Below are 134,505 nucleotides of genomic sequence, written 5' to 3' on the forward strand. Positions count from 1 at the left end.
TTTAATTGCAATAATGAAGACAATTATTGAATCTAATGGGCTTCAAATGAATAAGGGTTATAAGTGAAAGCTGCTCTATCCTCTGAGAGACAGGGCCCCCCACTGCTCAGGGCCCCCATATGTCCGGCCCTGCTTGTGAATAATGAAAGGATGGAGGTGCAGGTAAACAAACACTGCTCCCTCCCCGTCCTTCAATCTCACTGCGCACACCTCCTCCACCTGCTGCGCGGCAGGTATGTGGCTGTAGTCCACCATCTAGTGGCACAAACTGCACCTGAGCCCGTCCGCCTTGTGGCCGCAGCGTCTCTAAACGTGCTGCCAGACCTGTTGCATCCACTTAGAACCACCTGACCCTCGCTGAGGTGGAGTCGCACCATGCCAATGAACCCTCGTGTGCGAAGTGGCTCCCGTTATGACGGCAGCCCGCCCGCAGGAGGAGAGGATGACTGGGAGAGTCTCCATGGCGCCTGGCTCCTGTCCCCGTGCCTGTTTACGTTCCTCTGAGCCCCACTCCCCTGGCTCCGCGCCACCCGGCAGTATTTATAGCCATACAGCGGCGAGCATCACTCGAGGAATCCACGCGCAAGCCTCCTCACACCGCCGAACTTGGACCGGGTGAGAGGGGCTGGATTTGACACCTGGTCGCTGCCTCTGTGGAACGATGAAGGAGCGCGCGTCACGTCAAGGTAAATCCGTCTATTTCATTCATTAATCCTTTCAATCAGTTAATTGATATGCTGGCTTCCTGTCGCTGCATTCACCCTCCAGTTTGACATCTGAATCCTCATCTTTCTACTTCTTAGTGGGACTGCTGCTCCTCTTTCTTTCTCTTTTTTTTTCCACTTGTGAACTCTTTAAAGAGAATAACATCCCAATTAGCAGGACCTGTTAATGTGAATCTGCAGCTGATGTGCACACTTACATGATTACATTAGACGAGCCGCCGCTTGTTGTTCCTGTGCGTTCCTACAATTAATTGCTCTAGGATTCAGGAGGAGATCAAAGGCAACAATATGAGATTTGAAAATTTAAAAGCATCTTTAAGCAAGTGTTTCTTCAGGTTTACTTACCTATAGTTGATATAACATCAGAATCTTGTTCAATAGTCCTGGACTAAATCCTTCTTTGATGAGGATTATACTGGTTGGATTTGGCTGAAGATTATAGAAACACCTTTTCATATATACAAACATAAAAGCATTATATAGAAATAAATAAGCACCTTTAGGCAAGTGTTTTTATCCGTTAGGGAAATACCAGAACCTAGTTTAATACCCTCTTTTGATGAAGATCAGTCTTGGTCGAAACTAAATTACGTAAACACCTCTTCCTTTAACTTCAAATATAAAAGCGTCGTACAGAAATATAAAGCGCTTGAAGCTCATGTTTTAACTTTATTGATTAAACCGATAAGGTGTTTACTGCTGCAAGAGGCTCTTATGTGTAAAAAGCTAATTAATCACTGCTGACATCCATGATTCATTTTATTATTTTGCGTTTGAATTAGTGTCATCGATCCTCCACGCACATCATCCTACTTTGTTCATCCTGCTGTTTTCCTTTCTCCGCGCGCCTGTTGATTCAAGTGCCTTGACATTTAATATCCCATTCATCCCCGGCTGCAGAGAATGACTGATATGGTTTTAACCTGATGTGCTAAAAGAACGAGTGGCTGGTTGAAGCCGACCTCGCACACCCTCCTGCCCCCGGCTGTCTTGCGTCTTGAGGGGCAGAGCTCAGACTCAGACTGGGCTCGGTTCAGATGTGAGGAGCCCTGCTGCTGATGAGTGAGTCACTGTGCCTCTCTGCTCCAGCTCTCCCACACTCAGTCATCGTCCTCGCTGCTCCGGCTCAGTGGAACAAGAGCCTCGTCTCGTCTCCTCTCGCACCGGCTCATCTCAACCTCGCTGTTTCTTCCACCCTCACCGCCTCATCTCCCCAATAGGTCTCTGTCTTCACTTAATGCACATGCTATACTGGACAGTGGCAACAGCAGCAACAGCATATGTGTGTTGAGTTGTGTCCAGTATTCTGGAAACAAAGCATGTGACTGAGCAGAGATATTTTTAAGAAGCTGGACTCCTCTTCCTCCTCCTCATTACTTTCACTATAGACCTGCACCAAGTCTTATTCTGCCCACCAGTATGATTATGGTTACTATTCCTGTATGGCTGCTGGTGCAAAGATTTTGTTCCCCCAGTCTCGCACGGCTGCAAACGCAGATCCCACCGGCTCAGGTGATCATTTAGAAAAGTACAGACAAATGGTGGCACTCACTTTGAATTCAATTTGGTTAGTTTGGAAGGAAAACATTATTTTGTAGGAACTGTTCATTTTCTGTGTTTCTCAGCTGTTTTCCACATCCACCCTTCAATACAGACATTAGAGACATTAAGGCTTAATCCCATCCTAGCTGAGACTGCTGGGCTTGAATGGTTCAGTCGTTAAATACCAGTTCTATAGGGTCACTTGGATGACAATGTAATTTGCTTTATAGAGATAGAGGACCATGAGTCACAGCTATAGCCGCTCTGTGAAGCTCTAGACTGTATATGACGCGTCTCTTTGTCTTTGTGAAACCACAACATCCTGGTTGTGAGCGCTGCCATCTTACCATCAAGGACCAACTGAAACACAGGCTCCACCAAGTGTGAGTCCGTCTCTGCTGTCAATCATCACGTTTCACCAGTAGGATAACAACTACCTATAATAACACAAACCATCTCTGAGAAAAAGTTAATGAATGTGTACTTAGACTTTTTAGTTTGGTCCATGTCCCAATAGTGAGGAGGCAGAGTTCATGAGAGATGTCATGTTGTCCATCTTTACTGGCCTATACAATCTATGAGCTGTATTGTAGCGCAGCTGAATGAGCTAAATGCTAATATTAACATGCTAACATACACATTGTGCTTACATACCGATCTGATACAACATCACAACACTTAATCATGAAGCCAGATTTCAAATAAGTTTAGCATCCAGTGAGTGGTTCAGAGTGAACAGATATACAGTTCATGATGTGAGCTGATATTCATGAAGGTTGGAAAGGTTTCCTGTGTAGAGTTGATGCTGATGAGAGTTTTTGACCTGCTGGTGGTACCAACTGGAAAATCAGGGAATCACTTTTGACAGTGGAACTCATCGTCTGGGGAACCGTGAAGGTCAAATTTCATCCTTCAAACATTTCCCTAAAAATATCAACATTAAAAAGAGTGAATTGTTCAGGACAAGTAACTTCTATAGGCCTTTTGTTATCTGTGGAACAAGTTCATGGCGGTCTTATAGTTGCTGAGATAATTCAGTCTGGACCTAAATGGCAGACATCACCTTCCACCCCTGACCACTAGCAGCCAGTAGATTATAGACGATTACAGACATGATGTCAGTTGTTTTCAGAGCAGTGTCTCATCTATAACTATCTTGTATACCATTCACTAAACACATCATTTTTTCTATCTCATTTTTCTCTTTTGCAGCACTATGCTGAAGCCACCAACTACCAACCCCTGTAGAGATGTTCACCAGTTCAGACCAGACCCTCTCTCTAACACCCAGCACCCACTCTCCATCCAGCTGTGGTAAAACAAGAGGGACACATGCCCAGTCCTCCCTGTCCCTCCCCGAGCCTGAGGCCTGGAAGCCCAGCCCCACGGCGCGTCACGGCCTCGCTCAGGGAGCTCGCTCCAGTTCCCTGCAGGTCCCCCATGCCGTCCCCGAGTACCTGGGGCTGCCACCTCGAGCGGCCAGCTGCGATGTGCCTTACGGTCACGACGAGGGCTCGTCTGATCAGGGCTCAGGATCTCTGAGCCCCCACGGTATGCTGCGGCGGCGTGGGGGACTCGTGGAGCAGAAGGACATCATCATGGCTCACCAGGCTCACAAAATCCAGAGCACGCCGCAGGCCCTCAGGAAGGAGTGGGAGTGAGTACAAAAGAGATTCTGAGGCGAAGGAGTCCTTTTAAATTGTACGTGTAAAGATGCTAAATCTCCACGGAGGAGGATGAAAGTGCCAGGGTAGAAGAAAACACATGCTGTATTGTCAATGCAGTGATGGTTTTCAACCTCTTGGCCCTGTCTTGTGGGTCCATTACAAAGGCATGCTGGGAAGTCAGAGAGAGTCAATAGACCTTTTTCATTGCAGACATTCTGACTGGTCAAAGCAGAGAAAGCTCAGTATCAACATTAATGTCGCAGTAAACCATGTATGCTGAAAGATTGGAAATGGAATCCAGCCAACACATGTTTACATCTGTGCTTCTCCTTCTATGATGTGTCAAACAGTCGGTCATGAAAACCGATGATAGGAGTGCGACAGCCTGTAGCTTCAATAATATACTGAGCAGATTACTGTTTCTCTAAAGCTGCACTGATCAATATTTGGGATTAAGTGGATATGTGTGAATGTGTCCTTCATATTGACCAGTCCACAGTTAATTACTACAAACTCTGCAGTTCCCTTTAGATTTACTGAGCAATCTTACGTATGCTTTGCTTCGGCAGTGGGCGTGACCGGCGCTTGTGGCCCCGAGTGATAAAAACATGTGTGACACAGCTTTGAAGAAAAAAGGTTAAAGGTAACCTGTGGAGTTATTTGTAAACAAATCAGCAGATTCTGAGTTTCTCACCAACACATTGTGGCTCCTTTAGGTCTAATAAAAACTTTAAATTGATTTTTTCTTGATAAAAGCATTTGTAGAAGAACATTTTGGAAAAAGTTAAAGCCTACATTTTTAAATCCATTTTCATTTGTAAGCAATTTTCTTCTTCTTTGCCTTTGTTGGCTCGGTTCTACATGCTTTGTTGTGTTGCTACCAGCGACTGTTGATCAGCCGAATAAAGTGGAACCATCAAAACCAGGCCCCTCTCCTAAAATCGTATTAGTAATGGTCAGACACTCTGCAGGGGAGCATTGTTAACACAAGGGTTCAAATGATGAACCTTTACAGAATGAAACTCAACACTTTTAACTTGTTGCTTAGCTACAAAGTGCTTATTACAAAGGCTGCTCCATACAAGCAGCATGCAGATACAGGGCTTTTGTCACAAGCATTGTAATCGTTCCACCAATGAATCACCAGATCCTTTCCCACTGCTCTCGTCAGCTGATCAGATGTTGTTTTTTTGTTCCTGCCTGTGTAACATTGTTGGTTTACTGAAATCCGATGCCGGGTAGCGTTATTAATGACGGAGCTGAGGGTGTTTGATTGTGAACTTTTGAACTCCGGCGTCACATCGCTCTGAATATCTGCTTTCCACCACTTGAATGTGGAGTGGTACTCCATCAGCATGACCCCCCCAACCCACCAACCCTTCCTCCTCCTCCTCCTCCTCCTCCTCCTCCTCCTCCTCCTCCTCCTCATCTGTCCATCCATCGTCTGATTCCTCTTTACTCTACTGTACCTCCACCACCCACTACATGTCCACTTTACTGGCGTACTGTAATCCTCTCTTATGGGTTCCATCTTTTCCTCACATGTACAGTTACACATACAGCGTTAATCTAACATGTACATGATTTGCTTTTTTATTTGCAGCCAGTAAATGTCGTCACAATGAGCATCTGTAGCATTTAATAAGCTGAAATATGAAAAATTTGACCAAACATTGAGCAAAACATTGGTCTCAGAGTACTACTGTACATGCATTGTGGTTATTTGTCCATTAGGGGATGCTACGGACTCAAAGTAGAGGATCAGCAGGGCGGCAGCAGATGATGTCTGTAGAGTTGCAGCAGAGTTTGGATATTGTTGATTTTGTCCTTGAAATGTTAAATGGATTTTATGGTGACAAATTTGAAAAATTTCTAAATTACATTTCTGCGTGATTGAAAAAGCATTTTTTTGTATCACTCTCAAACTTTTCCTTGAGGTCCCTCTGTAGCTGCTCGGGATTTGGATCTTGTTTCGGTGCCGGTTCGGACGATTGCTCTGAAAACCACAACCAGGTGCTGATAGGTAAACTGGCACAGATCTTCTGGGCCATGAGCAGCGGTTATTGGTCGAAATCAAACTCACATAACTCAGAACTAGAGGATGTCTGTTGCTAGGGAACAGAGAGGAAAATAAAATGCTTAAACCACTCCAGTCAGTGCTGGGTGAAAGCCTGTCTGCAATTATATAAACGCTCTTCAGAGTCCTGGCACAAAGTACACCCATTAACGTTTAACTCACAGCGCGTGTCACCTGCAGCCTCGCTTCAGCTATCTGCTCCCGATGCTCGTGTTTCCAAAGACGTTGGTTCTCTTCTGCTGGACTGAGGACATTCAAATTCCAGCTGCTGTGCTCCACCACATCTGTTGCCCCTCTCGTACATTTAATCAGCTGATCATGACCCTTTCTGCTCGTGACCTGCTCCCTCAAAGTTTGCTCAGGCCGGGGGGGAAATTGATACGAGCCGTTCTTCCTGTTTCTGCTGACGGTTTATACACAGCTATTTACAGAAGGCCTTTGAATAGGCAGCCGAACAAAAGCCGAACCAATGCAACACACTTCTAAATCAGACTACATCTGGTCATCTGTGCGGTGCAGTGGGTCATCGGTGCGGTGCCGGTGACGTAAAGGAGATGTGTGATGACCTTGTGTGTGTGTGTGTGTGTGTGTGTGTGTGTGTGTGTGTGTGTGTGTGTGTGTGTGTGTGTGTGTGTGTGTGTGTGTGTGTGTGTGTGTGTGTGTGTGTGTGTGTGTGTGTGTGTGTGTGTGTGTGTGTGTGTGTGTGTGTGTGTGTGTGTTTGTTGGGAGAACCACATTTCTGTAGGAAGAGGTTGCTCCTTTGTTTGGCTTTTGTTGGCAGAAATGAAAAGAACGGAGCAGGAAAGTGAGAGAGAAAGAGAGAGAGCTATGTCGCTATGGAAACAACAGCAAAGAGAGAGATGGAAAATATGAAACCGAATGTTTGCGGAGATGGACCAATATTTATGTTGAGTTTTTTTATTTTTAATCGTTGTTATGTAAGACTGAACGAGAGCTACCACTGCAGGGACACTCGTGTTGACTCCCAGCAAACTGTCCACATGACGTGCTGATTAAAAACCTGCTGCTATTTTTACATCCTCCACATCAAGAGGTCATTGTTGCCTTTTTGTCGCTCTCCTGCTTTGCATGAAGTGACACTCCCGCCTGCTCCATGCACATCAGCAGAATCATGGCTGAGTTTCTGGAGCTCGGTTTGGGACTTATTCATAGATCCTGTTAAAATGTTTCCCCCCTCCAGTCTCCCCCAGACTTCGACTTGTTTGCCAAGCAAGAATTTGTCACTCTCTCTTGGATCGCAATCACAATTCCCACCCCCTGAGTCTGAGCCCTCGCTCACTGCCCGTCTGTGCGTCATATACCTGCACTATAGTGGAGTCTAGTGACATCTTATGATCTGGACTGAAGCTGCAATGGTGTTTTATTAAATGTGACAAACAGCAGCTTTATGCATTTAAAAGAAACAAGACCCTGCCCCCCGGCTGAAGTCTGTGGGGGCTGAAGTGGTCATCCTCGGGAAGGCAGTGGGGAAGGGAGAGAGCAGCAGATGGAGCGAGAGAGCCCAGTTGCCTAATGAGGTCTCACTTGTGGCACCGAGTGAGAGAAAGACCCGGCTTTCTTCTCCTCTCCCTCCCAAAAAGGGAGCAGCCCTCAGATCTATTTCATGCTCTATTTTTACTCCTGACTTTTACTCCAATATTAGAACAATGGCCTAGTTTTAAATGTTTTAATAGTGCAAGTCTGTCTGGATTGATATGAAATGTAAAAATATGACACTGACTGTGGAGGAAATCAGTCAAACTCATTGAGAAGGAGCTAAAGGTTATTTCTTCTATTTTCTTGCCTTGTCTCAAACTTGTTGCCCCGTTCTGTGCACTATCCCTGCTTCTTTGATTTAGTGTTAAATGAACTTCCACTGCCCTTTATCATTCCACAGCAGCCACAAACATCTTTATGTAATTGCTCTTTGAATCACATACCCACACAGCCGTCTGTATATAGGCTATATTGTCTTCTTTTTTCTTTTTTTTAAGGGAAAAGGTATTTGTTCATCACCAGCAAACTCTAATTGCTATGGTAACAAAACACATGTCCCTCCTCTCCACCAGCTTTCATTCAGATGCATTTTCGAATCGCCATCGTGAAATGTTGTACAGTGGGAGGAGGGAGTGGGGGTCTGCCGCCGCTTATGCGTGATCATTTCTCCTCTCCCCCAGCAGGTGATGATAAGATTGTAAGATTCCCGCAATTGTCTCGTGCAACATTCACGCACTGATCGGAGAAGAGGTTTGTGCGTTTACATTTTTTTAAGGATCAGGTTCTGACGCGTTAAACGGGGCTTGTTTTTTTTTAAGTTTACCGGATCGAGAAGATGCGTAAAGTTGGCGAACACTTCCCTCGGATCTCTGCGCCTGTTGAGCGCGCGGTAGATATTGATGACGCTGCTGCCGGTTTGTCAGATCAGATCCAAACGAGCTTGGATGTTGATAGACAATTGTGAGATAGGAACTCGGTGGATCTTCTTTTCTTTCTTTTTTTTGAGTATAGAACGCGTGCGTAAAAGTTATCCGGAGCTGACTGTAACGCACAGTTAGACCGATGGGATAACAGAGATGCTGCTGAGTGTTTGCAGTCGTTTTCTTCCTGAAATATAAGCCCGCAGCTGAATGATTTGATTCCCGTTGTGGATGTGGAGCTATACGTATTGGCAACTTTTTGGGGAGGAATCTTGGCGCTCGAAAAGCTGCGAGAGGATCGAAGGTGGACCATTTTTTACGAACCGATCCAAGAACAGTTATCATTAATTAGAAGTCTTCTTGTGGAGAAAACTGACTAAAACAGAGCGCCTCCTCGTCCTCGTCTCTTTGTAGAATGGCTCGGTTCGGAGACGAGTCCGCTGCCACCACGGTGGACTCCGGAGACGGGGACATGGAGCAAGGCGGGGACCCACAGGACCCGGAGGCGGTTCTGTCGGCTTCCGTGAAACAAGCCAAGGCGCAGCGGGCCCGGACCATGGCTATGTACAACCCCGTCCCCCACCGGCAGAACTGCCTCACCGTCAACAGGTCGCTCTTCATCTTCGCAGAGAACAACATCATCAGGAAATACGCGAGGAGGATCATTGAGTGGCCATATCCTTTCCATGAAAAACACGAGTTATGTGTGTGCGCTTCATGGTCGTAAGTTACTTGTGTTTGTGTGTGTGTGTGTGTGTGTGTGTGTGTGTGTGTGTGTGTGCTTGTGCGTGTTTGTGTGTGTTTGTTAGTTCAGCACCATGGACAGTGACAGGCTTCATGTGACCAGTTGTTACTCCTGAATCTCTAAAGAAGTTCAATCTAAAGTGCATTTTCAGTATTATGCATTATTTTTAATGTTTTTCAGGGTCTTTTCTGTTCACATCACCTATTGGCATAACCATGATTTCCAGTCATTGATTAAATCAACATCTTCCTCAATATCTTACTCCACATGGTTGATTTGAATCTCTTCTGTAACTTTCCCTGGTTTTATTCATCGGTGGGCTCCATGTGCTCCGGTGCTGGCAGCAGACAGAGAGTTAGCATGTGGTGATCATTAGAAGCAGAGCTGCTCGCTGTGGGGGTGGCATGTAGGCACATCTCCTCTGCCTTAGTGATCATTGGAATATGAACCCGGCCATGAGTAGGTGTCAGTTCAAATCCAGCAGGCAGCTCTCCTCTGCTTCCTGCTGCAGCATCGACCAACACTTTCTTTCTATAGTGAACTTGCACTGAGCTGACAAAGATGATCAGGGATGTTTTTCAAAGCAAATCAATATACAGTTCAATCACAATCTCTAATTTCATCCAAATCCAGCAGTGCTACTCATTTACCCCAAATTATCATTTGTGGACTTGCAGACAAACTGTGTGCATGTTTCAATGTTTTCATAGCAAATACCCGCTCAATAACATCCCTCAGTTGCCATATCTACCCACTGCTCCTCCTGTCTTACACCCCCTCCAGTGCAGCATGCCAGTCTCCCACTGTTACCTAACCACAGGCTCTGCGGCTGTGTGGGAGTGGGGGCTACAGTGGTCAAGACTAGCTGGCCACTGGCAGCGCGGAAATGTGACTGCCGGTATCATCGAGGCAGAGGCATGTGGGAGAGAGCTAAGCAGTAGTGCTGCGGAGGATCGTGGGCTGTAAAAGCAACACATGTCAGAGTATCGACCGGGTGAGACCCAGATATTTGCGGAGTGTCCAGGCTCCGAGGCTGCAAGTTAAAAAGCGATTCATATGAATTCTGAGCAATAGTCTTTGACTGTGTGTTGCCGCACAGATCCATTGAACAACTTTCACAACTTTAGCCGTTGTCTATTCTCTCCATCTCTGTACCAGATACGGGGTACCAGTTATACCAACACAATGTGTCTAATGAAGCAGAAATAATTGATTAATTAACAAAAACTTATAGTTATTACTTATATGTTTTTATTAAGCAGCTTACTTCCCATATAGACGGTAATAAAACTGATCAGCTGTAGACCAAAAATTCATATTTTGAGAACCATTTTAGCCACTTTTCAAACTAATAATTTATGCAATTATTTGCTGCTTTTCTTGATTCTTATAGATTATTGGTTATACAAAATTATATATTCAAAAAACGTCCCCTTTGGCAATAGGAACTTGTGCTTTTTCGCTCTTTTAAATCTATGGAGAAAGTGGCAGATCCGTCAATAATGAAAGTGACTGAAGTTGTAGCCACGTTGCCTCATGTATCTTATTAAATCACATTCAGTCAATATGTAAAAACCATAGAAACAATCATATTGTTCTGAAACAAATGTAAGTCAATAGCTGCGTGGTGGCAGATTTAGAAAACTGAATAAAACAGCAGTACTGTGTGAAAGATGGTTAACAGCAGTGTGTGTGTTTTGTCCTACAACAGTCGGAAAAACACACACAATGCATAATAATCCGTTTGCATGGTAATGGGTTGTAATAGAGGTAACAGTGTGGAACATTTCTCATTTCCCACTTTCCATCGTTCTCTTTTCAACTGCCTTCAATGGCAGGAGTGGACTTGTCAGTGTGAGGCAGTGTCGGTCCCAGAGGAACCATCAGAGCTCTCCTCTGTGAGTCAGTGACCCCGTTTCACTCGAGCCAGGAAAATTAATAACAGGGAGCAGCTGCCTCATGGGAACTCCGAGGGCCTGAAAGTCACAAGCACACACTAGTGTCAAGTGCCAATGCGCGTACACACACACGCACACACACACACACACACACACACACACACACACACACACACACACACACACACACACACACACACACACACACACACACACACAGATGTTTCTTTGAAGGTAAATGGTTAGAAGAAGGTGGAGAAACCAGGCAGAAATAATGTAAAGTGTTAAGTTAAGTTTAGCTTGAATAAGTTTCCAGAAATAACTTTAAACAGTTTTCACCCACAGAAAACATTCAGACACTTATGTTCTGAACATGAAGAAATAATGTCTCAATCCAATGATTAATACAAAATTATTATTCTATTCACCCCGGTCCGTTTGTTTGTTTGTTGGTTTGTTGGTTTGTTGGTTTGTTTGTATGTTAGTTTGTTTGTTATAGTTAATGGATCTTGATGAAAATAATCTGGCACAATTACAGAACTGATATCTATGAGTGTATGAAATTTGGCACAGTTTGATTTAAGGGGATACTACATGGATGTTTTGACATACAAGAGCGAGGACATGGTAGCAGACCACAAACTGTGTTGCCTGTGGACAGTGGAAGGAGCTCTGAGAACAGTTTAATGTAGTTTGTGTTGTAAGACCAGGCCGACCAAGGTGACTTCTCTTACTCACTTCACTCTCTCTCTCTCTCTCTTTCCCACTCTTACCTGCTCTCTCTCTCTCTCTCTCTCTCTCTCTCTCGCTCTCTCTCTCTCTCTCTCTCTCTCTCTCTCTCTTTTCATGAAAAGCACTTTTAAAAAGCTGGTTGCCATGGATACTGCAATCTCTCTTACAGATTGCTTCCAGTGCCAGAGAATATGAGCCGTGCTATAATTCATTTGTCATGTCATCATTCATGCATCTATGTTTTTTCCTAAATCCACTGAAGCATGCACACGCACACACACACACACACACACACACACACACACACACACACACACACACAAACACACACAAACACACGTACTTTGATATATTTACGCAATTTAAAAAAAGTAAATAACAGTTATCAGTGTATAGAACAGGTAAAGCTTGTATTATATTATGGGACTTAATACTGTAAAGATGAACTGTATGTACCTCATCCCTGTAACACTGGCCTCCAAAAATGACATTTGAGCTGTTTTATGTCTTTACATGTTTGCTTTGTTTGTTATTTGTGCCTCTTGTGCTTTGCAAAAAATCACTCTCCTTAACTCTGCCGCCTTTACACCATTCGAGTACATGATCCTGGCCACCATCACTGCCAACTGTGTCGTCCTGGCCTTGGAGCAGCACCTCCCAGGAGAGGATAAGACCCCCATGGCAAAAAGACTGGTGAGAACAAGATCAGTTTTTTAACACAACCTCAACACACAAACAGGTTTTTGTGCCATTAAATGCAGAAATAGAAAACGTACAGTAAAGGGCAGAAAATCTTTACATACCGATTTTGAATGGAGGACTTTTACTTGTATTTCAATTATGTTTCACTTGGTGTCTCTTTACTTAAGTGAAGGATTTATGCACTTCTCCCATCACTGTTTACCTCAGATATAAACTATCATGACATTGTGTGAATGTATTTTCAACTGCAGCACATACAAGTAAACATTGAGTCTATACTGGACCTAATGTTTGCAAAACACATCCTAGGTTATAGTTGTAAGATTATGGCCCTATGGTTCATGGCTATAAGTATATTAGTTTTTACATCAGTTAAGCTTCTCATCCCTACAGCTTATAACCTGTTGCTTTATTAGTCCTACTTTCCATGCTGCTCCATTATTCCCACAGGAGAAGACAGAGCCGTACTTTATTGGGATCTTCTGCTTCGAGGCGGGGATCAAGCTGGTGGCCCTCGGTTTTGTTTTCCATAAAGGTTCCTACCTGAGGAACGGCTGGAACGTCATGGACTTCATAGTCGTGCTCAGTGGGTGAGTGAAATCAGCAGATAGGTTTTCAACACCTGGCTTTTTGCAAGTCCTTTAATCTTTAAAAGTGGGTTAAATATATATATATATATATATTTTTTTTATTAAAAAAATGCTTATAAGTCTAAATGCTGAATTTTTAGAGGCCTAATTCAAAAACTGACACAACCAGACACCGGCAAGGAGCAAATTACACATGAGGACAGGATGTCACAATTGTAAAGCCTGTGATCCCAAATGCATAAGTGAGGCAGAAAGCAGGTCCAATTAAAAACAACAGAGTTTCTTAAAAAACATAAAATAATGGTCAGGAAACAAAACAGGCAAACTGAAACTGTCTAGGACAAAACAGGGCAGAGACCAAACTGACCACAACTACTCAGACGACTCGACAAAGACAGAAGTGAGGACCTGAGTTAAATACAAACTGAACTGATAACAAACTAGAGACAGGGGGCACAGGACAAACAGGTGAAACAAGTCAAGGCAACAATCAAAACTGGAGGGAAACACACAAAGACAGGCAGGAAGTAAACAGGAGATCCGAACTTCAAAATAAAACCCAAACTCTTTATCTCAGAGCCATGACAAGAAGTGAGAGCTCAGGCCAAAGTCCAACAAAAGATGAATCAAATGTCCACAACCAAAAAACCTCAACAGTCCAAAAAGTATCATGTCGTCCAGTGTAACAATGTGGCACATTGATTTGTTTAAGGATTTTATAGACAACAAATCATTGCTTCATTTGTTGACAAGAGAAATAACAGATATTGTGAGCCTGATCATAACGAACTCAGGTCAGAAATATGAGATTGTAGTTGAAGGATTGCAAAATAGTATTAAAATATGAAAATTCCAAATATAACAACGTGTGTGTGTGTGTGTGTGTGTGTGTGTGTGTGTGTCTGTGTGCCTCCTCTCTTTTAATTCTGAATTTGGTTGAACTCCATGATGAATTAAAAACTCCACTGCTTGTATGAGAAAAAGTTTTAAATTATTGCTCAGCAACTGGTTCTGCAATTAGTTTTGACAGCATTCATTTTCAGTTTACCACGCGGCGACTAGTGAACCAAATGATTAATTTCAGACGCTGATTGTCGAGTTATGTCGGCACACTCATGCATGCGACTCCAGTTGTGTCAACGCTTATCCATATTTTTCCATGTGCACAAACTGCGGTTTACAGGATTCCAATCCCGACATGTTGGACCTGACGACGTTGCGGCTCGATGGTTAGCAATGGCTGACCCTATCGGCCGGTCTTAACGTGGATGTGATTTGTCCTTTTCAAGCATTTACATTCACACGCTACATCTATCCACAGGAAGAAACAACATAAATGCAGGGGAAATGTGTGTGTTTCCATGGCGCAGTCAGGCTTTGCAGTCAGCAATAGGTGGGCGGATAAGTGGATTGGCACTTGTGTCTAAAACCTGCTTCAGTTTGCCCCCAGGACCTCTGTGAATTAAATGTGAATGCAGCGCTGGAGATGTTATGCAAAGAGAGAGAGCTAGAGAGAGCAAGAGAGCGAGAGAGCGAGAGAGAGAGAGCGAGAGAGCGAGAGAGAGAGAGAGAGAGAGAGAGAGAAAAAGAAGGGATGAAACGAGGGGAGGAAGGAGGAGGTAAAACAAAGAACAAACGTAATGAGCGACTTCATTTGTTCCCTGTAAGACTGGATTTATTGAAATAATTGTGCAGGAGTTAAGCCTTGTTACCAGTGGTGAGCTGTTTATGGCTAAGTGTACAGTATTCAGGATTGCGAGAGGATTGCTGTCGGCATGTTGACATCTCATTTCAACCTGACACCCACATCCTTCTCTCTATCTGTATCCTTTTCTCTGCATCTCTTATTTCTCTCCGTCTCGCTGTCTCTCGATCTGCCTGTTACATAAAAGGGACATAAGCATTTACAGACCAGTTAGTGCCAAGGTCTGCAAACAGAAGTTTGGGGCTCATAATCAGGAATGGGACAGTTTTTAGGTTTTTAGAGTTGTCAGTGAAATTTGATTTAAGCTCCTTCACCATGTGGAAGAAGGGTTTGAAGGGATAAACATTTATTCATATCAATATTATTCATATCTATTTTTCTATTTTCATGTCGTATTTCTATATTTCATCACCTCCTTTACACCAGAAAATTAGCAGGTATGAGCAATGTTTTGAAACAGAGCTAAACCCCCCAAAAAAGGAGAGTGACCCCTTCCCCATTGCCTTTGGGGGAGTTTGCCTTTCTGTTTGAAAGAATCTCCAAATCTGAGAAGCTCTCTCGCCTCGCTGTCTTGCCAGTGTTGCCTCTTGCACTCTACTTAAGAAAGATGTACAAAAATTAAAATAAAGTAGACAGAGGTTCAGGGCTATTTACGCGCCGACGCCCGGAAGTTCAACGCAAATCAGAAAAAGGTGCAGCGTGAATTTTTGGACCGCCAACGTAAGGAAGAATGAGAATAAATGAGGGTGTTTCCATCACTGACTATCATTGCCAGAGCAGTTAAAAACTCATGTCTACTGCAAACTAATTTCACTGGGGAGCGATACTGATTGTATCCAATCCCATTGCACACAAAAGCCAGATGTTAGTGTTGTTTTAACAGTGTAAAAGGGCCGTTATCGTGTTATATAGAGTTCAGAGAGGTAATGGCTAGTGAGCTATAGTATGGACCAATCTCAGACTTTAGTTTTTCCACATTTAGTATAAGAGCATGTTGAAAAGAAAGCAGTTAAACTCAAAATGTGGCTGTTTCTGCTGCTTCTGTGAACTCGGATATTCGAGTTCAGTCTTTCTGATACAACGGATCGTGTCACTCTACTGTGTGAACTGCACAAAGTGTGTGAACTGCACAAAGTCGTCACTGTGCAGGCCACAGATCGTCTTGTCCAATTCAAGTCACAGCTGGAATCTGTAACTGACGACCTGGTTTCCTGCCTCCTATCTGACACATTTTCTGGTCGCACATGTGCTGCTTTCCTGTCCTCTCTCACTCTGTCAAACACACACACATACATACAAACACACACACACACACACACACACACACTGACTCTCTCACTCTGGTGGCATAGTACAAGTAAGTCAGACTTAAAAGAAAACACACATGTGTCATATAGAGGCCGGTTGGGAATCAAATCGAGGCCACTGGGCCAGCGCTGGCGGCATTCATTCCATTTCATATTAATGAATTGCCACCAGTGAATCTGCTGGGACGCTGAGCTCAATTAAAATCCTTAATCTGAGTGAAAGAGTGTGTAGCAAAAAAGTCAAGAACAACTCACCCACACACCAATATCAATCACTGGGATTCCTAAAATGGTCAATTATATCCTGCGGCAAGCAGATTGGCTCAGGTGGATCTGATGCTTTGATTAGCAATACGATGTCTCCCAGAAGACTTTGTTTGTGTGTGTGTGTGTGTGGTTGTGTGTGTGTGTGTGTGTGTGTGTGTGTGTGTGTGCTCATTACTCCATTTATCAGACTGCAGGTTCAAATTGTTTCCACAGAACCCGATGCCCTCATGTTGTTACTTATGTTCTGATAACTCCCTCATCAGACCTAAGTGATTCTGATCCCAGCTGTAGCTGCACACATACCTCTAGGTGTGTGTGTGTGTGTGTGTGGATGTTTGCTGGTTTCCCATCACGTGGTTTGACGGATATCAGCTTTCCCTGTGTTGCCCCCCGGCTGCTGTCCCTCTTGCAAAGTGTGATATTTGGCTCAAATGGTTGCTCTTTAGACAGAATGAATAATACAACTGGGTGGGAGTTGGGAGTGAATCATTAGCCATCTGGCACAAAGACAGACACACAGGAGTGAGAACAGTCTCACTCTTTTGTGGCGGCCTTCACACCCCGAAGCAGTTTGCATCTGCAGCCTCAAATGTGCACCCATGGCCTGATAGAGGTCGGGTGGCCAAGGGGCTAAAAAACTAGATGGACCCTCGTTCCCCACTCCACTCCATCCCCCGTCTTCTGTCCACATACTGTATTTACCCTAATGCGCTCCTTCCTTTCAAGTACAGTGCACAGAGCAGAACACAGCAACTCTATTATTTACCAGAAAGACAACCAGTGCTCCTCAGCTTGATTACTATTGCACAGGACCTCCCAGGGTGTATAATGTGTTTGTTGTAATTCAATTAAGAAGATTTTAAGTTAATTTCAACATAGTAGTCAATTTGTTGAGTTCACACTGAACAAAAACAAACCACATCATCCAACTACACTTGGTTATATTGTAATATACCATGTGAGCAAAATTTTAACAAAAATAATTAGGGTGTAAACACAAGATTTTGACACACAGCTGAGATTGGAGATCTAAAATCAAGTTTCACTCACAAGATCAGACTCACTCACAACCAAGTGTATATTAACATATCAGTAGGTCAATGCCCAGGTGTACTACTGCCTTGCTAACAGACAGTGTGATTGGAGAGTAACTGTTTTTGAGATGCGGTCGACACATCTGAACTTACACTTATACAAAAATAACACAAATTGCGGGACGTTAAAAAATACGATCAGTTAATATACCCACTCGTTCAAATGTATATTTACAAATGTCTCCTAATGTGCCACAATAGAAAAAGCATTAGCATTTAAGTTAATATATTGTACCATATGATTATCATTTCCGGAAGCTATGGAGGCCGATTGCTTTTAAACGATGTTTCCTATCAAGTGATTTACACACAGCACAACATTTCTAAAGTTTAATGCATAAAACCTTCGAAACTTTACAAACTACAAGCTGCAGATATTTTATCCTGGAAGTTTGGGGCCTTACGCATTTGCAGGTTTAATCCAACTTTTTGTTCAAGAGTGTAAATTCTTGACTTCTGCTGATGTTTTGGTCTCATCCACCACAGCCCATCTGTAAAACCTTGTGTCAAATTACAAAAAAGGGTTTCACCTAGCAAAATCTAATGAAGAAATAACCCTAAAACTCTCTGTCTTGTCAACAGCATGTTTATTGTTCCTGGTGTTTTTAGGGACAGCAGCAGTTGTGTCAGCTTGTATAATTAAGCTGAATAAACAATAGCCCTCGGTCCCAAGTGGGTTTTCGTTGGGAAAACATCCACCCAGCCATTTATGCTATGACTAATAATGAGTAAACGCCTTTTCCATTTAGTCCCAGCTATTGATGTTAGCATTCGACACATCATTTATGTTTTTCCCTATTTAATTCAGCCGTTAATTTGTTGATGCATTATGTTGATTCAGCTGCTTATTACCATATGCAGAGCTGTGCTGAAATAGGAGCAATGTGATTACTGTAGTTTTGCGCCATGTTCTCAGTGTAGGTGGAGGTGTGTGGGAGAGGCTGCATTCTGTGCATGTAATGAATTCATGCTCTCCAGAGCCAGTTTGGTACAATGCTGAACAACAGTGCTTCGCTTAAAAAGCCAACGAGGAAGAGATTAGCCTCTCACTGTGAACACCAACTCGTGGCTGGATTGTTACAGAGTTGAGTCAGTGTGACGAAGAGTGACGCGTGTGCAGCTATTCCATAAGTTTAATTGTCTCTGATAACAGTATTTGTACGATAGGACATTTTTCTGTCTGTACTTATGAGTTCTTTATATAAAATTGACTTTCAGTCACAACTCTAGAGATAAATAATGATTTCCACTTTAAAAGCAACCGAAATAAAAGTCAAAAGACTGAATAAAACTAAATGAGAACTGTTATACACATTTTGAGGCAATCTCGTTTTAAAATGAAGACATCAAAACAAAATAACTTATTGGACTTTTAATCTGCTTTTGTTCTAAAGAGGGCCAGTTTAGGGGTCCCCTTGAAACTGTCTCATATGTATTTTGCATACAGTAATAACTAAAAGAGACTTGTTTCTGGTCACTACTGGAACAAAGAGATCTTCAGTTTATAGGTCAACAGGTTTTGGGCCTAATTGTTCATCTAGTGATAAATATTCTTCGTCATATTCTGTTAACACACTGAAATACAATGCAAGTAAGTAACTGAGTTAGGCTCCGTCCATCTTTGTCTTTGGCTGGTGGCTGCAGCTCGAGTTTTAGTGGGTAATCTGGACACAGTCCATTACATAACCTATTGGAGGACAGCTGTAGCTTATTTTGTACATGTCAGCAATAACCATCAGGACAATCAGACTTGTCATTGTGTGAGTTAGTTTCTAGAACACATGTCCTATCCAATCCAACTCAGGTCCGATCTGTTTACAATGTTCTGCACTGCAGCTTTAAATAAAACAGGACCAAGTATTGAGCCCTGTGGAACTCCATGGGTATTTTATGGCTCATTTTTCAACTTTCAACTTTTCTTGTAATGTTTGCTAATTCCTAACTTGACCGTACAGTTTTGGGATGTTGGATCATCAGGACCAGTGGTTATGCTTCACTAGGTTGCACAGATGCAAATATTAATAATAACTGATAATATGTCTTTGACAAAAAAACATTTCACTGCTGTCTTCAGACAAAGGCTTTATGCTGAAACAGCTTTGTCAGTCGTTTTTTTTATAAGAATTCATTAAATGAGGTGATTCATTGAGCTGTTATTTCATTATGTGGTTTTGCCTTTTTACTGCCCTGGTTCTGGGGAACATTAGTGATGATAGGTGCAAATTAGTGAACAGCATGTGAACTGTAAAATATAAATGAAAATCTGCAGAAAAACATTTTCTAAATTAAAAAAGGAAAATTACCTCATTGTGTGTCATTATGTGATGATTCATGGGCGACCACAGTCAGACACTATGTTTACTTTAATTTTGAGGGAGCCTCTGCTGAATTGTGCTCAAAGCGCAGCCCTGAAGGAGCTTTGCTGTTGTCCCCTTTGTTCCCTGTGTGGTTTGAAGGCTGTTTTCCACAGGAGCCCGATCTGTGGGTCTCACTCACTCACTCACTCACTCACTCGATATCCTCCTTAGGCCCACTAAATAAGAGAAAAGATACAAAAACAAACAGCTTATCAGTGTTTTCTTGTTTCTTGTGTTCATTAATTCACTTTACTCTAATTAAATATTCCTCAACCACTGGCTGTGCTGCTGTTTGTGTGTAGAAACAAACACTCTTGAGACATGCACAGCAGCAAATCCAGACAAAGGTGTAAATCCCACACTAATATGAATCTAGTGAAAAATCATGAAACACTTAATGTTACATGATCCAGTTTTTGGATCAGCTACATAGATGAAATATAGATAGATGAAATGACAGCTCCTGAAAAGTGAAGCCAAAACCTCTTGATAGGCATTAACCCCGCCCCCTCCGTGTTAGCAGCTAGGACATGGCACAAATTAAAAAACAACTCACTACAAATTACACATTTTACAGCAATGGTTTCTGTTATTTTTTATTATTTCAATTCTTATCTCAGTGATAAACGTTTAAATTCCATACTTTTCTGGCAAGTTTGATTTATATTGCTATTTACTGCTATGAAAAAGCCATGACTGACTCGCAATTGGTTGAGCGCGTCCAAGACCTTGACACTGCAGCTCCCCGGGCTGCAATCACTACTGTGCAGACTTTGGCTCCAGATGACGTCACCAGGGCAGGATGACATCATCTGTATCCAGGATATGTTGGTTTCATTTTTGTAGATTGGGAAGAAGTAACTGCGGTGGAAAGATGCTCACTCTGTCATCCTGAGCATTACATTTTGATGGTCAACTTTTGGAACAGCTTCTGAGCGGTGGACAATGAGCTCTCACCGCTTTGAACAGCGTTTTCAGGTTTTCTCCGCATCAGCGTGAACACGGGCTCGCTCATTCACTCACTCACTCACTCGGCCTCGCTCCCTCCCACTGCTTTCAGGAGAGATTCTGCGTGGGCTTACACTTGAGTTGCTGCCATGTGCTTTCTACCCCCTGCTCACACACACATGCACACACACACACACACACACACACACACACACACACACACACACACACACACACACACAGCACACTTATACCCTCCCCCACACTTCCCAACACCTTCCAAAGATTTTGTGGGTTTGTATATTTGTATCTGTGTGTGTGTTTGTGTGTGTGTGTGTGTGTCAGAGAGAGAGATGGACAAATGTTGAACAATAATCATGATTTCTAGGATCATTTCCACAGCTCAGTTAAAATATTGCACAGCAAATTAGCAGTGGATATTTACGCTCTTGTCAATGCAAGCGTTGGTGATCAGGGCCACCAAATTGTCTCGGCTTATAATGAATTGAGATGAGAATGTTGCCCGTCATGTCGAGACAAAGGCAGCACTTGAAAATTGTATCAACATCATCTTATCTCCGATGAAAACAACACAAACCCTGATTGAGCCACTGCGGCAAGAAAAACCTTCAAACATGGTGTTTCTGGTGAACGCTGGTTAGAGACGTGGCCTGTTGGTGAACCATGATGCTGCTTCTCAGTGTTTGTGTGTAGGTGGGGGGAACGTGAACGTGTGCGTGGGCAGATGTGAGTAGAGATGCCTGCCAGGTGAATGGTGTGGTGTGCATTCTTTGTCTTTCGCCGCACACGTCTGGTGCATTGAATAAATATGTTGCATTACTCACCAGCGGCACGATCAACCATTAACAATTTATTATTCTGCCTCTTTCCTTAAAAATTAATAACTTCTCCAAAAATGACCTCGAGTTACTTCCATCTGCTGCGCTTTAATTATTTTTTAAAATAAATTTGAAACACAATGTGGACAAAAGCATGAACCTGCAGAAAGGATCGAGAGGCTTCGCTCCAGATTAAGTTATTAACGGCTTTTTTTACGTCCCTGTTGTGTTTTCTCTATCTGAACCCTCTTACTTTATCTTCTTTTCAGGCCATAATAAGTAAAATAATCTGTCTCCCCTAACAAACCAATTATAAACTGATGACAACACTGGAGTATAAGGGCCACAATCAAATCAGAGAATTAAGTCGCCATTTTACGAGAATTCCGTTCACCCACACCTAAAGGGGGAATGAGGGGCATCTTGTTAAATTATAATTTTAATCAATTATTCTATATATATATATATATATGTATTCTGTTTGTGTTTGTTCTTCTCCAGGATCTTGGCCACTGCCGGTGCCCACATGAACATCCCAGTTGACCTCCGAACCCTGAGGGCCGTGCGAGTGCTGAGGCCTCTCAAGCTCGTCTCCGGGATCCCCAGTGAGTCGCTTACTGACACTGCCTCTCTTATATACTGCCCTGTCAAGGTCAAACAAACTGATATATTAATGCACATGGTTCTTCTGATGCTTGGAGGTTTTCCTCGTCACAAATGCTTTTAATTCAGATGAGTCAGTCATGTTTAAATAGAGCAACACTTGAGGATGAACAAGAGTGACTGTACATGATGATGGTCTCTACTTGTCCTTTTGTGCCACATCTTTTTAGGCCCTATTTGAGAGGAGTTAGACTTTGATGCTTTATACTTGTGTTAATCTGTAAAAACCCTCAGGCCTGCAGATCGTGCTGAAGTCCATCATGAAGGCCATGATCCCGCTGCTCCAGATCGGCCTCTTGTTGTTCTTCGCCATCCTCATGTTTGCCATCATCGGCCTGGAGTTCTACAGCGGGAAGCTCCACCAAACCTGCCTGCCATCGGTCTACATCCTCGGTACGATCCGCACACACACACCACCTGCAGACTCTTCCCGTTGAGATGCAAACAGCAGCTGTTGATCAACGATCGCTTTTTTATTCTGTATTACTTTACCGTTAAAAGATTGTTAAAGTAATTTGGTTGGCTCAAAAGAAAAATACACGTTTAAAACCGTATGAATATCACTGTGCATTTCTGAGTCTATGTCATTGTTCTGGTTAATAACTGGTTCAATAAAAGGGGGGTGGACATTAACGCCTACGCTGAAAGGGATGCTAATTAACTATCCATCCATCCTCATTTAATTAACCACCTCACCATTCGTGGGCCCGTCTTGTCCTCAGATGCACCTGCTTTTGTCACAATACTGATCCAAAAATGTAAAATATACTCATGCTTTGCTTTTTAGAAGATGTTCTATCTGCCACTCCAAATGTTAGGTTTATGCTTTTCTTTCGTGAAACAGAGGGAGTGAAAACTTTTGTTTGAGAAACTGAAGCTCTTGTAGATCACAGCAGCAGCAGCAGCAACAAGCTCAGGCGTGTTATTAGAGTAGTTGTCGGCTGATTTAGCTGCTGCTTAATTAGTCAACAACTAGTCTGTAATCACACGCCACACCATAGCAGTTACTGTCATCGCCAGGCACAACTGGGAGATGGATTGAAATATCAAACCTGAATGAATTCACAACAGAAAACAAAACAAAGCGTATCCCCTATAAATACCCTATAAATATACAATTAAAAGGTTGTTCTCATAGAAAAGCTAGACCTACCAATATGAATATAAATAACATAATATTTAGTTCTCATAAGCAGCACATTGGCCCACAATTGGTGTACGTCTTCAACTTAGATTTAAAAATGGCACGGATAAACTTCATTTCTCTATTTGTCACATTCATAGAACATACAATGGAGGAGGAGACTCATTTAGTTTAAAAAAAGAAATCACCTTGACGAAATAACTGATCAACACAGTGTAACAGTTACTCCGTACTTCTTTTTTGCAGAAAATGAAACCGTTGACTCGTCGGAGTTGGCGTTTGCGTGTGGAGTGAGGAGGTGTCCGGAGCTGTACGACTGCAACGACACCTGGATCGGGCCCAACGACGGCATCACGCAGTTCGACAACATCCTGTTCGCTGTGCTCACCGTCTTCCAGTGTATCACCATGGAGGGATGGACGGCCGTCCTCTACAATGTGAGCTCAGGTGTCCGGTCGACAAACGACACGCTGACCGCTGTCGTGAATTAATGAATGTTTTGGCTTTCAGACCAACGATGCCTTGGGTTTCACGTGGAACTGGATGTACTTCATCCCTCTCATCATCATCGGCTCCTTCTTTGTGCTGAACCTGGTGTTGGGAGTCTTGTCTGGGTGAGTGAGACTCTGTCTGTGTAGGACACTGAAGCTTCTGTGTGTATTATGGATTATGAGAGCTGTTTTCATGCTCCCGTCTTCAGAGAGTTTGCCAAGGAGAGGGAGAGGGTGGAGAACCGGCGGGCCTTCATGAAGCTGCGGCGCCAGCAGCAGGTGGAGAGAGAACTGAACGGCTACCGGGCCTGGATAGACAGGGCAGGTACTGGGCACCAGAATAACTTCACATCTGTAGATAAACACCTGATGTTTTCATGTGATGGAAGTAAATGAGTGAGTGACTGGGTTGTTGATAGTCTGATCAGAAAGGCCTCTGTCGCCTCATAGCAAGAAATTTCCCGGTTTGAATCTCAGCTTGATCTCTCTATGCTGAGTTTACATGTTCTCCTCTCTCTGGGTTTTCTCTTGATATTGTAAAGGTTGATTGGAGACTCTAAATTGACTCTAGGTGTGAATGGTTGTTTGTGGCCCTTGGATACGTTGGTGCTGGCGTTGGCCCGGCCTCTGGCGACCTGTCCACGTACCCTGCCGCTTGCCCAATGTCAGCTCCGGCTCCCCCCACAACCCTTACAGGATAAGCAGTGTATGTATCTGATGAATGGACGGATGGCTTGTCTGCTCTCGTCATGAAAGGCTTTGTTCCAAACAGACAAAACCTGATGTTGAACGCCATCAGACACATGGTGGAGAAATGATCTAAGTGTAAAGTGTAAGAGCTGCGGATGAGTTTGATGTTGTTTATTTGCCATGAATAGTAAATTAAATTATGATTTATTTGTTTACAAAATTGTGCCAAGCAGTCACAGGGTTTTCATCGAATAGCATATTAAGCACATAGTTCGACATTTCAGGAAATACGTTAATTCACTTTCTTTCCAAAAGAAAAGATCGATACCTCTCAGAGTGAGTCTGTATGTAAAATAGAGCAACCAGTACATGACGCTGTGTGAACTGCTGTTTTTATATGTTAGTTTTCCATTGGATTACTTAAACCAAATATAAATAATCATGAGCTTCAGAGGTTTCTCCCTGTTTTCTGTTGCCGGGGGTATTTCTCACCTTTTTCTACATTGAACCCTTTATAATCTGTGAAAACTGTATAAACAGTGATTTGCCTGCCGGTCTAGATATTTTTTTTCCCACTGCTGAGGAGTTTTTGGACCTACAGTAGAGTGAAGTTGCGTGCACACACACACACACACACACACATACACACACACACACGCACACACACACACACAGAAATCTACATTGCTAGTCTCCCACGCAAGCAGAGGGTGAGAAAAAGGTGATACTGACTCACTGACTTAAATTTGTGCGCATGTACATCCACACAAGCGCTTTTCTGTGTTTGTGTGTTTACATGCATATGTGTGTGTGTGTGTGTGTGTGTGTGTGTGTGTGTGTGTGTGTGTGTGTGTGTGTGTGAGAGAGAGAGCTGCTGTGCATATTTAGTGTGCATGAATGTGGGTGAGTGTGGGAAGGGAGAGAGAGAGAAAGCTCAGCGAGAGGGAGCGGTTGGGAGAATGTAAGAGAGCAGAAGAGCTCTCTCTCTCTGAAGGAGGTCACACTGGCCTCACGGAGCTTTCATCAGTTTGGCCTCAGCTCCTGTAAATGTTTGCAGACGTCCTAAATAATCCAACGCTGAAATCTATATCTCCCATTGTCTGAATGTTTGATTTGGTGAAAAACAAACAAGTCTGTGTATAACCTCGAGTTGTATTGCATTACAGAGGAGGTGATGCTCGCGGAGGAGAATAAAAGTTCAGGGAGATCGCCGCTAGACGGTGAGTTCACAGGCTTCAGATTTACACTCACCCCTACAGATAACACCTGTACCTAATACCGCTATTTATAACTGCGTATGAAATCTTTAGTACATGTTTTAGCACAGAAAATACTCATAATACACATGATTTGTGGCAATACTTCAACTTACCCAAATGAACAACCACATTACACACACTCACACACTCACATTCACACACACACACACATTCACATACATACACACACACACACAGACACACACACACACACACACACACACACACACACAGATATTATTTACACCCCTTTGCCTTATTCACATTTTGTAAAACTCAGTGGACAATCAATACCCCGTAATGATGATTATATAATTGGAGGAAGAACTTTATAGTTTCTCACAATAATCCTGCAAATAAATAAAAAATGGAAATCTGATAATCCACATTATTCGGACCAGCATAGTATTTAGTTCAACAATTATATCTCATCTCATCAAGACATATTTTATATTACCAGAACTATCATATTTGAATTATCTATTTATATCATTGATCCTAATTATATACTAACTTTGACTTATGGATGGACACATGTAGGAGGACGAATAACACTTTTAATTACAGTGCATCACAAACCACTCACCACCACCATATGTTGTCTTAATGCAAAATATGGAGTAAGACATTTGAAGTAATCGAGCAGTTATCACTCATTCAATGATTTCATTTTCATTTCCTCAGAGATTCACTTAACTTAAGTTTTTCTGGATCATTTTTTAGTTCTGAAGAGAGCGAGTAAGAAGACCGGTGCACGTAGAGGAGCGCCAGGGGACGAAAAGTTAGCGAGCATGTCCACAGCAAGTGAGTGGACAACTTTTCAGTCGTTAAAGTTTCCTGCAGGCCTCTGTCTCTACTTCCTGGCCTTTCTCTCTGAGCTCTGTAGTGTCTTTATATTCGGTGTATTTCACCTTTTCTTCTGCCACTTTCCCTAAAACCTCCTCGAACCCCTCGTCCTTCTCTGTCCTCTCTTCTCAGACATGTCCCGATCGAGGATGAACTTCCGCAGTGGCCGTCGTGGCCCAGCTGCCTACCTGCGACGTAAAGAGCGCATGTTACGCATCTCCATCCGCCGCATGGTGAAGACGGACACGTTCTACCTGATGGTGCTCAGCCTGGTGGCTCTGAACACCATCTGTGTGGCCATCGTCCACCACAACCAGCCCGACTGGCTGACCGTCTTCCTCTGTGGGTCTCATGTTTGTTTGTTTGTTTGTCAACTACAGTTTAATCCTTCAGGTCATGTCTGATGAATGCATTGCCGCCTCTTGCTCCTTGGACTTAATTTCTTTTTGTTGTTTAATTGTCACCAGACTATGCAGAGTTTGTTTTCCTGGGGCTGTTTTTGGCTGAGATGTTTCTGAAAATGTATGGTCTGGGTTTCCGGCTCTACTTCCACTCATCTTTCAACTGCTTCGACTGTGGGGTGAGATTCTTCATCCTTTATTCTGATACCATATGACTCTAGCCCTAACCCTAACCCTAACCCTTATTTAAAAATATCCACCCTACATTTAAAGACCCTAAAATACTTATATATGATAGGCCTCCAGACGCACAAATATGGAAGTGAGGATTGGACTCCAAGAGGCCCACAGCTACCATCATCTACTCAAGATAAATAAACCGTTTTCAGGTTATTTATGTGTTCTAACGTCTTCTGCAGGTGATAGTCGGCAGCATCTTCGAGGTGGTTTGGGGCTTCTTCCGGCCCGGCATGTCGTTTGGTATCAGCGTACTGAGGGCACTGAGACTCCTGAGAATCTTTAAGATCACCAAGTAAGTGGGACAACGAGACATTTCAGCTAAGCCACCTTGTAGAACTGTATATTTGAGAGAAGGATATGTGTGATTTCTCTCTGTCAGGTACTGGGCCTCGCTCAGGAACCTGGTTGTTTCCCTCATGAGCTCCATGAAGTCCATCATCAGTCTGCTGTTCCTCCTCTTCCTCTTCGTTGTGGTGTTTGCTCTGTTGGGGATGCAGCTTTTTGGAGGAAGGTAAGTAGAACCTGGATTTGTCTGTTTCCTCTACAGCACCTTGAACCTACCTCTGTGTATGAAAGGTGTTTTATAAACAAAATGGCCTTGCCTTGTATTAAAGGCTGAACTGGGCTCAAGGAGAGCAGTGGATTATATCTACAGGTTTTCAAATGGGATCTACACCCTGTAAAATGTGCAGCAGATTCTTCAATGGCCTCTTTGATAAGAATAAGAGGAAACTTCATGTCCGGATGAAAATAGCTTGTCAACCTCCTCCTCCTCTTCTTCCTCCTCCTTTTCTTCCTTGGTCATATCTGACCCTGCTTCTCTATCTGCCTTCCCTCTAGGTTCATCTTTGAAGATTACACTCCCACCAATTTTGACACGTTTCCAGCTGCCATCATGACAGTGTTTCAGGTTTGGCTCCCACAGATCCCCTCATTCTGCCTGCTCTCCATGACACATTGCACCCTGGGATATTTCTCACCCCAGGCGCAGATTAAACAACTCTGTTCACTCGCTCTCCACCCCCTGCCTCCGCTATCATCCCACACATCCGTGCGCACATATGCGCACATGAATATCAGACAAGTGAAACGTGAACAAATCCACATCAGATCTACAAAACCAACTGCACTGAGAACAAGTGTTTTGATCAGCACACGTAGTAATTACTTATCTCACTGCCATTTTAATACCACATCTTCAGCTGATTCGTGGAGAGGGACATGTCCCTTGATTGGTGTATTTTTAGACCAACGTTCTCTTGGATCTAACTCAAGCAATGTAATTACACATGTATAATGTTTTAATAGTATGTGCGTTTGCCGACAGATTCTGACTGGTGAGGACTGGAACGAGGTGATGTACAATGGGATTCGCTCACAGGGAGGAGTGCAGTACGGCATGTGGTCATCGATCTACTTCATTGTGCTCACACTATTTGGAAACTGTATCCTGGTGAAGTGATCAGAGAGCTCAGATGTGGCATCTCAACCTCCACACAGTATAAACACTGGGATAAATGGGCAAGACTGCACAGTAAAACAAGCATTTACTGGATTATTCATGCAATTAACATGTTACTTGAGTCAAATATTCAGGGATCTTCCACGAAAACTAGTTTCCTATCAACAGTGTTGCCATAGTTACTTTGAAAAAGTAACTTAGTTACTTTACAAGTTACTTGATTTTAAAAGTAACTAAGTTAGATTACAAGTTACTTGATTTTAAAAGTAACTAAGTTAGATTACAAGTTACTTTATTAGTTACATTCAGCAGCTGCCGACAACACCCCCGCCGCCTCAACATAAAAATGACAACCGGTTTTGCCAACACTAACTTTATTAGACACCGCCGGAGGTCCCCCCCCCCCCCCGCGCGAACGGAGGGTTCCCCCAACGGGCGCTGTAGCTGAGGTGATCTGACGGGACCGACACGCGTCCAGAGTCGCTGCCGCCGACCGCCGTACCCGGTCCCCTCCAACCGGTCCCCGCCTTCCGCAGCGCCGACGGACACCGCCCCGCGGCATACTAGAAGGAAAGCCCCCGCACCGCGGTTGAGCACCTCCCCCCCTAAAAAAACGTCGAGGCGTGCCGCACACCGAGCCTCCGGCGGCGTGGTGAGGAGGGCGACGGGGCGACTGCTCCCCCCGCCGCAGGACGTGCCTAGCGGGTTAACCACAAATACCGAAATAGTAACGCAAGGTGACTTGGACAAGTAATTTTAATCTGATTACTGGCTTGGAAATAGTAACGCGTTAGATTACTCGTTACTGAAAAAAGTGGTCAGATTAGAGTAACGCGTTACTAAGTAGCGCGTTACCGGCATCACTGCCTATCAAATCTGAAAATCAAGTTTATTTACCATAAATCTCTGTGCAAGTGTGTCTCTGTTTGTGTGTGTGTTCCTTAACTGCCTCCCTGTCAGACACACTGCTGAATGTCTTCTTGGCCATCGCTGTGGATAATCTGGCAAACGCACAGGAACTGACCAAGGTTTGAACTGTTTGATATTTTATGCAAACATAATTTTTTACCATTAAATAAATAATTTTGTATACACAGTTTTTTATGAGTTAAGTTACTGAAGCTTCTGTCTAGATGCCATATTACTCACTGTCTGTGTCCTTTACGTACTTCAGTTATTTAGATTTGCAAAAGTTTTAGAGCTGATAGAAAAAAAAGACAGATAATAATTGAAGGAGATACTGACATAACCTTACTTTCCCCCCCTATTATGAGTCACACTGTCATGGTCCTTGATCCTACATGTCCCATAATGCAACTTGACAGAATGTTCCAAGGCTCACATCCTTAAAACTCAACACCCACTGTTTTTCTTAAAGTCAAATCACAACCATCCATTTGTTCGACTTAAGAAAACCTGATGTGTAAAATGAATGGGGAGCCTTACACAACCATATACTCTTTGTCTTCCTCAGGACGAAGAGGAGGAAGAGGAGTTCTTCAACCAGAGATATGCCAGAGGCAGGGATGGCCTGATCTCTGAGTAAGTTATCCATGAACAGTTTACAGAGTCATCATTTGAACACGAGACACCCCGAGGGTCCACAGCCCTTAAGTAAATCTCAGTGTTCCAGTGTGGAAAACTCAGATCCGCTCTCCTCTTGAGCAAATGGAACATTTTGAATTGGACCATTCCTTTATGCAGCACATGCACATGCAGCGAAATCAAACTGGGATTTACTTAAGATACAGGTGCTGTGGGAAAACTGGTGGTGGTGGTGAATTTGATGATCATGCTGCCTCAGTTATTGGAGGGAGGACGTTTTATGAAATCAACAGAGCTTAGCCAATAGACTCAATCGATTGTGGACTCTCTGATGAACGTGCAACAGGCAAATGTTTAAAACAGTGAGTTCCTCGGTTCCTTGGGCTGCATGGTGAATGCAAAAAGAAAGAAAATACGCATGTGTAAGGCATTGATGACACTTTAATGAATGTGTATTGATTGTGCCTGATGGAAAAAGCATGACCCCTTACTGACTGCTTCTGCAGCTTCCCTGAGACGCCATCTGTTTCTGCCTTGGCCTGTGATTGGTTATGAGTAGCCTCTTTTGGTAATGAACTTCCTGCTCCTCCGAGTGACCCGGTGGCCTCCCCACAGGTCCGATGATCCAGTAGGTCAGGAGGAGGGCAGGAGGTGTTTTTCAGAGGACGTCGGGAACAGTGGGGAGTCCCAATGTGTCGCTCTGCAGGGAGGAGGCACACTTTGGAGGGTGTCAGATTTTGGTCAAGCTTTCATTCTCAGTGCGACTTGTGAGATCAGTTTCACCGCTGTGGCAACGGAGCTGTCGTAATGAGGGAAAAGAAACTATCGGGGGCATTAATGACCCGGAGTGACTGACCTGGCTTTTCAAAGGAGTGTACTCATTATTTTTGCATGTTAAAAGCAAGAGTGTATTTACTTTAATAGCAGTTATTCCCTCAAAAAAGATTTGCTTATATATCAGTGACTGTGTTGTTCCTGCTCTCTTGGAGGCCCTTTATTTGTATGAAGAACAACTTGCAGAAACTTGAAACTTGCTTGTAATTCATCACATGAATGTGTCTGATCAACTAAAATTAAGTGCGCTAAGTGTAGTAGTGGTTAAAACCATAGATTAATAATCAACATGTCCTCCCACTGCACAAAAATGAAGCCAAAATATCTTGGATATGGGATCTGCCATCTTGGCTGGTGACGTCATTTGGCACCAGAGTGGGTGCGTGGCGTGCAGCCGTGGTATGAAAGTCCCGCTGATTCATGCATTTCATAATGAGTCAGTTTCAGTCAATCTTGACATTTATAACTAGTTGTATAGCATCACATAACTAAATTAAAACCAAAGAAAACTGGGAATATGAACACTTGAACATACATTAGTGTGATTTTAGAGGGTTTTTAGTTTGGCTCATGTCCCATCCACCAGCATGGAGGAGGCAGGGGTTAAGACACTGCAGACGGCCACCAGGGGGTCATCAAGATGTTTTGTGGTGCAGTGATGTCATCCATCTTTATTAACCTTCTTAAAATGTATACCACACTGGGGACCTTAGTGTTGCTTCCTGGTCTTTCACCAGCTCCTGACTGTTTCTCTATTGTCACTGGAGAAGTATTGATGATATTATATAAATATATAATAATAAATGTCATGTTTTCAATGTTATCTAACCTGTCAAACTGTAAAAATTCTGAAAAATGATAGAAACTAGAAAAAATTGCAACAAAAGCTCAAACCATTCTAAATAATATTTCCAAAAGGAGGATTCATGTCTTGAATTATTAGTTTCAAGCTGTTTTGAGTCTCTGCAAGTTGATTTTCATGTGAAGCGGGAGCCGTCGCTGCCTGCAAAATAAAACCAAAACCAAATGATATGGTTATGATCGATGTTGGCTGGGCAATTAACTTTAAACTTTAAACTTAAAATGTATGGAAACCACATTAATAACCTGTAGACGACTCAAGTCTAACATTTTGTGTATTTTCCATACATTAATCGCTCATTGATCGTAATCAAAGCGAAATTTTGATTGAAGATATTGATTAGAAGTAATGTCGCCCAGCCCTAGACTGTTATAATGAGAGCAGGTCCACAGGAAATGATACAGGTAACAGCGTAGACTCTTTACACTGAACGTATCATTTGTCTGTTACATATTTGAATGTATGTCTTGTATGTGTTGCAGTTTACAAGATGCTGGTGTTAATGTGCATTACAGTGTTTTGATGGTCCCATCATGTTGTCTTGTTTTATGCCTGTTATGTGGCACTGACCAAAATGTTGTGTTCAAGGACACCGCGAAAAAATCAACACGAAATATCCCTCACAACTGATGGACATTAAATCAAGTTCCCCTTGATTAACATTTGAACATAAAAGACTGATTTCAGACCAGTTCAAACCATAATTTTGTTCTGTGTCACAACTGATGTTCTGTGTATGTTGTTAAACACTAATGTCTTGTTTTCAAATAATCACTCATTGATTACATGGACAACAAAAGAGTCTGAATACCAGTAAGTATAATTGAATGAATCCTTGTCACGTAGATTTCCTCTCTTGAGTTTTCCTACTCGATTAGTGAAATTATTTTCTAGATCTTCTCACACTATGTTTCTACTTTAACCCTGCACTTTTCCTTTTTTTGTATTTGTGGGTTTTGTTCGTTTCCTCTGTATCTGTCTTTACCCCTCAGGTATTTCTTTCAGTTTTTGAATGTATATGTACTTTTCAGCTTGAAGTATTTTCCTCATTTTTTCCATGGGAATTTTTTGTGTTTCTAATCACATAACAATATAGATTCACAGAAAAGGTTCCTCCTTTTCTTGCAGCTGTTTTTGTTTGATTTTTTTTTTTATATATATATAACTGGTTTGCTAGATTTCAATAGTCTTGATGTTTCTTGTCAACACATCAATAACTGTGAGTCTCTTGTTGCCTCATGGTGATGTGAAGTATATTGTGCTCCTTAGTGGTAGAAGAAGACCCTACCTATACAGGAAACGTGCAATCCACCGAGGTCGTCCAACCTTCCCAGACGAGCCGGAGTGTGTGCCGGGGGCCCCCGACGAGCAGCCTCTCACTAGCACCAAACCATTCTCCAATCGCCGAGAGAGGAGGAGAAAGGTTAACATGTCAGTGTGGGAGCAGAGAGCCAACCAGCTACGCAAACGCCGCCAGATGGCGAGCAGGGAGGAGCTGTGTGCCGCCCCTACAGAGGACACCAGTGAAACCCCCACCAACGGCAACAATGTCCCCGCCCTCTCCCCTGAAGCCAGTCCGGGTCAGCTGCCAGAGTCACCCAGGTCAGTTGGGATGCCCCTCCCCGAGCCTCCGATGTCCATCTCCATCCCCATCCCTGAGCCTCCGACGGCTGAGCCTCTGGTGAGCTTGAGTGAGGAGAAAACAGCGGGGGCCAACCACCGCACCGCAGGCGGAGGCAGGCACAGGATGGCCCGCAAGTTCAGGCCCAGTCAGGGGCTGGAGGAAGGGGCCCGGCACAGACGCCACCGGCACCGTGAGGCTCGCAGTGAGGCCAAGAGTCTGGACTGCACACAGACGCCCCATGAGGTGCCACAAGTGAGACGCTCGCTCAGCCAGGAGAGGAAGATTCTGGACGAGAGGGAGGAGAAGGAAGAAAGAGAGGAGAGGGAGAAAACAGAGGCGGAGGGAGGGTCGGTCCAAGAGGATGGTGGAACCTGCATCGTCAACCCATATGCAGATGTTGGAGACGACTGCAGAAGGTAAGAATTTATTTATCTGTGAACACTTAATCTCACAAACTCTTATTTTACCTTCCCTTATATACTACATAACTAAATCCGCTTGTCCCTTGCAGTCTCTGTTTTTGTTCAAACACTTTTTCTATCTCAAAGCGTCAGTCACAAGTCCTCCACACATGTTCTGCAAACTGGTTGTGAAGAGATTCCTTCTTAATGTGTGTCCAATGGAGAAGGCTGGAGAGAAAATCCACATTCCCACAATAATAACAACACACTGTTAGATTTCTCTATCCATTAATATTTCAGATTATAAGGATTTTTTCATTCCCATTTCAGATCTGACATCCCTGATCCTCCTCAATGCGAGCTGGACTGTTCCTGGTCCGAGCAGGGGGAAGGCCGCGTGGAGCCGGCGTTGGAGGCCACAGAGTACACTGTGAGCGCCATGGAGGCGGAGAACTGCCCGGTCCCCATCAAACGTGACAGGTCCCACCTGGAGGGGAGCGTGGCCATCGAGATGTCTGCTCAGCCGCTGCTGGAGCTCGCACCCATGACAGGTAGCGCTGTTTCCACTGCAGTCCCACTCATCACTGTGCAGGATGAAGGGGGATTAAGCATGTGTAGGTGTCTCTGACATCTGAGTGCCATATTTGCACTTATCTTTTTTTTTTTGATGAATCCATTGTACTGGTGACTCACATTATTCTCTGTCATAGTGGTTTATGTGGAGCTCCCACCGTGTTTTTATCTCTCCTTTTCCACTCCTGTCTGCGTTTCAGTGAACAATAAAGAGCTGGAGGCGTACCACTCCGAGGAGACGGAGGAGGAGGAACCTCCAACTCCTCCCAAACCCATCGCCCCAGACAGCATGTTCATCTTCAAGGCCTCCAACCCGTGAGCCACCAAATCACGGATTGTCACATCTTTTGTTTCTGCTCTGTCTTATTCTTGTTTCTGCTCACCCATCAAATAACCAAAAAAACACCCTCCCCTGCGCTGATCCACAGCATCAGGAGGATCTGCCATTATGTGGTCAATCTGCGTTACTTCGAGATGAGCATCCTCCTTGTGATCGTGGCCAGCAGCATCGCACTGGCCGCTGAGGACCCCGTGTGCGCCAGCTCGGACAGGAACATGGTGGGATCTTAAAACTTCTCTCCACAAGCAGCTGTGCGAAAGTGTCAGAGTTCAAATCCATATTTTCCCACCTCAGCTCACCTGGTCAGTGGCGAACATGGATTGTTGTGTGTACTTTACTTGAACAGACGTTTATCCTCAAGTAATCGACCGCTTCAATCAGACTCAAAAATAACTTAAAACATCCCCAAATTGTGTGAATAACAAAGTGTGGAGACGCATTTGGTTTTCACGCACATACAAGGTGAGAATCGTCAGTTTTGTCTGGGAAACATAACTGTGCAGTTTGTTTTTCACAACTCTGTCAGAAGGAAAGTGTCAAAGAGTAACCAATTAAACACGTATTGTAAGTAGGCAGGACACACTGGGAAAGTCTGCCTTGTATTGCCCTATAATTTTAATTAGTTAGTTATCATCCTAATAGACCTTTATATAAAACCATGTGTTACAAATTTGATAGTGGCGTTTAAAACCTAGTCTGAAAGACGACGCGATCAAGCTGCATTGTGGGAAAAATTAAGGTTCTAGTTTTTCAAAGTGTTCCAAAACTGGATCTTTTTCTTTTATTTCCATTTTTCTTTTCCCACTCTGTCACTTGTGATTCTGATGATGTAATTGAAGTGTTCTAAAATCTGAATCTCTGGAGCACCTCTTATCAGCACCGAACACATACCTGTGAGTGCTGAGTTAAGCACATTCAGAATATACTGCCGCCTCTTGTCACATTTCTATAAACGTATTCAGTCCAGTAATGATGGTTATAGTTTGACCTACAGTGAACCCACTCATTCAGCACCTGCAGGGCTATTGGCTCTGACTCGATGGGACTGAGGTGTTTTGAGCTTATGTCTTCTGGAGCTTGAGCATTATCACTGTGTTTGAGCAGATTTTGACTATGTAACGTGTTAGCATTATTGTTAGCATTGAAAAAACTAACAAAAGACAATATACACAAAAAGATTGAGAACAGCCAGGAACTAGAGTGTCACTCAGTAGAGTGTATACCTCCACCAAGACCCATCAAATTCAATAATGCTGCACCAATTTCAAACTCTCATAAATATCAGTCCCCTAAATGTGGAGAAAGATCAATGATTCTTTTAAATGAGGATCCATGAATAATTTTTTGAGAAATCAAGTAAACTTTTGAAACATTGCTCAATATTAAAGATAATCAAAATAATCTTGGATCCACCTCATGACCCTGGTCTGCAAATGGGTTCCTCCCTGACTAATACCACATCCTTCAACCAAGTTGCGTGGATATCCGTCAAGTAGTTTCAGTCTGATCTTGTTCACAAACAAACAAACAAACATTTCCTTTGTAATAAATTGAAATTTTTGGATGGAGATTAAACAGCTCCTGAAAGGTCTTAATGATTTCCGAGTGATAAACGAAATCACTGTTTTTATTTGGCACTTTCTTCAATTTGTATTTTTTCTGTTTATATCTAGGTCCTCCGTTACTTTGACTACGTCTTCACTGGAGTGTTCACCTTTGAAATGATCATCAAGGTTGGTGACGGAAACCAACTTCCCTCTGCTAACGACACTTTCAAAGAATATACCTTTGTTTTCTCTCAACTCCTGGTGTTGTTGTGTGTTTAACGTGTTCACGTTTCGTGTGCGTGTGGGCGTGTGCGTCCTCCAGATGATAGACCAGGGCCTCATCCTACACGACGGCTCCTATTTCCGGGACATGTGGAACATCCTGGACTTCATCGTGGTGGTGGGGGCTCTGATTGCCTTTGCACTGACGTGAGTCACTACATGGTGCTGCCTGTCGATGACTAATGACTGACTCACTGCGGCAAATCATTTTTCCCGAGCGTACAGCTTTGTTATAAACAACCTTCCCTCAAAGGCACTTTTTGCAACTTCAACAAAAAAAAAAGAAAAAGAAAGCAGTCTGCTTCATTGTCAAAGTTGGGCAGCGCAAAAGCTGCAAATGTGGAGGCTTGCATGCTCCTGTACGGCGTCTAACTCAGACTGACACAGAAGGAGAACGTGGATTTCTGTGTAATTTGAGGGAGTGTGTCATGACTGAAGTTAACAGTCGCTACGATATATATATATATATTTCTTTCTGTTGTCTTTCCCAGCGTGAGCGTTACAGATTACTAACCAATCCTTTTGTTCTCTTTGTTGTTTGACACGTGAATTTCTCTGTTGTGAATATAGCTGTGATCCTCTGAGCTTTGTTCACCGTGTCTCTCTCTTTATGCCTCGATTTCCTTTTCTCTGTTGTTCCTGGGGATTGTGTGACTGTTGGGGCTTCCAGGAATGTGATGGGGTAAACATTTTAGTCACACTCAATGTCAACTTCTCACCCTCGTTTGTGACGTATTCCTTTTATTTTTTATTTTCTGTATTTTATGTTTTTTTGGTTGTGTTTTCTACAACAGAGTCCGACAGGTATCAGGGGTAAAAATCTTTGAAAATTTGTGGAAAACTAAAACGTAATTTCTTCTTTATAAGTTATATTACTTTTTGTTATGACCTTGATAGTATTAATTAGGCTTTTCACTAACATATTTTCATCATTAGCTTACACTATTTATAATGAACGCAGTCAAATTACACGAAGTATGAAAATGTTTTTAATCTTGACCCCTGCTGGCCTCCGTACAAACAAACTCAAAGTGCAGTTCTGTGTGTCATTGTGTGTTTTTATTTTTAACATGCACTTGTGTACCTTTTTACTTTAACTGTGTTTTTGTCTTTTCCACTGTTGTTTTTAAATGTGTCTTCACTACGTTGCATCTGTGCGTTGGCTTAACTGCACAGCTCTTTTCCTGAGTGCTGTGTTTCCATGTTTAACAGGAACAACAAAGGCCGAGACATCAAGACAATAAAGTCCCTCCGAGTTCTTAGAGTCCTGCGGCCTCTTAAAACCATCAAGAGACTTCCGAAACTCAAGGTATGATGTCAGCGTCTGCAAACACACTCCAGTCTGTTGTTTGTTATTTCCCCGACCTCTGACAGATTTGGTTTTCTTCTCCACAGGCGGTTTTTGACTGTGTCGTCACGTCCCTGAAAAACGTCTTCAACATCCTCATCGTGTATCAGCTCTTCATGTTCATCTTTGCCGTCATTGCCGTGCAGCTCTTCAAGGGGAAGTTCTTCTACTGCACAGACAGCTCCATGAATTCAGAGAAGGAATGCCAGTGAGTGGATACACCCCAACCGCAAAATGACCTTAACTAGATCCTATACCTCCGCCAAGGTCAAACAATTCACAATTCAATCAAGTTGCGCCAAATTGCACAAACTCATAGATTCCAGATTTTTGTCAAAATCCATGAATTATTCTATGAGAAAATTGTTTAAGAAAGTAAAAATATAACTCCTGCATCCACCCCTAATCCAGATCTGCAGTAAAATTGTATTGCTGCTTCCTTGACCTATACAGCATTCCTCCTCCGAGTTTCATGGTAATTAATTAGGTCGTTTTTGTATAATGCCGTTCACAAACACACAACATCCAACCAACACACAAAAGGACGGGGGGGGAATATAAGACCTATTTGGCGGAGGTAGGGAGGAGATAAAATAATACTCTTCATTAAAACTGCTACTTTAATCAGTGATTAACTGCCGCTGGGCTGCTCTGCTCCCTGCAGAGGCTTCTACATTGACTACAGCAGAGACAAGAAGGAGCTGAAGAGGAGAGAGTGGAGGAGACACGAGTTCCACTACGACAACGTCTGCTGGGCGCTGCTCACACTGTTCACCGTCTCGACTGGGGAGGGCTGGCCTCAGTAAGTGTAAAAGCCACCGAGCAGGCGCATCATGTTTTGGGGTTGGCCCCAGTTACCTTTGAGGTCAAAGGTCACTGTGAATATTAAAAACTTGTTGGGCCTCATGAACATTTTACCTTAAGAACGCCTTTTGAGAATTATACTCACAGATTAAATGATTAGATTTGAGTGGTTGAAGGTCAAAGGTCGAGATCATAATGGCCTCACAAAATTGTTTGAACTCTTTTAAAACTGCCTTCAGAAGTTGTTTTTCAAAAGATATGCAGAGGAAATCTGTAGTAAGAGTTTTCTCTCCATCTGTAGGGTCCTGCAGCACTCGACTGACGTGACAGAGGAGAACATGGGGCCGAGTCGCGGGAATCGAATGGAGATGTCAGTCTTCTACGTGGTTTACTTCGTAGTCTTCCCGTTCTTCTTTGTCAACATCTTCGTGGCTCTGATCATCATCACCTTCCAGGAGCAGGGTGACAAGATGATCCAGGAGTGCAGTCTGGAGAAGAACGAGGTGCGGAGCAGTGACACTCCAACACACATAAACACAAAACACACACATGGATCAAGGATCATCCTCTGTGTGCCTGTTGTGTTACATTTCTCCCCTTCAGAGGGCCTGCATCGACTTTGCCATCAGCGCCAAGCCGATGACCCGCTACATGCCCCAGAACAGACAAACCTTCCAGTACCGGCTGTGGCACTTCGTGGCGTCGCCCTCGTTTGAGTACACGGTGCTCGTCATGATCGCCCTCAACACTGTGGTCCTCATGATGAAGGTGAACAACTGATTGGCTCTTTTACAGCAGAGGAGCAACCTTGTGTTTAGCATATTTTCATTTTATAGCACTAACACTGATGAATCACCACAGACAATGACAATCTACTTTTTATTAATATTTATTTTCTTCTGTTCATGGTAATTCAAGTAGAAGTAATTATACATAGACCTCAGGAACACATATTACCATGTTATTTTAGCATAATGTATCATTATTAATATTTGATCAAATACATATTTTTATGATTCTTTGTTGGTATTTTGATGACTGAACTTTCACAAAAATACTTACAAGGCAATGAAAAGTAGATATTTTCACATCAGAATGAAATCAATTGAAACCAAACAGCTTTTTGAACAATACAAATTCAATAAACTTCTATAAAGGAAGATCAGAAATAAATCAGAAGTAATGTTCAATGTACTAAATGTATTGTTATTGGACTAAGATTGTTTTTAAATGTGTTGTAGTGCGTAGGGGAAGTTATCACATCCAGCTAAATGTGACTGATACATTTAGATAGGCCAGTATCAGTGATGTTATTAATGTGTTATTAAATATCAGATTGTTTATTTTTGTTTCTCTTCAGTACCACTCAGCCCCGGCAGCGTATGATATGGTCCTGAAACACCTGAACACAGCGTTCACTGTCCTGTTCTCCATGGAGTGTGTCCTCAAGATCCTGGCATTCGGTTTAGTGGTGAGTATTATGACACAAACAATTTAAAAATTATCAATTTAGATCTCATCTGGATGAACTAGTGAGGAACCTGTACGTGATTCTTCTTTTCCCGCAGAACTACTTTCGAGATACTTGGAATATTTTTGACTTCATCACCGTTCTTGGCAGCATCACCGAGATAATTGTGGATTTACAGGTAAAATTCTGCCAAGACGCCGGTCGTTTTTCACACTGTTGTGGAGCTAAAATAGAGAGAAGACTCAAACAGCGGGTTCTGGATGCAGTATTCTTCCCTCCAGTTTCCACGAGTGTTATGATCCCGGCCTCCAGACACAACTAAAGTCATGTTGTGATGAATTCCGCCATCTGTGTTTTACATGCTGTCTCTCCCCTCTGTCTGCCACTCTCTCTCTCTCTCTCTCTCTCCTTTGCGTCACCCTCTCTCCAACCATGTGCGTCCCAGTCGGTGAACACAATCAACATGAGCTTCCTGAAGCTTTTCCGAGCGGCCAGGTTGATCAAGCTGCTGAGACAAGGTTACACGATCCGCATTCTGCTGTGGACGTTCGTGCAGTCGTTTAAGGTCGGACACATGATTATTATGAATATTTCAGGCAATGTAAGAGAATATATCATTTTTAACCAGTTCTCTCTGCTGTCTCTTCTGCCCACAGGCTCTTCCGTATGTGTGTCTCCTCATTGCGATGCTTTTCTTCATATATGCCATCATTGGAATGCAGGTATTCTTTCACTAATGATGATTGGAAACTCCTTAATGTTAGAAATGACATGACAAACTTATGTGGCTCTTATATATTTATACTTTGGTTGTTTTTAATTTTTACCTTTGCTCAGGGTACGAATCTGTGATTTATCTAAATGGGCGGGGGGGGGGGGGCACAATTAACACTGAGGAGCCAATTATATGTCCAACATCCATTGACTATTCCTGCTTCAGTAAAGGACACATTTAAGTAATTCCTAGTTTACTGATCCCTGAACTTGCTGTGAGGAAAGTTATGAAAGTTATTAATTTTCATATGTGGACCCCAGAAAATGTTGCGATTGCTATGGTGGAAGCTAATGAGGATCTAATAAAACAGACTAGATTAATAGTTGTTCCTGTTTTCTGCAGGTGTTTGGAAACATCAAGCTGAATGATGAGAGTCACATCAATCAGCACAACAACTTCAAGACGTTCTTCAGCGCGTTGATGCTTCTGTTCAGGTGGTTTCATCAGAGATATGTTTACAGCCGGATGGACATTTAACGTTCATTCAAAGTAATAATCTTTTGTGGCTATTTTTTTTTTTTTATCTCATATTGTTTTTAATCCGTAAACCACCAGGAGTGCGACAGGAGAGTCGTGGCAGGAGATCATGCTCTCCTGTCTGTCAGGTCAGGAGTGTGAGCCTGACCCCTCCATCTCCCCCCTCACCTTGTCCCCAGACCACGAGGGAGGCTGCGGGACCGACTTCGCTTACTGCTACTTTGTCTCCTTCATCTTCTTCAGCTCCTTCCTGGTCCGTCCTCAAACAAAATCCAGTGATATTCCTGCAGCTTCCATTTCTGCTGGGGTTTCCTCCTCAAGCCCCTTTTCGATGTTTCCTCTTTAGATGCTGAATCTGTTCGTGGCCGTGATCATGGATAACTTCGAGTACCTGACTCGAGACTCCTCGATCCTCGGCCCCCATCACCTGGACGAGTTTGTCCGCGTCTGGGGGGAATATGATCGTCTGGCGTGGTGAGACTTCATTTATATTACTGCTGCTTTTTTAAATGTTCAGTTTTATTTGGTTTTAAACAGAGATGATCAATGTTCTACCTTCCTCCAGCAGAGGGCAGCCAAAGGTTGTGAAATACCTTAAATTCTAATGAGTAAACATAAAACAAGCTAGTTTTCATTCAAAGACATATGAAGATTGACAAGAATGATATAGAATAGGTTTTTGGTAAATAAATAAAATGATATAGTGAAATATTGAATAATTAAACACTGTGTTACAAATGCCAAACAAGAATTATACGACCATGAAATGTAACCTACCTGTATTATGAATAATGTTTATACTTACTTTCATTAACCTCCCACCTCTTGCTTCTGTTTTCTTCCGAAGCGGTCGTATCCACTACACGGCCATGTACGAGATGTTAACACACATGTCTCCACCTCTGGGCCTGGGAAAAAAATGTCCTGCTAAGATCGCATACAAGGTACTGACAGGGTGATCATCTCAAAAACTGAAAACTCAAGTAAAATCCTATTCGTGTAATATGAATACACAATGAACTGTAGTAAAAGTTGACCTTGATGCGATTCAAAGTAGAAATAGCTTCTGATTGAATTTGCTCCTGTCTTCTTCTCCATCAGCGGTTGGTGTTGATGAACATGCCCGTGGACGAGGACATGTCCGTCCACTTCACCTCCACCCTGATGTCTCTCATCCGCACGGCTCTAGACATCAAGATCGCCCGAGGTCAGGGTGCATGTAATGGATTTTATCTTCGCATTTGGGACAGCAGCTCCTCATCATTTTTATGATTTGCAGAATATTGTTTTCCCCTTTCACGGCATCAGTATAACATCAGTCTGTTTTGCCTGATTGCGAATGTCGAAGGTGGCGAGGACCGTGTGGCCCTGGACTCTGAGCTGCAGAAAGAGATCAGCATTATTTGGCCATATCTTCCCCAGAAGAACTTAGACCTCCTGGTACCAATCAACAAAGGTCTGAGTGGAACAACAGAAGGAAAAGTCAGTGTGAATGTTGAGGGGGAAAAGCTGACAGTTAATTTGAGTGTGTCTGCCCTCACAGATAGCGACATGACCGTGGGGAAGATCTACGCCTCGATGATGATCATGGACTATTTCAAACAGAACAAAGCCAAGAAGCTCAGGCAACAACTGGAGGCTCAGGTCAGCTCATGATCAACTTTCTGACACTGGAGATCATGTTTTACATCCATTCAGCGTTGGTGTGGGTAAAGATTAAGGGACTTTTGCAATTTTTCAACATTTTGGTCCGGCCTTGGCAGATGTAGCCTGGTGGCTCTTACAAGGTCGGTGGTCGATAAGACTGGAAATGCCCTATTTAAACACAATTAAATTAGCATGTATGAACTCGACCTTGTGCCATGCCAGTTTTGTAATGTTAGGTTTTTTCTACATTTAGTTACTTATTGAAAGAGACAAACATATAGACGCACAACCTTTCCTCTGGGCTCCATAGTGACCACACATAGAGGTGGGAGGAATGAAAATATCCAGAAGCTCCTGAAATGAGATTCATATCAAATCTTTGCTCTTTGTTTTATCAGATATTTCTTGCACTGCTCAAATTCCTAAATGTGGCCTGAATCACTTGAAAATGAAACTGGTGTGAAATCGGCCGACTTGTATGTGACCTTTTCGTATTTCTGTCTCTGATTACAGAAGAGTAGCTTGATGTTCAAGTGTCTGGATGCCGCCGCCCTGCCAGGGGACATCCTCTCCAGCACCCAGCCTCTGCCGATGATGGCCCACAGCGCTGGTTCTGCCCTGTGAGTCTGCGAATGTGTGTAAAAGACTTTGTGTAGCTCTGTTTGCGTTTGCTTATTCTTGTGCTCCGTCCCGTTACAGGACCAGAGGAGGCTTCCTGGCGTTGAGCCCGATCTCCCCCCAGGAACTGTTTTTGCGGCCGATAAGCTCCGACACTGACGCAAGTCAACAGCAACCTCTGGTAAGGAAGAGGGTGAACATTAGTAAACAACATTGATACCATAACCATGATTTAGAGCAGTGGCTCCAAACCTTTTCGTTTACGACCATTAAAAACAACGTGTAATAGAATAAAATCGATAAAATGAATTCAGTAAAATGTTATGTGGTTTTATGAAGCAGAGCCACTCTCTTGTTTTCATATAAAGTGCTTCACTCATATTTAATGCATCTCAATCCCATTCCTGTAGCCTCAGTCTGCTATTCAGCTGTAATATGAATGGGAAAATTCCTGTTGGTTTGGGTTTGATTATCAGATACTGAATATTCAAAGACTTAGATCCAGATTAGGAGCCACAGAATTTAGAAGTTGAATTTTCCTTTCAAACAGAAGCTCAGGAGCACCTCAGTAATTTATCCATGGTTGTGAGCAGTTATAATTACTAAATTATGAGTTTTAACTCTTAAGGAAACAGTTTCCCTGTCTTCCTTCTTTCTTTTGATGAGAATTTATGGATCGAAATTATTGTGTGGTACTTCTTCTTCTCTCACGTTGGGAACCACTCAAACATTAAACCGTAGAAAATGTGAACCTTTCTGACACTGCTGTGACTTTTCTTCCAGTGCCTTGCAGAGCACGGCACCGCTGACTCTCTGTGCTCCTGTCTTTGGTTACGTTTTAGTCCCTTGGAGGTCGGATTAGTTGGGGCGGACTGTCACACTGTTGATGTTTTGCTGTGTCTGGTTTTATTTACTGGTCCCCTTTGCCTGCTAGATGAATGACGCGACTTTGCTCTGAAATCCCCACATGTTGGTGTGCAGAGGAATGTGTTTGACCCCTGGAGAGATGTTGTCTGGCTCTGTTTGCTTAGCGATGAAGACCTGAATATGCATGAATACATGTAGCTGAGATGTGGATCCCATCTTTTCTTTGTTTTGTTTATCGTCTCTTCTCGCTCTTCCTCCTCGTTCACAACCTCACTCTGTTTCTCTCCTTCCTGGAGGTGAAGTTATCTCTGTTGCTAGTCGTCGACCTGTCCGTTGTTTTGGCTGGAATGGCTTTTGATTGGATGGCGATGGTGATGGCAATGATAGATGAGCCCTCAGTACTGAACTGGCTTGGCTGCCCCCCCCTCTCACCTGCCTTGGATGCAGAGGCGGTCCTGGTGGGGACGAGCCTGACTGGTGCTCTGTCTCTCCTTGCCCTCCTCTCTTGTTTCTGTGCTCACCTAGGTGGGCGAGTGGAGTGGGGGGATTGAAGCCCCTCTGGAGCTTCCAGTAGGGAGGGGCCTGTGTGTGCGGGCCTCTTCCATGCCTCGTCTGGCTGTAGAGTTGCAGGTACACACATCTTCCACGACACGGCCTCTGGGCTGGACCTCGGGGAGTTCAGTGGCTGCATGGGCTCTGATGCCGCTGTACCTCTTTCCTTACGTGCACGACAGAGTTACATCAGTAGAGATTTGGTTTGTCCTTTGGTGCGTTCGGAGTGTGATTAGGCTGAATTGTGAGAATGGGGTGTGATACTTGAATGCCGATGCCTTGCCTTTTGACCTCAACCTCTTCATTTCATCTCCAGAATACAGGAAAGACTAATGAGTTACGCATGTAAATGAATTGCAAACACAGTTTCTGAATTGAATAGGAATTTTTAAATAAGTATGTATAATGTTTACAGAGTTCTACGCTGTGCTTGTATTTTTGCACGTGTGTTTTCACATACAAGGACATGGAGGTTGCCGGTGGGTCCATGAAGCGTTCGGTGTCCACTATTGGGGATCAGCGGGTCAACGGTCTCTGGCAGGACGAGAAAAGTCCAGAGCGACTGTATCGACCTCGTCACAAAAGCTACAAGGCTGCCGGTTAGTCTGCTCATCTGATATCATCACAACAGCTCACAGTTTAACCCCAAGTCACACTGGGCTTCCACCTACATTCTTTACACTCACCTCTTATTTTATTCTGTTGTCTTGTGCTGTCCACTAGTCTCCCGGTCAGATCACAAGCAGCAGGCTGACAGGGAGCGTGGCCGCTCTAAGGAGCGCTGCCACCTCCTCTCACCAGACACGTCTCGCTGTAACTCAGAGGAAAGGAGCCAGCAGCCCTCGTGCTCTTCCAGTGTGGAGCGAGCACACGTCCAAGATAAACAGGTAGGTCAGAAACACTCAGGTCGGCCCAGGGATTCAGGGACCTGCACAGGAACGACAGCGTCTCATAGCACTGAGCTCCAGTTACTCTGTGTCTCTCACTTGACTTAAAAATTTACAATTTACCTTTTCACACGTGGCCCTTTTCCTAGGATGTGGAAATTAAGCTGACATGTCTTCCTTACTCAGCTGCCATGTTCACAAATTTGAAAACACATTGGCGGTCTTTCCTCTTCTGTTAAACACTCATTTTGACTCATTTGACTGAATCATCCACTTATAGTGATCTGCATCTTGGCAAAAAGTCACTGTGGCTCTAAATCATTGACTCTCTGTCACTGTGATGTCATTATTCTGTTACTCTGTAAACACATTCTTGTGAACACAATCAAGAATGATAAATTTTAGACATCGTCCTTTAAGATAACAGGTTCAAACTGATACCAGATATGTAGAATATGTTGATTTAAAAATAATCTTCAAGCTAAGTAATGAGCTTTTCAGTTGAATAATTACAGCACGATTTCCCTTGTGACATACTTAGACCAGATCTAATCCTCATGGAGAAGATAAACGAGACAAAGTACTCTTACTGTGAGCAGACTTTTGTCATGGAGTTCATGTTGGGACATAATTCAATCCAAGTGCCTCTTATCCTCAGGGAAACAGCTCAGACAGTCCAGTGCCCTCCACCTCAGAGTCCAGCACCCCCAGTGGCCGACGACCATTATCGCAAACCCCGACCCGGTCCCGCCCTCACATCTCCTACTCCCCGCTCGTGTCTCGCACACAAGCCTCTGTCGGTGAGGATGAGGACGAACAGGGCAGCCCAGAGACCATGAGGCGAGGCAAGCCCACCAGGGAGGCCAAAAAGGGGGTGGCAGGAGCAGGGCGGGCCGAATCCGGCCAACAACCGTCCCCGCCTCGACGCTACCCCTCAGAGCCATTCCTGGCCTCACAAGAGGGGGACCACAGCCCTGACCCCTCTGGTCCCATGGAGACCTTGACCTTCGAGGCCGCTGTGGCCTGCAGCCTGGGACGCTCAAACACCATCAGCTCGGCCCGCCCGCGTTTGCGGACTGGCTGGCAGGTCCCCAACGGACACTTTCGGAAGCGTTTGGCTCAGACGGCCTCGGTTGCGGGCTGTGATCCTCTCAGTGACACAGAGGAGGACGACAGGTGCTAGGGACGGGAGGCACAGTGTGGAAGAGAGGGGAGAATCCCAGTGGAGGTGCTGGAGGAGGATGCTGTGCATCAGTGTACAGAGTGAGGATCAATGTGACTCTTTCTGCATCCGTGCATTGAGGCAAAGAGCCCTCTGGATGTTTGGTCAAATGTGAACCCAAAACAACGAGGAACAATACTTCCTGAAACTGTAGTTGCTAATTCACACAGAACACTGACATTAAATAAGGTCTATATCCTGACTTGTACTTGATGATAGAGAGTAATAACACATCAGAAATAGTCATGGGATGCAGAAAATACACAAAATAAATGGATCAAATTGTTATTTGTGTCAATATAAGGTATTTTCATTTCTGAAGATGTCTCTAAATGATTCGGTGTTGCTCTGAACAGTATTTATCTGTGGGGTGTGTGAATATGTAACTACATTTTCTTATAAATAATATGTTTTGTAAATAGTTTGTGATCATCCCACCATTGCCATTTAGTAGACCAGATCAAACGATAAGCCATCACGCAGAGACGATCGGATACTTTACCAGACAATGTGGATTCTAATACTCAATAATGCTGGATTTTTTTACAGTGTGAATGAATGTGCAGGGGGGTAAAACTGCCTGATTCTCCCCTACATTATTCCTTTATGGTATTGAACATAATAATTTGTGAGATAAGAATCAAGTCATAGAAAATACACTTATTTGTTATTACTCCCAGTGTTATTGTTAAGTCATGCCTCCGCCAAACTGAATACCTTTAAAGTTTCCTCGTCATCCTTCAAAACAGCCTGTTACTTTTGTTTTACCAGTCTGCACCTTTAAAATATAAAATTTCAAACAGTTATATTTAACCTTTAATTTTCTGTCATTTTACATCATTTCAGTCCAACCTCTCATCTATTTTTACCTTTTTTCTTCCTTGTGAATATTGTATGAACCATTCCGGACGATGACTGTAGAAACACTGTAGACACACCATGACACATTTTGCTTCACAAATCTACATTACTCTATTGCTTACTAATAATGTACAGAGAAGTTGTGCTGTTTGTAACATTTAGGGGAAAAAAATATATTAAACAGCATCAGTTGATGAGCTTTAAAGGTAAGGGAATCGTTGAAAAAAGGTTCATTTTAAGATTTGTGTATTTGTCTTGTTTGCCTGAAGAGGGCCAATTCTGTGAAACTCACTTAACCAAAAACATGGAGACTTGTATCATAAATTCCTGGAATGCAAATAATTTGTGGGTTTTTATGTGTACAATAGCTGTATATACAAATAAAGGTGTCCTCAAGTTGCCACTGCTATTGAATGAATTTGTTTCCCTATCCAGTCTATAAAGTTATATTATTAGAATGATATTTGTGGTATTTGACAGCTGTATACACTGAATGGCTTGATTACATTTCTTCTATTTAACATTCTATATAATCAATGGAGACTTATTCATTTAGGAGAGCTGAATATCAGCATCAGAGAATTCAGACTCAGAATCAAGACCAAGAACTGCCTATTAAGTATATACTTAAGTATATACTTTTCTGTTTTGAGTTTTATTTGTTGATCTGGCTATGGTTAGCTAGCTACATAATAATCTCTCAACAGGTAGTTAGTATTATACATATTTGTCTTTCTCACTAGTAATGGATTGTAACATAAGACTTTACATGCATCAGATGTGCAAAAGCAGCTGTGTGAAATGTATGGCAGGTGTTCCGCGGCGAATATGTATGTATGGGTCATTTTTTACCCATATGTGTAAAAGTGTTCAAAAGTGAGTAAGGAAAAAGGAAAGTAATGATATGTGGTAATCACAAACAAGATATTTAATGAATGAGATTTATTTAAAAAATATAGCAAAGACACACTCAGAATAACACAGAAAATAAATACAGATCACGTTTGACCCATGTTGTGTATCAAAGGGTTAACACACAACCACCCACAAACAAACAAAAGCAAAAATAATGGATAAATGTGTTTATTTACTTTAATTTCTCACTGATATGGCTCTTTCCTAAAATTAAAGTGATGTTTTTGTCTGTTTAATTGTTGGGGACTAAATGGTTCAGTGCTGACATGCAGAGAAAACAGAGTTTTGTCCCCCAAGACTTTAACTAAAATAATCATAATAGTAACATATTGTAGTTATTGCAATAATTTTAACAAAAATTTATATGTATCGCACATCCATAGATAATACATATATATATGTATATAATTAGTCCATTGTTCATAACAATGGACTAATTGGTTCTCTATTGATTATAAACCAGTTATTCGTTTGTTGTTGTCGTCATTAACATGGGCGGGACTCGGTGCTGTCTGGGAACAACGTCACCGAAATAATCCAATCAGCGGCGCATATTCACCCCACTGACGTCATATACAAAGGACCGATAACATGTCGTCTGGGTGAAGAAGGAGCGAGCAGCTAGCGAGGAGACAAACTGAGGCTTCCCACTCACGAAGTTAAAAAGGAAGACATGTCGCCTCGGCTCCTCCGTCAGACCACACAGACCATGAACTACTGTCTCCGTTAAAGTGGACATTTAGCCGGAATTACGCTTCTGACAAAGTAATGACTGATTCCCGTCACGGAAGTAGGACAACAAAAAGTAGCTAGCTCGGCTGCTAGCTGTCGTTAGCAAAGGAGTTCTTTGTTTTGTTTCCCCGTGTCAACATGGAGAGGAACTAGTGCGGATGTTGTGCTCTGTCGTTCAACGTTTACGCAGCGGGTTCACAGCCATGTATCTGGTGTCTTCTGATATTACATTCATGGTTTCTGGAGTAGTACGAGGACAAATCTAACATTAGCCAACGAGAGCAACTTTAGCAACAACAAGATCAGGTTGCTTTAGTTTTTTGTTTTGTTGACGTCGGCCAGGAGCGGAGACACGAAGACATGGGCAACTGTCTCAAGTCTCCCACATCGGACGACATCTCTCTGCTTCATGAGTCCCAGTCGGACAGAGCGAGCTTCGGGGACGGGATGGACCCGGACCTCGAACCACCTCCGCCGTACCAGGTCAGTAGCTGTAAACACACACATGCTGAAGTACGAGCTTATTGATGCACGTTTCTGACACATATGGGACAAACTGTCAAATGAGATCTTGTAAGATAAGACTCCAAATGTTAAGATACAGCAGGTTGTCTTCCTAAACAAACAGTGGCTTTGTGTCATAGTCACAGAACAGCTGTTCAGACCAGACAGATGCTTCTATCTGTCACTCCACCTCTGTGTAAGTGAGCTGGTATTTGGAATAATGACCGTGTTCATTTTGTGTTGCTGTTTCTCTGTGTGTCACCAGGAGCAGGCTCACATTCCCATATACCACCCCACACCCAGCCAGGCCCGTCTGGCCACACAGCTGACAGAGGAGGAGCAGATTCGCATAGCTCAGCGCATTGGCCTCATCCAGCACCTCCCGAAGGGCGTTTATGACAAAGGAAAAGACGGCTCCGAGAAGAAGATCAGAGAGTGAGTACATTCCATTACTGAATCTGAGGTCATCCACAGGGGGAGAAGCGTTTGAGACTGGGGTTAAATGGTTGTGCAGCATACATGCAAGAAAAGCTGTAATAATTAGTTGTGTGCTGAAATGATCAGCTGTTAAATCAACAGCAGGCTAATTAAATTAAAATCCTTTCCGGACATGAATTAAATCCAAAAAGGTTCATCTCTTTTCCTCAGAATTACACACTGCCTTAGAATGAATTGGATTAAAGGTTCAGTGTGTATATTTTACTGACATCTAGTGGTGAAGTTGCCCCTAGCCCTTAAGCCCTCAAAACTAACAAGATATTTTTTTGCTTTTTTTATTCTAATGTCTCTGTAACATGAATCTCTGACAATCCAAGTTATTTGAAGGTGTCTTGGGCTCTTGGAAAGAGAGATTGTATCTTTTTAACCTGTGTAGCTGCTCTAGATTGTTTAACCCCTTGCAGCCCTAATACCATTAACAATATTTGTAATGTGGGTATAATGGCAGAGGACAAGCAACCAGTAGTTTCAGTTCTATTCAGGTAGATTAATGCTCAGATACATTTTTATTATATATATTTTAGTCTCTAACACGATGAAACCCAAAATAGTGTGATGTTTTTTTATAGTTTTTACATTTGTTTTGTCATGTTTACATTAAACAGAAAGGCATCTAATTGACACTTTGACAGTCTGGAACCAGAGAACATTAAATCAATCAATCAGAGAAATATCAATATTGTTTCTGAGCTTTCGGATGTTTAATTATCTATTTAAAGGACTACTTTTCAGTTCTTCATAGCTGTAATGTCTATTTTTATACAGCTACTACTGACAGCTGTGAAGTTATATAAAAACTCAGAATAATGTTGAACATTTGGGATGGGACGCGTTTAACCCCTTCACTTCCTTTCTTCTCAGGTGTGTGATCTGCATGCTGGACTTTGTATACGGCGACCCCATCCGGTTCCTGCCCTGTATGCACATCTACCACACGGACTGTATAGACGACTGGCTGATGAGATCCTTCACCTGCCCCTCCTGCATGGAGCCTGTGGATGCTGCCCTGCTCTCCACCTACGAGACCAACTGATTCTTCACCCCCTCCTCCCCCACGCTTACATCACACACGGCCCCTCCGACCCCGCACACAAACCCTACAACTGCCCTCTAAATAGGTTGGCTGTTGTATTGCACTTTGAAAATTACCAATTTTACTCACCCAACGTTGGCCTTCCATGTCCCCCAAGTCAGAATAAGCTGGTCTTAAAAACATCAGTTACACAAGTCAGTGAGAGACTGTTTCAAGTCGACCCTGCATGATTGTGTGTTTGTGTGTGTTTATTGTGTCGAAGTCGCAGCCTGCGTTGACGGTGGGCACATGGGATTTTCTTTTTGATTGACCTGCGTGATTGGGGAGGGGGTTTATGACTTTGCATTTCCACTTGAGCCGGCCTCAGTGGTGTTTCTCCTCAGCTGACACCATTTCCCCGTCATTCCCGATTAATCATAGTGTAAATGGACGAGTAGGTTAACTTAATTATTGACCAAAATGTTAAAGGGTGTCGCTAGAAGTCTGTTAGATTAAAGTCGATGTTTCCGTGGCAACAGTAAGCAAAGACTTCCACATATTGATCTCCTGCAGACCCACACTTTGGAAATGTGTCAACACACAACAGACGAAAAAAGGAGGATTACAAAAAAAAGGAATGCACGCACTTTACAGAAATCACCCAAAGTCTATAAGTATACATTCATTCATAATGGAGGTCAAGTCCACATATTTGTCTTTGGCTTCTTCAAATAATCAGACTTTAGAAAAAAGCTTAGAGCTGAAGGAATGAGATGATGACGATGTGTAATGTGAATGTGTCACCAGAGGGGGGTGTAACCTAAATGGCAGCCAGTGTAAAGGGCTCATTCGTGCATGGGCAGGTTGGATCGGTGAGTCCACATTAGAAAAATGCTTGCATTCACACGTTTCATCTGATCCAGAGATTTGCACTTTACGTATAGGACAGTATCTAAAACAATATATTAATATATGTACCTTACAACCTTGCACTATCAATACTTCATTCCGCCGTTTCCTGAGATGCAAATGTTATATAGCTGATAAAACAGGTTGTCGGAGCTGTCAGTAGTCACTCACCACGTTGAAGTTAGCCCGACGATGTATATCATGAAGTCTGTGATTCAGTAGCGTGAGCCTCTGCTTAAGTCTGGATTCTTGTGTGTTTTTGTGTGTTAGTAAAGGGACAGAGGTTTGCTCGATGTTAAGGGAAAAGTTTGACATTTCATAAGATCGGCTCCTTGAGTTTCTCACCAAGAGATGGATTAGATGGACGCCGCTCTCATGTCTGTGCGGCGACAGTTAGCTTATTTTACTATAAAGACCCGGAAGAGAAGCTAGTGTAAAAACTAGCGAGAGGTAAATATGAAAATATGCCAACCATCGATTTTTGGTTTTACATGGAGTTGTGACGTTACACACAAACAAAACTTGTAATAGGACAAATTCAAATTTTTACATTTCATTTACACATTGAACAGATGATGTATAGCATATTAATTACTGAGTTGTTGTGGTGCTGTTAGGATACTTCATTTTTATATTGACTTTTGGACAAAAGGTTAAAGCTGCTTTCCCTCGGCTTCAAGATTTTGAGCTAAACTGAGCTCACTTTCTTGTAGGTCCATATTTATTGTTTGAAAGAAGAGCAAATAAGTGTATTTCCAAAAACTATTTCTTTAAGAAAAACTTCACAATTTTAGAGTTTGAATCCACATCCCGTTGTCACATTTTTCTTGTTACTCTACAATTATGTTTGTGTTGCTTTGTTTCAATTCACTGTAGCAGAATAGTTACAAAAGTCAAACGGTTCTTTTGTGTATGTGGTAGTGTGGCTTTTCTTTATCTCTGTTACCTGTGTTTTATCTTTTACCTTCACATCTTCCACACGCGTGTAAAATTCATTGTGTATTAGGACAGTAAGTATATGACTATATTACACTGGTGGAAGCCCGGCTGTGCAAACCTCTGTCCCATCCGAATTTCAGCGTCTGAGCGACTTCTCTTAATGGTGTGATAGTCTGAACTGAGATATCAAGTTTTCCATTGAGCCTTTCCTTTGCTGTGTTTTTCAGCTTAAGTTTATTCTGAAAATGAATATTTCCTGTAATCTTTCTTTTTTTTTGTTCTTTTCCGAAGGCTGTAAAGCCCTCATGTAAAAAAAAAAAATACAAATAAACACAAAGAGAAATTGTTTTTGTTTGATTAAAAAAAAAGCAGGGGGGGCATTTCAACAGGGGGAAAACAATCTGTGCTTGTGAGGGGCCGATTTGTAACCCGATGATTATTAAGATGTGAGATTACAGAGCACACGATTGCAAAATATTTCTCTGAGCATTTCAATAATGAAATCCTAAAAGCTGGCAGCGGCGCAGGAAACGTGACCGTGTAATCAGGGCTCTGCGTTGGACTGATGGAGCAAGCCAGCCAAAGCCATATTAGCTTTGTTTCCTTGTCTTGCATCAGCCGGGGACAGACCATGTGAGTTAAATTGTTTTATAATTAAAAATATAAATAATCAGAAGGTAAATCCTTGTGTGAGGCCGCCGACGCAAGATTAAACTAAATGGATACTCTGTTAATGTATGAATGAATCTGAAGGGTGGTGGGTTTATGACATTGTATTCAAGGGCCGCATTCATTTATATGCACATAATAAGAAGAAAGATTGCAACAAATTCTTTCTCTCAGCGTTAATCAGCTTTGCGGCACAGCGAGATCTGTGCGCTCTCACTCTTTTTAGATTAGATTCAAAGACTAACTTTGAGCAACACAATGAGGACAGACATGGAAAAAGGTCACTTATCCCAATGTGGCCGTAATGAGATTTTGTGTGGCGACATATTAAATCTCTGCAAATATCTGAAGAATGTAGCCTGAAGGATTAACTGAAGTGTCAGTCGGTGCATCTGAAGAAAGGTTTGCTTGTTATACTGTATGAAGAAGCACTGCCGATTTAGATCTAGTCATCAAAAAGAAAAGATAACATATTTTTGTCTGACTCGAACTGAAAGATCAGAGTCTGAAACTTTGAGAATTTGACTGTACAAGGTAAATCCTGTAAATATTCACTTTCACAGGGCCAGACCCAAGATGAAGAACAGTACCACTGCTACCTTAAGTAGCTAATGAAAACTCCACAGGACAGATCCGTACAGAACAGTGACGTTTATTGATACTGATTATTTTATTTCTCCAAAATAAAATGTTAGTGACACATTAGGTGAACCCATCCATTTATTTTATTGAACCAATATTGACATTTGAAGGACAGGACTTTTAAGCCTTTATTCAATATGACAGAATTAAGTTTGAAAGGGGGAAAGAGCGGGGGAGGGATACAGCAAAGGGCCAGGTCGGCATCGAACCTGCAGCCGCAGAGAACACATGCCTCCCTACATGCCCTCCCAACCAGCTGAGCTATTGGGCTCCCCAAAGATATGAAGTCTACTATGTTCAAGTTAGGACATCCTGATCTCGACTCTGAAGGGCCAAAGACGTCCTGAGAGTTGCGGTACATTAGGGTTTGTACATCCCATGGAAGGTGACGGGGATGTCGCACTCCACGTCTGCCCTGGCGACCTCCGACAGATCCTTGGCGTTGAGGATGAGGAGATACGCTGGCCTCTGGGAGCCGGGAGCTGCCACGATGGTCAACAGCACACCTGTCCCCACGGCACAGAGGTAATCATTAGACACGTTTCGTCATAGGCAGCGTGGAAATAAAGATACTGTGTTCATGGTGCTCGTTACGCACCATCATCCTCATCCACCCCATCAGGAGTCTGGATGAACAGGGGCTCTGAGGGGTAGCTGTCGGGCTCCTGCCAAACCCAGGTCTCCCTGGTCTTCACGTTCAACTTGCAGATCTGCACACGAGGAAAAGAAAACAGTCACTGGAGCAGTTTGATTAACACACTCTTTACAACTGAAGGCCGCTCGTGAACATACCCTGTCTGGAATGAAATGGTTGAGACCCAAGCCATAGGCATACGTGTAGTTCTTCCCTCCGTGTTTGCTGTAATTGATCTGAGGGAACTCAAACGCTATAAAAAAAACATTGAATTGGTCAAATGGTGAAGATACTTTGCTGCATCAATTAAAAATGAACTTGTTGGAGTAAAGTTTGATGGTTGTGTGGGCACCTTGGCGAGGCCCGGAGAACAGCACCTCGGGCTCCAGCCAGATGGTCCCGTCGGCGTGCATCGTGGCTGTGGCTGTGGTGTACGGCAAACTGACCAGGTTCTTCCCTTGCTCCTCCTACATCAACGCCGGGACAACATGAGAAGAGAAACCATAGACTCCACCTGTCTGAGAAGCAATTGTGGATGAGTAAGACTCACCTTGTGGACGTCCAGGGGAATCACGTATCTGCGGACTTCTGGCTGGGGCGCCATCATGGCCGCCTTCTTCACCTCGTCCCAGTTGGCCCTCAGGTTGGCCAGCCACAGGTAGTTGTAAACAAACTCAAATCTGCAAGAAAGAAGTGATGGTGAGTAACAAAAGTGAACCAAATTGGATATATGAGACGTGAGCCACTCACCCTTTCCAAGCACACACGTCAAAGACGATGAATCCTTGGTCCTCGTAGGTGTTGATGTGATGAAACATGCCGATGGCCGCCCCTTTGAACTTGTGGTCGATGTACTCGCCCGGGCTTTTCCTGGCAATGTGGAACAGGGTCTACAAAGAAGAATACATCATTGTCAGTTTTAGGGGGTGGGCTGATGATCATTTAAAGGGTCAAACCACTAAAGACGTGGATCTAGTCCTTGTTCTTACTCCTTGGCTCTCATTGGACTCGAAGCAGTCCATGTAGTTGGAGCCTCGGATGCTCCAGGCGCTCAGGAACTTCAGCAGGTTGATCTTCACCGGCGTCTCCACAAAGACAAAGTAGTTTTCTGACATGCCGAAGCTGAAATTAACGAGGGGACGACATTAAAACTCTCTGTGGCAATATCAAGGAATCAAATGGATCAACAACTACACACCTGTGCACGTAGGAGGGCTTGAACCTCTCGGCACTTGGAAACTGCACCACCACCTTGGACTTCTCGATGGGATCAGACTTATCTGAGAAAGACAGCAGAGGTTCAGATGTTTGACACAAGTATGAGGTTTTTATTATCGTGAGTCCTGTTTGCTTGTTTGTCTGTTGCTTAGTTTGTTTGATTCTCAGCAGGATAACACAACCACTACACTGCAGATTTTCACCAAACTTGGTAGAGGGATGGTTCATAGACCAAGAAAGAACTCATTAAGTTTGTTGCAGATCCAGACATTTTTTTTCTACTTTCTTTAAAATAAAATTTACATCCCCTCAAATTTACAAGGGAATGATTCATAGATTTTGATGAAAAAAAATATCCGGCAAATGTAGGGGACTGGTATCTATGCATTTTGGTGTGGAAGTCAAAATCTGGGTTTATTGAATTTAAATGTGTTTCCATCAGGAGACTGTTGGTGGACGATCGTGTTCTATAGATTAATCTAGTTTTATGCTTAATTTACGTTAATCTGTATATGACATTGATACTAAGGCCACATTTTGTCTATTCATTAATACTGTCTGAAGAATGTGCCATTTCCAAAAGAAGGTGGTTAGTTTGCTGGATTTAACAACACATTTGAATCTATTTAGAATAATTTGAGAGAATGTCTTTGTTTTATACATAAACATCATTGAGAGGGGTCACTGTGATTCATTTAACCCTGCGTGTGCCAGTATTATGGTACAACTAGCTTCAAGGGGATGAACCCTTCTGATGAAGTTCTTTTGTCCCTGTGACACCAATGCTGACCTTTCTGTGTTGGTGGGATCTTGACGATGTTGTAGGCCAGTGTCGCTCCTTTGCCCATGCAGTTTCCAATGTTGTACACCGTGCCATCACTTTCAATATGAGGGTGGGCCGTCACTCCATTAATGTTGACATAGTTGCACATATCAACCTGCACAGAAAAGAAAAAACATCATTTGAATCTACTTTAATATTGAGAAATGTCCGTCAGATCATTTTTACTGTCACACATTCTGTGATATTTCTGTATTGCTGTACCTTCTTCAGCGTCTGCAGGGTGTCCGTGTCGACTTTAGTGATGTAATTGGTTTCCGTCACAGCGTAAAAGTCCTCACCGATAGGGTATACGTTCACCAGGCAGTTGTCTGTGACCTCAACGCCCTTGAAGTAAGAGAAGAACCTGGAAAAGAAATGACATCTTTTAGAAAGCAGACACATGGTTGTCAGCAGTGAAAAGGAGAACAGAACCCTGAGGAAAATACATTGTGATGGACAAAGATAAAATTGAGTCTGAGTTCTGCAGTGACTCACCTGGAGAAAATGTTCTTGCAGGGATCAGGATACGCAAACGTACCAAACTCAGTGATCACCACACGCTTCTCTGTGATGGCGCGCACGTACGCATCTGTTTTGACAAACCTGCCACAGAGGAGGGATTGACATTTTCTATATTTTCATTTCACCAACACAACATTACGTTTACATTAAGTCAAACGGCAGATGCTTTCATCAAAAGAGACTTAAAACTGCGAGACAAATCTAAAGCGCCAGGACAACTGGAGCGGTTGAAGTAAGAACCAGGCGCTAAATCTGTTCGACAAGATAAAGTGTAAGAGATCAGATAAAGAAGCACACAGAGAATAGGTGCTAATAGGCATATTAGGGTGTAAGATGAAAGTGTGTACAAATGAATCTTTAAAGGTTTCACTGCTCATTCCTTAAATGTGTCATAGTGATTAAGTAACTGATCCGAGAATGAACCATTTGTTTCTCATGTGTTTCATGTCTTTATGTCTGAAATCCCACCTCCCTCATGTGGTATATTCAATCTGCAGATTGGTGGTCTTTCATATTCTCTCTCTCTTTTAAGTTATGATGCACGTAATACAACTGTTCATTGCAACTTTGGTTGAAAATTCAACACACTAACATACTGAGCATATACGAATGGCAGGATTACATATTGAGAGCTGATTCAAGTCTCTGCAGATTGATTTTGATGCAGCATTTTGACGAAGCCAACCGTTGCTTTAAATCCACAAAACGTCTTCAAAATAATAATTGGAAAATGTATTAGCCATCCGATAAATCACGACAGTGTAAGTCTTACTTTCGGAAGTAGGTAACTTGTCCGTTCTTGAAGTCAAATTGGTGCATGAGGGCCTGGCCATCGAAGAGGTGATAGAACGGTTCATCTCCGACCTCGAAGAGTCCAGGTCCCAAACGGAGAAGACTTCCCTTCAGATAGGAAGGAATCCTGCCTGTGAAATACCAACAGTAGGTTTAATCAGAGATAAATACTCAGACTGCAAATCAATTCCCTGAACAGTGAAATTTATAGAAAAATGTCAATGAGTGTTTTTGTTGTGTCTAAGAGAAGCAAACAAACCAGTGACAGTTGCTGGAAGAGGCTCAGCCAGCTCCTCACACGTCTCAAAGATCTTCTTGTATCCACCAGCTGGGTGCTCGAATCTGTCGTCAGAAAGTAAAGACGTCGACAAACAATGAAGTGAATTAAAGCGAATTAAACTCGAGAAAGTATTTTTATCTGGATCGGGTCACACAGTTTGCAGAGTTCAGTGTGAACTTTCAAATCCTTCATGTGCTCCATCACATCCACTCAGGGTCACAGGGTCAAGTTGCAGAAACTTCTAAACAAAACATCATAGTCCTTTCGTCTGAATATTCACAGTTTTCAAATATTTGTTATTATTTGATCTATATGAATTGAAAATATGACACTAAAATGACAGTAAACCTTCAGAAACTCACCTGCTGACCATGTTGCCTTCTGGTTGTGGCAGCACACAAAACAAAGCTCTTGAGAAAAACCTCTGCTCACTTCTGAACTGGAAAGTCTCTGATCCCCCCCCCTGTGGATTCGAGGTATTTATTTGTCTGGTCGCCCTCAGGGTCACTGCAATCTGCGGCGTAAACCTTTACCCCCGGCCAATCATGTTGCACCGTGAACAAGAATCCCATTGTGCCAATATCCTGTACTGGGTGACTCAATGGGTCGCCCTTCTGAAACCGGATTTATAGCGAGACGATTTGTCACAGAGAACCATGTTCGGGAGAAGGTGGTGCAATGGTACATGTGATTTTTCTTTTAGATTGAGTCAATTGTTCAGAGGTTGTGCTTTAAGTTATAGTTATGCTGAGTCATACTTAGTTCAGTATGTATCAGAATGTTTATGTAGGTCAACCAATCAGCATGAAGCAAATACAATAAACTACAGAACTAGACCTGAATTAATGCTCTGTATGTATGTGTGAGAAGTTATATTTAACAGTATACAGGCTGCATGCTTGTTTTTCTTTTAAATTGAGACAATTGTTCAAAAGTTGTGCTTTAAGTTATGCTGAGTCACACTAAGATCAGTATATATCACAATGCTGATTTAGGGCAACAAATCAGCATGAAGCCATTAATGTTCAATGTACAAGTTAGATTCAAAGTTATATTTAACAGTACACAGGCTGCTTGTGGGTTAATTTGCTACTTTTTAGATTTTTAAAGTTACGAATGCATCAACAGAAGCACTGGGAATAAAACCACATTTTCCAAAAACCACCCTCTTTCTATTTCAGGACAGATATACCTCCTTGTTTTAGATTAAATGAGGATTTTCTGAGTCATAGAATCTGAAAGAAATATTGGGAAACAGTAAAGCATTGAGCCTTTGCTGCTATAATTATGTGTTGTTGTGAAATGACTGTTCGACTGCATGAAATGTGCCAAGTTCTTTGGTTGGAACTCAAAATGACTTAATTTGCTTGTCTCGGTGGAGCTACAGGCCTAATCCAGGTGTAGGGATTATGTTTGCAACGCCTGGAGACAAACGCTGTATTGTTCCTCCTGGGAGAAAAACACCATTAGTAGCGAGGGTTTCGTCAGTGGCAGGGTTGTGGTGTGGCTCCCCCAAGCCAACACATGTGGACTGACTTTAACCAACAACATGCAGCTGAAGCTTTTTCTCTCTGCTCTTAAATTAAACTGAAGGATCAGTGGTAAAGAATGCAGAGAGGCTGGGAGAATATCAGTCGCACCTTTATCTTTGCTCCCACAGGGAATTTAAAACAGGCAGGAGCCACAAAACAGGGAATTTGGCAGAGATTTTATGAAAAAGCCAATAAAAGTGTGATATAATAGACTATAAAACACAAAGTACATTTTGTCTCCGACTTCTCCCTGTGCAACTCTGTATTAATCTGCTGATTACCTTCTTTCTTCTCCGGATATATGAGTAATTGTTTGGTTCGTAAATCTACCAAAAGCTCAAACCTCAAAAGTAATACAAATGAAAACAGTTTTTTTCAAAGACTTAAATACTCACATTTATGAGCCTGGGACAGTTAAACATTTGGCCTTCTTTACAGTAAAAGGACTTCAATAATTGTCACCAAATGTCTTTCAAACAGCCAACTTATTATTTCAACTGTGTGGCCGACTGTTGGATATGGTGTAATTTATCACAGCATCACATTAAATAAACACTTCATATGGTTTGTGTGCGAAATCTGAATTTCCCACAGTAACACCTTTTATCCAAGTGGTGGAATTAAAAGTGCAGAAACATAGAGGAATAGAAGTAAATAGAAGAAAGAGAAGTAAAGTAGAAGTACCTCAACTTGTATCTAACTAAAAGTACTCACTTAAACTGAGAACAATTTCTTTATATTATGTTCATACTGTATATTAGTATTAATGGTAACAGCATAATATTTCATGCTTCTTATATTGAATAAAATATAATAAACATGAGTTCACTGTATTTTATGTGATGTTTCAGAGTTTTATTATCAAATGCCTTACAGCAGTCGTCATTGGCCTCTTTGTTTGTGTGTGGGAGAAGGAAGAGAGACCTCTGCTGGTTGTTAATTTATATAAAAATAATACAATTTTAATATATTTTATTTATTACAGAACCTTTCTTTCATAAAAATCCACTCAAAGGGCTTTACAATAAAATAAGAGCTGTTAAAGAAGACGGATTAATAAGAACTTGTTTGCAGTAAAACAAATAAATGTAAAAACCAGTTAAAAAGTTGTACAAAACGAAGTAAAAAATTAGGTGAATGCTCAAGAAAAAAATTATCAAATTAATTAAAATCAAGATTGTAGAAATATATCTTGATTCTTTTCTTAAATCGGTCAACAGAACTGACTAATACAGATTTTTGGTACATTTTTGGACTTCGCTGTTTACAGAAGCTCCTCCTCATCGCGCATGCGCCCTCTGCTCGGGACGAACTCAACATGGCGGCGGAGAGCAACAGCCTGCTGTTGTAGTTGAGGTTTTTCGCACCTCGCGAGCAAACTACACACAAACGCGCGGATTCCCTCGCCGCTGGACCCTCGTGACTTCATCCTGAAGTGTAGTGTTTTACTCTAGTGTCCTTGTTTTTAGCCGCTTCCGTCGTTAAGATGAGTTACACCACGAAGGTGGTGCAGGTGACAAACGTGTCGCCGAGCACAACATCGGAGCAGATGCGGACGCTGTTCGGTTTCCTGGGGACCATCGAGGAGCTCAAGTTGTTTCCTCCAGAGTGAGTTCACCTCGTGTTGGTTCATTTGCAGATATCAGAGATTAGCTCACGTGTTAGCTTGGTGGCTAGCTCAGCATTTGAAGCGGGACGCAGGGCCCATGCTAACCGGATGCTAACTGTAACAAGCCCGTTGTTAGCCAGATCCACGATACTCCGACTCGATCGTGATCTACTACTGTACATTTACATCTTGTATTTAGTCTCTTGTTTACAGGCGTGTTCGTTGTTATATTATAGTTACTACGTTACTGTGTATTCTAGTGCCCTATAGTTTTTCATTTATTTTCGGAGTATCTACGGTTTTTACTACATTTTATGTTCATTACACTCAATTTGAGTTCTTGTAATTCTTTGTATCAGCTTTATTGTTACTTTGCTCTGAGTACATCCATCTATCTCTCTATATAAATTCGTTTCAGTAAATTGTTCTGTAAATATATCTTTCAATCAAGTGTCTGTTCAATAGTTAGATGTTCATCTTATTAACGATTACATGTTTCCATGTTGAAGTATAGGTTTAAATTCTTGTGTGGTGGTTTGGCTAAAATATAAAAACAAAGGATCAAACTCAGGATCTGAGAATTACATCGTTCTGATTATCATACAATGACCACCAATTTAGTTGACTGTTTTTAATCTACTCATGATGTTTTGGATACATTGATAAAAAGTGTGTGCCAGACAGTCTATTGACTACTGTTCTTTTTATGAACCTTTATCAGAAATGCAGAGAACCTAAATACGGTTAAACCACGAATCCTAACATTTTGTAACAGGAAGCCAGAATACGAGTGAAGGTTTATTTGATCGTTGCCTCTAAGGGAATGAGTTCCAGGGGAAACCATGCACTCTGTTCAAACTGTAATGTCTGTGGTACACAGCCTGTTCGACCCGTTTTCCTAACAGACTTTTGACTTCCTCCACAGTGATTCTCAGATGCCGGTGACGTCACGGGTCTGCTTCGTCAAGTTCCACGAGCCGGAGTCTGTCGGCGTGTCCCAACATCTGACCAACACCGTGTTTGTGGACAGGGCGTTGATTGTGGTCCCGTTCGCTGAAGGTTTGTCACGTTATTATTCCTGCGTATGAGTGGTCCTTGTTGATTGAATGGCATGACTTGTGCCGATGTAATAAAGTAAAAACAATGTCATCTGCGCCATTTTTTGAAGTGTACAAGTCACCTTGACTCTTTGGAGATAATGTGAACGATACTGGTAATGCTCCTCCCTCCCATTGTTTTTAAGAAGCGTTACGAGCAGATACTGGCAGATTGCTGGTATCCTGCGGTGGCACATTCTGTAAAACAATGGTTTGTTTTGCACCTAGAAAACAGAATATACCAAAGTTTGCCTTACAGACAGATATCAGTTGAATATTCTCAAACTGTGGGCGCCGCAGACACCTAAGTACAGAAGTAAAGTTATTTAAATTCTTAACCACATGTTTTTTATCCCCGCCATATTGGACTATCCTGATAAACTTCTCTCTGTTATCTGTGTGTGTGTGTATGTGTGTGTGTGAGTGATTTTTGTAGTGAAGAAGGCAAAAGCAGCCCCCTCGTTGATGAAAGTGGTCCTCTGCCTGCCAACAGGGGATTGTAGACATTTGCAAAGGCCAACGAGCATTCAAGCCCCCACCCCTCTCCTTCTGTGTCCTCTATTCTTTCTCTGCCCTCCCCCTTTTCTCTCTTCTTCTCTCCAATTTATCTTTTGTAGGTGGTTTAGTTTAGAGAATAAAGGTCAATTAAGGATTTAGCCTGAAGCGGTGCTTATCATGCACTACTTTTCAATGTTGCTGAGCCAGGATTTAATTTTATTGCTGAAGCTTTGTTCCTGAACAGAGGAGGCTAGAAATATTCTTCATGTTTTGATGTCAAAAAATTCTATGAAAAGACAAAAACACAATGGTACAGAACTCATATCAGTGAGCCACACTGTTGCACTGGGTGATATTAAATGCAGGCACTAAGGTTTATTTTGGGTTAATGACACAGGCACCATTCAGCTGCTGTAAATCCTTGGGCTCATGCACCAAATTTCTATGAGTCTGCCACTGAAACGAGTCCTGTTACCTCCTGTTGGAATAACGCCTGCAGAAAAGTGCCACGGTTTTATATTTTTCATAAATCACTGAGCTTATATAAAAAATGTAATTCTATATTTGCTTTTGAAGAATTCAGTGGCATTGAATTGGATTTAGCTTCAAGCCACTGACGGATATCGACAGACTGATTATTTAAGACAAAGTTGGGTCTTTGCAAGTATTTTAATCTGCAGTAACCTAAAAAGACGATATACCCAGCCTCATTCTTTTTTATTAAATGTTTAAATTGACTTCTGAAATAACAGACATGACAACAATCAGTTATAAGGGACTGGTTGAAAGAGGCTAAGGCCACAGCACAGTCGGTTTGAAAAGTCAGCTGTATGAGTGAAGGTTGGGATTTAAAAAGGGAAACAGTAAAGTAACGGTTTAACCCCATCTCGTCATAAGTTGTTCAAGACACCCACCCACCCGACAAGACACAATGTTGGTTCCATATTCTCTTTAACAGTGGTCTTCTTCTTTTGTTGTTGTGTTTTACAGTTCTTTTTCCTGGCTCAGCCAGTCCTGTATACCAGGCCCCGCTGAAAATACCATCCAACAGTTTTGTCTCCTCCAGCAATTTCTCTCTCCAGTGTGCTTCTTTGTTTGTATGTTGTCATTATTGTGTGTCTGTATCTATGTGAAAGAGCTGTTTTTTGCTATGAGATGATTGTGAGGTGTTTTTATTTGTTCATATTGGGTCATTTTTTGAACTAAATCAGAATCTTATTGCAAAGAAAAGAGAAATCATGCACTGTTAGAGCAGATAAATCAAACGAGTCATCGTCGGTCCAGGTTTGGTTAATTGATGCAGTGACAGCAGGTAAGAATATCAGACTGATGATGTAACAGAGGACACTACTTACCCTGAATTCTGTTTGCCATTTAGTAAATAACACTTTATCCTCTGAAATGTGTTTTGGTAAGTAGACACTGTTAGCCTGTATAGTGTCTTTTTCCCCCCAAATCCCTAAATTTCTCTTTGTTGTGTGTATCTCGATTTTTCTCTGTGCTTTTAGTAGCGAAGCCGCCAACGTGAGTCGCTTGTTTCAGTAAACATCTAAATGAAAATTGAGGGCACACCCAACTGGAGAAGCAGCAGTGCTTGCTAACGTTTGGTTCATGACTTAAAAAACACGTTCAGGTGATATATTCTTGGCAGTGTTCATTGGAGTAGTGTGATTTATTCCAGCAATAATTTGTCACTGCAATGATGATGATTTTGTTGAATTAAGGGAACTGATCTGTAAGTCAACCATGTTGAGTCCTAGTTTGAAGAAATGCAGTGCGAACACTTGTTTTTCTTTTGTCTTCAAAATGTGTCTCTACAGTTTGTTGTGTTCTTCCCTAATGCCTGATTTTATTTTCCTGATAGGATCTATTCCAGATGAAGCCAAAGCTTTGTCGCTGTTGGCGCCAGCAAATGCCGTCGCAGGAATTCTGCCGGGAGGAGGACTTCTTCCAACGCCCAACCCCATGGCCAATCAATCGGTAAGACTTAATACTCATTGTACCCACTGGGTACAAATTCTCTGACCATTGGAAAATGAAATGTATAGAGGATTTGATCATTCTTTTAGTTGACCACCGAAAAATAACAATCTGCAGTTTAGACTCCATTGATTCTGTAATTCTTGATTTACTGCTTGTTTTTGTGATTCCCAACCTGGGACTCTGGACCCTACTATGGGTCACAGGACGGGTCTGTGAGATGTATCATGGGAGACTAATTATCATTAAAAAAAATAGTTGTCCATGGCCACATCTGTCAGTATCACTATTTCTACACCTGTGTGACATTAAAAAAAGCTTACAAACAAAACTACCTCTACATACTTGTTTTTTTGTTCTTCCAGATGGGAGGGAACCCTTTTGGTCCGACCATGGATGCAATGGCTGCATTTGGCTTCGGAGGATCTAATATGAATCCTCAGGTGAGACAGGGATTAGTATTTTCCCCCAAAGATCTACTATTTAAATGAATATGCAGTACATTTGATATTACACCTGCTCATGTTGGCCCTTTGTCTTCACAGGCTGCTGATCAGCTGTTACGGTTCATGACAGATCCAAAGTACGTTTGTATAAAGAATCTTCCTTGTTGTCTGTAAATGTCTCTGAAGGAGTTTGAAATGATGAATTAAAGACATTGATGTTTGTACTAATGAATATTCCTGTGTTTAGACTGAACCCTCTGGCTGCCGGCTTAAACCTGAATCAAGCCCTGAAGGCTGAGACGTCTAACAAAGAAATCGAAGAGGCCATGAAGAGAGTGAGGGAAGCACAGTCGCTTATCTCTGCTGCTATTGAACCTGGAAGTAAGTGGACTGAAGTTGAGATGACTGTCCTGCTGGGGAGTTGGCTTAGCATTCTGAAAGTGTCTGTTTTGTCTACGCTGCAGTGATGGAGTCATAATTTAGGTTACTGTATTTTTCACCTGGAAAATCTTTGCACGACTGACAACTGTTTTTTGTCCTGCAGATAAGGAGAGCAAGAAGAAGCACTCTCGCTCCAGGTCGAGGTCCAGGAGGAAGTGGTCCAGATCCCGCTCAAGGCACAGGTGAAATCTACCATTAATGTTGTGAACAGTTGAAAGGGAAAACTTTTCCAGCATACAAAGGTGTTAAACGGTTTGAACGTCTTTTTGCAGGCGAAGCAAAAGCAGATCCAAGCGTCGATCAAACTCGAGAAGCAGGAAGCGCTCAAAGAGCCCACGCAAGAGACACACCCGCTCCAGGGACAGAAGCAGGCGATCACAGAGCAAATCCAGGTGGATAAACTTTGTAACATGCCTCTTTCCCTCAACAGATCCACAGCCTGTCAGATATATTAAAACATGTATTTATTTTCAGAGATAGAAAGAAAGAGGACACTCGGCGAAGAAGTAACAAAACACCGCCGAAAAGTTACAGTACAGCCAGGAGGTCACGCAGCGCGAGCCGGTGAGCACAGACCTGGTTCTTCATGTCCTCCAGCACAATTCAGTTAAACGCTTCCTCTGCCTCCAGGTCAGAATTCAGTGGTGACCACAGTTTAACGTCTTGTTGTGCTTCTCAGGAGACGCAGGAGAAGTCGCAGCAACAGTCAGCCTATTAAAAAGTCTCCAAAGAGGAAGAGCTCCAAGTCTCCATCTCCTAGGAGGTCAGTGTGTGGTGTGGATCTTCTGTAGATGATACATTGATGTTATACATGGTCTATTTTAAAGTAATTGCCTCTTAAGTCATTTTCAGTTAAGACAGATACAGTATGTGATTTGGTTTATTTTACATAAACTGTAGTTCTTTTCATTAGACTTTGACCAAGGAGAAAATATTGGCACATTTTGTTCACACTGACATTTTACATATAAACCAAGAGGATTAAAGATGAAGTCATACAGACTGATTGGTCTGAATTGGTTCTGTCATCATATTAAATGTAATCTTTTTGATTTTCTGACACTAATTTAAAAACTAAACTCCTATTAAATCAACTTTGTGGACATGAGCTCTCATGAGAGCAATGTCTGTCACACAACGGCAGTGGAACAGAGATGATCAGCAAAAAAGTGCAATGATTAACTTCAATACCTCTGCCTAGTTCCAACAGTCTCCTTAAATCCATCCAGCTGCACCAAACTGCACATAGTCTGATATCAGTCCCCTAAACTTTACTTCATCTAGATCCATGAATCATTCCCTGAGAAATGGGTGAAATGTCAAAAGAAAAGAGAACACGCCTTATTTTGCAATGTTAATGAGAGAGGGAGTAAAATGTCCTGGATCCGCTCTTTATTCTGCCCAAAAATGTATTTATAGTGCCTTTGTATGAGTACATCCAGGGTGTTTAATGACCGTTTATGTATTTCCTTCTACAGGCACAAGAAGGAGAAGAAAAGGGACAAGGAAAAGGAGAAAGATCGCAGGAGTGATAAAGATCGTAGTCGAGAAGAACACGATCACTCCAGCAGCAAGAAAAAGAGAAGTAAAGACAAAGAGAGAGAGTACGAGCGGAAATCTGATGATCATGGTGACACCGGAGATGTTAAGGTTGGTTATAGTATCTTTCATTCTAATGCATCATCATCTATGTTTGCTGAAAGTGTACCAGGATAGAGATGTTAAAAATGTCACATCCATCGGTTTCCTGTCACAGATCACACGGGATTACGACGAAGAAGAGCAAGGCTATGACAGCGCGAAGGAGAGGGAGGAGAGGAAGGACTCGGACGACTCGGCTCAGTCGCCTCGGTCGGTGGAAGGTAACGGCTCAGCTCGGTCCGTTAAACGGGCCAAAGTTAACGGTGCTGACGACCATCGTGAAGCAGACATGGACGTCAGTGACTGATTGGCCCGTCCTGCCTCGTCCCACATTATCCCTCTGTTTTGGTTGTTTAGTGTTACTTGTTTTCTCCTCACTGAAGTTTATCCAAAATGAAATGTTGAAAAAGTCAGTCTCTCTCCTGCTTCGTCACGTTGCTTTAAAGTACCCGCGTGTGTTTAACCTCGCCGGATGCAGTTAGTTGAAACCGGAGGTAGGCTTGCTTTGCTTTCTTTAGCTTCTTCTTCTTCATATGTTGTATCTTTACATGTTTTGTTCAGTGATGTGCTGTGACGCCCAGGCCTTGTTCCCCCCCCACATATGTTCGGAAACATTTGCTTCGTGTCATTTGAAAGTGTTGATGTTTTATCAGGGATTTGTTTTTATAATAAAGCCTATTTGGTGAACAGAGACTTTGAATTCACCACTTTAACCACAATCTGCAGTGTGTCATTTATATTTACTGTTTAAACTCTTTTTATATTTGAATAGTGCCTTTCCAGTCTTAGACGTTAAGGGACATTTGGGGGTTCAGTGTTTTACCCACTCGAACTCGAGGAGCCAGGGAACCGAACCACTGCTCTTTTGGTTAGTGGACGACTCAGCTAAATAAATACCTGACATCTAAAGCGGGTTCGGGTTAGTCCTAACCCCCCATCACATCATCAAGATATTAAATGAGAGAAGTACAAAAAATTAAATACCAGTGACCTATTCCGTGCTTCATGTATTAAGCACTCACAGGCACTGACAGACAGTGAGGCCCTATTGAAATTGAAGAAATTATTATTAGAGCCCGAGCACTGACCTGCGCAGAAGCGGACTGCGCACCTCATTTAATTAATTTTAATGGTTTAAAAAAATATATTTTATTTTATTTTTAAATTTAAATAGTGTAAGACATTGTGCAATGAATAGGTAGTTGTAGTCCTGCCAATTTTAAGGGTTCAATAGTTAAAAAAGTACACTTCGGCATTCAGATGGGGAAGAGTGGGAATCGAACTGCCAACCTTCTGGGTAAGGTTTGGATTACCTTCTCATTCCCAGAAGTATTTTCTACTTTACTACATATATTTGACAGCCTTACTTAAGTTACTTTTATATTTTTGGATTTTAGATACTGGATGATTTAACATGCTTTAAAAACCTATTGTTAAAGAATAACCCAGTAGTTTCCAAGGCTTCCGACGCCTTACAATAATCAGTGTGGGTAACATTTAATATAATATAATTATAATTATATAAAAAACCTAGTTTATATTCGGTGATCAAATAAATTGCATATAATTTCCCATCAAATAGCACAAGGAGTAAGGGTCATTCATTACTCATTAATCAAATCAAAACCTACGGCCTCCTGAACTTTCTTTGAAGGTGAGCTGTCCCTCTGTCCCCCTCTGGATGTCCTCGTTCAAGTTTAGCTTCTCAGGTTGACTTCCACTTCATGCACAGACCAGGTGAGGCCTCACTACTGCACGAATCTACAACAACAACAAATCCCTGGATCTTTGCTGCTTAATTTCCAAGCAATCTGCTGCTGCTGGTTACAACTGTGATGTCCTGAGGCTGCCCCCTGCTGGCTGCTGGCTTCCTCTGCTCCTCTTGTTAAACATGTATTTATATACCTCTGCCAATGAGGTTATTAGCCCTGTCCGTCCGTCCATTTCTCTGTTGGTCTGCAGGATTATGTAAAAAACTACTTGATGGAAGACAGCGCGACGTGGTTGAAGGTCGCGTTATGGTTCAGAGAGGAACCCATTAAATATTAAGGTGGATCCAGAAATTGTTTTATCACTTCCTTTATCCCGAGAGAGATTGTGGAGAAAGATTTAACAATTCATGGATCCTGATGAAAGAAATCCGGCATATTTAGGGGACTGAAGTGTGAAAGCTGGTGCAGCTCGATTGAATTCCAGGGGAAGGTCGGGCCTTGGGCGAGGTGTGCGCTCTGAGTGCCTGTGTAGTTCATGTTTATTTAATTTCATTATGTTTTCATACGAAAGGCTTCATGGTTTTGCTTCTAGAAAATGTCTTTTCATCATACTTGCACAAAGTCAGTTGAAACATGATGCTGGTGCTTTATTTAAAAGGGAAGTGAAGTAGGTATGGTTGCAGTACATATTAGCTGAAGCCAGAGACAACTCAGTGGATCAGATTCTTTCCCATCTGGGCATTTTTGGGATATCCAGCAATATCAACTTCACAGCTTGGTTTACTCTCCTTGGGTTTAAAACAAACAAACACAAAATAAATTATAGACGACCATCAAGGAGAGATTTTATAAGCACTAAAAGGTGTTTCAAAGTGTTAGTGTTACAATTGTTCTTTTATCTAAATACCAAGAAGTCTGCAGGTAATATAAGAAACGATCAGGGAATATATCTTAAAGATGCATGTGATCCAGTCGGCCGACACAGCCATTAGCATGCCTTAAATATACTTAATATCAGTGCTGTAACAAACAAAGAACAGTTTGACCTGATATCCCATCTGGATTTCCTCCCCGCACACAAACGCACACACAAGAACTTTTGATACAGCACAATAATCCATTCACGCTTGAGCACAGGATTCATACGAACACGACGCACATGGAGACAACCGAGAGGTAACATGAGCGAACCTGAAAACACAGGAGGTTGCGTCCTGCGCAGGGAGAAAAGGCTTGGATACTGAACTGTAAAGAATGTGGTTTCTTTTTTTAATGCTAAACCTTCTCCCAGCTGGTTCAAAACATTCGTATGTACTGGAAACGTATTGCTACACAGTGTAACTCCTTTGAGTTTCTATCTATCTATTTTTTTTTTATATATATATACACTCGTATGTATAATCCATATTATTTAAATCAATATTAAGCTCAGTTTGAGGTTATAGCTATACTTTTGATTCTCTCTGATGAGGCGTGTAGTATTTACAGATGACCGTGTCAGTGCAGTGTCATAAATGAGAATTGAGTCCGTGGATATGAAACATGAGCTACACTAGATGTTGGAGTGATGGCGATGAGGAGTCCGGTTCTCTGACCATGTTCACAGCAGACGGCAGCGGCGCTGAGCAGCAGATGGAACAGCGAGTACAATGAAAGCTAGAACGACCGCTGTTACGCCTTTTTGAATCACACGTGAGACGGCGCTCTGCAACATCTGCTTGCATCGGTTTGCTTTGGATCCATCGACAAAAAATGACTAAGTAGCAGATGACAGTAACTTAACAATAAGACCAGCTCAACAACACAGGAATCCCTCTTTTTGTGTTTCCCACTTCCTTCAAACATATTTACTCGCTGGTCACTTCCTGTTCGTGTCAGTGGGGCTGTACTGGTCAGAGGTCTGGGAAGCGACTGGGATCCTCCTTGAACTGAGTGGGGATAGTGAAGATTGACTCTTCGAATTTGTCGTAGCGAAATTCCTGAAAGGTGACAGTGGCTGTGATCGTGGGGAAGACGGGGATGTCTGCGGGAAAAAGGAAGCAGAGAAGAGAACAAATGAGTTAGTGATGATTGTCTTGAAGCTCAGGAACACAGTAGTGGATCGGTGCTTACTTACCAAGTTTGACTGGAAACCCAGGCGGAAGTTTCATCTGAACAAACTCTCGGAGTTTGTTGAAGTGCTTGAACGGGGCGATGACCTCCAACACGTTTAGTAACCTGCAGGCAGCGGGAAGTCAGTGAGTCAGCAGTTTATTTTAGCTTTAAATGTACAGAAAATTGTAAATTGAGATCTTGGGTAAAGATAAAATACTGACATTTATAGGGTTTTTGCTTCAGAAATTACTCAAAATAGTCGATTCATTTTCTCTTGATGGGTTAATTCGTTAACTGAATAATGGCTCGAGTTTAACATGAGCTATAACAAGTGTGTTATATATTAAATATTTATAGCCACATAGTTAATAAGATGCTAAAGGAGCGAGGCTGAAGTTTTAAGTCAAGTCAGCATTCTCACACTCAAACTCTCTCTAACACAGAGCAGCTGTAAAAGAGTCTCTACAGTGACAAGCTCTTCAAAACGTGAGGATCTGAATCAAAACAAAATAACATCTGTACAATGGCTGCAGTGGTCTCTCTGGTGACACGGTTTTAAAACACTTATGTCCTGACAACATTTCACAGCGATGTCTGTAATCCATTATGAACCACATCCTGTCTGAAGCCGACCTCCTCCTCATTTACTCAACAAACCACGACTCTCTTTTTTCAGATCTTGTTTGTCTCTCACATTAAACATATATTCACAGTCAGGGGACCATTCCGGCTGCAGAAAATCAATACATAAATTATTTGTTAGTAGCTTAAGAAGAAGGGTCTAGATGAAATAAATGTAAACTTACACATGACACAGTGAATAGGGAGGAGAAATCAATAATAATAAAAAAATGTGCAGGGATCCACTCAGTGAAGTCCTAATGTGTACCTGGCCCAATTATCTGATCTGAATTATTTCATCTCCACACTCGCCCTTTTCTAAACCACCCGGTACATGCGGGTGCATTCACCCAGGATCAATGCATGCAGAAAGCTTTGTAAATAGATCTGAGGAGGGAGGGATGTGCTTACGACTCGATGCCCAGAGGGAATTCCTGGCTCATGGCTACAGAAGCTTTGAAGTTCTTCTTGCTTTCCTTGCACATAAGCTCTCTCCCAAGATGAGGTGGCCTGGAGGTGGGAAGAGACACAAAGACATTGCTTTTGAATTTCAAATTCAGAGTTAATACAATTTTTCATGTGGCTGCCCTGAATAAATTCCTTAATCACGGTGAGGTCTAATTAAATCATAGAAAACACCAGATGCTTACTTTCCGTGCTCTGCTGTGATGTACTCTTCCCAGGAAAGAGTGTTTGGGGCTGGAGCTGTGAGCGACTGCCTCCTCGCAGGCTGCGGGACAAGAACTCATCAGGCACTGGCACAATCACAATCCTCCTACCGCCTTCATCATTTATCATTAGTGAATCACGATGGGACGTTGGCGTTCTTTCATCTCACCTCAAAGTTCTGTTCACTGATGCTACCTCCTTTACTTAAGCTCTCCATGATGGCTTTGTTCCTCAGGATGTCCTCCTCACTGAGGTGCTCCCGCCGCTTCCTGGACTCCAGCACCAGACCGTTTACCGAATAGAAGTCGGCTTCGAAGTTTCCAACTCTCTCCTGCACAGTAAAAAAACGAGCTTTCAGTATTTAGTGTTTAATATTCTCCATCTTCTTTCATCCCTATCAGAATTCTCGGGAGGGGCTCGATCTAAAAGAATGCAAACGCCTTGTCTGGATGTCCGGAGAATGTCCGAGTGAGCCCATGTGAGAATATAGCAGTTCTGACCTGAACCTGACCAATCTCCTGCTGCGTTCTTCAAATGTGAAAGGCAAAGATCTGGAAACTGTCGGCTCCGGTGTTCCAAAACATTTCAAATGACAAAATAAGTTAGACTGAGCTACAAAATCCATATAGAGAAATACCACTGAGAATTTATTTTCTTTGGGGAACTCTGAAAAAAGCCTGGAGGTTGTGGGATTATTTGAAGACGAGAAAAAGACTGGACCCTTAGTTTTCCATTATTCTTAAATTTTTGATTGATTGTTGTGATGAACTGGATAAAGTTCATCCCTCCAGGGCTCTCAATAGAATTGGAATACAATTTACTCTGACTCTACTCATAACTCATTGTCACACGCAACCCACTCTATATAACCGTTTGTCATCATGTAGTTTTCACATTGTGTTAACATTCTGTGTCCAGCACTATAATATCATCAGCCTCACCGTTTTATCCTCCCTGAAGAGCCAGCCAATCTGACTGCGGGAGAAACTGATGGACTTGGTTGACAGAGTCGCTGAGTAGACGTCGCTGCTCATCAGAATGTCCACCTCTTCTTCAGTCTCCATCTCCGACTCCTTGGAGAGAACAAAACAAAGAAGAGTCAGGTCTCTTTGTTCATATCAAACACCCGATGACACACGGTGAAGCAGACGTGTGGCGCCTCCCCTCACTCACCTCGTGGTGTATTCTTTGGTACACTTTGGCCTCGTTGTCCAGAACCACAAAGGACTGGGCGGGGGCCGCGTCGCCGTTGAAGATGAAGCTAAGATCTCCACGCTGACATTTCATATCGTTGAAGTCGATGAGAGTGGTGTCGAGTCTAAATTAAAAGAGAGAGAGAGAGAGAGAGGAGACGAGAGGGTGATGAGAGCTGTGGAAATTGTTATGTCCTACTTTTTAGATCTAAAACAAGTCCTCGACCTGGATATCAAACATTTGATGCATCAAACACTCAGTGAATCAGAATTCCTTCATTAGTCCCAGCAACAAACTTAATATACCAAAGTACTTGATCTTTTACCTTATGTTGATGCCCTGCTTGTAGATTTTACAAGCATCAGACGGCAGCATCCGGGACAACAGAGGCACTGCAATATAGATGAATGAATAAGTGAGAATAGATTCTAGCCTGGCTGACATCACACGGTTGTTCAGGTTTTTTTCATTGAGAAAAAACAACGAGTCAGCGAAGTGAGTTCAAATTGAAGTTGGTCTTAATTTTGTTTGTGTGAAATATGAAAGCTCACCCCAGCTCTGAAAATCCCAGTGCAGCTCCAGATAAAAGTCTCCAAGCTACAGGAAACAGACACATGAGTCAAATCAACAAACTGATCAACTTTGATGAGGAAACCACAGCACGGTGACGAGTTCAGGGACCAACATGCAAACCAAAGTCTGAGGACATTTTCAAACTCATTCTGTGTGTAAACGTTAACCCGATGCAGAATGATGTCATTTGCACACGTGTCTTTTGTGTGGCGGCAATATCTGGGAACGCGTCGCCAGCTGTGATCCTCACCTCCCTCAGGGCTTTCAGTAGTTTCGGCCTCTTGTCCTCCACAGTCTCCCTGGACTGCTGTTTCAACTTGCGCAGTATTGCAGTGACTGAGGAACGAGGGGAGAAAAAATACAGTCAGTTACACACACTCACTCCAATATGATGCTGCACACAAAAGACGCAGTCTCTTTGCTTCAGTCCACTTTATTTCTCTAAATTGAGTGCACGCAATTGGTTCAACTCTGTGAGGTTAAAACTGCTTTGTTCAATTACTTTCCTGTCAGTGTCTCGTAGTCCACCATCCTGAAAACCTGGCAAAGACTGAGCTGCTGCATCACAACAGTTTAAGAGGAGGAGGCTGGATGATTGGACTGCACCATTCTGCTGTAGACCATCTGTTCTCCCCTACAATAATCTATGGACTGGCCGGCATAGACTTTATAACCTGCAGTGAGGTGCTCTCTTGGTCGGAGGAGCAGTCAGTACGTTAAATTCTGTTTAGTTGACTCTTTTTTTTTTTTTTTGTAAATGTATATGCAGTTTTTTTTTTCTATCACCTTTGTTTGGTTTTGTTAACCATTTGTTAAATGTTCATATATTTGAATGTCTAAAATATCAAATTCTGAATAGATGACATATAATTTCAATTTATTGGGGGATGGAGATTCATTGAGAGAGACAGAGAAAGCGAGGGAGAGCTTTGAGTTTTATGTTTTCGTTTCACAACCAGTCAATGGGATTTAACTGGTCCCCAGTTAAAGCAGGCGCACTGTTCGTTATGGAGATTTACGGTTTAATATGTGAGGGAGCATCACCACTCTGCTTCATCTCATTTCTGTGTTAGCTATGCTTCGGTGGCAGTGATTGGATCAGCTCTCGACAAGAGCAGCTACTTCTCAAAAATGACCGGCGACCACTTAACGATATGAACTGAAAGCCCCAATAAACCAGTATAACCAGGGTGAATCCTGGTCGTTGTGACAAGGGTGAAAATACTGGACGTGACTGAGGAGAAAGAAGTGCTGACAGGACGCTGGCTGTGCTCAGGGAGTTGGTCATTGAGCACACACACGCGCACACACACACACACAGTGAGCGAGCTGCTGACGCATTGTGCACATGTGTAAGAGCGAAAGGTGATGACTGATGACGAGACTGCAGTGTTTCATGAGCAACTGATATTAAGACACATTATTCTGCATGTGTCCCTCTCACAAGGTGATAACCAGCTGTGTGCTGCCTTTTATTTGACCAGAGATCTAAACCCTAACACCCCACTGTCGCTCCGGTTTGACTTTCCTCGCATGTCCTTGCGGATGCTGTGGATGCAACCAGCCCCCCCCCCCCCCCCCCTCCCTCCCTGCTTCGCTGCTTCCCCTCACCCATGTGACTGATGTGACCTTCTCAAAGCAAAACTCCTGTTCTCAGTCCCAAGCCAGCCGGCCACAGCAGGCACGGAGAGCCTGGACGCATACTAACCAGGCTGGGGGTCATCTCTCAAACTGCTGAGCCTCACAGCTTCCATCAGAGGAAACATAAGAAGATGCCGATAGTTCACAGTTTCGTTATCTACACAGCCAAACAGCGACAACTCAAAATAGTGATCTCAGCCGAGTCACAAAAGCTGATGTGATTAATTGACCATACATATCTTCATCGTTTCTTTAATTGTTAGTAAATTACACAAAATATGAACAAAGAGCCGGAATAGGGTCAGAAAAGAGAATCTCTGAGGTATTAGCTGGTGCCTTTCACATGCCATTTGACTGTTTTGACTGGATGTCAGATTTAAAAGCTGTTTGGTGATCAGGCTGTAAGCTCGGGCTTCCTCACACTAAGCCATTGTTCAGGCTCCGTTCCAACCATCTGGATGATGACTGCTGAGAGAAATATCGCATCTCGCTTTTTTTGCTGTACTGACCCGACAACAGCTGCATCTTTGTTTATACATATTTCATTAAATGGCTCATGAAAGGTCCTTCAAACATACACACACATGCTGTGACATCCAACAGTATTCAGCCCTGTTCCATTTTTGCAGAATTTCTGAAGCCAACAAGAAAAAAAATTGGAATTCACTAGTAATTAATATTGAAGTAGTGCTTTGAAGGGTTAAATAGTTAAAAAGCTTAATATTTTAACTCTTTATTATATATTGTTATTATGCCATCTAAAGATTTTCTCTGTAACTGGACCAGCTCAACCAAATTTGTCTCCGTATCAAAGCAGAAAGTCCATCAGACAGCAGTCGGCTGACTGTCCGAACCTTGAGGATGCATCACTGCAGGTATCCCACCGAGATAGTAGAGACATGTCTCAGGTTGAAAACTGCAGGATCACTGTTCACATCACTTACTCATTTGCCTGTCACCATAGCTGATGGCTTCTGCCAGAGGACTCCATCCCTGTGCGTTCTTTATCTTTACAGGTGCATTGTGGGCCAGCAGCAGGAGGGCACACTCTGAAAGGAAAAGTTGAAAATGATCACAGATATTCCGTGCACACGCACCGTGTTTTAATTTAATTATTTTTAGCAAACACCTTTATTTAAAAAGAAAAAAAGAAACACAACTTGGAGTAAATGTCGATCTTTTAATGTTACCTTTATAACACAGTCTGGATAAAAGATGGCTAAGTTTTAACAGACGAATAAACTTAAAGTGATAATAAACGTAGAACTCCTAAGATGATTCATAACAGTGAGCATCAGCTACAGGAGCTACGACTTCACTTTCTGCTAGAGGGATCCCCTTTTTGATGCTTTTCCTATTTTCCCCTGTGAGTTCTTCGTGCATTTATTTATTTTCAGCTTTTAGAGTATGTATATAATAATAATAATAACTATATCCAGTGTGCATAATCATGATGGAAATGACTATACAGGCTACAAATGGATGAACATTTGAAGGTGGTAGTAGTAGTTTTGAAAAAAGTTCTTACAAATTAAGCAACACTCACGAGGGGCTGATAGATCAGCATCCACTACTTAGTTGCAGTCAATTTTTCTAATCAATAAAGGACACATCTGCAGAATAAATCAGCTGAGAAGTAGAGCAGCTAATCTAAATAAAGGCAGGACACCACATCATTGGACCACGTCTTAATGAATGAGCACTGAACCTGGATTTGTTTAAGAAGACGGTATATCTTCTGTCTGCATTGCGTGTAATCTGCAATTTATAGCAGTTTCTTTAACCTCCATTATACCTGTTCTATGTTATTCCGCTGGAGAGGTCAGAAAATACACGCTGAGTGCTGCAGGAGTACAGATGCTATTTCAAGAACAGCAGAACTGACTGTGCTTAAAAATGGCCTTTTAATGAGGGTGTCTAAAACTGTTATGCCAGCCAGACACAAGGCCGTGGAACACGGCAGATTGAGAGCAATTTGCTGGGCTCAAATTGAGGCTGGTAGATTACCATCTCAGAAGCATTGGGTTATTTTGGGTTCTAGGAAAAACAAGTTGTAGGGTAAAGGTCGACATGGCCACAACTCATGAGTCCATATTGATAATAACCACAATGAATCTCACATTCATATGATTTGTTAAGTTTAAAGACTTTTAAGACTAAAAAGATTTCTGCTTGTGAGTGAAGGTTGTGGTTTATTACAACTATTTATTACACTTTTACGAAGCAGATTTATATCAATCAATACAAACGGCATTAAATCAATATATATATAGCACTTTTGCCATATTGCTATTGAATGATTTTGCAATAATTATTGACATTTTTCAGTCTTTTCAGTCCAGCCCTACTAAGTTAAATACATTTGATCACGCGAATGTTCATATTTACCTTTGTGGCCCAGCATCAGAGCCAGGTGCAGAGGTGTGTTCCCTGAGAGAGGAGAGACACAATAAGTACACATCCATACAAACAACTAATCCCTAAACAAACACACACACAAGTAAATATAGGTTGTGTTGTGCTTTCCAACAATGTACTCAGGGAAAGCAACACGAGCACAGATCTCACCGTGCACGTCCTTCTGAGAGATGCTGTGGGTCCGGATGAGAGAGGAGAGTCGACGCACGTCCGCCTTGAACACGCACTCGTGCACAGGGAACTCCAGCTCCTCTTTGGTGAGGATGATGGGGTTCTTGTTGTTGTCGTTGACCACGGTGCCGCCGGGCGACACGTTGCCGTTGAGGTTGTTCGCATTGAGCTGCTGCTGCAGCGCGGAGGACTTCACGGACTTCTGGAAAGCCCGGTTGGACTTGAACAGGTTGCTGGTGCCGTTGGGGATGGTGTCGTGTGAGGTTTCGTCGTGCGCGTCCCTCCTCTCCTCGTTCTTGTTGGGCTTGTTGTTGTGGTCCTTGCGCAGGGCGCGGATCTTCTCGCCCGTCATGATCACCTGTCGTGCGCGCTGCCCGGTTCTGTAATAACTGCGCTACAAGTCTGGTGGATTCAAAAAACGAGAGCTCGTCTGAATTAGCAATAACAGCTAATGTGAGTTAAATCCGAGGGTTGAGCTACGCGTGTTGTTTTAGCTGGCGACCGTGTTGCGTTCAAATACCGTTACACCTGCTGCCCGGCTCCGCAGCCAGCGTTAGCCGCCAGCAGTTCTCGAGCTAAGCTAGCCCACAATGGAAACTGAATACGATGGGTGCGGCGATGCAAACAGAGAATAACGCGAAACAAAACAAAACGCACGCACGGAGTTAACACGCGGGAATGAATGAGAACAAGCAGCCAACGACTACATCGTCATCTCCGTCTTCTGTTTTTAAAAATAGCATCGACTCAATTTGCTTTGTGGCCAAATTCAGACGCTCCGATGAACCTGCGGAGCTAACGTCCCCTGTTAGCTGGCTAGTCTCGCGAGATTATCCAGAAAACCGACGCGAGTTGGAGCGGTCGCACCTCTGGCGTCATCTTTAATCGACGCTGATATTTTTCGTGTTGCACTGTTAGCGAGCAGCTAGCTAGCTCACCTGTTTGTTTTCTGGTCTAAAAATGGCACCAACGAAGAAGGTGAAGAAAGTGGTGAATCAGGAGGAGCTGCGGCGCTTGATGCGGCAGAAACAGAGACAGACGACGGATAAGAAGCGCGTCGAGTCTCCGTTCGCTAAGTACAACAGCCTGGAGCACCTCAGCTGCGTGCTGTGCGGGGTGCAGGTGAAGTCCGATCTGCTGTGGCCGGCTCATGTCCTCGGGAAGCAGCATAAAGAGAAGGTGGCTGAGCTGAAGGTGGCGAAGAGTCAACCAATGCCTCCACCGAGCCAGCCGGTGAAGAGGAAAGCGACGCACAGCGAGGACGTCAAAGGGAAAAAGGCGAAAGCAGCGCAGGCAGTGGGGCAGTCTGAGTCCGGGCTGCCGGGGGATTTCTTTGAGCGACCCGGAGAGAAGGCAGCTGGTTCTGTTCCTAAGTCTGCAGGTTCTGTTCCTAAGTCTGCAGGTTTGAGTCTCTTGGCTGGAGTCTACGGTGATGATGAAGATGGTGATGAAGCGGATGCTGGAGAGGGAAGTCAAGCAGGAACCTCAAAGCCTGCTGCCCCGAAGGCTGAAGCTGCAGGGCTGCCATCTGACTTCTTTGACAGCTCCATCCCATCCACACCCTCCATCTCCCACTCTGGATCCATCCACAAAGCAGAAGTGGCGGAGAAGAGCGCAATCAAGAAGGACTCAAACAAGGAGATGGCCGAGGCGCTGCCCGAGGGCTTCTTCGACGACCCGGTGCGAGATGCCAAAGTGCGCAAAGTGGATGCGCCCCAAGATCATTTGGACAAGGAGTGGGACGAGTTTCAGAAGGAGATGAGACAGGTGAACACCAAGTCAGAGGCCATCGTAGCTGAGGATGACGAGGAGGGACGCCTCGAGCGTCAGATCGACGAAATCGATGAACAGATTCAGTGTTACAAGAGGGTCGAGCTGCTGAGGGACAAGCGCGATGTCGCGAAAAATCAACCTCTGTCCAGGAGTGATGAACAAATGGAGACCGATGACATGAGTGTGGAGGAAGAGGATGACGAAGAGGAGTTGCTGGGGCTATTGTCCGGAGACTGGAGGGCTAAGGGGGCACTGGCATAAAGTTCTGTGAAACGTTTTCTCTAAAATGTTTTCAAAGTATTTGAGGTATTTTTTTGTACATGCTCTAAATCTGTAAATAAGTTTGTTAATGGATACTCATGTCGTCCTTTTTTGTGTATATTTTCAAACTGGGTTTAATAATTGTTCTGGCTAAACATGCACCTCCACAAGTTAAGGCTTCTCACTTAGTGGCTCAAAAGCACGAGACACAAATCTTTTAACTTTGTGTTTATTAACTGATGCTCACACGGGAAAAAAAACACACATTCATAAAATCTCTCATGTCAGTAGCAGCATGAATCCCAAATCTAAGTCACGATGGCCAAAGCTACTTAACATGTTCAGCTCAACTAACCATTGTCCTGCAAAAACAAGTTGTTGATTATGTTGGGTTTAAATGATCTGTTCATGTGACGTTATAAGCAACATGCAAAGCACAACAGAATTATTTTCTTTAAATATACAATGTTGAGGCCGCTGCAGAATTTTTTCCTACCCAACCCCTTTCAAAAGATAATTGGCAGAGGATACGTTTGCACCATTTTTACATGAGTACAATGTTTGATTCCAACAAACTTGTCATGTAAATGATGCACCTATTATTAGGTCCATAAAAATTGATTAAATGAATCAAGTAAAGAGTGATACTCAGTGCTTCTTATACTACCTGTTACACATAGGGGGTTAGCTGTGTCGTCTGTCTACTGCAATTTCTATCCAGCAGCATCAACGTCTTTTGTTATTGCTACATATGCCTCGTGAGTCACCAGTTCAACATTCTTTCCAGGTGACTCGAAGTGTTCATAGCCCTTCACATCTTTAAAGAACTGAAAACTGCAACAACAAGCACAAACAAATAAACAGCTACAATTGGACTAAACACACAATCACAACTAACTGAGGATAAATGAGATAAAGACTCAACAGAAAGAAGAAATCTGAAAACTTGGATTCAGCTTAGAAAAGAGTATACAAAAACCTTTACCGTGATACTGGACTGGGTTTCAGATAAGTTAGGAAATTGTCTAAAAACAAAACCCACCCTCACGAAAAGTATTCTTTCTAGTAGTCATTTTTAAACATTCATAAAATTCTATCCGGGGTTCTATAAACAAGGTCTGTTTGAGTTGTACCAGGTGATGATGGGTGGGGACCCACTGACATTCACAGCCTCTCAAGAACCTAAACGCATTGTTACATTAAGATGGTTAAAAAGAACAAAACAGGCGCAGGTTAACAGCAAGTTTGAGAACAGAGTGGAAAACCGGATTCAAAATAAATCACACTTTCTTTACATTGTTAATGGACACAAACCAATAAGATTTGCTAAAATAAGAGCTGAATATTCTGCATATGGAGTAGTGTTAAAATGTTAACATAATGTTTCTTGGGCCGAGATCGTGCTGAGATGGACTGAAGCGAGGGAGGGGAAGGGGTGAGTGTGGGCATGCCAGTGCCACTGTTCCACATTCAGTATGATAAATATTCAGTTCACAAAAGTGCAGCAATAAGAGAAGCGGGACAGGAACTCGGAAAAGCCCTGACCCCCCTGGGCTTCAATACTGTTCACTGCAGTCAGGGACAATGTGCTCACAGGCCCACAGCAGCCGTCAGCTCCATCAGGGAGTACCTCTGGTCCCTGTCATTGTCAAAGCAGTCCAAGGTACGAGCATCAGGTGCTGATGTTCCAAATACTTTCTTCAGATCCTGGTAAGTTAATCCGCGTAAACTGTGTCCAACACCTGCCTGCTGGAAGATGTCCTCCAAATCTGTGGATAAAAACAGGTATTTTTATTCTGAAAGGAAAAAAGCAGGTTGTTGCTGCACAATCACATCAACTTGTAGCCATTTAAGTAATTTTTTGGAAATGCATGCATTTGAAGATCTATGTACCTCTCATACCTGTGCAGTAAATTTGAAGCAACACGGTGTAACGTTTACTAAGCAGCGGCGCCCCCTGCAGCCACGTGTAATGTTCCTGCTCAGGTCCCACTGAACTGAAACCCAACTGAATGTGAAATAGGATGCAAGTTCAAAAATGGCATATTGCAGCTTTCCAGGGGGCCGTGTCTCTCTATTATTTGGCAGAAATGTCTTGAACACTGATCGTCAAGGAGCAGTTGCCACACAACTTGCAGACTCTTGATATTATAGCTTTCTGCTCACGATACAGGTATCTAGCTTGTTATCAACCTCTTGGCAAGAGAGCAAAAAAGCTTTCCCCGACACGTCACACTATTCCTTTGACGCATGCTGAGATAAAACAGTGTGCAGTAGTAGTGTGCACCTTTCAGGGAGCTGACACCAGGCAGGGACACCCTCTTTGAGCATCTTGTCTTGTTTCTGTGGGCAAATCTCTTGGAGCGTTTAGGAGTTAGGAAGCGTGGACGTCTGCTTGTGTGCGGCTCCGTCAGTGGCGTGGACATCTCTGTGAATAAGATCAAATGTGATAAGAATAGATAACATTGCAACATGGACAAATCCAGTGACAGCCGGCTTTATTTAGAACTGTACCCTGCACATCTCCAGGTGTTGCTTTGGTCGTACTGGCTTCTTGCACCATCTCAGTTGCTGGAGTTTCACTCGTGGTTGCCGGTTGAATTGCTGCGTCTTCATCCTTTAACTGTGAAAGAGGTGGATGTTTATTTTACTCTCCGTCTTGAACCCATTGCCACAAAAGCTTCATTCTTAAAATACAGAGAGTAAGCATTGACTCACGCTTTGTTTGGACCCGTTCTCCAATGAGACCACTCTCTGACGAAGATCTGCCACTGTAGACAGGAGGACATGGATCTGTTCAGCAGTCCACACGTGGTGCTGCTCCTCCGACTTGTTAGTCTCACCCACTTCTTTCCTCAGGTCTGTTAGGTCCTATGAGAAAAACAAAAACAAAAACAAGTTTATCTACCAGAAAGTAACTGTTTGATGGGATTTCTTGCTTCTAAGACAAGTGCAATTATGAAAAATGTAATATTGGATCAGGGGTCATGTTTTTGGCAGATTAGACTGGAAAACAATTAGGTGTGAATCCTTGTTATACATGTTCACAAATTCGATTTGACAATGTAACTTCCAACCTTAAGTAATGAGACTTCGGAGAACTCAGCCTCAAGCGATTCATCCCAACATCCCATAATAATTGAGTTCACTGTTAAAAGTATATATAAATATACAACAGTATAATTATTTGGTCCTCCTCTTTTCCAAATTCTGTTTTGCTTGTTAAAAATAAGATTCCACACACGCTTCACATATTCGCCCTAGTTTCACTCCAAAAACTAAAGCATCTCCGCTTCCAAAAATAGAGAGTGTCACTTGTTTCATGTATTATGAATAAAAACCCAATGCATGGATCCCAGAGATGACAGGACCCTCTTAACCCCGGGACAACAACTGCAAAAACACAACAAATTAATCGAGAAGTGGCAAAGTTCACTGCCGGTGTTGGTTTGGATCCATGCAACAGTTACGCAATGAACCCCATCAGCAACAGTCATCTTTGCCATATGTAAAGGAATTTGCCTCAATTCCCAGTGAGATAAACATGCCAAAAGGAGGCGCATTATGCAAATAAGTAATTAAAGACCAGTAGATCAAGTTATTCAGCGTGTTTGCTTCAGCACAGTGTACAGCCCTGTTTTCCTTACACACCCCACTCCATACGTTCAAACATGAATGATGAATGGGGAGGTAAACAGCCTCCAGCTATATCTGCCAAGAACATAGAGAGGAAAATATAAAAAGACAAGCTGTCAAACAACATAAGTTAAATCCAGTTTTGAAACCGGCTCATGAAAAAATCCATCTTCTTCGCCTGTGTGGGATACCAGAGCGTGCAGCACGATGCTACTTACAAAGCAACATAGCTTGTGTTCCTCTGTGATGTTTGTCAGCTGGCCAAAACACTGTATCGACTTCTCAATAGTTTCACACACACAGTCTGACAAATCTCTCTGAACCGCTCAGGCTATTCTCACAGACTACGTCCGTCTCACTTCATTTATTTATCAATGCAGTGACTGAAGAATGGAAACAGCCACAGACGCCGATTCATTCTGGGATATAAATGAATGATAGTATGGGCACAATGTGATGTAAGCTAACAAACACACCCGAAGATAAACAGATCGAAACAAAAGACTAATCATTCTTCAGGTGCTGGCCTCCTTTTTGAAGTCAACAACATACTTTAGTTTTGTGACTGTATCATGCACAGTTGTGTTGAGCTCTGAGACTAGATCTGTCTACAGACATAAAAAACACCTGCTAAAGTCCGAAGTTCCCTCTGTCATAGTTCCTGTTCTAGTAGGTGTATCTAGGACGCAGTTTTACCACCCGCAGTGTCACGGCTGGTAAATAAATATTAACAACAGATGGGGATGACATATAAATATTATTTTTTTTAAACAAACCCTAATATCATATACAATAAAACATTTAGTGGAATTTCTTCCAAATAAACCGAAAAATTTCACAGAATTTTAAAAAATCTGCAGAAGAAACCTCAGATTATCATGTATTTCCATCCAAACCGCTGTGCAAACATTAGAGTAAATTCATCAGGATTAATAATCGGTGGCACTAAGTCTCCAGTGGGTTTATGGTAGATGAAGAGAGCCTGACAAAATGAAATAATTAAAAGAGTGCCAGTGAAATCTTAATAACATTTAAGTCACATTTATGATTTACTATCTAACATTAAGCTTTTATTCACGCTGCGATTGTTCCACTTCGGTAAAGCGTAAAAAAAATGTCAGTGTCATATGCCTACAGAAACCGGGGGAGGGAACACCCACCTTGTGTTATTACAAGGTAATCGAGAGCTCAGTGGAAAAAATAAAAACTTAAATTATCCCCGGCTTGTATTTACCGTTTTCTTCTTTGAGTCGTCATCACTCTTCTGATTTTCCAGAGCAGACTGCATCGTCTTCACGTCGTGCTGGACACTTGTTAGTGTGCTGCCGATTGTAGCAACACTCTGGAAAAGAAAAACACTTTGTTGGGTCAGGCAGAACATCAAAAACATTTTCTTTTCAATCCATTACACCTTGTCTTTACCTTTTGAAGCTCTTCAACTGTCGTAGGAAGGCCGATCAAATCAGCGGCCGATTTCAAGTTGGCCTTCAAATGGTTTACGGCAGAGTCCAGCAAACTGATCTGCATGTGTCAAATGATACAAAGTATTCAGTTACACCTCGGAGCATGGTTGAGCAATCAGACCATTCCTCTTTAACGTCAACAACTTTTTTTTCAAGCGAGTCATAGAGATCATCACCAATCTTGAAATTCAGTGTACCCTAATATAATGGATACATCTAACATTCACAATCCAACAAGATGAGTCCCTCCTAGATGGCTGTGCTGATTATATCCATTATATCTAATGTTTCTAAAGGATGCTTCTGAGGGAATATATGTCAAGACTGGACCATTCAGTTCAACCAATCAATAATCAACCAATAAAATCAACACTAACTGAGGTGGTCAGTGTTTAAAAACTCAGTCCTGTGTGACATCTCTCTTTAAAAATATATGTGCAAAGGAAGCCTTGTAGCTTCAGACTAAAATTGATATGGAAATGCAGTAATAGAGAGTAAAATTACATGCAATTTCCTTCTTAACCCAATTTATGAAGTAACTGGTTTCCATTCACTTGCGCAGCACCATGTTGCAATTTAGTGTAAGAGAAATACAATTTATTGTAAAAGTTGGCATCATTTCAATTCTTTGTATTTGTTATCTATTTAAAAAGGGACTGTCAGCAGCAAAGTGCATGTAACTCTTATCAGTCTGACTCGTACACTGTGACACTGTGAACGTATAGGTGGCTTCAACCCCTCCAGGAAACACTTGAAACTGACCTTTCTGTTCATTTCTGTAAGATTCGACCAGAGTTTGCTCAACCCCTTGTCCCCGTTCTCAATGTCATCAAGCTTCCTCTGCTTGTTTTTCAGGTCCTCGCTGAGTTTAGGTATTTCAGTGGACGACACCTTCTGGCTTGACTCCACTGTTACAAAAACATTAGAACAAGTTCATCACCAATGTTAAAAAGCAGAGGAATGCAAGACTGTGTGTACCTGGGATATGACAGGTTCAAGTGTCCAAAGGGCACTGAGCTTTTTATGACCATCACAAAGTAAGTGTTGGTATGTGATGTTTGTCTTACTGCTGTGCAGCTTTTCTTTCAGCGAGTCCAGATCTTCTTTCAGGGCAATCTGCATCCATATGAGACCAGCACAGGCCATGACACACGCAGCTAGTATGATGAACAGAAACAAGGGGTAGCAGACATTGCAGCACTGCGTGTAGCTTCTCCTGTGAAAAGAAGGAACATGGTAACGTTAGACATTGCTACTTCACAGCCTCTTTCATTATTAATGAGGGAGGTATTTTTAGAAGACTGCATGCGCTGTCATGGGAATTACGAGTTTTAAAACATGGGTTGGTGCATACTGCATCATCATATCACTATTCTGAATTTGGCTGAAAACAAAATTCAGACACAAGGCCTGACAATCTTTCTGTGTGTAAGATGTACCAACTGTTTTATTTTACCTAAGCAACCACTAACAATGAGTACTTTGGTCAATGGTTGATTTTCTTCTGTATATGTTAGTGGGCAGGAATACTCAAAAACCTCTCAACAGATTTCCAGAAGATGTTGTTACAGATCTGGTTTAGGGGGCGGTTCCCTAACCCTTTCCACTGTCTTAAACATAGTGAGATTAAGTTTTCAACGTTTCATTGATTGCTCAAAGAATAGTTAATGGTTATTTCATTCAATTTAGATTGAGTGTTTTCAATTTGTTGCAGATCCAATTAAAAATCCTGACCTAGATAACTTAAATGTGGAATCATAAGGGGACTGCTGGGCCTGTGTGGAGGTTATTATTTTCTCTATGAACTAAATCATTGTTGAAAATTGCCCAAAAATAAATCCAATGATGTAGCTTCACACAACCTTTGGTAATAGATTTTAGTTGCATCCAAAACCCAATTCAATCCTGTTTACTATCATGTATTTGTACATGACAAAGAAAAATAGAGGTGTTTTTTTGTTTTGTTTTTGCAGTCGATTAACCAAATAATCGTCAGTACTCTCATTTGCTTTTGAGGATAATAATGAAGTTAGATATTTTAAGTCTTTAGAAACTACAGTTTTGTGAATTTTAAGCAGGAGAGAATGAAAACACCACATTTCATTGTTATTACAAAGACCACTCACTTCCCAAAGTTGGCTGCTTCGCTCATGGTGTTGAACTCGTCGTCGTCGGAGCTCGACTCGGACTCGGAGTCCGGCGGCTCGGTTCGGAGGAGCCGGTGACCGGAGCCCTTCTTGGTCTTCTTCCTCTTGCTGTCCCCGAGCCCGATCAGCGCGTTCAGCTCCTTCCGCTTCTTCATCTTCTTCTGGGGCGTCAGCGAACCCGCCGAGCCCGACTTAAACCCGACCAGATCCAATGTTTGGTCCAGTTTGCTGGATGTTGACGTGTGGGTAGCGGCTAAGCTAACCGAGCGTCCGCCTGCTAGCTAGAAATGTCAACCACGCAAATGCGGTGTCGGAGATAAACACATCGGATTGTGGTCGCTCAATTCACTCCGCACCTTGCCCGCCAGCTCGTCCTCTTGTCTCACTGTCCACGACGAGCAGCCAAGCGATCACATACGGTAACTGAGCTAGCGCCTTGCTAACGGAGGCTAACAGCGGCTGGTTGACGCGACCGGGCTGTCACATCCTCCGGGAGAAGGTTCGTAGGGAGCCGGTGCAAGGTCGCTCCCTCTGGAAACCCGGCACACACCGTTTAGATAGACGAATAAAAACCACGGTGAACCAGGTCACCGAACCGGAATACGCGGCGTCGTGTTAGCAGCGATCAGAGCCGCTGCTGTTGCCTGTGTTGTTTGGGCTGGGCGTCCCGAGTAACCTCACAGCTGATTGGTGCAGGGGACGAGCTACAACTTCCTGTGTTTGGGCCAGAGACTCACACGGCAGCACTACACCACTAACACAACATCATGCAACACAAAACCATCACCATCACCTTCCCCGACACCACCAGTGTATAGGTTATGAGAAACCCCCAGCATGCAGGTAAAAGACCCCCCCCTCCAACACACACACACCTCAGACACTGGACGTGCTGCAGGTCTCTGTTGTCATTTGCCGTCTAATTGTGATGGTGGTATTAGTGTCTGAAGGTTTTTTTACATGCACCTGCTGTCATTTTGTCTAGGTGTCTTTGTGTTGTCCCCTTCAGCCGTTTTGAAGTTGCTGTGGTCAAGTTACGTTTATCTCTAGTGTATCTGAAGTTGTTATTTATCTTTAAGGTAGTTTGTGTCAATATTTGGTAATTTTGGCACGTCGTTATCATTGTTTTGTGTGTCTCCGGTCATTTTGAGTGTCCCTTAGGTCATTTTGGTAATCATTTTAGGTGTTAAGTGTCTCTTTGTGTGTCTATTGTCAATTGTAGTGTCCCTTTAGTCCTTTTGTGTCTTTTTTTTCATGTTTCAGTAATTATATTGTGTCCCTTTGCAGTTGTTTTCTGTGTCTTGGGTCCTTTTGAGTGTCCCTTGGGTCATTTTGGTAATTATTGCAGGTGTTAAGTGTATCTTTGTGTGTCTATCGTCAATTGTAGTGTCCCTGTAGTCCTTTTGTGTCTTTTTTCATGTTTCAGTAATTATATTGTGTCCCTTTGCAGTTGTTTTCTGTGTCTTGGGTCCTTTTGAGTGTCTCTTGGGTCATTGTGGGTATCCTTGCAGGTTTTACATGTCTCTTTGTGGTTGTGTTTCGTCTCTTAGCATTTCAAAAGTGTGCTTTTGTCTCTTTGTAATAATGATGTATTTGTTTGTGTGTTAGTGGGCAGGAATACGCAAAAAACTACTACAGATTTCCAGAAAATGTTGGAGCAGATCCGGTTTAGGGGGCGGTTCCCTGTTTGCAGAATGATAAAAACTAATTAGTACATTAGTCATAAAAACAATCAGCAAATAAATCATTAAAATAATCATTTGATTAAATGTCTGTAAATAATCGTACAAACTTAGCTGCAATAGAATACTTTTCTGTTGTTTGATTACCTCATTGAACCTTGAAGTCAGCCTCATGATTAAGAAATGTAATTATTCTACTGAGCAGAATAAAAGCAGTGGGTCACTTCGCGCAAAATTACCGAACACAAACAGATGAGGTGTCAAACTGTTGGATGATTTAAGAATAAACACAAACATCAAAATAAAGTTTACTTTTACAGCAGGAAATGAATGAAATTGTCATGTGGACTGACAGTGGGTTGTTTGGCTATAAGACAACTGTCAGACAGATTTTTCATCTTGATCTTGGCACCAGTACAGGACAACAGCACAGGTACACTGTAAAAAACTATATTGCAAGACTTACATAGTATTTGGGAAACAGTTGGTACATTGTAACTTAAAAAGGTAATACACTATAAAGAGGACAAGGTAGAAAAACACTGGAGGTCAAGGGAACTGCACAAGACTTTTTTATTTTGCGAAATTCCAAAATCCTAAGTTTGTTAAGTTACTTTGTTACATCGCTGTAATTATTTTGTATGTATGTTGCATACATTGATTGTCATATATATTGATATTGGAAAAATATCAATATTACAATAAATATACAAATGATCAGCTCATCAATTGTTTGTGTAAGAGCTGCAGCAATTATTATTGTCTATCAATCAATCAATCTGTGGATGTAAAGAAAAGCAGTAAATTGGGCCAATAGAACCAGCTCATACTTCAAATTTTTCATCTGCAAACTACCTCAACAATAAATCTGTCTTATTGCTGTAACTACAGTACGTAGTGAACTGTAGCCAACTTGTATTGTTATATCTAAAGGTTAGTCCTCAGACCATTGTGCTCTTTAAGCCATTTTGTTTTGGAGATTGCTCCACATTTCATAAAAATGGGATTACATTTTGTTTTGTTTGAGTTTGCCAAGTCCAGCAGGGGTCCTTCAGCAATCCAGCTGACCTGCAGCGCCATTGGGCGACCCAGCAAGACACAGGAGTTGAGTAGAAGTAAAAGTAGAAGTGGGGGTCTCTGCGGTCTGGCCTTTAGCTCTCTTCCATTAAAAAGGGACTCCCACTGGCCTGCTCCTGGCTTTGAAAATATGCTCCTTTATGTGCCTACCCCCTCTTACTGCCGCAGCACAATACTGGTAATAATGACATTGAATGAAAATGGCCACACTGGGCCAATTTACAAACGCACAAAGGAATTGAGATGCTCCTCAGCTTCCCAGTATGGGTTTGGTTATTGAGCTGCAAGACATGAGGCCGACTGCTGATGCTTTATTATCCCTCAAAAAATAATTTCTCATGGCAATGCTTGTCAGTTCGCAATAATAGCAGGATGCCACCCACACAAATACAAAGCTAATATTATCATAGCCTCCACAGACTTGCGTGCAGACCATGTTATTCTATCACATTACTGTAATCCGGGAAGCGGTAACTGTATTGTTATGAACGCATTTGTTGTGGATCCAACGGTGTCATGTAGGTAGCAGAGCAACAATCAATCAGAGGCTGCTCTCCACTATAGGAACACCTGGTGAGGGGACATGCATCACGCTGAGGGCCTGTGCAGACCCCCGCCAGCAGAAAGCTGCAAATCAAAGCATCGGAGGTGTTTCATGTCTCGGCGCTGTAGTCTGGCTTTTTCATCCGGGGTTAAGACTGAAAGGATGACACTTCAACTTATGGCTCCTCACATCTGCAGCCACGAGGTAGGGAGCATCAGGCACCAGGAGCCCATGACTGTGATTACCACAAAACACTTGTTTTTGCACTTTGTTCACAGCAGGGTTACTCATATTCGCACCAGGAGTGATTCCTGCAACCGGGGAGCTGCCTCGGGTGCTGACAGCCAATGTAAATAGCGTTGGCATGGTAGGAAATGGTGAATGGAATTGACTGCTAATTGAAGGCTTTCTTCTAACGCGGCAGACACGGCGTGAATACAAATTGTCATCAGTTGGAGGCAGCGCTGCGATTAGAATACCAATTTCTCCCACCAGGTAATTTTATCGTCTTCCGACCATTATGTTCGGTGACTCAACAAGCAGACGTGAGGGTTTCATCATGAAATATTTGCTTTCCCGGCTGACAGCTGAAACGGGATCCTCTCGGTATGTAGAGCTGTGACACATTCTCCAGCTCATGAACTTTATCTCTGACAGCTGCAGCCTGGTGCTTCACAAGGAAACAAATCATTTACAGTAAAGCACCAGCTTCTTTCTGCACTTCTTGCCAGTATTCGCTCTCTGTCCCTGTTATTACAGTCCTTTCAGAATCCTTTTTTCTCAAACATCATCTAAGAACTGTGATACAGTTCTTAGAAGTTGCTGAAAGTTTTGCTGCTTTTCCTTGAGGCGACGGGAATATCTTTAAAAGAAAACAAATGTTTTAAGACGAAACGATCACGCTTCTCCCTGGTGTTTCATACACCAAAAATCATTCAAGAAAAGAATCTGAAGATTATCAGTAATGAAAAGACGGTATATGGTCCTGCACCTTACATTTGTTCAGCAGTGTGTATGTCCACTGAAAATGTTGTCAGAAACACAGATATGGCAACATAGGGTTTCAATTAACTGTTATTTTAACAATTGATTAATCAGCAGGATATCTTCCAAATTAAATGATCATTGTTTAATTAATTGGTCTGAAAAATGGTTACAAATGTTAAAACACAACCTCATAAACCCCAAGGAGATGTTTCCGAAAAGCTTGTTCTGTCCAAAAACAATCCAGTGCCCACTAATATCCAGGACTCTGGTAAAGTTGGGCATTTTATGTTTTAGTGAAATCACATAAATGATTAATGAATCAACAAATTTGCTTGCCTCGTAATCATTTTTTGATTAATTAACCAATACATTTAATTTATAAAGCAAAACTAAGTATATCTAAAATGTAGGGCCTCACTCGTAAAAGTTGATGTCTTTCATTAAACAATCATGATTCTTTTGACTAAAAAATACCTGAATGAATAACATTCATGGATGTTTATCTCTCTAACTTTAACTTTGATTGTATTTTTTTCATTTAATTATCAATATTTAATGCTCTAGAGAAATGTGGAGTTGGAGATAAGATATGAAGTTGCAGGTTCTCTTGTGCTTTACTGCTGCATCGAGAATAAGAGCTGCTCAGATGCTCTGAATCAATTAGCATGTTTACGGCCTTGGGATGAATATTTATTCGGGATGCGTGTGAATTATTTAGATGTCTTCAAACTTCATCCTGTGCAATTCCTCCAAAACCACTTGAGCTTGTGAATCCAAACAAATATCAACAAGTCCAGAACGCAGCACGTGTTGCTGCTGCACATGAAACCTCACGTGGACATTACTCGCCGAGTGACACGAGAGGAGACAGACCCCACAAAAAACTTGTCACAGCAAAGAGTGATCGTTCTGCAGCATTTGGGTGACCCCCCCCCCCCCCCCCTCCCCCCCACACACACACACACTCCACATGTCTCCTGTCAGTCAGCTTTTGGAGGCTTCTGATGGTGTACAGAAAAAAAAAATCAGCTGTGGAATCAGCAGGGGGCAATGTTCTCACATCAAAGAATCCTAGGCATGCAGCATGAAGGCAGCCCTGGAGTCAAGGACACATGAGCTCAGAATCGCTGGCTTGGCTCAATCCGATGGCAGCAATGCAAATATTATTCACATCCAGCACGGCGGTCATCATTGATCATTTCTCTGCTGTAATATTTACTGCAACATCTTGTGCAAATGGTCATATTATTATAAAGGGCTAGTGCAACCTAAATATTTTACAAAGTGCCAGACTCGACATCAGCTACACACACAGTCAGCTGAGTTTATGGAGCAAAACGCATCTGAGATCATGTAATCATGAATGATTAACACAATTCTATCATTCGCACTGTGAGTGCAGCCTGGAAATATTGTCAGTGTAAAAGCCGGTGACGGAGATGGGAGATGACGATTTCGCAACTATTTGTAATTCCCTCTGCGTAGAAGTGTCGGTTAAACGTAAAAGAAAAACGCATTGGACAGAAACGTCAAGATTTAACGATCCGCTCCACGTCTACTGGCAGAAAGCACACTGTGGCGACACTTCACTGTACAGGCTGCCTCTGCAGAGATACAGCAAAGGCCTGATATAATCTGAAATGGATAAAAGAGAATAGATTAATACATTAAGCAAATGAAAGTGGTGAGAAAGAGGAGAGGAGTCAGACGGGGAGAATGTTTGCCGGCTGAATTCTATGGGAAATTCAGACAAAATGTGCAGAACATTTTCTAGAATTTATTGTCTAAACGTACATTTTTTGCTATAAACGTTTTATACAAGTCAACATGGAAACCTATACGACCCAGCTCTGGGCTATCAATAAAGCATGAACTGATAGGTCTCCCATACTGTGTGATACAGCCGAGCGTAAGGCAGAAACATCAGACATTTTAAATTCAATGAGATTTAAGGATTGGTTTCACAGACAGACAGCCCAAGTTCTCTTTTTCAGTGTATTAGACCAGGATTAGTTTAATCCATGTCTGTGAATGTCTTTAGTGCACTAGGTATCCACTTCTTCTTCCTCACTTTGACTTGTACTTGCTGAGGAGAAGCGGGAAAAGGGGACAACACAAGTCCTTATGTGATGTTTTTTCGGCAGTCTGTTTTTCTAAATAAATGTTTTCCGGCCTGTTTACTGATTCGGAGCATTGTCAAGAGAGGAAGGAGAGAGAATAAAAGATCAAATGAATAGAAGGAGAATAAAAGAGGCAAACAGAAGGAGGAGGATAGAGCGAAACATCTGACATGCAGAGGAAATCAGAAAATGGAGGCGAGGGGTAGCAAAGCGTCTGAAGGAGGAAAACAAACTCAGTGAAGTTTTGCAGATTTGATTAAAAACTGTTTATGTGAGTGATTAAAGCGGAATGGAGCAGGAACCGATTTTATCTGGAGATCGGAGAAGACAAAAACAATGCTAATTTTTTCTAAGGTGAAACAGGAGGTTTTATAGATACTGCACCTGTTTTCTCCCCACAAGCCCCTCAGACTGCACGCAGGGTGTAAATATTGGTAAACAGAAATTCCACTCTGGTCGAGATTCCTCTCACACTCAGGCTATTTTATAAAGTATACATCCAGCCTGCTCCGCATCACACTCCCTTTACTGAAGCTCAGTACGGGCTCATGCCATGCTGATGGGATTTTCCTCACTGTTGTTTTCAGTATTTTTATTAAATTATATAGTTTTCTATAAATTATTGTTTGAGTTTATATTTCTTTCAGTGTCTTCTCTCTTATTGAAGTCTTCTCTGGGGTTCTCCTTCAAAATCTACGATTGTTTACATCTGTCTGTTGCATACCAAGTGGTTTCAGAAAAAAACAACGTCTCGAAGGCAAATGCAGACGGAGTTATGTTTTCTTCAAAGACACAGAGTGAAATGTGACATCCTCCTCCACACACTGTCATTTGTAAGTTGTATTGGCAGTTGCATAAACTGATGTTTGTGTTTGTTTGTGTTGTGTGTGTGTGTGTGTGTGTGTGTGTGTGTGTGTGTGTGTGTGTGTGTGTGTGTGTGTGTGTGTTTGTTTGTGTGTGTGTGTGTTTTTACTTACGGTGTGACATTTACAATATGGAAGGGTCTCCATGACAACACATTATAAGTAACAAGCTTTTTTAATTATGTATTCATTTGACTTAAAATGAGAATTGAAATGTCCTTCATCATTATTACTATTATAATTAGTAGTAGTAGTAGTAGTAGTAGTAGAAGTAGTAATTCAAATTCTTGGGGAATTAGCACATATTTCTCCAATTACCCACCAGGTACTTCCCATTTTCCTCAAAATATTCCCAAATTTTTCTAAATCGTAAGAGTATGTGTAACTGAAGTTAGCCGTGTGTGTGTCTGTGTGTGTGTGTGTGTGTGTGTGTAATTGCAGTCTTTTTCAGAGTAGTCTTTTACAATTATTGTCTCCTTGACAACCTGTTATAAGTAGCAGGTTGAAAAAGTCCTGAATACCAAATGTCTCTAATGTAAAATATTCAGCTAAAAAATGACCAAAAGTACCTAAACTCAAGTACTACTTAAACAGAATAACTTCTGTCAGATACACAAGATACACACATATAACTGGATTATAACTATTGATGCATTAATGTGTTGGTAAAGATGAGTCTACTTTGAACCACTTGGAAGCTTCATCTGAAGGAATACATTTATACATACATGAATATAAAACATACATATATACTTTTTTTTTGCTGCAACATCTTTATGCAAAAGCTGTGGAATAAAGGTAGTGGAGTAAAACATAATATATTTTCCTAAAAATACAAATATTTAGAAAGTTGTACTTAAATACAATACCTTTCTACTTTAAATGTCTGGATGTTTTAGTGAAAGACTGTTTCAGAGGAGTAATATGTTTTGCACAAATTTCCTCCTGCTTACTGGAAAAAATTAATTAATAATAAGTGAACGTAAACAAAAAAATGTGTTTGCAAATAGGTGTATGTGTTTATTAACTGCTTTGTTAGAGATTAGAGATTCAACTGAATACTTCGCCCTCGTAAATTATTCAGCTAATGAAAACATTAATTAATAATTCTACGAAGGCCAACACAAAATGTAAACTGTAAGTGTGGGAATTGAAAAAAGCTAGACTCATTCATAGGATCTGAGTTCTGGCTGTTAAATTGCCCTTTTCATTCACAAAGACTTTACACATGTGGAGTTTGAACGGACAAGAACATCTGCTCAGTGTTAATACAGCCTGCACCTGACTGGAGGAATCGAGCGGGTTTCACCGAAAATAATGGTCTAATCATATCCATGCACACGCTCATGGAATAATTTCAGTCTGATTATAGTATTTTAGCTCTAATTGTGAATTTTTTTGCACATTGTGAGAGAGAAATGAGGCCAGTCCACCAGCCCGAGTTTCTTCCTGTGTAGACAAACGGAAAAGCGGCAAAAATAAATTTTAGTTTTGCCTTCAAAAAGTCATCGTAGTTTCTGAAACTGACACAGATGTGTTTGGAAAAGATTGAACAAAAATATCCTTTTTAAGCGTGTGTCCGACATCGTGCTGTTCCTGCATGTGAATGCCTCACTGTGCTGTTATTTGCTCGTTTGTGGTCCGCCCGTTCGCTCGCCCGATCCCTGCAAGTCTCCCTCTGTCTCGGCCATTTATGAGCTGCCTTTTTTCCCCCCTTAGAGCCATTGTTGACTGGAGGCTTGTGGGATGTCCAATGCATGAAAAGCGCAGGAGGGTCGTCTGTTTATGAGACACTGGAGCCATCATGCCTAGCAAGGACAATCACAGCAGCACCCTCTGCATAGCATCGGCTCTGCCTGCTTTCTTCTGCAAAACCACAGCCACGTGCCTCTGATTCACAGTCTGTACATTCACTTTCATGAATGTTGTAACGCGTCTAATGATATTCTCGTAACACTTTTTATTGCGTTCAGTAAGGGTGTGCCCCAGTTACGAAAAAATAGGTTTTTATTGTAGATAATGCAGATGAAACAAAAATAAAATAGTTATGTACGATTGTAATTTTCCATCCATCGCATGCTAAATCAAATTAGCTTCTTCCTCATGTTGAGGTGCAGGCAGCGCTGTTTAGGCTCTTTGTGCTTGGCTGTATTCACCCACTGTCAAGCTGTGGTTGATCTGCAATTCTCTTTGTAGCAGATCCTCTCCCAGCAACTAGGATCCATACGCACAAGGGAGAAACCTTGACGAGGCGCATGAGAAGGAAACCAGCACATTGGGGTATGACTAAAACCTTCAAAGCATTCTCCATCAGCCAGATCTTTCTCTTTTTTTTTGTGTGATGCAGCCTATGGTACAGATGAGTAGCACATGGGAAAGGATTGTCTTTATTTTCTGCAGCATGTGTTATTTGCGTTTCTCCGGACCTTGAGGTTCACGGAGCCCTTCACAAAATGAAGTGCGAGCGCGCATGCAGCTGCCAGACGGCGTGGAGAGGAGAAATACTGGCTCCTCTGATGAGGTCGAGAGGAAAAGACCGATTTTTGAAAGGAGAAAGGAAATAAGAGGATTAGGGCCGATAATGTGTGTGCGACCTCCCACTAGGACAAAGTGTGCCCCGTTGCAGAATACCTGTGGTTCGTGAGGGGGGTTGTTTACAATGTATTCACAGTCACAAGACAAAAGAGGAGGATTTCAATTGGTTTGTGGAGCTTGAGCTCGTGGCAGATGTGCTGATCTTCATTAAACGCACAGAACTTATTGCACGGAAGGTCGTTGGCAGTTTGTAGTTTACAAAACATGACTGACATCTGCTCATGTTTCCTTTCTTTTCTGTAGTAAATGCACATCCTGAAAGATAATATCATTTAAAAAGAATTAAAGAAAAAATCATTACTACTGAATTGGTTACAATTCAAAGTGAATGTTGAAACCTAAACCTTGAACGCAACTTGGCTGTTAAAACAGTTTAAAAAAAGAGGAGATTTAATCGCCTAATTCAATAGCCAGCAAGTGTGAAAAATGATCTGAGAACTGTCGTTATCAAAGACGACTTCTTTCAGTTCTAAATCCCAGTGCTCGTCGCCATGTGCAAAGAATTTACTTCAAACCTTGTGTTTGGACTCCTTTCCAACAAAAAATCTCAATCTGTTATTCTCAAGGTTAACTTGGTCCAAATTTTTGCAATTGAAGTAATTAGCAAACTTAGCGGAACACATGTTTATTTGCTTTAAAAGACAGAGTAGCCAAATGTAGTGAAGATGTGCCAAAAAATCCTAACTATCTCCACATTTTGCGCTATTATGAAATCCAGGTAATAAAAGGTCTGATTGATGAAGACGTTGGCAGAGCAGTGCAAATTGCTCTCTTGCCATATTTGCATTCGATAAATCACTGCCCGCGGAATGAGTGATTTAGCGTTTGTGCAGTGCACAAATAGTAATAAGACATAAATAAATAAAATGAGGGAAAGGTGATTATGAATGTCTGTTTGGATTTTGTAGCAGGAAGACTCTGTCAAAAAGATTCCAGCATTTGGTGTGAGCTCCCCCTCGCCAAGCCTCTATCTAAGTCATATCAGATGTTTGGGTTTTATTGGGACTTAAAATAGTTATTAGCCTGAGCACAAACTCTGCTGGATTTATCTCCAGCTAAATACAGAGCCACACAATAATGAGAGAATCTGCTCCTTCCATTAACCGCCTCTCCGTCTTTAAATCGAGAACTCTCCCTTTTCGATTTACGACTAGCAGGTGAAATGGTCGTCAATATAAGACGCAGAATATCTCTTGAAACGATTTGTATCCTTGGATTTCGGCACAGATAAGATATAAAGAAAAGAGTTTACAGAGCCAGTTTTACTCAAACTGAGCTGTTAAAGTCTCTTCTCCAGTGGATTATAGGAAAATGAACAATACAGACACAGCAGCTCCACCACTGCTGTGAATCGGTGCAGACGATTCGCTCAGACTCGACTGACAATCTCCAGCAAGAGGGATTATGGGGGAAGGCGGAGAATTCATGGCGTCTACTGCGTTTTTCCTAAATTACACCATGCGGGTCATTTCCATAGGGGACAGAAATCAGGCCTCCAGTGTATCTAATTTGAAAAGCACCAGAAATAGACCACCGCTGTCAGGCAGAACCCCAACTGCTGCCTTTGGTTGACATCCTCTGCTGCTATCGGAAAAACTCTGACAATGTCTCAATGTGAAATCTCTTAATGGAGATACAGTATGTATTCATTCTCCATCGCGGAATCGTTTCATTTAGAGCTGCAATGATTGGTTGATCAATAAGAAATGAATCGGCAGCATTTTTCATAATTGATTAATCGTTGTGAGTCTGTCTGTTCTGGCTCCAGCGTCTCCAATGTCCCAGCTGTTCTACCTTTCTCTGCTTTATATGATTATGAACTAAACTTCTTTGGCTTGGAAATTCAGATGGATATTTGTTTAACCCAATCAATCAGTTAAGTTTTATCTTTACAGCCCATATTCACAAATCACTCTTGGCCTCGTAGGTCTTCAAAAGGTGCAACAGACTCCGCCTTTGACCCTTAATAAGAGAGAGGAAGAACTACCCCCCCCAAAAGACGTATATAAAATGGGGGGAAATGTTTTAGTATCCTCTGTTTTCTGACGTTTGCTAAATTAATAATAAAGCAGATTATCAATAATTTGATCAAATGAAAAGGATTTCTAGTTCTAATTTAATAATAACAATTTCTAAATGAATTTTGACTATATTATATTTGTATCGCTGGCAGCGAATGAGAAATGTAGTAATCACATGATTATCCATCCATTAGCAGAAAATGTCTTTAACATTCACAAAAAGATTCAGAATTGTAATCACGAAGGTTTTTCAAGGCCTGATGGACAAAAACAGACAATCCATTAATTCATCATCGACAAGGCTTCAAGGGGCTGCACCCTGTACAGTGAAGTACTGACACACAGTGAAAACAGTGAATAGGAAAGGCAGTGAGGAGAAGATGCAGGTGTGTGAGTTAATGTAGAAAAATGTGTAGTGGAGATCCGCTGAACAGATCATTGAATGTGTGTTCAAGGATGAGTTAATAAAACAAAGAAAGCTGCTGTAGGAGCTTTCTTAAACTTTATTCATCCTCTAGGAATTGTTGGTGTTACTTATACATTCTATATGAATTACAATGAAAGAAAACTCTCAGTAAAATGCTTTCGACGTACACGTATATTTTATTCAAGGGCAAGCGTTGATAAATTGGATTACAATATAAATAAGTGACAGGAGCTCAGTTAAATGGTCTCTCTGCAGCCGCAGTGTTTACGTCTCTGTGTTAAGTGTGATTGTATGAAAACATGTTCCTCTTTTGTTGCGTGAACTAAAGGCTCCAAACATGTGCACATTTCTTTTGGTGTTTTTTTCACCTTCTGTATTCCTGCAATTGGCACAATGCCCAAGAGTCAAACACAGGGAACCTTGGACTCCATGGAAATTCCATGAGAGAGAGAGAGAGAGAGAGAGAGAGAGAGAGAGAGAGAGAGAGAGAGAGAGAGAAAGAGAGAGAGAGAGAGAGAGAGACTCCTCAGGGTGAGAAATGAAAAAAATATATTCAATTCATCACAGCTACAACAGTGTTAAGCATTAATCTGCGTGTTTCACAACCACGGCCATGATGTTCACTGTCTCTACGCTGTTGTCATGTGGGTGAGAAGTGACAAAAGAAGTTGGCAAAGCAAGTGAAATCTTCCTCCGAGTCTCAAACTGGATTTGAATCAAACTGCTGCAGCTGAGAGGCGTTCACCCTTCAGGTGTTGGTCACAGGGTTCGGATGTGCCTGACGATTGCAAACTGATTACAGGGTGAAGGAATGGCCAAACCTAAATTTAGGAAAAGCTTTCACGAGAGAGATCTGAGATGTTATACTTTTTCTCTTAGGTACAGGCTGCAGTCAGACGGCTCCCTGTCACTCAGGGTTATGAGCTGCCTCTCTGCTCGTGTTGTCAAAGTTAGTCACAGATCACAGCTAATAGAAATCGACACGAAAGCCACGAGAATGTCAAACTTTTTTCTCCTTAACGTCAATTTTTTTTGCATTTTCTGTAATTTTGCCAGCTACGTTTAATAATCAGCGATGGTGCAGATTTCTGTCATAACCTCCTTTTAGCCACAGATGAAGGTTAACCTTTGCGTGATTAGACATAAGACGGAATATAGAGTTAAGACGTTTTTCTTTTTCTTTTTTCTATTTCCTTTGTGATAGTTAACATTTTTATTATAATAAAACCTTCCAAAAATAACCTTTTGCCTTTCACAGGTGAAAGAGTTAAACACATCAAACGCCTCTGGCAGACTTCTTTCACGCTGTTGTAGTAGTCCTGGTATTAATAGCAGTAGGTACATTTGATATAACAAAAAAATGCCAATCAGCAAATCTTCTGATTTGAGAAGGGATAACTGTATTTCTACACTAAAATAAAATGATAAATAGTATTATTATATTTTATTGCATTACTCATTTATAAATGTCGTTTTTGAGACAGTATCAACGCTTATGTACATTACTCTATAACGACACTGTTTTATTAGGTACATCAAGCTAAAACAGAAAGTATGCTAATAAAATCATCTTTTATGAAAGTTATGTTACTTTTTGGTTCAAATTGGTTTATAGAGGTGTCGAATCCACTGAATGGCCCTGGATTGAATGGATGGATTTCATAATATTACACTAATATTATAGGATACATGTTATTTTTTTGATCAGAAAAGTGCCTCATTATCCACGTCTCATTTGTGGATGAGAGAGAAGTTGACAAAAAATTGCAATATTCAGTTATGTTGTTCACACCGCGTTTTATCTGCAAAAATTCTGAGAAAATTCGTAGTTCTTCTTAATTGTGAAAGGAAGTGTGGATAATTACTTCATGATCAAAATAATCAAAAACTAGAGCGTCAATAATAAGTTGGAATTCAGAATGACTTTAACAAAAACAGACGATAATTGTGACTGAAATATCTTTTGACACTTATGCCGGCGCTCCCCGGGACTCTGCAACATGATTCCTGCCCTGCTTATCTTCCTAAATGTCGCTCTGCTTGTATAATTCACACCGTGCCACCTCCGTGCTACATGCCACGCTGATAATGACACAACGCATTCGTCAGTTCACACCCTCCAGATCGTCCCTCCACCATCCTGTGTTTGGGCAAACATTGGGGCACTTAGAGACTGAACTGTCAGTGGGTGTAAACCATACAGCCTGTGGTGTAAACTGTCTTCTGATACTCGTATGCAATGTGCACTATGCCGCTTAACTTTGTTTAGCAAGTCGGGGGTGGGGGGGGGTGGGGGGGGGTGGCGTTCTCTTTGGCCACATGATCAGTACAACACAACATCGCCCCAATTGATTGATATTAGTGTCAGGTATCTGGTTAAGACAACTGTGGAGGTCTGTTACCCGCAGTGAGTGCACGCCCCAATGTTAAAATCCATGCCGCTGCATGTTGTCACCACCTGTCATATTCCCAGTAACACAATTCCTGTAATGGGTGTCGTGTAACTCTCGGTGTTTACTGTATAATCAGTGCAGAAGCAGCCCTGGGTGCTCAGTTTGTCCTACACACTGAAATTCACATAGATGGTTAAATCTGGAGAAGTCCGACTAGGCAGTGTTTCTGTTCAGATGTGCTGCTGCTGTTCATACTTACTTTCTGCGGATCACTTCACTGTGGATTTGTGGAGTGGATTTCGTCACAGTGTGTGCTGCTCAAAAATGAGAGTTTATGAAAAAACCTAAACCCGTCTGTCTTGGGCGATATGTTGTGGAAGGACTTCTGCTAATACCCGGGGAAAGAAAATCCATACAGGTGGAACATATCAGCCGCAAGAATCTGTGCCGGTGGGCGAAAAAATATCACATATTGGTGAGTGTGTTTCTGTGGCATGCGCACAACAGAGACAGACGAGAACACATAATGCCTAATCAGATAATTGTGTCCAGAAATTGACAAAATGAATTACCCGTCTGTGTTTGTCACAGCTGGTGATAACCGTGCGATTTGGATTTTGAAAATGTAATAACATTTTAATGCAGGGCTGCAAAGTGCTATCAGATGGTAACAAGCCAGCCATCGTCCGTGCACCACATTAATTAACATGATAGATAACCCAGGAAGGGAGTGTCCTGCTCAAGTGGCCACTCTCTTCCAATGTTGAGTCATTTGTATATATTTTTGTCTATTTGCCAAAACACGAAAGCTTCTGATCAAATGTATTAAACAGTTTTTCTGAGAAAAAATAAATAAATAAATGCATTAATAACCAGTTCAAAGTTTTATAAAATTTTAATGCTGTTCCACAAAAAATGTGATAAAATTATATTATAGTATTTAATATTTCGTTTAATTTTTCTAGTTTTTATGCTAGTGGCATACGCTGATTATTTTCCCATGAAGTATTTTCCCATCTACCTCAACACATTCCTAATGTTCTTATAGAATTCACTATATGTTAAAGAGATGAGCCATGTATCCAGAGCATTGATTGGACGAGAGTTTGTGTGTATGTGGGTGTGTGTGCGCGTATTTGTTCATAATAATAGTTGTAAGCAAATACATGTGTTTATTAATGTATTTGTGAACAATTATATCACCGGGAAGAGAAAATGAACAACAATATATTACAATAGACACAATTACGCTAAAGTCGGTCTTAATTGGAAGGATGACATTTTAAAGAGTAACATTGTGCATTCATTAATAAACACTTAAAATGTCCTGGTTATAAATATCAACTTGGCGGACTTAAAGTTAAGTGTAACTGTTACACACATTGAGCACATGTGGCTACCTAGCTTTAGCTACTTAATACATAAATCACATATTAAAAGACACATATTGAATCTACAAAATGTCAACGATGATGCAGTAACGTCCAGGGCTTGTCTCTGTCATGTTCCTCGATATGAAACCAGACACAAGCACTTGAGGATAAAGATTATTCCACGAAGACAGACGCATGGTGTATTTCCGAGCAATGGGCTAATGGGGGAATTTTGTCGCGTTTGATAAGCTCTTAAACTACATGTTGCTCCCCAGCCCCCCCAGTCCAAAGCTTGATGAGATAAAAACAAATAAAAGCTAATAAAATATTTAACAGAACATACTTTTTAATTAAGTCTTTAATCAACCACTCAATATATGCAGTTGTGCCCATATCTGTTCGTTGATCTTAATGTGAAATTATATTAAAATTTAAAATCCACTCACGTCACATTTTTTCTAATTGTCTGCCTAAAGTTCAAAACCCTGAAAAACACAACAAATGGTTGAATCCTGTTTCTGTGTTGTCAGTAGTTCGTGCAGCAGTTGTCAACAGCAACGTTTTAATGCCGTGTGGAAATCTAATCTTGGAATGAAACTCTTCACCGGCTGCACTCTGATGCAGATTCATCCAATTATTTCCTTTGCTGTTTATTAATGAATTATGCTATGTTCAATATTGAACAGGGAGGAATGTGAAAGAGGGATTCAGCTGGCCGTGTCATTATATACGGCAGGGAGGATCGCTCGCAGACCGAAAACTTGCATCTCTGCACAAACCTCTGGGCATTTACATGGGGAGAGATTAACCCTGTCCTCTTCGGTTTGATGCGGCTGGCTGATGTAAAGCGGCACAGCCGAGTGTGTAAAGACACGAACCACGATCCTTGTTAACGCCCGGAGTTATGTGTGAGGCACTGGAAGATGGTATATGAAGCATGCTCTCTGCTAGCCCTCCTCCTAACAGCTTCCAGCCAGGGATGATGTCACTTCTTGCCCTGCAGAGGAGTAATCAGTCTCCTGCATGCCCGAAGGGCCCCTCAGGAGTTATCAGTCTTTGATAGTTGTCTCTTTTGCAGCTGATTCAATCTGTAACACCACTTCAGGCCCTGCGTGAGCATGGAACAAACATACTAAATCATTTCTGTCGTAAGAAGTGGTGAAATTCCTCTGCCAGCCTCCCTACTTATGTTCTAGTTGGAGAGTATTAATATCAGAGCAGACAAAGTGCTACGCCTTGCAAGCGGTAAGATTACATACATACACATGACAGAGGGAGACAGAGGGAGACAGGGAGCACACAAAGATTCACACACACACACCCGCGGGCTAATACAAGGGGACAGAGACTCTCACACACACATGCTCAGTGTGTCACTTCCTCATCTCCTGCTGCTCTGTCCTTAAACCTCTTCACCCTCCGTGCAGGGAGCAGGCACTGTGCTCTTTTCTCTTTGTCATGGTAATAACACTAAGCCTAACTGTCCCCCACTTTGCCTGTCAACTTTCGTTTATTTTGTTTTCCTTTTTTCTTTTCTTTCTCCGGCATGTCCTGTCAGGTTTCTGGGGGTACGTTTAAGTCCCTCCCTGCATCACTCACCGCTCCTGGAACCAATTATATTATCCGGCCAGCCCTTCCAATTCCATCAGAGGGAACGACAGAGGGAATCTCCGTTTATTCTCTGCGCCAGCAGCATCACACCTTTACTAACCTATTCTTAAGATCCCACTCAAGAGATTTTCATCCCCCGCTCTGTGTTCCTCGTCCCCCTCTCCGACTCTTCTCCGCGCAGTTTCTCATTCTTTCCATGACGCCTCCCCTGACAGTGTGAATAAGGATCTTGTTGTTCGCAACACCAACATACTGCTGTGTGACACATTATCCGGTGTAGTCTGCCTTTGCTGCAGGATGCTTGCCTCACAGCCTCACCACACCATTGTCTGAGCTTTCACCTCACCCCTGGCTATCTGCTGTGCTCTGGCTTAGGGCTTATCCCTAGGCCTCTACAGAGCTGCCAGGCCAATGAACACTAACAACTTTCCCTTTGTTTGCTATGTGAACCTCTCTACAACCGCACTGGCACATTTACGACTGTTATCCACCTCTAATACTGAGAGTATTCTGTCTGTCTATTACGGGCCGATCAATACGTTGCATTCTACCAGATTGTTTACTACAAGCCTCAAAATTCAATGCTCTGTTCTAACAATTCACCACGCGTTTCTCCTGCAGAAAACACTTGTATCTGACACAGCACCTGCTGTTTCTGTTGTACTCTGAAGCGCTGCATTACGTTTTGTTGGATTTGCTGCTGAGGAACCATGTGAAATGAGTCACATCTGTTGTATACAATATGATCAGCTGATTATGGTTAATGTAGCCAGCAGCATTGTTTCAAAAGTAGCCTCGCCTCGACCAATGCTCAGCCAAACTGACAAAGGATCCCTTCATCCCTCCACCCTTGCGTTCGAGCCTGGCTGCATTCAAGAGCATTGGTGAGTGATGTTGGACGATATCTTTCTGGTTCCAGTCCATCTCAAACCCTACTGGATGGTGTGAAGACATCAGGGCCAGTCGGACTCTTACTCAGCGTACCCAAAATGGTTCTTCCCCCAAGCGGTTGCCTCAAAGATGGAAACACATCCCGAGACCATCAAAACATCCATCTATACCAGGTTGTTGCATATAAGTTGAAAACCAAAATGCCAGAACAGAATCTACTTCTGACATGATGGATTCGAGCCAAATCTTCGAGCCATCCTCCACGCCTCACCTCTACCACCAACCACTGACACAGGCATGATCAGCTTGTGAACAAAATGGTGAAAGAACAAGTGCTTCTCTTCCCCTCCTCGGGTCTGTATACAGTATGGTATAAATTAATTAGAGGCAAGATGAAAAAGGACTCTTTGGGGTTGTCCACATATAGATCAGCTCTTGGGATTAGTGCAGTCGACTATGCCATCTCTGAAACAAGCCCCCCTCTCATTAGTGCCTTCACTGTTATCGATATTAAACCCACTGTTCATAAGATAGTAACATAACCTGAGCCCTGTAAATTACATAGAATGAATTGTCAACATACATGGACTCATGATCAGTGACCTTAGATTTGAAATAGTTTGAATAGTTTGAACCAAACACAACAGAATACAAACTGATAATAAGACATAACGATTGATCAGAAACTATGAGAAAAGGAAGAATCCATCCATCAAATTAGATCACGGGGAGATGGAAAAACATAAACAATAAAAAACAACCTTTTCTTACAGAATTCCCACAGGATTCGGACAAACTATGAGCAGATTTCAAACAACAATCTCAATTATCGACAGAAACTAATTCAAGAAAGATGGAAAATCCTTTCAACGTTTGAAAAAAAAAAGAAGTAAGATTTAAACCTGCCTTCCTTTATGACGTCACCAGGACATAGATGCTGAAACACAGCAGCCCTGAGCTGAGACCGACCCTGCTCCAGTTCTTCCTCCGTCAGGTGGCTTTCCTTTGATCTGCAGCCGGGGGCTTATTCCCCCTATAACACGTAAGGGGAGATAAATTAGACCCTGATAATTACCGCGGCATTTGTGCAAGCAGAAACCTGGTGAAAGTGTTTTTCTACAGCATTCCTTCTCCATGGAACACAATGCCCGGAGTAAAAGGCACATTTTCTTTTTACAAAATCGTCAAACTGACCACGTTTACATGCTACACACCAATTAAGCATCGCCTACCCCAGGAAAGGAGGGGTAAAATATTTACATGATTTATTGATTTTAAAAAGTTCCGGCTCGGTATTATCATAAATTTCTCAAAATATTTGAAGGAGATAAACTTTAAAATCGTATTTATGTAGACATATGAATGTCATTAATATATTTAAAGGGAAAAAGGCAACAGCGCTGCACATCTCTTTACTCAAGAGAGAGGGGGCTTATCTCCAGCTCTATTTAAAGCGCCCACATTTTACACTTAACCTGTTTTTCATTCGACTTTTTGACATCAATAAGAAGATGTATTTAAGGTTTAAAGCACCAAAACCCATTTCCCATCGGTTTCACATCTCCTCCCTCCCACTTCTGTGTGGAGCTCTATAGCGAGAACAGGTCGCTCAGCCGATCTGCGGATTTTCATTATTTTTGGATGTGATGCACAGCCAGACCGACCACAGGCAGCAGACCTGCTGAAACCTGCTGAAACTCACCGGCAAACACAATTGGCAGCGGTCAGTCACAGCTCAAATGAGCCCAACACATGGTCAAATTCAGACTAAAAATCTCTGGCTGGAGTGTTGGGCCTGGTTTGTAGTGCAGAGCCCCGGGATCATCTGGCAGTGATGGGGTGACTGTCTCTGTGGGTGAGGGGGTCCAGGTCCAATGCAGGATTGGCAGAGTCCACTGCCCGTACCTCCAGCTCCCTCCCCTCAATGCTAGCTGTTAGCCACACTGATTCTAAGCAATATAAAGGAACATTTATGTTTTTCTTACATCTTTCAGAGTTTCATCTGTCAGCGGCTCTTGATCAAATCAAATCCAATACCCTCACACCAGCAATGCTTTCCAAACCACCAGCGAGAGTAAACCGACACTGATTGAATGAAGAAAAGATGAGTATCTTCTCATGTGAGACACTGGATGAATCAAACCCTAACCCTTTAACACAAATCACACAGTATCTCCTGAGAAATTATGACAAAGCATGTCCCTGGTTATAGCAACAAAAGTCTGTGGTCACTGCATGACAGGTGATGTAGAAACACGAGATGCACTTCCTCTCAAAACGTGACAAATGTAATATTATCCAAGTGAAATACTTTAAATAAATTGGATTTGCTAATCCCTAATATCGTGGAGCAGGATGACAGTGAAAAGCAACTGACTCTATGGGGACATTGACGTGCAGCACTTGCCTCACTTAGTCTCATTTTCGTCTCTTCTTTTCAATTCAATTAAAATGTGCTTTAGTGCCATGTCCTCTCTCTGATTTATTTCCAGTTGCAGTCGAGAAGAACCGAGAACAGGAGACTGATAAATCCATAGCGATGGAAACAAAGGATGATTTTGTCCTTTTAATCCAGGGCTGAGGTCAAAGAGTCAAAAATCTCCTTTCCCAACCATTATCCCTTAACCCCAATGGAAATAAGTCATGAAATCAATGAAAGATGTTAAGGGGAATTCATAAGGAGTTAGTAAAACAGAGCTGTGGTGCTAAGAGAATCCGACTGCTCTTACACTAAGCCCTAATTTTTCTTTTAAACCAATGAAAAGATAACAAACTACAATTCAGGTCAGGTTCCTCATCCACAACAGAAGGGGCCACTGAGACAGCATTCATGCATATAGTATTTTGTTATTGATGATGATGGTTTGAACAAGAAATTCAATATGCCTGCTCTTCAACATTACTTCTAACTGGACAGATATGAAAGAGGAGAAATCTGTATTTATGGTTTGGAGCTCAGCCAATCGTGCGAGGATTTCCATAAGTTTTGGATCGTGCCACAAGCATAAAACAGCTGCTTGGTTGTTTTTACATTTAAATGGGTCTGCCTTCGTGCAACTATGGTGTTGCATCACTAAATGTTGGAATTATCCACTTTTTCTTTTGTAAAGAAGGCTCCAGTGCTTCCTAAAGGAGATGGGAAGCACCAAAGCCACTTTCCTCAGAGAATCCCACCAGCTCTAACACTGAGCATTGGATCAACATAAAAAAAAATATTCAATCATATAAAGTATTCAACTTTAACTCCATGCAAATAATGCATTTCCTGTTTAATTCATATTTTCTGAAGTTGGAGCAAATCCATTATTTCTAGTTTTCTTTCTTAACTTAAAGGGAATATTCTACCCAATTCAACCTGAGATGTTTAAACCTGTGCTAACCATTTTTTTAGTTTAGACTTAATTTCAAAAACCTAAGTGTATTTTAATTCATTCATTTTGTTTATCTCACTGTTATCCCAAAAATATTTTACAAAACAATGCACTTATACACATTCCATAAACGAAAAAGAAGCACGATGAAAGAAAATCGTAAATTGTCTGCCCCGTTCATTCAAAACAAATAAAGAAGATTTTCTTTCCTTTTGTTTTTGCAAATTGCTTTTCAAATAAGTTAATAATCAACAGCCATCGTCATATCATAAATATTTGAAAACCATTGTCCAGAGAATTCCACACTTTCACTGCAGAAAACCACCCATATGCTTTAATGTAGTGCTTGCATATGGCCGTTTGAAATTATACTTGATCTATGATCCTTGTCAGTGGATATTAATGTCAACAGCTACTGTAGATTTTTCGGTATAGAACTCTCATAACCAATTCAATATAAGCCAACGAATTCTTTAAGAACCACAAGAATAAGTGAACAATACCAAAATATGAAGTGACGTTACATCTAAAGTTTCCTTTGCTTTGCACAGACCTGCTGCAAAAAAGACTGTTCAACCACAGCCCAGCTATGCATCTGTCTCCTTACCTCCCTCACTTTATACCAGTTAACTTTGCAGTCTTGCCCAACACTGTCAGCCCAGTGGGAGTTAATTTGCTACCTGACTGATGCCATAACGTCCTGTTTGACTCCCTGTCTCACATTCTTTGACACCACTTAAAGGGGAAGGCTATCGACCTCACATATCACATGCAATGTTTCAATGCGTTTTCAAAGACACGTAGGTAGGCATCACATGGTAAACCGGACTTTCATCTCCTCTCTGGCTGCTATTGCAATCGGACAAGGCTTTGCCCATGTAATCATTTGCTTTGATATGGATGTGGCTCCACAGAGATTTGTGTATCATCAATTCTTTTTATGTTGTATTGCTCTGCTGCTTGACATGGGTTTACTCTGACTGCAAACGTGATGCCTAGCTTCACACAAATTTCATAATAAAGTTTCTTCATTTCTCTTTCAAAGTTTCTGACGTATGATTCCATAAGCCTGATTGATGTTCACTGTTGTGTTCAGTTTCGGCTGACGGTTGGTCCTATGTAATTAGCCTAATCGCACTTTTAAGAGCGAGGGAGCTGTCAAATACATCCACGCAGGATAATGCACATATTGGCTAGAAGGAGACCTCCATTGTTGTTCGGTGACACCTGCGATTACCTTTTTAAAGATCGGATATAATTAGTTACTCAAAGAAGGGAACTATTCATAATTTCTCATTTTTAATTTATTTATTCTGGCTTATTATCTATTCTTTTTCTAAGTTGTTGTTGTGTTGGTGCTGTCTGCAGTTGTTGTTAGTCACCTTAGAATAAAATGTAACGAACCAGATAAATACATCTAGCAGAGAAAGATGAACAAATACAGTGTGGAATGAAAAGCAATGGAGGGGTGATGCATAATATCCCAATCAGGCAATTCTAACCTTTTTATATAAACATACTGTAATGCCGTTTCATAATGACGCCCTTACGATATAATTTATCCTATGTGATAACAAATTATGGTTTATCTAAATAAGATATAGATCATGTGTCTGGTTGCAAAAGTGAATGTATAACCACACATGATGAGGTCACTGCTACACCATATTATCACAAGTATAAGCTTTAGGTCGTGTGTATTGTCGTATAGGTTCCAGAGATACCTTGAAAAAAATCATTTTTGAACAATTCATGATTTGTTGAATAATTTAATTTATCCTATTATTACATTCAATGTTTCTCTAGCTTTTTGTTGTTGTTGAGATATCTTGAAAAATTTGTTTTTCAGACCACATAATTGTTGACCTTGACTTTGCCCTTTGACCATCACCTCCGAAAGATAATCATCTCTAGATATCCTGCAGACACACAAACACACAACACTCACACTCACACACACACACACACACACACACACACAAGCACACACACTTCGGTGAAAAAATACCTACTTGTGCAACGCCGTTGATGCGCAGGGGGATAGAACCAGTCTTATGTTCTTGAAGACATATTTACATATTTATTTCTGAATGTTGGAAGAGTGCTATTCACTTCACAACACCCCAGATAAAAAGCAGAAAGAGAACCAGCCACCCAGCAGCTCCGCGGCAAACAGGTCGTCAACAATCCTCCTGTTTCTGGAGTTTCTCTCAACTGAAGCTTTTCTGGGACGACATTAAAGCAGCGTTTGTGCTGTGATGTATCTATGAGACATCGAGGAGACAAAGCGTAGAAGAAGAAAATCGCTCACTTACTGCAAGTAAATGAGCTCCCGGCTGCGGGTAGGAAACCATCTACACGTGTTGCTTAGATATGTTCCCATTGTTGTTTCATTTATTTTTGTATGCGGCAACTTAATGTTCGTTTTTTTGGTATCTTGAACGTGTCTCCTGACGAGATGAAACAACAAGTCGACCTGCTTGACGCACAGGTCTGCACCACACGCAGAGATTTGGGAATAGTGCGCATCAGCCCATCTACCAGGCTGCAGGCACAACAGCCCTCCCTCAATACCACTGCACAGACATTTACATGAGTCATTAGTCAAAAACCCGCCCCCTGGTGATGGAGCAGTGGTTCGAGACTGTTTCTAATTCTAATCAGGTGAAATACTGACCTACCTGCTGAGAGTTAAAGGAAATATTTAACTCTTTAAATCTTTGTATGCACATAATTTAGTCTAACGCAGATCCCATACGGCTTATTCTACGTATCATGCTGTCATACAAATGTTATTTAAATGATATGTTATTGCATTGGGTCTATTTACTTCCGTAGTTTGCACTCACGTGTGTAAACAAGGGCTTTAACTATAATATCAGTAATAAGAATATATTGAATTTGCACATTTCCATCAACACAAACTAAATATTACGAGCTTTGTACCGTTTAAGAGTTCATGCTGTTGTACTGAATTGCAGCAGATTGCGCAGACGTAGTTAATAAAATGTTGACAGACTGTTTTTATATCAACATCTCTGTCTGTGGTAATGATCTCCTAACTGAATGTGATTGAGCCGTTTAATTCGGGATCAGATTTAATGGGGAGCGGTGCCGAGGGCTGACGGTTGTGCGCTAGGTGTTGACTGAGGCTGGCCTGCTCCGGCGGCGCGGGGCTGCTTGTTGCACAGCAGCCGATTGTGTATTGATCATGAAGCGAAGAGCTTGTTGGTGGTTGGTGTTGTCATGACAAGTTCAGAGCCAGCTGTCCTGACAGCATGTGGCAAAACAGGATCCTGGTGAGACTTACAAGTCTGATGTAAACACACACAGATACACACAAACACACACACACACACACACACACACACCCACGGCGCTCCCAGATTCAGCAGGAGCCGCTCGCTGCTCAGGTCACTGACAGTTCAGGCTCCCAGATTTCTGTTGCAGCAGCGTGAAGAGTCTGCTTCCGCTGAGAGAGGAGATGCAGATCGACACTACAGAGCGCGGCAGGAGCAGTCTTATTTATATTCAGTGTTTAGATTTACCCTGAGTCATCACAGTGGAGGAGGAAGTATTAAAGAGCGCCGCTGCATGTCACTGGAGAGAAAAAAAATCATCCATTCTGTCAACAATAAGCAAATCAATTATTTTACATAAGACAGTTTCAAACAGAAACCTGTGTGTTTGTATACAGACTTGACACACTGCTTACATTTGTGTTCATCCTTTCAAACGCATCCACACATGAAATGTCGATCAGATGTCATATGTGCATTATATTTCTTTGACAACCGCACGAAAACAAACGCAAGGTCACCAGCTCCGTACAGAACAATGTGGTTTCTCCATTGACTTTGCATACGGCCCTGTCTGTCTGCTGTCTTGTTCTCGGTGAGATGAAATAACGCGGCCACACCAGCAGTATTTCTTGATGTAGAAGAAAAAAAACGATTCACAGCTGTGTGTGTTTAAGTGTCTATTAATTCCAGCCATGACTGCTGCTGGAAGATGAAACATCTGGCCCCAGACTCTCCTGACTAACGTGTATGTTGTGAGAAAGAAGGAAAGGAAGGACAGCCGTGCTCAGATGCTCTTTGTGTCAGTGATTTTTTATTTCCTCTATCATCGCCGGTGCTACATTTCCCCCAATTCTGCCAGAAACATCACATCTTAAGAGGAAGGGCAGAGACCATATTTCATGTCTGAACAGTCCACTTAGGACTGTTTCCTCGGATTCCTCAAGGACTTTACAGGTAGTCCGTTTCTTTCAGGGGTTTAGTGCTCGGTCTGCGCTTCGGCTGACATGAAAAATTAAAGGAACGGATCCTGCATAAAATAGCTGTGACTTACAATATGTTGAACCTCTTGTGGAGATCCTTTTTCCAAGAGCAGTAACTCACAACGCGACGCCGTTGAAGCCTGGGTTTCATAACTCGGGCCTCATCAGCCAAAGCGGACTTAGAGCAACATATGAGCCATTAGTGATGTATTTGAGGATTAGCCTTGAAGATGCTTCCCAGTTCCTGCCTGTGAAGCCAGCTCCTCTGGGGGGCAGTAGAGGCATCAACACTCCCTTTCATGGCATCCTGCGGCAGGAAAGGGGCAAGGTCAGAGGGGATTTGAGCTTGGCTCGCCAACACATGTTTCTTTGCTTGCCCAGTCTCGCTCAAGGCACAGATTATCACCATTCACCAGCTCCTGTTACAGGCTGTGGCCCGCGTGCCACGCCAGATCTTGATTGGCGTATCAGGAGACTCTCCTCTCCCTACCTGTCCTTCCTTATTTATGCAACCGAAGCCCCGTCTCCACTTCACTTCGCTGGCAGAAATATACACAAACATCAAGACACGGCTCTGAGAGGATTTACACTCAAAATATACATCCGCAAAGCAGAGCTGGAAGACATTTAAAGAGCCTTAGCTTGAAATGCTTCACCTGTGTAGGCTGCACGATTATCCTTTAACTCCTATTTTTTTGTGCTACTTCAGCAACTCAAATCAAAATGCCGGTGTTTTTTGTTTACATCGTAATTCTGCTCTTTCGGGAGCCATTTTCTCACTGTTCGTTATGTGATGTCAAGCTTGGCCTTCATGCGGACACTGCTTTAAGGACACTGTGCGTGATAAAAGATTAATAAAGCTTTGGGAATCCTTGCAGTTTCCTTTTGGCGGCGCATCCTCTACATGTCCCACATTTGTTTCGATTGAACAGTTGTATCATAAACACAATGAGGGCTCTCTGTAAACTGGTGGCGTGTGGCTCGGCTGGGCTGATGATTTGGGAGAGAGAGGAAGCGTCAGGCAGAGCGTGACTGAGAGAGAAATCTTCCAGTGAGTGGAAAATAAAAAGGAATTGAATTACGTTTCTGGGGAGTGCACACTGTGAATAGAAAATATGTGGAATGGAAATGTCACCACTGATTTGCCAAATTAGGTTTTTCCACATATTTGAAACAAAGTACAATTTTACGATTGTGAGATATTTTATTTTACGCGGCATATCAAAGTGAAATATAGCACTTTATATTTTTTACTAAATTACATTTATTTGATAGCTGACGGTGACAATTTTAAAATCCTATGAAAAACAATGCATTGTTATAGGATTAAGCCATCTGAATTAACTCAACAGATGTCGGCTATAATACATAATATATTTGTGATTTAATGTTTATACACAACAATAATACCACAATATTATACCATTAATACATATAACAATGACAGAGCCCATTACTTGTGTGTTTTTTGCTAATACTTGTTTTGCTTAAGTAAGTTTTGAATACAGGTAAGAGTATTTTTTAATTGCCACTTTTATGAATATTACTTCCACAACTTTTCTCTGTAAAAACAAACCAACATGTGAACTCCATTGATACAGACAGAGAGTGTCCCTCGCACAACTCTCCCCTAGTAGATACAAAACAAAAACGCATCAAACAGTCATTGTTTTATACATTTCCCCGAGTCTCTGGAGGCCTCGGGACGACTTTGCTCGGAGTCCCAGTGTGGCGAGGTCGAAGTCTTCCGGCAGTGGCCTCCGTCTGGCATTTTACCCAGAGCACATCCTGTGGGAGCAGGAGCTTTGGAGCCGGCTGCGCGACCACATCAAACAATGGCTTTTTGTTGTAAACAAAGCCAGGGCAGCCTGCCGGGGGCCCTCTCGCTCTCCCTCTCTCTCTTTCCCCCTGCCCGGATCCAGTGTGCATACTATAATTCCGGACCGTCGGACAAATGTGTGCCAACACTTGCGATTCCATTTGTGCTTGTACACAGGGACCATGAACCTGGCGGCGCGGTGGAGAGGTTCAGATTCATCGAAAACAGTAAAGCAAGACGAAACACAGAACTAAAGGATAGTTAAGACTAAATCACCTGAGCAGTTTGACTGCATGGCATTAAACACAATGGCTGCATGGTTGTTTACTGGTGGATGTGTCCAATGCTGTAGCTGCTTTGTCTGAAGGACAGAGTAACAGTAAATAAAGCAATTTAGGTGCATTTGTTTTCCATCAAACATGCACATATCACTTACATATGTGCATACGTCTGTAGCTTAAGTGTATAATATGATGAAAACTCAATTTAAAGTCAATTATCATATGTGATATTGCCAGAACAGAAGGTCTCAGGTCCCAGTTTGAACCAGATATGTTGAAGGCGTCTTTAGGACAGAACGGATGTCTAGCATGGCACGCTGTGTTGGCACTTTGACCGGTCGAGCTAACAAGCCGCGCTCACCATGAAATTACACTTCCCAGGTACCCAGACGTGCTGCACCACGGTGTCACATTACATTGAAGCCCTGTTCTGGGATCAGGAGTGATTCAAAACGCTACCAAATGCTGCAATCTGCTGCAACCCCTGCTGTTTCATGTTGGCTCCGTTACCCCTCACGCAGCCGCCCGCACTTGATCAAAGGTGACAACGCAGAATGTTTGCACAGTCGGGCCCGGGCTCTCCCCGGTGATTCACACCACGTTGTCGTCAGAGGAGGGTCCCTCGGCGGAGACCAGTGATCACACTTTAGCTATGATAATGAAAGATTTAAAACACCCAGCTAATTGAAATTCTGGTGCAGGGCAGCAGCTGGGATGCATGCTTGGCTATTATCACTATTAATAGTTTTGATCAGTAAGGGAAACAAGAAAAGGGAAGGGAGGCCCGTCCCTGTGTCCCCGGAGCCCCAGAGACCATCTGAGGCTATTAGCGTCTGTGTTTTTCTATTATGGCACCTATGTGTATTTTACTCAAAATGATATTCTTTCAGGAACTCATGCAGAGAAGAATTGGGAGAGCTGGTTAATTGCGAGGTTTGCCGATAATTGTTTCATTAATTCTCGCTGGCTCTCATTGTTCCTGGCCAGGCACATGGGTCCAGGCCTACGCAGGGCTTGGCAGTAGTTTTTAAACGAAGGGGAAATGGAACAACCTGCTTCACTGCCCCCGCTGATCCCTCGGGTTTCAGCTAGTTTTTCTTTCTTCTCTCATACCTCCTGTGTCAAGGGCATTCCCTGTTTCCAGGCTACTGGAAACCTGCAGAGGTCAATCATTGTAAAAGCCAGTGGAGGGGCACAGCAGGGGACCAGATTTACGCTCTCGCTCCATATTATCTTTGACAGAATGGCCACTGACTTTATTTTGAATAAATACTGCAGCTTTTACAGTCCTGTGGAAAATTTTCCACAAAGAAAATGTCCGTGCCAAAGGTTCAGGAATCGTTTGTTTGGTCTTTGGCAAAAAGGAGGATTAGCATCCTGTTATCATTTATATCCTGAATCTGTTTCATATGAATATAATGGACTGAATTCTAACCAAGTATATGTGCATGCTAATCACACAGCTTTGCTATTTGAAATCCACATGCTGCCTGCTGAAGGGGAAAGAGGCTCCTATTGACTCTATTTGAATCCATTGGTGAGCACATGTTTCAATCCAAACCCTGAGAGCTGGGGTTATAAAGTGTGGAGATGGGAAGTTACCAGAGGGCAGAGGCCAGTGGCTTTATTGCTATTTGGGGCACTGCTGTGTGTCTCAGAGGTTTGAAAAGTTTGAATTAGATTTGCTTCAGCACCTCTCCAGCTGGGAACTCTGTAAATTGACAGTAAGGAACCTTATCTGTGCAAGCGAAAGAAAAGTTAAAGCCTCCAGCTTCATCTCTACAGCCGCAGGTAGGTTCCATATCCTCAGCACTGGATGACTAGTCTATAAATTGTCATTGACCAACGACTGAATAGGCTCCTCTTCTTATCCTGTAGCCATCAAGAGCAAGAATGTAACCATATGAGCGTATCCTGCTGATAAAATCTATTTCTAGTCTTGTTCTTAGGGACTGTACTTTTTTCATTTGAGGGAATTGGCCCAGCATGAAAAAAAACTTTCCAGTATCTTTTTGTTCTCGCAAGAAAAACAGGATGTCGCAGCTCTTCAATTCATTTGCAGTTCCTCAAAATAAAAGAAGAGTCCGATCCGTTCACTGTGAAGCTTTGAAGAATCACATTTCAGCTTTGAACCACAGTGTAAATTGTGTGTGCTGCTGCTGTTGCTGCTGGCTTCGTGGTCGTCTGAGGAGTGGTGTGGCCTGTGGACCCTGGGCAGGACTTTACAGCGAGAGACAACAATCCCCCATCAGGGCCGGTGGCCATTATTTTCCTTGAACTACAAAAACATGTGAGGAGCCGAAACGCCTCTCCCTCTCTCTGTGTAGCGGAGGGAAAAAAAAAGTCAAAAAAAAAAAAAGTCTATCATTTATTATTCAAATGAAATGAGGTCCGGCAGATGGTGGAAGAGGGGCTGCGGGCTCGCGGCAGAAAACCTCCTGCTCACTACCTCTGTGATTTCAGTCAGCCCGTGACGAAATCAAAAGTTCAAAGGGAATCAGCAATCGTGACGGATCTCATTAGCATATTTCCAATGAGCAACATTAGAGGCCGAGTTTGGTTCCCATGCAGGAACTAATCAATGTGTGCCAATGTATACCAGATACTGCTTGCTTCTCTTACATATTATGTACTTGTACTGTATGACAAGTACACTACGGGAGTCTGTACAAGTCCTGCTCCAGAAACACTTTGAGTTCAGACATTGTACACACGTGAATATGCAACGATCCACAGTTTATATCTCCTTTGGAGTCAACAAAAACATTTTCAAAATGTTATGTTTCGTTTTTATCTATTCACATTTAGTGTACAGTAAAGCACTTTAGTCTTGAAGGGGTTGAGATAGAACGAAAATAGTTTTGGTGGATTTCTCCCAATTCACAATCTTTCTTTTTAGCTACTTCCCATTGTACAGAATGTGTTGTGTGAAAACTTGCTTTCAGGGGGTTGCAGCTTCCAGGGTCTGATTATATTGTGAAAATATACACAATTTAAAAAAAAGAAAATTGAAGCTGAAAAGAGCCAAAAGTAGACTGTACACACAGCTCGTGTTTTGACATGGATTTGCTTTTTAGCATTCTGAGAAATGTGCACATTGGCTTTCTTGCAGAGAGTGAGATGACAGGGTTGATACCACTAACATCTGTTCATTAAATATGAAGCTACAGCCAAGAAACTGTTAGCTTAGCTTAACACAGAGACTGGAAACAGGGGGAAACAGCTAGCTGGATGTATCTGTAACAAAGTCAACCTACCACTATGAGACATTTTATGTAGTTTCATCCACTCAAATAAACTTTTCAAATTGCTGAAAGGTTAAACCACAACTTTTCATTATTACCCTGTTATGTGTTAGTGAGCGTTAGAGGTGCTGGTTCTTTCAGACAGACCCAGGGTTGTGTTCTCCCCCTATTTCCATCATTTATGCTAAGCTAAGTTAAGCCGCCGCAGGTTCCAGCTACATGTTTAGCCTGCTGTGCACGAGAGTGGTATTGATCTCCCCATCTAACTCTGGGCGAGAAACCAAAGAAGGCTGTTTTTCTGCATGTACACTACTTTAAAAAGCCATTTTTTTAAATTACAGGATTGACTAGATCACACCTGGAGGGTTGAGCCCTCTTGCAGTGACCGCACGTTCAATTTCGACCCGGTCCTTTGCCGCGTGCCTTCCCCATTCTCTCTCCCCATTCTCTCTCCCCATTCTCTCTCCCCATTTCATAAAGGACGAGATCAACTTCAGTTTTCAGAGTCCTTTAAAGTTTATTACTAGTTCTCCAGAACATACATAAACACTGGCTTAACGCAAAACTTCTACCCCCCCCCCCCCCCCCATTTTTTTATAATACAATATAGTGTACTGTACAATATGCTGTAAGTGATTATATATATCCAAACATCCAACGCGGCTCTGTTCACTCCGTTGACACTGGGGCGGTATGGATTGCAGTCGAGTCTCGCCATTTGCCTGAGCACTGTAAAACACTGCCATGTGTGGGCGGGGGGGTGAACACACCAAGGCTGGGCTTGTAAAAAGGCAGAAAACTCTTAAGCTGCCCTTCAGAGACATAAGACTTTAGCACCTGTCAAGGGGTTACTGGAGTGTCAGCCGGTAACCATGTGCACCCACTAACACGCAGCCGGGCCTATCGTACGCGGGGGCTCCGTGTTATTTAGTGCTTTATTCCATGGGAGGTGATTCCCCCTTCTTTCCACAGCAGAGTACCACTCCATCTCTGATTTGAAATATTGGGCTGGGAGATGCTGTCCTCCCCCCCCCCCACCCCAGGCCAGACTGTATTTTAAAAACCTGAAATGTGAGTGAGTTTTTCTGAAGTTCCCCGCGGTGCTGTTCTTTTGGACCACAACGGGCCACAAAACTGGCAGCAGCAGCTTTTTCTCAGCGAAAATACTGAGGATCGTAACCCATTAAAGCACAAGAGGAATTTGGTCATCGCAGGAATGCAATAAAAGGGCATGTAAAAGAAAGCCAAATTTGACTTTACAGAGAGGATCTAAGAAAGTCGCGGAACCAAACGAGGGACGTAAAGGAACAAATAGATCACAATCTTTTTATTTATGGCACATAAAGAAAGCAGCGGTCACATCATGCAGCAGAGTTTGGGTTATCACACAACTTAGGAATGTTCTGTCTGCAGAGTAGAAAGAAAACCGTACAACTTGTAAGTTCTAATTTGGAACAGACGGTGGAGACAGCCCTATGTTGGCAGTTTTACTACTTGTTATTTGCATAGGAATTAATCGGGTATATTTATAACATAATATTCTCATGTTTGAAAATGTGTTGCATTAAAAACTGAAATAATCACAATAGAAGTCTTTAAACAGAAACATTTGGACTTCTGGACTTGGCGTCTCTTCGCTCCTTTGTTTAGCATAGAGGAAAAATGGCTCAACACAGATTAATATAACAATAATCCCACTGCTGGGAAAACACCCAAATCTTGCTTTATTGGCAACAATCGTGGTTGTGGATGTCTGATTTAATGATTAATGACTAAGGCATTTCTAAACAGACAAAGACATAACAATAGTGTGGTAATCTGTTCATCTAGATCCAGGAGGGAGATAAGCTTTGGAGGCTGCCATGTCCTTGTGGCCACTTCCTCCTGCCAGATAGCCAGACGCTCCTCTGAGGCTTTTTGCGGCTCACACTCGACCCTTGTGCAAAAATCTGTTCCTGAATCCCACCCGTCAAACGGAATCGATTTGCGGCTTCACCTTGTAAATTCTTCTGCGCCTGCTTCGAATGCACTCCAGCGCTCTGAAAACGAAGAGACCACCATGGGCCTTGAACATACCTTTGTTCGCAACAGGTTCTTTTTATTTTTTAACTCCCACCCAAGCCCTCGGCCACTTACTCCTCTTCACCCTGAGACCAGAATAGAAGCAGCAAAGCGACATTGATGAGCCCAGGGGGCCTGCAGGACGACGTGAGCCCACCCTGCGATGGGGCTGGTGCAGGACCACCCCACAGACTGCACAGCCCAGTGTGCTTTGGCCAGTTTATGACGCCTACAGGGGGAGATTGCACTGTAAACACTTCAGAAGGCAAGTGACTGAGTCATACACCTGCTCCACCATTTCCTGCTTCCATTCAGGGCTGCGCTTTTCACCGCTTATTACACCTCAAGTCAGCATTTCTTTCTTAGAATTGCAATCTTGCAACAGTCACTTGTATATCGCATAATAATTATTATTATAATATCAATGATATATCATTAACAATTCAGTCCCATTGCGGTTTTTTTATCAGCAACTGTATAGCCTACAGTATCAAATGTGTTCTTATTTCAAATTATTCATACATTGCATTCTTATTATATTACTTTTATTATTATAATTATTATTATTATTGTTATTATTATTATTATTATTATTATTATTATTGGTTTTGGAGTGAGCCTTCAAAGGAACAGACAGTAATAAGAAGCACCCCTGCAGTCTGACTGCACAAAAGCAGTCAAATTAAGACCAGACCCGGCTGTGGACAGGGCTTAATCCACAGCAGATTCTCCCCTCAGCTTGAATAAAGATTTGCAGCGTGGCTCTCCACCATGTCGGCTCGCTCTGGTAACAAGCCTCTTCTGTGGCCGAGGTAGAAGAAGAAAAAAAAAACCTCATAAGTGAGGCGAAGGTAGGGGTATACCCTCTACCCCCTTCCCCTTCGAATCGAGGCATGCTGAGCTTCACTAGAGAGGGTGGCAGTAGGAGGGCATGGGGGAGAATTCAGGCCCCTCTCCCACTCATGCTCAGTTTTTAACCATATCTTTTCCACGACCCAGTGTGCACGCACGGCAAGCCAAAATAGATAATGAGGAATGTCCGCCTAGAAACAGAAAATCACCTCTACCAAGACCAAGCTGTTCCAGAGGACTGGCTTACATTCCACAGCAACTCTGAGTGATTTATTGCCACCCCCCCCAAAAAAAAAGTCTCCCGAAAAGACATTCAGCTACACAGCTGGTTAATGCCAACTGGTTGTGACTTGTGATGAGTAATGACAACCCTTTGAGTCAGTAGCTTTGTTCTGCTGTGTCTAGATGATGGATCATTCTTATAAATCTGTTTTCAAGATGTGCAGATTATCTCTTTCATAATTATTTTTTTTCCTTTATTATTATCAGAAGTCATTCTCCTTCCCGGGGCCAGGTCCGTTGTGTTATCACATTTTCTGCAGAGCCCGAGTCGAAGCAGGAGATGTCCACTTTTCACAGCGCTCATCAACAGTAGATCCAAAGTCCATACAAACCCAATTAGGAATCAATTTGAGCCAGTGTCAGACAGGCTGGCGCCCGGAGAGGGGTAAATGCTTTTAATATGAACATTTTATCGCTGTCTCACAGTCTTCTATCGTCTAACAGTCTGGCATGTGTAAAGTATCTGTCATGATGCCTTGTTCCTGTCTCCTGCCACAGTAGTGCCTCCACAGACCTCCACACATGGCATGGTTAGGAGAGAGATGGAAACAATCCTATCCGTAACATCAAAAGATACATGACAAAACAAAAACAGTTTTGGGGGTATTTTTATAGAGCTTTTCTAGTCTTGATAACCACTCAAAGCGCTTTACAGTAAAGTTTTGCCATTCATACAGTGCATCTATTAGCAGCACTTTTTTGTTCTATATGGGGCAATTTGTGGGTCAGCATCTTGTCCAAGGACACTTGCATATGGGGAAGATTGGGGATCGATCTGCCGACCTTCTGGTTGGAGGAGGACCGCTCCACCTCTCAGCCACAGCAAGATTTGCCACTTTATGCTTGTTCTTTAGATATAGACTTAAACTGGAACTTTCATAACATGCAAAAATGTTATGCTAACTCATTAGCTTCCACTCAAGTGCTTTGCTATGAAAGTAAATGACACGACTAAACTACAACAGCAAAAGCGTTTTGTAAGAAACGTTATTGGGAACAGATTAACATAATGAGTATATGTTTTTTGTTTATGTATTTGGCAAATCACAAATATGTTGATACTTATCAGTAAAATGCTTTCGGTCAAAATATCTGATCAAACAACATAATATCCACTTTTAGTATTATTCAATACATTTGATGGTTATGACACTGAGGGAAGGATGGGCTGGTGTTATGGAGTTTGCAGCGATTTTGGACACAATGTGTTTATTTACTTTGAAACAAAACCACAATCTTTCCCGAACCTCATTCAAAGTCGCCTTTACCTTAATCAAGACTAAACAAGATTCTAACCCCTGGTGTGTCAGTTGTGCGCTCTGCACGCTTACCCTGTCCCACCCCACTGTGCCTTAACCCATGCTAACTACCCCCTGGTGTCTGCATAGAATGTAACGCTCAACTCATAAAACAAACAAAAAAAACATAATCCAGCCAGCGAAAACTTTTCCAACAAAACATATTTGTTGTTGCACTTGTATTAAAAACATAACTTTCTTCGAAACATGGTTAATATAAGGTGACCCAACCATGTTCCCTTCACATATGCCATTAATAACGGAGCCATCAAATCAATATCATGCTGTACCTCTGCCTCCGCTCGCACCAGGTAGCACAGTGTACCTGTATTTTCCATCAATTTGTAGCATTTCAGATAACAAGAGCCTGCACTTAGAGCACACACCGCCTGAAACCTGCGCGGCAACAGCCTCTTTTTGGCCACTCTCTGCACGCTGACATACCTGCGGCTGTGAAATGCTATCATTATCATTTGAGCCAACGTTGTGCAGAAAGGAGCAGTGCAGAGCTGATGGCTTGTAACCGCTGAGTGGCAGGCAAGAAATGAGTCACGTCCTCTCGACACATTCACTTGAGCATGAAGGTGCTTTCTACACAAAGGTTGTCAAAGTCCGTGGATGACAGCGACGTGTCGTGCTGTTCTAGATTAAACAATTATCTCACTTATTGTTTGGGGGGATGCACTTTGGAACAACAAAGGTGGAAAATGTTGGTGACAGTTGTGACTATGTCCTAGAAAACCTTTGCTGTCTCACTGCTGCTGCCTCTGATGACATTATTTTTGATTACACCTTTTCTGGTTGATAGGTCTTCTTCTCATGTCAAAGCTGTATGACGCTTGGTCGGGAATAGGCCCTTTGTCACGGTACTTATGTTGACTCATCAGAGAAAAAATGGAGGAGAGTAGGTGTTCATACTTCCATCTTATCCTTTGAGGGTCGCAGGGGGGATGGACCTAACCCCAGCTGATATTGGGCAAGAGATATGGATGGATGGATGGATGGATGGATTGATGGATGGATGGATGGATGGATGGATGGATAGACAACCATTCACACCTACGAACAATTTACGGTCTCTGGTTAACCCGATTTGAATGAATCAACACAAAACAGAGAGAACACAAAAAGGTTATGCAGAAAAGTCCCCAGTCGCTCGCCAGGTTCAAACATGGGACCTTTTTTCTGTGAGGCAACTAAGATAGGGCTCTATTCATTATATATATTTCAGTGCCCAAATCCAGACAGGGAAATCAATGCTCAGCAAGGCCACCTCCAAAGGTTTCTGCAAGGGAAACAAAGTGCGATATCTGTGGTTTGTACACCAGACACTTACATTACACCGGTCAGTGATGATGGTTTAGAAATGTCCCAAAATGTCTTATTTACTTCTCACCACAGAGTAAACAACAGAGTATCTGTTACATAAGTCGCAGTGAAGGAGTAAACGAGGGCATGATTTCTGACGTGGCCAGAGAGTCTGTGCACGCACACTTAGCTCTGACAAGAGATCTAATTGAGCATAATAAGTGAAAACACATGTGTTGTTGTGCCAAGGGTTTCCAGGCCCTTTACACCTCGTATCATTTAATCTTGATTACAATGACAAGGTGTTTTTATCGAGAGCAATAGGTTATATCTCCAAAAATGTAATAAAGCTCCATTTGTTTTAGGCTTCGGCTTTTTAGACAGAGATCTAACCAAGAGTACTTCATGAGAACTGTAAGACATGGTTATCCTAGAAAGGAGGTAGACATTCCACCTCGATTCTGTGTTTCTGCTTTAAGGGTTTATTTCACCCCATTTTCCTTGTGAGCTGCTTTGCAAATTAATTACTTCCAACCAACCCATGAGAGGATAATATCTCCCTGTTTGGCGGATTTATTATTTATCACGTCTGTGTTTGTGTCAGAGCTAAACTGTATGGTATGCGTCTGAGCTGGAGGTACTATAAATAGAGGCAGTCCCAGAACTCCGGCCTGACTGACAGGATTCCTTTTGCTGGCACGCAAAGATGACCCATTTCTTTTTTTCTTTCCTACAAAGTTAACCACCCTCTTTATGTTGTTGTTTCAACAAATTTACTGCTTTATTCCGCTACAGTATTTTCTGCCAGTGTAATTATTTATAAGATGTTTTTAGTGGTATATAGATTTATTCCGCTGTGTGTATTTTTTCTTGAAAAAAAAAGGTTTGACTTGGCGAGTGAACAACACAACAGTGTGAAGAAAACCTAACCATCAGCTTCCAGTGAGTGGAATCACTAAACGCTGTAAATCCGTTTTTTTCCTCCTGTCCCTTTTTTCGCTGCCTTTTCACACTGAAACAATGAGCATCTGTTTCCATTTTTCGGTGTTTGAGCCTATACGTGGAGGAGGGTAGACTCGCTGCACAACAACAACGTTTAAAACTACACTCTAAGATAAACATTCACCATTGGAAACTGCGTTAAAACAAATGTTCCGAGTGCTTTAAAATGCTCCTGCATGGGTTGAGATGCCTCCTTCAGATAAGCTTGTTTTAGGGCTGAGACGCACCGATATTTTTGGAGCAAATCACACAGTTGGAAAGCGGCGACTCTGGTACATTACATTCATTTGTTCGGGGCTTTTTACCCATATAAGAGCATTTTCACAGCCGTCCCAAGGACGGAGGAAAAACACGGTTTTGTGAGCCAAAAAGATCTAGAGAGGAGACAAGTCTGGATCCATGTTGCTTGTCAGATTTTCTGCTTGATATAACTTCTGTCAGCAAAGTCTGCAGCCGACACAAGTCTCATGGGGGGGAAAATGGAGGACTGCATACCTTCCAGAATGGAGAATATATCGTATGGTCCTGTTACCTAAAGCATCCTCCACAGGAACTTTAAAGGCCTAAATTAATAATTGAGCAAGCTATTTATACTATGGCTGACAGTATATACTGTGGCTGTTCACGTTGTTTTGAGGGAAATTTGCAAAGAATAAAAAATATGTGTGTATATGTGTTTATTTTGATGTCCGATATACTTATCTTTCCATGCTCGGGATATTGAATTTAAACATATTGCATGCAGTAGATCTTCTAGTCAATTGTCTCACAGACAAACACGGATTGGGGTTTTGCAAGTTCAAACATCCTGCTAATATGCAAATGTCAGCATTTATGGAGATTTATAAATCACTTAATTAAAACAGGTTGTGCCGAGCAATTACTTCAACAACTAGTTCTTACATAAAGATAATTAAAATTTTAAGTAGCCTAGATATTTAGAACAAGTGTAGCCAACTGTTGAAGAGCTAATGTTAGCAAAAACTACCATTAGCCATCACATGCTGACATATCAATACATTTTGTAATCTATTCAGTCAGGTGAAGAAAAATATGGTAAACACACGTAAGCTGACATGTGATTAGAATCTCTGTCACCTAGCTTAGCATAACAATAACCGGATAATTTTCACTAATTTTAAACTTCACATCTTAGAAACATATCTCGCTCAATGCATTTATTGGTAAAATAAGTAATACTCATAATTGGTTGGTAATTATCTATTTTACTTGTTTCCTAAATTTGCTATTCTTGGAATTTACATTGCATATGTTGAACTCCTCTGATTGGATGTTGGATGCTAGAGATTTTTCCTTACAACAGTTTTAGTTAAGATGGTGAAGCCTGATTTATTAAATATGTTTGAAACTATAGCTCTAGTAATAACTGAGGATGTATAGATGGGACTGTACAAACAATCTAAGGATTTGAAGAGCTGGTGCAAACCATTTCTCCAGGTCCTGATTGAATGAAGGCATCGTCTTATCATGACTGTGGTGGAGTACACTTGCGGCTGAGCCTTGTAATCGAGCCTGGTCCGTCATGGGAACCGGCATGTCATGACTATAAAGATCATGATACTTCCCACCCTTTTCCATGCTTCCCTATGATTACAAAACTATAGAAAACTGCTCTAACCAACAGGCTGGGAAATGGATGCAGCATGGGTGCAGGAAAAAAAACTTTGAATTTGTTTGTCTGCGTAAGAGCAGACATCAAATCCCAGAGAAAATCCTCAGGAAACCCGGTCTAGTTCTTTTGATTTTGTTTTTTTCTCCATCCAATAAATGGCTTATCCCCTTGAAGGTCTGAAATTGTCTTTGAATTTGCGGCTTTTGATCTTAATGAGCAAAACCACCTAATAATGACTCAGGACTTACAGTATTTACCACAGCATTCCCAGCTACCCTCTTATTTACCGCATGAATGTTTGTTGAAACACCACACGTTATTACATGAGGTTTTTTGTCCGTAATCTGAATGGCACATTTGGTGGGGGAACACACACAAAGCACGCGAGGACTAGAATCAAAGGCACCATGTAGAGAGGTGAAGGAATTTGAATGCTGAGGCCGTGTCTGTCTGTGGGGTCGCTGTGGCTGCAAAAAAAAAAACTCTGCCATCAAAAAGAAAATCTAATTATCACTCCCATAATCCATCGTAACATTTGAAGTCTGGATTCAGAAGAAATGGAAATGACGTTGCATTTAAATGCATGTGGCCTGTCGTCGTCTGGAGATTCTGTTGCAAGGAACAAGCAGCATGAATATATCAAATCATTGTGTGTAGCATTGCCATGTATGAGACACTGTAATAGATGAATAACTAATGAAGCTAACACAAATCTTCACGTGGTGCTGAACAGGATAAACCAGTATAGGAGGTTTCATTTTGTCTGACATAAAACTGAGCGCAAAGAAAAACATAGCAATCATTGTCAATTGTAGGTGACGTAGTTTACATACATGGTCATTTATTCTCCCCGGCGCTGATTAACACAAATTAAAAAAGCAAGCACAATGGTCAAATGTGGGATTCAAGCGTGAGGGAGGAGAAACGAGGGAGTGTGGTGTTTCCTCACTGCTATAACTTCAACATGGCTTAAACCGTAGCTTCATAAAGACCTATAATTTACGGCATGAAGTTTCCTGATTCAATAAAGTCTGATCTCACACGGTAAAATGTATCTATACTCTCTACGCGAGTCAGCAGCAAAAACTGCATATCACTTTTAGTCCTTGCGTGCTGTCACCGCTGGGTTTGGATTGCACGGCTGAACACAGGCAGGAATGACAGGCTGCTGCGAAAGAGCAGAGCCAAGCGTTTTCTGAGAACTTCATCAGTCCCTCAAAAAAACCGAGACAAGGGCCGGCTGTGTGTGTTTACATATATGCTGCACTGACCACAGTGAACAAAACCCCAGCGAGCCGGGCTCTCCTGGGTCAGTTCAAGTGAAACAGAGAGTTTACACTTTCAGTGGTAGGCCATACATAAACATTGTTTTTCTAAATAGGAATATGTGCCAGTGGATCAGCATCATTACATCTGTTTTCTTTTACTTGGATATTCTTTATTATGTAAAACTACGCCACGGAAAGCAGGCGAGCTCTGCACTATAATCCTCTCGCTTTCCACCTGGTGAATTTGACCCAAATTCACATTTCCCCTGTGCGGCCAGGGGACTGTTTTTTATTGAAGCCACGTGTAACGGAGACCACTGACCTGGCTATGTGCTTTGGCTCACGAAGGGACGAAAAGTGAAGTGATATTTAAGATATTAATATTTCCAAAGTGTTTGTTCTTAGATGGACTTTTCTCAGGCAAATACGTCCGACGCCTGCATTTGCTCGACCGAGGTGGCTCTTTTATTACAGCGCTGGAAAGTAAGGATCTAAAAATAGGTGTTGTGTTGGGGAAGAGTGAAAGCTCCGACTAACAGTAAAATATCATGTTCAAAAGAAAGCTGCATGGGGCTGAACTTACAACAAAAACGGAGGGAAATGTTGCCATAAACCTGCTTCCAGCTGAGCAGATCATTTTCCTTCCAGCGGGTTGATTGTCGACAAATGACGACAGAAAGTTCGCAGGATATTTAGAGGCTTAATGACGGAGCCCAGACAGCTCGTCAAAAATGTCCTGTTTCCTGAGCAGAAAGGTGGCTGTGCTGAGATCCCTCTGCTCACAATAGGGACACAGCTGGTAGCTCAGCACAGGTTGACATTACACATCTCATAAAGCATTAGTGTGCGGCGCGGCGATGGCATATCACAGGTCTAATGATTTCTAATGATAGCCTCTGCGTAGTGACACATAAATCAGAACACTGAAGTACATTCTTTTTTTCTTGTTGCTGTATTTGTGAGACAGAAGTATCGCATGTAGCCCGCAGCTGCCGACAGTCAACAAATCATGACTGAATAATTAAAGATCTTTACACAAACATGTTGTTGTCCACTTTGTCATTAAGATTATATCATATTTATTCGAAAATGGCAATTTGATGCTAATGTTTTGCAGCTTACACTAAAAAATCCTAAGGGGCTTTTTGCAGCTTTGAAGTGTAATTTCATCGACAGAAGCCGAATCTCAGCCAGTAATCTCAGTTTTGGTTTTATGTTTTTTTGGGGGGGAGGTTTTGAGTCAGTCGCCGATCGGGTCTCCATTCATGACCGTAAAATCAGGATTCACTTTGCCCCCTTTCCATTGTACCCGACAAAGAAGCCATGGTGGGCTCAAAAGAAAGAAGGAGGCCGGGTCAGTGCAACAGAAAATTCCTTTTTTGCATCTGGATAATTTTTCTCACTTAAAGCCAAGAGCCTGTGGAAACTGTGGCAATACATTATACAAAGATATTTGCATAACAGTGTTTTTTTTGTTCAGTAAAAACACAACGACCCAAGATAAAGACCATGTGGTTTGAAAAATGTGTGTGTCATTTTCCAAATATTCTTATAAGGACTTGTGTAGCACGACATGGTGACTTCGTTTTGGCCTCAACACACAAACGCACACATGCACAGCCTCTTTATCCCCAGTCACAATCTTAGAATTTTCCAGTGGGACATTAAGTAGTTTATGATTTATTTCCTTTTGCCTCACAAATATCAACTAGGCAACATAATCCAGCTTCAAGGATGAGTAATGCAGATTGTTTCACTGAATATTCACAGCACTAAAAAGGTCATATGAGGAAATAAGCCGGAGTTTTGATCAAAAAATGTGAAATCAATGTTGTTTTTCATTTTATAGCCCATTTGCTGCAAAAGGTTTATACAAGCTATTCAATTTGCAAACCACTCTGCAGAATCCGATAGTTAGAAGGCAGGAACAAAATAATGTTGCATTTAGCTCAAACATGTTTTAAGAGTTTGTCTATTGATTTTCATACCACACAGAGATTAAAAGAAATCTGCAGCTTGGAACACGAGGAAAACCACAAATCTACATTGGGACCAAAAAAAAATCTGTGAATGTTTAAATAGAAGTGATTGTAGGAGATAAAACACTCTGAAGGTTCTTTAAGCTTCCATATGTGAAATATAAAGTCATATATACATATATGTAAATATCCATACATTGCAGGTGGGTTGTGACAGAAAGTCTTTTCTATAAGAAATATATAATATAATATATAAAAATGTGTTCACATGCATGCTGTCAAATCACAAGAGAGGTTTTAACATGTGACACTTTTACAAAGGACGTAAATGAAATTACCCATATTTAAATATATCCATGGCTATATGTTATTAGCAGTATTATCCAGGGGTTCAGTGAAGGATTGTAATGCGCCGCAGTTTAAATCCCGCTGCAGATGCTTTTCCATGTCGACAGGAGTAGATTTCAAAGGGAGGCGCTGAATATTGCAATATCTTTGCCACGAACATATGGATGGATGTTTACCCAAAACGTGTGTCAGCATCTGCTCTGACGAACTGATTATACCGGGACTTTAGGTGCATGTGTCTGATTATAGGACTTCTGGATTTATTTATTTTTTTACAAGGTTGAGGTTGAGGGTTAATCCTCGCCATGTTCCTCCCCAGGAATTATATTACAGTGAACATATTACATACTCGATTGGCAGTTACACTGTACATGACATAGCCAGACTCATCCCACTGTAAACACCATTCATCGGCTATTTCCATGATATCACACCCAAGTCACTGACGTACATCCGCATTGACTCCTTCTGCACATATTGGAGCCTTTATTACAATCCTACATACTATGCCTCACCACTTCTTTATTCTGCATTCTTACTTTCATTATTAATGAATGGTTTTTGACCAATAGATTCATAGATTGATCTATAAAAGACTAGAAAGTTCACATCTAAAGCTCAATGTGACATCTTCAGAGTATCTAAAAATATTCAGTCAATTGTCAAATAAGACAAGAAGACAATCCTCACAATTAAAAAGCTGGAGCAGGACAATATTTGCATTTTTCTCTTAAACAATGACAAAATATTGATAAATCATTAAACACTTGTAAAATATAGATGCAGCAACGTTTGCAGAGATTTCAGAAACGAGTGATCCTTTGTAGTAATAGACGTTTTGTTTGCCCTCCACTTTTCATTCAGTTACTTTTACATACGTTTATATTCACTTTGTTGCCGTTTGCGCGATGGCACTAAAGTTGATTCTAATGTTATAGAATGAGTTTCAAGTTTCCCCTCTGTGATAACCCGGCGTTGTTATACAAAGTTCCTCTAATTCGAAAAAAGTAATAAAAGACGATTTCACATCGTTAGGAGACATTTTTGCATTTATTACTTTATCCACAAAGACTTTGGAGTCACCCGATTAAAACAAATCTTCTTTCTGCCCCAGTACTTTGTTTTGTTTGTTCTCTGTATTATATTACACTAATTGTCCACATACAAACCACTGGCTGCACTACTGAATTTATAAGAGCATTAGAATAAGTGTGTCTTTTACATGAGCTGCTTTCAGTAACATGTTTTTGCTAATGAGCGCTCTTGCTCTCTTTACACTGTTCTCCTGATTAATCAGCGGGGAATTCTGATTTCACGACGATCAAACGTGGATTGTTTGAGTCCAGAAGCTTGGCTAAAATACAGCTGCACTTGTTTATGCCTTAACACGAGATATGAACACATGAGATAACGTTTTTAAAGGTTCAGTGTGGTGAAGTTGCATGTTGCAGCTGAACACCTCTCACCTCACCCTCCCCTTCCAAACATGACAGAGAACCTGTGGAGCCTTCAGTTGTCATTAAAACTCAAAGTGTTTAGTTTGTCCAGTCTGGCCTACTGTAGAAAACATGGCGGCATCAGTAGAGAGGACCCACACCTGGTGTAAATTTTAAGTATTTAAATATAAAAGGGGCCATTCCGGGGGTAAATAAAACAACAATTTGTAAAACTTAGATAAAAAACAATAGTGAAAACATCACAAGGATTAATTTATATTCAATTTTTGCCGATAGATCCAATCCACCTAGATCTTACACACTGAACCTTGAATATCAGGGCTTAAAGGGATAGTTCACCCAAAACTGAAAATTCACTCATTATCTGCTCACTACTATGGCGAT

The 134,505-nt window shown here is 42.1% G+C and overlaps 7 protein-coding genes across 13 annotated transcripts; 4 read left to right on the plus strand and 3 right to left on the minus strand.

Moving 5' to 3' along the window:
• The first annotated feature begins 3,517 nt into the window (after positions 1–3,517).
• cacna1eb (calcium channel, voltage-dependent, R type, alpha 1E subunit b) lies at positions 3,518–48,131 on the plus strand. Its single transcript, XM_053437748.1, has 48 exons — positions 3,518–3,924; positions 8,843–9,103; positions 12,391–12,496; positions 12,956–13,095; positions 22,114–22,217; positions 22,510–22,668; positions 23,666–23,856; positions 23,930–24,033; positions 24,120–24,235; positions 25,767–25,820; positions 26,583–26,663; positions 26,838–27,047; positions 27,173–27,285; positions 27,526–27,638; positions 27,726–27,857; positions 28,187–28,256; positions 28,674–28,791; positions 29,769–29,836; positions 30,283–30,350; positions 33,319–34,089; positions 34,405–34,625; positions 34,848–34,962; positions 35,076–35,205; positions 36,661–36,720; positions 36,857–36,963; positions 37,487–37,498; positions 38,029–38,125; positions 38,212–38,372; positions 38,829–38,966; positions 39,270–39,471; positions 39,572–39,736; positions 40,329–40,439; positions 40,537–40,617; positions 40,885–41,004; positions 41,096–41,161; positions 41,557–41,648; positions 41,770–41,944; positions 42,038–42,165; positions 42,539–42,635; positions 42,793–42,898; positions 43,040–43,147; positions 43,235–43,335; positions 43,852–43,958; positions 44,038–44,137; positions 45,349–45,453; positions 45,839–45,974; positions 46,099–46,262; positions 46,921–48,131. The coding sequence occupies exons 1-48, from the start codon at positions 3,518–3,520 to the stop codon at positions 47,443–47,445; spliced, it is 7,116 nt and encodes a 2,371-aa protein (XP_053293723.1). The 3' UTR covers positions 47,446–48,131.
• A 1,696-nt stretch (positions 48,132–49,827) lies between these two features.
• Positions 49,828–54,198, plus strand: LOC128454734 (RING finger protein 11). The gene is made up of 3 exons (XM_053438246.1): positions 49,828–50,475; positions 50,762–50,931; positions 51,856–54,198. Exons 1-3 carry the CDS (start codon positions 50,353–50,355, stop codon positions 52,025–52,027), a joined length of 465 nt encoding a protein of 154 aa, XP_053294221.1. The 5' UTR covers positions 49,828–50,352; the 3' UTR covers positions 52,028–54,198.
• A 1,327-nt stretch (positions 54,199–55,525) lies between these two features.
• On the minus strand, positions 55,526–59,933 carry rpe65a (retinoid isomerohydrolase RPE65 a). Of its 2 annotated transcripts, none has more exons than XM_053438454.1 (14): positions 59,797–59,933; positions 59,414–59,496; positions 59,135–59,285; positions 58,336–58,443; positions 58,063–58,204; positions 57,808–57,955; positions 56,998–57,079; positions 56,789–56,921; positions 56,550–56,689; positions 56,350–56,479; positions 56,152–56,266; positions 55,958–56,052; positions 55,764–55,875; positions 55,526–55,671 (listed from the first exon to the last, which is right to left on the minus strand). In XM_053438454.1, exons 1-14 carry the CDS (start codon positions 59,805–59,807, stop codon positions 55,526–55,528), a joined length of 1,596 nt encoding a protein of 531 aa, XP_053294429.1. In that variant the 5' UTR covers positions 59,808–59,933. The 2 variants fall into 2 exon arrangements, with proteins under 2 accessions (XP_053294429.1, XP_053294430.1); XM_053438455.1 differs by having other exon boundaries at positions 59,135–59,281; positions 59,410–59,496.
• A 2,331-nt stretch (positions 59,934–62,264) lies between these two features.
• LOC128455293 (serine/arginine-rich splicing factor 11) lies at positions 62,265–69,391 on the plus strand. Of its 6 annotated transcripts, none has more exons than XM_053438987.1 (12): positions 62,265–62,574; positions 63,501–63,634; positions 66,035–66,150; positions 66,516–66,593; positions 66,696–66,733; positions 66,844–66,977; positions 67,141–67,219; positions 67,310–67,429; positions 67,512–67,601; positions 67,717–67,800; positions 68,516–68,687; positions 68,794–69,391. In XM_053438987.1, exons 1-12 carry the CDS (start codon positions 62,453–62,455, stop codon positions 68,983–68,985), a joined length of 1,359 nt encoding a protein of 452 aa, XP_053294962.1. In that variant the 5' UTR covers positions 62,265–62,452; the 3' UTR covers positions 68,986–69,391. The 6 variants fall into 6 exon arrangements, with proteins under 6 accessions (XP_053294962.1, XP_053294966.1, XP_053294967.1 ...); XM_053438991.1 differs by lacking the exon at positions 62,265–62,574 and adding an exon at positions 65,679–65,803 and having other exon boundaries at positions 63,501–65,267; XM_053438992.1 differs by lacking the exon at positions 62,265–62,574 and adding an exon at positions 65,679–65,803.
• Positions 69,392–71,012: 1,621 nt separating this feature from the next.
• On the minus strand, positions 71,013–80,608 carry LOC128455294 (ankyrin repeat domain-containing protein 13C). Its single transcript, XM_053438993.1, has 13 exons — positions 79,751–80,608; positions 79,571–79,612; positions 78,127–78,231; positions 75,792–75,877; positions 75,520–75,565; positions 75,294–75,360; positions 74,948–75,092; positions 74,716–74,847; positions 73,944–74,105; positions 73,756–73,835; positions 73,517–73,615; positions 72,507–72,607; positions 71,013–72,413 (listed from the first exon to the last, which is right to left on the minus strand). Exons 1-13 carry the CDS (start codon positions 80,121–80,123, stop codon positions 72,283–72,285), a joined length of 1,569 nt encoding a protein of 522 aa, XP_053294968.1. The 5' UTR covers positions 80,124–80,608; the 3' UTR covers positions 71,013–72,282.
• Positions 80,609–80,618: 10 nt separating this feature from the next.
• Positions 80,619–82,849, plus strand: znf830 (zinc finger protein 830). The gene has a single exon (XM_053438996.1). The coding sequence runs from the start codon at positions 80,732–80,734 to the stop codon at positions 81,803–81,805; it is 1,074 nt and encodes a 357-aa protein (XP_053294971.1). The 5' UTR covers positions 80,619–80,731; the 3' UTR covers positions 81,806–82,849.
• On the minus strand, positions 82,019–89,734 carry efcab14 (EF-hand calcium binding domain 14). The gene is made up of 9 exons (XM_053438994.1): positions 89,031–89,734; positions 87,972–88,120; positions 87,667–87,812; positions 86,864–86,962; positions 86,676–86,783; positions 84,524–84,676; positions 84,320–84,428; positions 84,093–84,233; positions 82,019–83,574 (listed from the first exon to the last, which is right to left on the minus strand). The coding sequence occupies exons 1-9, from the start codon at positions 89,204–89,206 to the stop codon at positions 83,396–83,398; spliced, it is 1,260 nt and encodes a 419-aa protein (XP_053294969.1). The 5' UTR covers positions 89,207–89,734; the 3' UTR covers positions 82,019–83,395.
• Between the last annotated feature and the right edge of the window lie 44,771 nt (positions 89,735–134,505).

The sequence above is a fragment of the Pleuronectes platessa genome, chromosome 13 (genome assembly GCF_947347685.1).
Source record: "Pleuronectes platessa chromosome 13, fPlePla1.1, whole genome shotgun sequence".
Taxonomy (NCBI): Eukaryota; Metazoa; Chordata; class Actinopteri; order Pleuronectiformes; family Pleuronectidae; genus Pleuronectes; species Pleuronectes platessa.

What these genes read in the sequence shown, in the direction of transcription:
- efcab14 (XM_053438994.1), bottom strand. Translation starts at nt 89,206, where the DNA reads ATGAAGAAGCGGAAGGAGCTGAACGCGCTGATCGGGCTCGGGGACAGC. An exon ending in AGAACGGGTCCAAACAAAGC is followed by an intron (nt 84,429 to 84,523) that starts GTGAGTCAATGC and finishes CCTCTTTCACAG; the next exon opens with TTAAAGGATGAAGACGCAGC. An exon ending in TGGTGTCAGCTCCCTGAAAG is followed by an intron (nt 83,575 to 84,092) that starts GTGCACACTACT and finishes TTTTATCCACAG; the next exon opens with ATTTGGAGGACATCTTCCAG.
- LOC128455293 (XM_053438987.1), top strand. Translation starts at nt 62,453, where the DNA reads ATGAGTTACACCACGAAGGTGGTGCAGGTGACAAACGTGTCGCCGAGC. An exon ending in CGGTTCATGACAGATCCAAA is followed by an intron (nt 66,734 to 66,843) that starts GTACGTTTGTAT and finishes TCCTGTGTTTAG; the next exon opens with ACTGAACCCTCTGGCTGCCG. An exon ending in AGGTCACGCAGCGCGAGCCG is followed by an intron (nt 67,602 to 67,716) that starts GTGAGCACAGAC and finishes TGTGCTTCTCAG; the next exon opens with GAGACGCAGGAGAAGTCGCA.
- rpe65a (XM_053438454.1), bottom strand. An exon ending in TCTTCCAGCAACTGTCACTG is followed by an intron (nt 59,286 to 59,413) that starts GTTTGTTTGCTT and finishes GGTATTTCACAG; the next exon opens with GCAGGATTCCTTCCTATCTG. An exon ending in GTTCTCCGGGCCTCGCCAAG is followed by an intron (nt 56,053 to 56,151) that starts GTGCCCACACAA and finishes TTTTTTTTATAG; the next exon opens with CGTTTGAGTTCCCTCAGATC.
- cacna1eb (XM_053437748.1), top strand. Translation starts at nt 3,518, where the DNA reads ATGTTCACCAGTTCAGACCAGACCCTCTCTCTAACACCCAGCACCCAC. An exon ending in AGGAGGATCATTGAGTGGCC is followed by an intron (nt 9,104 to 12,390) that starts ATATCCTTTCCA and finishes TGCCGCCTTTAC; the next exon opens with ACCATTCGAGTACATGATCC. An exon ending in CGTTCGTGCAGTCGTTTAAG is followed by an intron (nt 41,005 to 41,095) that starts GTCGGACACATG and finishes TTCTGCCCACAG; the next exon opens with GCTCTTCCGTATGTGTGTCT.
- znf830 (XM_053438996.1), top strand. Translation starts at nt 80,732, where the DNA reads ATGGCACCAACGAAGAAGGTGAAGAAAGTGGTGAATCAGGAGGAGCTG.
- LOC128454734 (XM_053438246.1), top strand. Translation starts at nt 50,353, where the DNA reads ATGGGCAACTGTCTCAAGTCTCCCACATCGGACGACATCTCTCTGCTT. An exon ending in AACCACCTCCGCCGTACCAG is followed by an intron (nt 50,476 to 50,761) that starts GTCAGTAGCTGT and finishes GTGTGTCACCAG; the next exon opens with GAGCAGGCTCACATTCCCAT. An exon ending in TCCGAGAAGAAGATCAGAGA is followed by an intron (nt 50,932 to 51,855) that starts GTGAGTACATTC and finishes CTTTCTTCTCAG; the next exon opens with GTGTGTGATCTGCATGCTGG.
- LOC128455294 (XM_053438993.1), bottom strand. Translation starts at nt 80,123, where the DNA reads ATGACGGGCGAGAAGATCCGCGCCCTGCGCAAGGACCACAACAACAAG. An exon ending in TACTGAAAGCCCTGAGGGAG is followed by an intron (nt 75,566 to 75,791) that starts GTGAGGATCACA and finishes TGTTTCCTGTAG; the next exon opens with CTTGGAGACTTTTATCTGGA. An exon ending in ACCAAAGAATACACCACGAG is followed by an intron (nt 74,848 to 74,947) that starts GTGAGTGAGGGG and finishes GTTCTCTCCAAG; the next exon opens with GAGTCGGAGATGGAGACTGA.